Below are 143,851 nucleotides of genomic sequence, written 5' to 3' on the forward strand. Positions count from 1 at the left end.
GCCTTCTGTATGTAAATATTAACTCGTCCTTCAGCTGGATTTCCACTCTGAACACAGCCCTAATTGTAGGCAAGAACTGTAGCATCACCTGGTATTAAAGTCAGTTCAGTTTTTATTAATAGATTTTCATTTCAAATGTCAGGGGGCTTTTCTTTGTTGTCTTTTCTTTGCCTATTTTAAAATTTGGGGTTGAAATTTCCTAAATTGCATTCTTTTAGGGAATATAGCTATGGAAAATATGCTATTCTGCTGGTGTTATTATCCTCATAACCTTTTTCTTTTCTACTACTTTTGGCCTTTGAACAGGAATTTGAAATTTGATAAGGTAGTGAGTAGCATTTAAGCTACGGATGTGTCTTCTGCTACTGTGAAAATCAGCTCAAATTTGGCCAAGTCACAGACATTTGATAAATCTGTTTGCAAGTGCATAATAGAGAACCCAGAGTTTACCAACTAAAATGCACAAATCCTGTTCTCACTGAAGAGGCTGTATAGATGCTGTCCTTTCTGAGAGACAGCATGCTTTGTCCGGTTCGGGCTGTCCAAGGACCAGCTGGAGGGAGGCAACAGGCTGTGCCATGGTACCTTATTTCTGCCATTCTCAGTGCTCTCCCTGCCTGCACCCAAGTGCCACAGACGAAGAGTCCACCCAAGTTACATGCAAAGGGAACGAGAGCTTCACCAAAGGAGGGGAAAAAGGCAAAGCTAGAACTGCTGGTCGAGGGTGAAGCTGTGGCTGAGAATTGTTGAGGAAAGACTGGACTGCGACCAAGTAGGCAGGAAGTAAAAATTAGAATCGCTCGAGCAAGGAGACTTTGACATACAGAGGAGTGGATAACAGGATTAGGAGCTCTCGAGGGAAATTAAGAGCAAACTAGGATTCACTAGGAAAAAGATATTGACATTGTGTGAGAAATGTGAATGGGACGCACAGGAGTCATGGGAGTAGAATTAGCTAGGTTTGCCTGGGAAGGAGATTGGGAAAAAAACTATAGAGACAAAGCAGAGCTGAGAACAAAGGATGCATTTTGGAAGGGAGACTGAGAGTTTGATGGGTGAAGGCTGGAAACAGGGTGAAGACTCTAACAAGAGAAAGGAGAAAACTTGGAGGCAGATGAAAGGTGATAGGGATCTAGCTTGATGCAAAAGAGTCTGTGTTGATTAAAACACTTTCCTCCACAATCTGTAAAGTCTTGAGAATCACCATTTCTGTAGGGTCATCAAATATGTTTTAGAACCATTGGCAAAGTGTGTTTCTCCTCCTTTACTAGTTTGGTTTATTAAATGGTGACATTTTATACTAGACCTGTAGCAGAGAATCTGAAAGTTATTTTTATGGATAAATCCTATAAGAGTGAACATAACGTCTCACATGAAATTTCAGGATTTATTTTTGGTAAAAGAAGAATCACTTGCAAAGTGAAACCTTAAAAGTTAGCAAATGCCATAGAATATGCTGGCTATGCTTGCAACATAGAAGTTATAGAACAACTTTCATATGGGGCACAACTGAGTAAAAGTCAGTCTGGAAAACAGACAGCCTAGAGGGGATATTATAGAGATCTGTAAAAATCATAAGTGGCACAAATAGGAGAGTGTAAAGGGATTTTCCCTCTCTTTCAATACAAGCTCCAAGCTATATAAAATGAAATTACAATAAGGAAGGTTCAAAACAAAAGGAGATGACTCTACTGCTTGCCAAAGGTTGTTGTGGAGGCTAAAAGCCAATGCAGGTAAAGGGAAGAATGGGTAGGTACATGTAGGATAAATCTGTTGGTGATTACTGCCGTATATGTAGCAGTCATATCTGTCTCTAGACCTTGAACCACAAATGGGAGGCTTGGAGAAGGCTCGGAGAGCATGGGAGATGTTTGCCCCATCCTTACTTCTTCTGTATCTGCCATTCTTACTGACTTACAGAGGAGAAAAGTATAGCCAGATCCTCAAGAAGAGATTTCATATGAGGCAGAGAAGGACTGAAACCTGCCTCAATTAATGTACAGCTGAACCTGAGTTTCCCTTTCACTGCAAGGGCATGATGCAGAAGACTGTATAAATCACACCATGAACACAACCATGCCCACTGCCACCCAGGGACATATGATGGAAAATCCTCTTGTGATCCATGGAATTATCTCAGAAAACAAGCTGGCCCACTGGGCTTCCTCACCATTTTCTGGTGATAAAAGACATAGTCTCCGAGTAGGACATGAGGGTGAGGAATGGAACGAGTAGAGCACAGGCATGTAGACATGTTTCTGAGGTGGACCAGCTAGATGTTGTACAGCCTTATCATGCTCTGTGTGAGAGGTAGCCAAGGAGTCCCCTGGGACAGAGGCACAAGAAGGAGCCCTGCAAGGCCAGAGTCAGGGATGGACACGAACTACTACAAGTCTCACCCGAGATTGGAGACGACTGCAGGATTCAAGGAAGCCTTCATCTAGAGCAAACACAGAGAGATGCAGGAGGTTATGGTCACTGTTAGAGAAAAGGCACACATCTAGAAGACCTGTAATCTAAACTAGTATACTTGTCTAAACTAGTCTAACTGTAATCTAAACTAGTCTACCAGTAATCTAATCTAATTATTTTTATATGTTACATTAAACAATTGCTAAGTAAATGCATCTTCAACATAAGAGATGCTCATTATTCTTACCCTGCAGGTCACCCTCCTTGGTGATGCGAGGTACGAGTTTGATACCCTCAACAAACTGAATCCATGTCTAATCCAGTTCTCTATCCATGTGGGTGGAAATAGGAGGTGATGTTGGCATCTTCTCTGGCACATTTTAAAAAGTGTGTTACCAAACTCTGAGAGAGAGATCTGTGGGTTATGCATCTCAAGTTGACAGAGGTGTTTCTGAAATCCAGAATGAGGTCCTGCGAGGCTGTACTTAGGCCACAACGCTGTCCTTGGCATGTCCTTTTACCTGACTTTACACAAATACACATTGAGCCTACTACTTTTAATCAACTTCCTGCTTGGACTGATGATTGCTGTGGATCCTATTCTATGCTGCTTAGCTCTCTGCGTGACATGTACTGCATAGAAAGCCTAGATACCCACTCAGAGTCCTGGACTCCAGGAATTCAGGTGCTTAAATCCTTATTTGGATCTAGTCCTTTGGCCTTAACATCTGTGCCTTTTTTCTCAATACATATAAAGAGAGGTAATACCAATAAATCATCTCCCAGGATATTGTTGAAGATAAGACCATCTGTAAAGGTTAAAATTCTAAACCTTGAGGCAGTGTGATTTGTATCTAATGTTATCTGGCTTTGCTTAGTCTAACTGATGATTACAGTGAGTGGGTGACAGAATTGTGAAACACCATCGTGTGACTAGCACTATGAGAAAATCCCTTAACGTTCAGAGTTGGAGCTTAGCGACACAGTTTATGGTTCCTTCTAGAGGAACAGTCACTGGTATTTTTCACCATAAGATGAAAGTCTGGTATTTTTCCAGAGTTTGGTGGGTTTGGCCACTTTCGAGGTGACAACCACTGGCAGAAGAACCTAACACTAGAATCATCAGGTTCACACCAAATAATTATGCTCACACCAAACAGACTGGGCTCCTTAGGCATGGCAGACTGATGTTTTGTTCCAAAATTGCAGGCTTGTTTAGTCTTTTACAATTTCAAGGTTGTTCTATGGAAGAAAATAATACCTTAACAGGTTTGAAGTCCTAAATGGAGTCCTAATCACCCTAAATGGGGTGATTTTGCTTCTTCCAGCTGAAAGTAAAATTACTAGGAATTAATTCTGCTGATAGACTGGCATTTTGGTTAAAGGAGGTGTAATTAGGGCCTATGCTTTCATAGGATTAGAAATTACAAATTGCAGCAAGGATCAGAACATTTTTCTTATTTTGCCTCTGTAGTCTGGAATGTGAAAGACCAATATTCAAATTCCTGCGGCACAATTCAGAATGATCCAGGATAAAAAGCGCCTATGAATCAAGTGAAGCAAGGACTTGGTGGCAGTGTCCCAGGTCTAATCATTGTGGCATACTCATTCCTTGAATTGGAAAGTTTGGGTTTCATTCAGTTGCAGACATTTCAACACCATATTACCACATCATACTGATATAATTATACTAGGAAATTAAACAAGCCCTAAGCCTTAGTACAAGAGACTCTGTACTTTTTGTGTGACTAAAAACTAAGACAGTATCTATACATTTGATAACATATACTTGATAAAGAGAGGAAACTGTATTAAAAGGGTCTGTTGAAAATATCAAACGATCAAAAGCAGAAACGAAGTGTGTGAACGTGTGTGTGTGTGTGTGTGGTGTGGGATGGTGACAGATTAAGAATGTGAAAAAGCATCAAATGGAAGAAAAAAATAAAATTCAAATATTAGTGTAACAAAAAAGGAAAAAGAGGGGGCATGTTAAAAACATGCAAAATATAAAATACAGCAAAGACAGGTAGTCTTATTTACTCATTGGTACTATAGGAGGAAAAAAAGCATTCAAAGGAATTGAGGGGCAACTGTTTTAAAAATGGTAAAGACGTCTTTTTATATATAAACCTAATGAATTGAAGGATCTCAGTGCTCATTTTTATCACTGGGGCAAAGGACTGAGTCAGATTCAAGAGAGGAATAGACATCTATGTAGAATAGCTATGTACATAAACACGTATACAAAAGGGCCCCACAAATCCTAAACTGAAAGAGTATTATTAAGGTTGCGAAGTCAACCACTTAAATATATCAAGAAGTGCCAGATTAAGACTGCTTGTCTGAGCTCAACTATGAGATTAGGTACTACTTTTCCACGAGACTTCTGTTGCATTCGATGCATAGAATGTGCATTATTTCTTGATGAGCTTGATATTTTATTTTCCTTTTCATTCAAGGTGTCTTCAGTTCTTATTTATCACGATAGCCAAACCATCCTCCAGAGGCAGAATTGTTCATTTCTCCAGATTTTGTAATCATAATATCCAAGTTCTTCAAAACTGTGAGTGAATTTATAGTCCTGTAAGTAAAGATACAGTTTTACATATATGGAGTCAGAGGCCCCAAGTTCATTCCTTTATATGAAGATTATTTATTCCTTTCACATTCTCACTGCAACTCATCTCTTCAGGCTGTTCACTGAGTCTTTAACCCCATCTCACAAGCTCATACTCTGCCTTAAGCCCAGCCAGCTGAATTTCCCTGTATTTTCCCAGTCCTCCACCATTTCCCAGTCCCAGTTCACTGTTTATTCTACAGACTGCTAATCTACATTTTCCACTCCTGACTGCAGTCTCATTAGCCAAACACACCTAGTTGCTCTGAATCCTAGCCGCTCTCTGCAGTCACCTTTTGTGAAGCAGCAGGTCTGGATCGACTCTCCAACCTGTCCCACCGTTCCAGCCACACCAGAGCGCTTGTTCCTGCATACCTGGCTCTGCTCTGCTGGCATCAGCTTTACCTTCTCTGTGTTGTGCTGGATTACTTTCTCTTCCCTGTATCATGGTGAATTATTCTCTTCCATGTGGCCTTGTCACAGGCATCACAAAACAGAAGCTTCCTCCTCAATTTTCTGTCCAATCTAGGTTTGCTTGGTTTAGAGCAGAAAAATTCCCTGCCAAAAGAGGCCATGATGGGGAAAGTGCCTCTATTCTGGTAGTCCTGAGCTGAGGGTAGCGTATGCAGTTACTCAGTGATGACAGAAACGTACACACCGATCAGGATGGAGGGCCCTGACAGAAAAGCTGCCATGACCCTCCAGCCCCACCTTTCTGGAGGGGGGAAGGAAATAAAAGACTGTTTGGTCTCATTAGGGACACAGAAGCTATGATGCATGTCAAATATGTCTCACTGCAGAGCTCAGGACCCCTGAGGCAGTTAGAAGAGAACATTGCCACAGTACTTCAACCTAGTATCGCTCCCCCAGTCTTATTTTACTGAACTATTCAGGATACAATTTTTAACACACATTAAAAACCAGCTAGCATGAGGTAAACAGCAAAGGACAAAGCTTGTCCCAGTTAAAGCCTGGCAAAGGAAACAGAATCTTAGCAGAAGGTATTGAGCATCCACTTCTTTTGAAACAACGAGATCTTCACAAGCTTCAGGATAAAATGCACTTTTTCAAAACCAAGGAATAAATACTTCACTACGTGCTACGGCTTATTAAGAAACTCCCTCTCCGGGAAGGTTATTACACCGTTGTTTTCTACAAGACTTACTGCATTTTCTTCAAAAGCAGCTGGTGCATCTGGCTGCTGCTGTCACCAGGTTATTGGGGGCCAGAGAGGAGAGGATGCGAGGCGGGCAGCGCCTGCTTTTGTGAGAACCTGGGGGAGTCAGGATGCGAACTGGTAAGCACAAAATGCAGACAAACCCCTGACCATCACTGTGGTTGTAGCTGGCAACAGTAGTAAGCACCACTTTCTTAGTGCTCCACTTTAGACTCACGGCAGAAAGCGTGTGTGTGTAGGGGGGAAGTAAATTTTCTTCCAAGTTACGCTATGCTAGCTTAAAATTAATGCTAATTACAGCTAATCAATTATAAGCGCGGGTGCTTATTTCACGTGGTGCCAAGTAGCTCTCCACCACACCATGAGGGAGCAGCCCGGCAACGCCCCGCGCCCGCAGGGCTGCTGTAGCCACTTCAGCGTGCCGCGGCCCGAGTAGGGAGGGACGGGGACGCAGCCCCGGGCCTGCCCGTGCGGAGCCACCGCGGGCGGCTGGGCCTGCCGGGGCAGCAGCTTGCGGCGGGGCCCGTCCCCTCAGGTCGCGGCCGAGGCGGAGCCACGGCACCGCCCGCCCATCCCGGAAGTCCCCCCGCAAGCCGCCGAGGGGCCGCCTTCCTGCCGGCGCCGCTCCTCCTCCGGCCGGGCAATATGGTGGCGGAGGCGGCGCGGGGAGAGCCGTGAGCCGGAGCCGGTGCCCGCTCCCGCGCCTCCCTTCCCTCCCTGCTTCCCTGCCGGCGGCCGCCGCTGCTGCTTCCCCGCCCACCTGGCGGGTCTGCCCGGCGCGGCGGGCGATGCGGTCGGCGGGGCTGCCGGGCTGTGTGTGAGCGCGCTGCCCATGTGGGTGTCCCGGTGAGGCCCGGGGGGCAGCGGGAAGATGCTGCTGTCGCTGGTGCTGCACACCTACTCCATGCGCTACGTCCTGCCCGCCGCCGTCATGATGGGCACGGCGCCCACCTACGTGCTGGCCTGGAGCGCCTGGCGCCTGCTTTCCGCCGTGCTGCCCGCCCGCTTCTACCGCGAGGTGGACGACCGCCTCTACACCATCTACCAGAGCATGGTGCTCTTCTTCTTCGAGAACTACACGGGCGTGCAGGTGAGCCGGGCGGGGAGGGCAGGGCAGGGCAGGGGATGGAGCCTCTGGCCTGGCGGCCCCCCGGGAGCCGGCAGACGTTGGGGAGCGGCCGTCGGTGATGTCGGCCACGGGCCCGCGGCTCTCGGCTCGCCTCCCGGCCGGCGCCTGCCCCCCTTTGCCTCTCCTCAGGCCGCTCCGGCAGGCGGGACGCAGCTCGCCTCGCAGGGCCCGCCCGCCGCCATGTGAGGTCCGCGGGGAGGAAGTGGCCGCCGCCAGCAGGTGCGGGCTGTGGCCTTTCCCCGGTACCGGCGGGGGCTCCGGATCCTCAGAGGACAGCCTTGTTCCGCAGCCGCTGTTGCTCCTCTGGTGATGCTTTTCACGGAGTACTGGTGTTGTGTTCGTTTTGCAGGTCGGGAAAACGGAAGGGATGCGACACCGGTCGTGCTCTGTCAGCGCTCGAATGGCAGCCTCCTTTGCACACTTGAACCCTGTGGCCTGTGTTGCACATCTGTAGTATTAAATTGGTAGTAGATAAGAAAACTATAATCAACTATAATTGTACTTAATACGCCTACAAGTTTTTAATAAATAGATTGCTTAATCTCTAAATTATTGCAGCATCTCAGTTCTCATGCAGTCTACCCATTGTTACTCTTGGGCCCTTAAATTTTGGATCAGCCATGGCTTGTGATTATTCAGTATCTCAGAAACTGAAGTCCAAGGTTTCAGGTTAATAAGTTGGAGTTGGAGGCCTCTCTTGCGTGACCAGAGGGGTATTTGCCTTCAAATAATAATACTTATCTCACAGAGCGTTAAATGTTGGAAAGGTTACATATTTGTCTGCAACTTGAAAAGTACATAAGGAGACTTTTAATTCTACATGTAAAAAATAATTACGTAAATGACAGGTGCTTACTGTGCCTAAACCTGACTTTCAAAGTTGTCTGAATATACAGAAGTGTATTTGAAGTTCATGTCAGCTGCAGGTGCTTGAGAGTAAAGAATAACAAGTGCTTACATGTTGATTGACAAGTGACAGAGTTGGTACAAATAGGGTCTTCTTCACACTTACAGCTAAAGCATTCGTCCATTCTCTTATGAAGCATTTGTTTCAAAATCCAGCTAGGTCTTCCCTAATTTCCACTCTTGAGCTGCAGTTGTAGGCCTCGCTTTGTACCAACTGTCGTGGAAACCCCTAAGGCCAGCTAAAGATGGAAGAATTGCACAGTTTGACATCAGGGTGAATAGAATGGATACAAAACAGAAGTGAGATCTTTTAGTGGTAATTAGTTTTTGATTCAGCTTGTAATTCATGTAACTTCACCCTTGCATCTTGTCCAAGTTAGTTAACTTGTGTTGTGATTTACATGTCTGGGTTTTTTTAATTAAAAAGGTAAAAAAGGGAAGAGGGAGCAGTAGTTCACACATTAAGTACTTAACTGTTTTATCTGCCTTCCTTTTTATGTAGCATCTTTAATGCAGGTATGGTGATGTGTAGTAACACACCTTGGTCATTAGTTGCTGAAAGTAGCAGTATAGTAGTTTAATTCAACCCATTCTAAGAACGAGAGCCAAAAATCAAGATATAAATTGTAACAGAAAAATTACTCAAATTTCCTAAAAATAATGTGCACAGAGTAGCAACCACTTTGAGCTTTTGATAAGAACTTGTATCAAAAAAATGCCTGTGACATAAAGGTACAGAAAGGAAAGTGCTAATCAAAAGAAACAAAAAGGCAGCCATTGTCTGTTGACCTCTTTTTTCTTTTATTGCACTGATAAAACTTCATCTACACACAAAAAAATTGGTGGGAGACAGTACAGGTGATCACTTAAGAAAATACTACAATAGAGATGCTTTGTCACAGTGAGCAACAGATGATATTAAGAGAAGAAGAGATGCTATATGCAAAGCTGAAATAAAGGATAACAGAAACAAAGAAGAGAGCCCACAAAACCAACATGGCATATGTCATAGGATAAGTAAAATAGTAACTGAGACTGAAAGTTAAAATAAAAACTTGGAAAATATGATACATATGTAGAGAGGTAAGAGGTAGAATCCTAAAATTCATGTATTTTTTAACTGGAAGATATCCCCCATTTGTTTAAGGAGGAGAAACAGGGTGTCCTTTCAGACCTACTCTTGTGAACACTGAACACGTTTTAAGTTGAAACTCACAGTGGAAGGTTAAGCACGTGCCTGAGTGTTTGAGATTGGGATGGAAACCTGAGAGCTACTGTGAATTGGCTGGTTTTAAGGCGTGTAATTAGATGCAGAAGTGTAGCATCATTAAACTTAATCCCAAAAAACAATGCAAGAATAGTAACTTACATGGCTTCATAAGGGCAGCTGTAGGGCTTTACCAGCATTAAGGCATTGTAATAGCCTTGGGAGGGAGGAATTCAGCATCTCTTTCAGGTCTATTAATTTATTCAATCGATTGAAGTGTGCTGGGATATTTTTTTGTAACTGGAGAAATGGGAGGCCAACAACGTCATCCATCAGAATACTAGAACTTGTTGTGTAGTCTCACTGAAGTCATTAGGATTATACAGGTGCTTAAGTGACTTTTTCTTAGCACTGCCGCCGCCTTACCCTGTATAAAAAGTCTTTAACATTATGTACTGTTTAGCATTCTTTGGTTTATTACGCTTGGAGTATTTGTGGTTTTTCAATACAATAACTCTCCAAGGCAGTTGTGAATATTTGAGATGTCTGATCTTAAAATAATTTTGCTGAAATTGCCAGTAATGTGAGTGGGGCCTTAATAGAATAAAGTTGGTTTGGATCATAAACTTAGATTATTTTTTGACTGAATGAAATACTAGTGTATCTTGATATTTATTTTTTACTTATTCATTTGTCAGGAAGTGATGTATCTGTGTGTCATCTGCTGCTAGTCCATCAGGTATCTAAATCAGTCTCCCCCTCAGGACCATATGCACAAATGTATTTTTCTTCTTTTTTATTCTCCTTGACTTGGATGTTTATTAAAACAAAAACTCTAGTTCATGGTAGGAAGGCATTTCATCTTTGTAGCAAATGCTTTTTAGTTGTGCAGTGTAACTAAATAAGGTGATAATCTGAACTGCGTGACAGAAAATCTTGAAAGACTAATAATTCCCTTTCTCTTAAGTATTTGACTTGAGATCTAAAATAATTACAGAGCTATAATTGCTGTGAACCCTTACTAAGTATTTATGTTCTAGAGAGTGGCTCATGAAGTGACTGTAAAAGTTTCTTACCTTCTTATACTGTAAATACTTTCCCTTTTTAAATTTTGGGTCAGACCTATTTTTTTTCCACCAAAACGATTTGTTTTACAAAGTCTAAGAGAACTTGAGCTAAGATGGAATCAGTTTAGATTTTCCAATAATATTAGAATTCTGTTAATGAATTGCCAAAAATAGCCCTTTTGCTGACTATCATGCAAGAGTTGGCTATAGAAAATTGAAGAATCAGTATTTAGAGTACAAAAAGCAACCCAGAACGTACCAGTCCTGTAAATGAGGTAAACTGGACAAAACCAGTATGACTATAAAGTGAAATCCTATAATGCTGTGTAAATTTGTCAGTGCAATTGCAGTTTAGCAGATATCCAGGAAGTTTATTAAGGAGCTATAAATATATAAAATGAATCTAAACGTGGCATCATGACAGCGCTCTTCAACAATCTCCAGGATTATAAACTCACAGTAATGAAAATCTGTAAATGCGGTCTGTTGGAAAGTGGCATAGAGAGAATGGCCCTGTTTTGGCCCTGTGTTGCTTTAGATGCAAATGCAGTTGTCTTGGTTCCCACCTGTCCTGCTGTAAACTGCAGAAGTGCTACAGTACTCTTCTAGGAAGAATATATACAAGATGCTTGAACTCTATGTAAAGTGAGTAGTAAGTCTTAAGAGAGCAAAGGATGTTAATTTTATCAGCAACGAGCCAAAGCAGCCACTGACACAAACAGGTGCAATTCATGTGCTTTGGAGGACTTGCATTTGCTTGTGCTAATAGTAGATTTGGCCCCAAGTTTCTAAATCATCAAGTAGCCTGTGAACTGTGGTTGTGTTACTGCTTTTGTCTTTACTCTGTTAGGGAAGTCTGGTCTCTTACATTTCATACAGACAATAAACAGTTGCATCTGACCATAGAATATGAAAACCAAAATGACTGTAAATATGCCTGTGATTAGGACGTTTGAAGGGCTGAAAGGACTAGTAATTCAATATGATGAATGCTGTCATCTCTCTGTGACCCTTAGCATCTTATCCCAGTTGCTGTCAGAGTGATGAAATTAATGCCTATTGTGTTTGTGCACGTTTCAGATCAGATGAGGACTAGATGTTCTTCAACTTTCTTCTGTTGTAATTGTGTTTGTTATTTTGTATTGAGTGGCGGTGAAGAAATAATAAAGAAATCATCACTCGGACTGCTTCCTAAAGGATCGTTTTCCATCTGAAAGGTTTTGACAATTGAATAAAACCCATGACTGAATTAATGTGCATGGATTTTGTTCAGTGCTTGTGTCAGCTCTCTTCCCTACCTCCACTTCCTGCTGAATAGGAGTTTTTGGAAGTGGTGCTTTCATTAAAGGCATTATGAAATTCTGGTTTTCATTGTCGTTATGGGACTCTGGAAGGGCTGTGAGAATCAGATGCTACCTCAGCGTTGTTTAGCAGAGCTGTAGTATTTCTAACAGCTATTTTAGAAAACACAGAAGATCTCTGTTAAACAGTGCAATGTGCTTTCTGGATTGGTATTGAAGCTTGGACTTGCTATGTCTCAACAAGGTTGAAAACTACTTGGGATTAGAGCAAATTAAAACTTTGTGGAAACACTGTGCTTCTGAACTCTTGACAATGCTTTCCAGCGGAGTAGAGCCCAGGCGGTGTTTCATGTCTTGGGTTCCTAGGAAATCTGTGAGGAGAGCTCGGTGTCTGAGCTTGGGGTGGATGCTTAGTCTTCTAGCTATTGGCCAATTTGCATTGGAAGTGAGGGTTATGAGGTCTGTGCCCATCTCTATTCCCAGGACAGCAGCCTTCTTAGATGTGGTTATCTTTACTTACTCTCTGCTTTCCCTTTTGAAGTTGTTCGGCCATCCAACAGGTAATTTGGGAGCGCCCAAGGTGGAGGTGGGAAGCAAAAGAGGCAGCGCAAGTCTAATGGCCAAGTTGCAGCGTAGTCACGTCAGGGAGGTGCTTCTGGTTGCTGTTGGTGAGGTGGGTTGTCATCTCTTGGGCACCTGGTTCTTCCCTCTCCACAGTGGGGGAGGCATCATAACCAGGCTTCATCAAGGCAGGGTGAAGGTTCGCCTTCTAACTGCTTTCTGTCGGTGGATGTGAGTGACAGGGTCTGACTCCCCTCAAGATGAGGACCTATTTCCTGGGCAAATGCCATAACCGTAAGGTCAAAAGGAGACGTCACTTTTCACCTTTCTCCAGTTGTGTTTGGAAAGAAAGTGCTGGCAATTGCATTTTGGCATGAGCCTGGTTTTATGAACCTGCACTTGAGTTCCCTGAGCTCTCCTCCCAGGCTGGCAGCTCAGGAGTGGGGAAAATACTGGGATGGTATGGGAGCTGAGTGGGAAGGCACGGAGCTGCAGGCAGGGCAAACCTCTGAGCTCAGGTGGTAGCTGAGCAGCCTCCGAGGGCTTGTGCTTTCCTAGTTCATTCCATGTAGCTTGCAGCAGCAACTCTTGTTAGCACGCGCTCATGCTGCTGCTTTGCGAAACTATGTTAGCTGTTGTGAGGCATGTTGAGAGGTTAAGATAATCGTAACTTGTCATTTCTTTCCAATGATAGAAATAATGAAATAAAGGTCTTGGGGGAGTGATAGAAATTTGGGGATTGGTGCTGTGCAAAGATTGAAAAGAAACCAGAGAACGTAGTGAATTGAATCACTTTTGTGTGGTAAACTTTTGAAGGAAGCCCAGTGAAATTTTTCTGCTGTGATAATAGCTCCATGAAGACAGTTTACCCTGGCTCATCTTATTAGAGACTTCAGGGCACAGCTGTCTCCAGGCATATATATCTTTTATAGTATACAACAAAATCCTGTATGTTATTGTCACAGAAATTAAGTGATACCTGCTAAGCCTGAGGGATGCAGCTTTCAAATTGAGGTGGATGCCTAATTTTAGACTCTTACGTTCAACTGTGGTGTGAGGCAGCAAAAATAGATATATTAGGTATGTAAGCTTTGTGCTCTTTCTTTTTTAGATATTGCAAAAGATATATTTGCATATATCCTAATTTTTGTTCTGTTTTCCTTTGGCTATCGTTCTGAAGGTGAAAATGAAGTCCTTCGTGACTCCAGTTCGTCGGGATATCAGAGTTCTGGAGTGCTGCAGATTTGGCTCTGGGGCAATCTGGAAAGAATTTAGTATATGGAGATTCTGCATTCAGTGCTGGTCCTGATCATCCCCCACCTCCTGCCAGATATATGAAAAATAAAATAAATAAAAACTGATGTCTGTTAGCATTTTTAGAAATCAAGTATCAGCTACCTGAACCAAAACTGCTATTTGGGTTCATAAATTAAAAGCTTTGTGTGGAGATTTACCTAGCATATGTTTTCTAATTGGCAAGTCACAACTGAATCTGAATTTTATATCAGCCTTATCTAATACAGTCTGCAATTTAAAACTAATATGTATGTTTACATTTTAAAGTTAGCTACATAATTTATGAAAATCCTAAAAAGTCATGTATTTGTCAGGTAGGAAAAGCTAAGGAGTCAAAGGGCAGGTTTGAATGCACTTATAAATTCTGATTCCAAGTATTTGGCCAGTAAGTTTTACAATCTCATGGTTGGATCTTAAAATTTTCTGTTTAAATATATTTCAATTTGAATATCTTAAGATTTTTTGTATATTCATTTCTTTAAGTTGTCCTGATTTTGCGTAATTTGTTACATTTGAAAATACAAATGGTATTTATCACATTTTTTTAAATTCCACTTTTTTTTTTTAAACCTGCATGAGTTTTATACACTTTCCTTTTTTTGCATTTAACTGTGTTTTGGTAGATACTGGGCCATGGAGTTTTACAGTGCTCTTTCATGCCCTTTCCTTCTGCTTACATAATATGTCCAGATACTTTATGTAAGGATGATTGTTAATTGAGAAGTTTTTTCTCCTGGTACTCTACCATCAGATACTCTTCTTGCTAAGAGAAGATTCTATTCATAGTTAAACATTTGACTCTAGTTATTTCAAACTATTTACCTCAGGCTTACAGGGTATACTTTTTTTGTCAGTTTTAGCTGTGTTAGATAAAGTAGGCTCAGATGTCAGGGATTTTGACATTACAATTATGAGGAAGCGTATCTTCTCAGGGGAAAAATATTCTTTAATCTTTGTTCTGTCAATTTGAATTTATGCTATGAAGAGATTTGGGATAAAAAAACAGGGAAATTATTTTCTTCTTTTGTTCATTTCATTTCTGTCACATATTACTTGTCATCTTCCCTGTTATAACTAGCTCCTCAGTGTGGGACTAGGAAATCACACAGTTTATACTAGTTTGATTTTTAAATGTAAAATTAGCTACCCATGATTTGGGCGAACCTGTATTTGAGCACATAACTAGACGTGAAGAAGAATAATTATTTTGGATTACTTTGAACTGTATTGTGGTAGTTGCAATAATTTTTCCTCTGGAATTTATGGATTGACTTGAAGAGTTATCCTGTCCCATTTTCAAATGCTACTTGGGAATCTGAGGGCATGCATGTTTTGTTTTGCGTAAGCAAACATAGTGCACGGTGCCAGGCAAGCTGCAGGTGAACCGATTCATTCACACGCTGTGGTGGTGTGCAGATATTAGAGTGATTTTAACAGTGGCTATTTTTTGGGGCTGATTCAAGTTTACTGTGTTCAGGTCTGGAGCCAGATTAGTTGCAGCTAGCTCAGATACCTCCCTGCATGTTCTCTTTTGCTGTGTAATGATTCCTTTGCCTCACCTTGAAAGTCCATAGTGCTTAAATTCTAAATACTTACTGAAAATTATGTGTGGAGGAGCTTTCAAAAATCTTATTCCACAATCACAAGCAGAGGACGTAGAGGTTTCTTAATCATCCTCTTTCCCATGTGTGTCGACTCATTGATAAGTTCACACCAGTTCTGTCTGTACTTGATACAAACACTTGTACAAGTATTACAAATAAAAATACAATCAACTAGTCTTTGGAGTCCTTGGCATTTAGAAGCAAAATTCCTATTATAAAGAGCGTTAGCTAGAGGAACGCTGCAAACTGCCACGAAGTTTCCTGCTTCTGGCTGGTGTGAGGTGCACAAAGGGTAACATTTCTACAATGTGCTTAATGTACCAAGGCACCATAGCTGCTATTTTGGGGGTGGGGTGGGGTGGTGTATGGTCAGGATGGGACATGGACATTATGTATTTTCCACTACAGAAGGGTAATAAAGTAAACAATAGCTACATTAAATGTGGGTCACTTTCTCCTCTTTTTTTAAGGAAATTACAAAAATCTGCAGGAAGAAATCTTCAGAGGTGCCAAAGGCTTATAAGGGAGACTATTTCTCTCCTAATGAAACAGGTGGAATACTTTCTTCCATTCTTGTGCTGGAAGGCATGTTCAGGTTTTGCGTAAAACCAAGATGCCAGATATTCAGAAAAACCCTGCTGTTGAAATCTCAGCTTATAAATAATCTCCTTTCACATGTGGTATATATATTTGAAATATGTGCAGTACTTTTTAAAAAAACCTGTCATTACTGGTGATTTATGATAAAAGTTATTTAGATGCTCTAACTTTGACTTTCCCAAGTGGTCACTGATTGCAATTGTGGGCCACTCCATGGTCCATGCCATAGAACTGCACTGTAATCAAAAGCAAGTCATTTGCAGAAAGATCCAGTAAATTATTTAGGCACTCAAAATAGGAATTTTTCAGAATTTAGATGCCAAAGTCTTAAAATTATGTTCATGGTAAGTCCTGCTTTTTTCTGTCACCAAGACTGAAACAGTTAAGTTATACAGATGCTTTTTTTTTTTTAAGGTTCCTCAGATAGCTAAGGAATCCAGGCAGGAATGAAGTAATTGTGTGTGCTTAAAGCAAAGTTCCCAACCTATGTATAGCCCTGATCAGAATCCAGAAGCAAAGCTCCTGAATCTACAAAGTCCTGTCAGATGATATTTAACATATGCTGGCAGGACTGGGGACCTCAAAAAAAGTTTTAGCTCTTTTTTTTTTCCCCCCCTCTCAAACAAACAAACAAAAATGGGAATAAATTATGGTACTCTCTCTAACTTAATGAGTTAGAGCACAAACTTAACTTGCAGGATGCATCAGTTTGGTTCTCTCTACATACACATATCACCACCACTTCTTTGAAAAAGATGATTTAGCAGTTTGTTTTCAGAAGAGAATCCCCGCTCCATAGATGTACCTTCTAACAGCAGTGAGCAGCGTGTTAGGGCAGGATAGGATTTAAGATGTGCATCTGCTTTCAGTGGGCTAGATTCTGGCAATTCAAAGCTGGCAGGCTCAGTATGACAGATTTTGTGAGTCCCCTTCTGCAGCACTGAGCTCCCCCAGAAGCCAAGAGCTCCTGCTTCTGGTTAATGTGCCATGGGTAACCAATCTAGTCTGGGAGGATTGTTTAAATAAGCGTAAACTAAGTGAAATTGCCCCGACATACTTGGTATTGTGTTAACTTATTTTCTCTGAAATTAGCCTTTTGCTCAGATTGGATATTCCAGTAGTTATGGATGTTTCCCAGAACTTCTTTGCTCTACCACATGCCCCTTCTCTAAATAATCGCCACCTGATTCACCCTCTGAATGAGAAGTTGCAAAACTGTACACATCACTGTCTGATGATGTTAGACTGGTGTGAATAAAGTGGTTTGTAATGTTCTGCTCTAAATCACCATCTGAGGCTTTGGGGAGGGCTGTAAGGAAAGGTGCATAATGCTGTAGGATTAAGCCCTTCACATCTCAGTCTTCTCTGCAGCATCTGTGAAAGTTGCAGGCAGGTGGGCATTGAAAACAAAACTAGTCTGGTTAAACACATGATATTGCTCATCTGTTGACAAATGTCTCATTCCTTTTACAGGATTGTGGGAGTTTTGTGGGGTTTTTTAGAATTACAGTTACTCTGTTAAGAGTATTCAGAATAACAGGGAATGTTGGCATCATTTAGCCTGCTGCTGTAACTAGATGTTCTGAGTATATACTTTTTAGTTAACTTTTCTCTGTATGAAACTCTTTGAGCTTTTGCTCTAAAATAAGTGTGGTAGTTATTATTGCTGTTTATTTGATTTCCTTCAGTAAGCTGATGGCAGTGAAACTAGTAAGATTTTTCTTCAGACTGCCTGCCTGCAGTGGAAATTATTTAATTTGTTATAAAACTCTAGAAAATTAGGCAATTAATTCCTCATAGCCTAAATATTTGCAAGTCTTTTTTATGCTCAAATACAAGACATAGTCACAGAATAAGACTCTAAAGCTGTAATTTTACTGATGTAGATATTATAAATTTTATTATTAATAAATTTTCATTAGCTCACAAGGTAACTGTGTTTCCTTTAAGATTTTATTGATTCTGATTCTTTCAGAAGGAGCTTTCCCTTAATTCAGGGGTCAATTATCTTTAATTCAGTTGAGATAACTGTAAAGCCTTTACGTTTAGCATCAGAACTAGACTTCTTCTATACATGTAGCTAGTGCCATTGAATGAAGCATAATCACTCGTGTTTATAACAGTTTGTCAATTTAGACCATAAGGCTAAAAGCTAGTATGAAAGCAAAAATGTACAGACTTCATACTTAACATCAGATGGTATGATTCAGTCCTGCATAATCCATATATGTTGCTAATATAGTCTTCTTACAAAAAGGAAATGAAATGGCAGTAACTGTATCTTTTTTTAAGTCGTCTGCTTTCTGGTTCAATAAAATGAATGATTTAAAAAAAAATTACATATAGGACTCTTCTCAATATTCCCCAAAGCTCAGTCTCTTGGCAATGGTTTTCTTCACTGAACCCCAGTAAAATACGTAGCTGCAGAATATTTGAATGAACTCTCTGCTTCCATAAAATGGATTGCATTGTGATTTTATGGTTTGATGCTGAGCCTGAACAGCAGACTTCAGACTTGTGCAATTATGTACTGAGCAGATAGTCTCTTTAACTAAAGAGGTTATGAGGTTATGAGGTGTAGCAGTAATATGACCATTACCTAAAAATGGTATGTGACCTAAAGGTATTTTTAGAAAAATGATAATTAAAGGTGAACTTTTTTAGTTGCTTTTTCTCTAGATCTGAAAAAAAACCCTAAAACATGAAAGTCCTTTCTCCTTCTGTACTATTCATATTCCTTATGCTGTAGGCAAGTGGAACGTGTATCTGTTAAATGCGAATAAAAGTGCTTCTCTGTCTTCTGTGAAGAAAAATAAACATGTGAAATTCTTACAGTAGGACATCTGAAAACCTGAGAAATTTGTCAGCACCAAGTACAAGTTCCCTATTTGTATCCTGTCTTGAGCCTGCTTCTTGTCAAACAGGGTAAATAGATTCTGTGATCTGAGGTACTTTCTGTAGAAGTTCAAAAGAGTGGTTGTGTCATCAGGCAGATTTTTAGACTGAGAGAATTTAGAAAGAGAGAATTTAAACATTTTCCCATAAGATGCCTGCAGCAATGCTGCAGAAGTCAGCTTGCACAGAGTTACACATTGACTTCAGAAGCCGTATCTGGTAGTTGCTTTTGGTGGTTTGTTGATGCAAGTTCCACCCTTTCACCACAAAATTATATCCAGACTTTTTAACAAACAGATAAGAAATGCATCCTAGGATACTATTATTTTAATAAGCACTCATGTTGTAGTAGTGCCCAGCTAACAAAGACGCTCTTGTCCCAAAGAGCATGCAATCCCAGTTACAAAAGTAGTTGGGAAGAAATAGTGAAATGGGGAGAAGTGCATGTTGTGAGGGTAGCACAGCTGAGTCTATGAAGTTTGTATGGTTGTTTTTAAGTGAAGTGTTGATGTCTTGAATGTTCTGTTTCTCCTCTCTGCCTCCAGGAGAGGGAAGGAATGTTCTTCTGCTATTATCCTACTGCTTTTATCCTTCTTTCCAGTTGCTATTGCCTGTGCTTGAAGCTGGCATTTTTCCTGATGAGAATGCTCCACCTTCTCTGCAAAGTGCCCCAGTGCACATCAGTTTTGTTGAAGTAACAGCAAAGAAGGGAGCATCGTTCTGCAATTCACACCTGGTTTCTTTGAATAGGGAAGGGAAGAGGGTTAAGAAGTCTGAGGAACCAAGAATGAGTGTGCTGGTAGACATGTGATAGCACATCAGATGAGAGAGACCGAGTTTTTACCACCAATAACCAGCTGTGTTGTCTTACTGCCACTGAAGTAGAAGTGCCAGGTCAGCTCCTGAACTGCTCCCATTATCAGCCACATCCAATTATCATATTAACGTAATCTGTTTGCTAGGAGTTTGATGTGGTCACCAGTTGACCTGCAAGCAGGTCTTCTGATAGTGTGATTACTTTTACCTCTTGAGTTATTTTTGTCACGGCCCTGTTTACTGAGCTAATGTAGCTGGGATGTGATTAAATGATCTATTTAATTTTCTTTGCTATGTGCAGATTTCATAAGCAAGAAATAAAACTCTATGTCTAAATTGGGACCGTCCACCTTGTTGCAGTGAAACCTTATGCACATCATGAGTTATTCAGGTGTGGCTGTTGTGCAGGACTGTTTCACGTAGCTACATGACCTACCACATTAGCGCAGCCATAGTTGAGTATGTTGCACTGGAAGAAGCAGAGGCTGCTAGGGAAGCTGAAACTGGTGTCATCAGGTCACCCAGGAGCTCCCATTTGCACACCTAGATCAGCCTATCACTGAATTAGTAAATTCTTCCATCATGACAACTTGTTGTAACCTCCTGCCCATCAATCAGAGCTTCCTCTGGCCATGACACTCTGAGGTTTGTCTTGTGCCTGCTGACATTTGAACAGCTTGGTGTATGGCATCCAGGGAAACTGGGTACCAGCCTTCCCACAGAAGGGGATCTGTTAGTGTTCAGTTTCCTTTATTTGAGACCTCACTGAATTGAGTTTGACAGCACTGCTATGTAAACAGATGTGAAAGACCCATATTAACAGTAACCATATTACCCGTTATTGTGAACTGGGCTGTGAAACAACCAAAACATGGCTAAAAGCACACATTTTAATGTTCTGTACCCAAGTAATGTTTGCAATGTTAGACTGTAAATCTGCGTTTTCAGTATTTTCCCTCAAATCTCTGCTTACTTTGGCTTGCTGTGTTGCTCTTCATTTTAACTTGTTTTCTTTGCTTGACTTCATTGTGCTTTTTTTTTTTTTTTTTTTTAAACAAAGCAGCACCTATACAAAGGAATAGGTCCCTCACTTGCTTCATTGTGGCAGACAGGACATTTATCTTCTCAGCCTTTCAAGCTGATGCATAGGTAGAATGTACGTATACTGTGGCATTTGGAGAGCTGCGCATAACGTATCTGAAACACCAGGTCCATTAGCTTCTGAAACTGAAAATTGCCTCCCAAGTATGTCCTGCACCACTTCCCTGGTGCTGGCTAGTGAGTGCCCTGCAGAGGGGAAGACCACCTCCTCTGGTGCTCTGCAGACCCTGGGAAAGGCACTGTTCTTTTGAGGAAGACTAGGAGTCTCTTAGCTACTCTGGTATCTTCAGGTTGCTTCAAAAGGGGCATGCACGCAACCTGGCACTGCGGACACTTGTTTCTGCATTGCTGTCCCTGGTAAATCACTCAAGTGCCTGCCTTCACTGTGGTCCCCACGTGTCTTCTGCACCAGCAGACTGAGAAGGAGCCAGAGACTGCATGGTCTCTGCAGCAGGGAATTCTGCAAAGTTTGCTACAAAAAACAGCAGGGAGTCAGAGGTTTTCTGGAGACCGTGAAGAAGAGTACTGTATTATTTCCTTCGGCAGCTATAATATACATTAGGTGCTCTGGTTCACCTAAAAGCATCAGATTGCCAGAAATTGAAGGCTTGCCCCGAGGGCACTCTTCCCCTGCTTATCCGCAAGCAGGTGAATTCTTCAGACATAATCTCAAAGGGAAAAGGGCAATGTTTCTACAGGATTGAAAGCTCTTAACTGCTAGCCCTCTGTTGTGTAAGGTCTATGCAAATTTCCAGAAACACAACAATAAAGCAAAAATGCTTCGTTCTCGGAGAGCTGTGTGGCTGCCCACAGAGTAGGTGTCTCCTGTGAAATCTGAAGAAGTCTCTAGACAATGCAGGTTGGAAGTTGCCATTCTTACCTCGTTGTAATAACAGCTGTATCGTAAGTTTGTAGCTCTCAGTTCCTAGCTGTAAATGTCTAATACGTGAATAGCTGTTTGCTGGTCTTTTATGAACTGTATAAGCCTTTTCTCAAGGTTACTGAAATGGGCAGTGCTGAAGTGAATGATGCTGCAGTTAAAGCTGTTGCATCCTCTTAGGCTGAGCCATCTGAGCAAACAAAGTAGAGTTTCCAGATTTTCTCACTCCTTCCTTTGCTTTGAAATAAAATCCCCATTTTTTTGTGTTTAATGAGAACTAATTATAAATAGGAAAAGATGGATTCTTTTAATTTGTTTGTTTTGTACAACAGTATGGCTATGTGTTTTATCGTGAGTAAAAAATTCTGGTCTATTACATGTAAACACATGTAACTTACGGTAAGACATAATGTTGTACATAGAAATTGCTTACAGTAACAATGAGCGGGTGTTCCTCTGGGATTAAAAAGTGAACTAGATCCAATCTTACTGAAATAAAAAATAATACAGATTATCTGTTATATTTGGCAGACACAATCATACATGTTTTTTTAAGGGAACGATCCTTTATATTTGTTTTTACTCATGCAATAGTCGCAAGTGAATGCTTTGAATTGTGGGTCTGATTACACTGAGATTTTGACTTTGTACATTAAAGTGGAAATTTTTACAAGTTGAAGTTACAAATTGTATATTTCAAACCCTGTTTCTTGTGTGGGGCAGCTCTTACAGTGTCAAGGGCAGATTTTGTTTTCCTCTTGTTCTTATTTTCTTACATTTTATAAGAGCAGAGAGAGCATTCAGGACTTTCTGGTTTAGTGATTTGTTGTATTAGGCCTTTTCGTTCCTCTAAAATAGTCTTTGCCAGAAACTGCATAGTGGAGTCTTAGCTTGAAATTAAAGAAAACAGAATTTATGGACCTAGTGCGTAACACTGCTGGAAAAGTGTACGCTTGAAAAATGAAGCTTTAACTCCACAAGTGAGAGTAGGAAGGTAATTTTTTATTTCAGTGGAATATTTGCACCTGAACTGTAAGATCAGACCCTCTGACTGCTACCTTGCACTAGATAGTGTGTGGTACCTAGAGTGTCAGCAGTGTATGATATGATAACTTCCTTCTCCAAGTGATAGAGGAGCCAACAAGGAGAGGTGCTATGCTGGACCTTGTTCTCACCAACAAGGAGGGGCTGGTGGGGAATGTGAAGCTCAAGGGCAGCCTGGGCTGCAGTGACCATGAAACAGTGGAGTTCAAGATCCTGAGGGCACCGAGGAGGGTGCACAGCAAGCTCACTACCCTGGCCTTCAGGAGAGCAGACTTTGGCCTCTTCAGGGATCTGCTTGGTAGAGTACCATGTGACAAAGCCCTGGAGGGAAGAGGGGCCCAAGAAAGCTGGGTAATATTCAAGGATCACCTCCTTCAAGCTCAGGAGCGATGCATCCCAACAAAGAGGAAGTCCAGCAAAAACGCCAGGAGGCCTGCAGGGACGAACAAGGAGCTCCTGGACAAACTCAAACACAAAAAGGAAGCCTACAGAGGGTGGAAGCAAGGACAGGTAGCCTGGGAGGAATACAGAGAAATTATCCGAGCAGCCAGGGATCAGGTTAGGAAAGCTAAAGCCCTGATAGAATTAAATCTGGCCAGGGACATCAAGGGCAACAAGAAAAGCTTCTGTAGGTATGCTGGGGATAAAAGGAAGCCTAGGGAAAATGTGGGCCCTCTCCAGCACAAAACAGGAGACCTGGTTACCCGGGACATGGAGGAGGTGGAGGTACTCAATGACTTTTTGCCTCAGTCTTCACTGGCAAGTGCTTGAGCCTCACCGCCCAAGCTGCAGAAGGCAAAGGTGGGGACTGGGAGAATGAAGAGCCGCCCACTGTGGGAGAAGATCAGGTTCGAGACCATCTAAGGCACCTGAAGGTGCACAAGTCCATGGGACCTGATAAGATCCATCCGCGGGTCCTGAGGGAGCTGGCGGATGAAGTTGCTAAGCCAATATCCATCATATGTGAGGAGTTGTGGCAGTCTGGCACTTTGACACGGTCCCCCACAACATCCTTCTCTCTAAACTGGAGAGATATGGATTTGATGGGTGGACTGTCCGGTGAGGAATTGGTTAGATGGTTGCATCCAGAGGGTAGTGATCAATGGCTCAATGTCCGGATGGAGATCGGTGACAAGTGGTGTCCTGCAGGGGTCTGTACTGGGACCAGTACCGTTTAATGTCTTTGTCAATGCCATAGACAATGGGATCGAGTGCACCCTCAGCAAGTTTGCAGATGACACCAAGCTGAGTGGTGCAGTCGACACGCCAGAGGGACGGGATGCCATGCAGAGGGACCTGGACAAGCTCGAGAAGTGGGCCTGTGAGAACCTCGTGAGGTTCAACAAGGCCAAGTGCAAGGTCCTGCACCTGGGTCGGGGCAACCCCCGGTATCAATACAGGCTGGGGGATGAAGGGATTGAGAGCAGCCCTGCCGAGAAGGACTTGGGGGTACTGGTGGATGAAAAGCTGGACATGAGCCAGCAATGTGCGCTCGCAGCCCAGAAGGCCAACTGTATCCTGGGCTGCATCCAAAGAAGCGTGGCCAGCAGGTCAAGGGAGGTGATTCTGCCCCTCTGCTCTGCTCTGGTGAGACCCCACCTGGAGTACTGCGTCCAGCTCTGGAGCCCTCAGCACAAGAAAGACTTGGAGCGGGTCCAGAAGAGGGTCACAAAAATGATCAGGGGGATGGAACACCTCTCCTCTGAAGAAAGGCTGAGAGAGTTGGGGCTGTTCAGCATGGAGAGGAGAAGGCTTCGGAGAGACCTTCTTCTTGTGGCCTTTCAATACTTAAAGGGGGCTTATAAGAAAGATGGGGACAAACTTTTTAGCAGGGCCTGTTGCGACAGGACAAGGGGGAATGGCTTTAAATGAAAAGAGGGTAGATTTAGGCTAGACCTAAGGAAGAAATTGCTTACGCTGAGGGTGGTGAAGCACTGGAAGAGGTTGCCCAGAGAGGTGGTGGATGCCCCATCCCTGGAAACATTCAAGGTCAGGTTGGACAGGGCTCTGAGCAACCTGATCCAGTTGAAGATGTCCCTGCCCATGGCAGGGGGGTTGGACTAGATGACCTTTAGAGGTCCCTACCAACCCAAACTCTTCTATGATTCTTAATTCTCCTGGAACTTTAATGAGAAAATTACTGCTACAGCAAAATCTTGTTTGAATTTCTTGGATACTGTTCAGAATATACTCGTCAACTGACTTGTTACAAGTAATGTTCAGTTAAAATTTATTGTGCATGCCTTTTTTTGGAAAAAAATTAATTCAAATAAGTAATGCTCATTTTACTGCATGCTGGTTGATCTCTTGTTCACATATTTACTGTATATCTCAGTTTGCCAATATTAGGTTTCTTGCCTTGAAAACAAAATTTGATCAACAGTGCGGTTGCATTTTCAAAGAAGAAGGAACAGCATGAATGTAAAACATACAGCTTTATGTGGGGTTTTTGCCTAGCGTTAGAATACAAGGCGTTATCCATCCAGTATCACAGGTTAACTGAGAGGTGGGCAGATTTTCCAGAGATGCTCGTAGAGACCTTCTGTAAGGATCAATACGAGACTCAGCATACTAAATGATATTAATCAAGATCTGAATATTAGTTATATCTTCCTGATAAAATTCCCAGATGGTCCAGACTAGGGAAGTGGTGATAATAAGTGGGTAAACCTTCCAAATCGCGCTTTGGTTTTTGGTGAATGGAGTCACTTTGAAGAAGAGTGTATGTTTAATACAGCTAACTACTACAAACAAGGAGTACAGCCATTGGTATTGGCAGAGCAAGGGGGGAATGCTACCTAGAATGTACTGGTTGGAAAAACTAAACTTCATTAGATAATGAAAATATTAAAGCTAATTAAACGGCTGCATGGATTCTTCAATTTGGAATTGAAGTGGTTTAATTGATTTCTCATCTTTGAAATAAAAGTAATTGAATTATTCCCTTTTAAAAGGTGACTTGGATTACTGCTTCAGCATCTTGCTTTGTAGTCATGCTCTCAGAAGGGTATTTCACTAGTACGCAATTACCTTTCAGGGGTGGGAAACTACAAGGTTAAAGGGTGTCTTTAATGTAACAGAGAAAAAAACATTACAAAACCTGCTGGTTGGAAGCTGAAGACCAATTTAAAGACACCCCTCAACCTCATGCTTTTTTGTTCGTTCTTGATGGTTAAAATCATGGCAGATGGTTGAGATTTTGTTCTTGATCTAATCCAGGAAAACTGGCTGAAGCATGTAATTCATTAGATGTATAAAGTTAAATGGTGGTTTTGTACATGTCTATGATTCCTCTATACCTTTAATTATATTAATGTAGGGTTCTTGTGGATGTAGGTCAGCTTCCATGGATCCAGTTCTAGGGCTGAGGCACAAGAACGGAATAGCTTTCTTAAGCCCTCATTAATTAATATTCACTGCTTTGTTGATAAGTCAGTTGTACGCATAACGGGTACTGATGCAGTGATGGGTTGTTTTTCTGTTAATGGTGCTAACTTGCTGGCAGTTTTCCTAGTAAATAGCTAATTACTGCATTGGATCTCATCACTGCCTAATGCAATGAAAATAAATAATAAAGTAATGCTACATTTCTTTCTTTTTAGGTAATAATCTATGGGGATTTGCCAAAAAATAAAGAAAATGTAATATATTTATCAAATCATCAGTGTACAGGTTTGTATTTTTTTGTTTGTCTTAGCACTTCTATAGATTTAAAAAATCTGCTTGTCTGTTTACCGTGTCTCTTTCCAGCTTTGCCGTAACGAGCAAGAACTTGTAGTTCAGAAACCTTTAATGATATTTATATGTACAACATGCGCTTTTTGTTCCATCAGTGGCAATTAAAAACTAATTTAACTAAACATTTTGGGCTTTTGTCTTTGCAGTTGATTGGATTATTGCAGACATGCTGGCAATTAGGCAGAATGCTCTCGGGCATGTCCGGTATGTCTTGAAAGATGGGTTAAAATGGCTTCCACTGTACGGGTGGTATTTTTCACAGGTAAGCCTATTCACTTTTTCATTGATGTTTGTGGGTCAAATATGTAAGATGTACTTTTCTTCTGTTTATTATACGTGCTGGGAAAATGTAGTTCTAAGCTGGCACTTGTTTATTTGAACATGAAAATAGCTGGTTTCACTCAGTGTACTTAGATGTGCATCTTAGTTGAAAGACAGTTATTAAAGAATGTTTACTTTTCTAAATGAATACTTCTTATGGATGGTGTTTATTACTAGAATTAAAACTGTAGAGTCTGCTAGAAGCATTTCAGAATATTCTAGAACTTTGTTCTTTTTACAATCCAAAAAACCACTTAGCAGTAGGTGTAAACAGACTTTTTTTTCTATGTATGTTTTTTTTTTATCATGCTACAAATTGGGAGTAAATTGACATTGCTGTGGTGTACTTACTTATTTTTCAATTGTTTGGTTTTAGCACAATATAAAAGAGGAAAATTGGACCTTAGTATAGTGTGGAGGAAAAGCAGATCCCAGCCTCCATGAAAGTGTTGATGGGCTTGCTTTGGACTTCAGTTAAGCAAAAACATGAGTCTTAACAGTATTCCTATTACTATCTTTTACTTTCTCCTCTTCCTGCATAATGCTCCCCTTGTTCCTTTTAGTTTGAGAGCTCAACCTGATGTGACTCAAAATTATACACTTACTGAAGAAACAGGGGGCCATGGTCACTGTACAGGCAACATGCTGAGTGGATGTGATCTTTAATCTAAAATGGTGGAGAACAGTGTAGATGGTTTTACCTCCCTAAAACCCTCTCTGAATTTGTCATGTCTGTTCCTTGCATTTTCTGAAAGCAGGACTGTTTCTATATATAAATGAAATAAAATGTAGAGGGGGATGTTTTTGGAAGTATTGGTATGTTTTGGTAGGTGATCAGAAATGGCTTCATAGTATTTATCTCAGGATTTAGATGGGTGCTTAGTTGTTAGAATAGAAATGGATTACGTTTTGGGTAACTGTTTCAAAGTGCCTGCTCAATAAGATTTTTCTCCTTTGGCTTCTGTCTTTGATCTTTACCTATACCCTGAACATTAATCTGCTTTCTGCCCCTCACCCCCACCCCGCTGCCCAGGCAAAGAAAAGCAAAAAAAGCTTTGAAAAATACTTCTAATAGAATTACACAGTTTGATTGAATTGATTGTCAGCCCTGTTCAAGAGGATGGGGGATACTGAGAGAAATACTACGCTGGGTATGATTTGAACTATATATTAGTTTGTAAAGGAATATATGAAGAGCAGGCAACTACAGACGTATGTCCAAATAGGAGGCTTTACTCTCTCCGTCATCCTTTGCTGCACATTCCTCCCTCTCTCACTGTTTGCACTCTTGCACTCTTGACTCCCTAAGTCAAGTCAGATCAGTTGAGTGCTTGAACCAGCAAAAGGGGAGAAGTTTTGAGTATATGGCCACAGGTGGGAAGAGGGGAGGAGGCAGGATAGCCCTTGTGTAGCCGTTGATGCTGAAACTTTGCCTCCAAGAAGCTAATGTAAGTTGGATTGCGTTTAGAAGCGTTGGGCAAGGGGAGGTACAGATCCATGAACTGCCCAATTAATATGCTGAAGAGTAGGAAGTGCCTTAAACAGTGGCCTTACCCAGCAATCAGATGTTGCCTTCTAGCTTGGGAGTAGGTACTTAATTTGAACAGAGGTTCAGAGTCTTGGATCATGTCACATAAGATGCTTATTGCTAGGATGTGAACTGTCTCACCATTTTATCTTAAAGCACAGGTAGTGGTTGAGGTTCCTACTGTCTGTTCAGTGTTTAAGAGGCTAGAGTGTCCCCTGAGATACTGGGAGATCCAGATTCAATGTTTTCAGCTTGATGGTTGAAAACGTTTGTTGTGTTCTGGATGAGTGCCTTAGACAGCGAGTAGGCTGTAAATCTAGGCTGGAGCATGGGTGGTTGCCATCCTTTCTTCTAAAATCGCTATGTTTAGAAAAGAATATGCTGTAGAGAAAATAAGAAAACTGTTCACAATTACTTTTTATTGGTGGGTTTGCTGTCCCAGTCCCCTAAGTAAGTAGGGACTGTCACACCCTGTCATACCTCACTGAGGGTATCCATTGGGAGAAAATGGACTTGTCTGTTGTCTAATGCTTGTCCCCACTAATGGCTCTGGTTCTCTACATTTTTTTCTTCCACTACAGTGACCAGTCTGCTGCATGGAAATATTTTGCTCTTTGTCCTTGCCTGTAGTCATTACATTGGTGGTGATTTAAGTCTGCTTTAATTAAAATACAGACAGGATAGATATTCCATCCACTATCACTAGGTGTCCAGAAATGATTTTTTTCAAGATTCTGGAAAATTACTATTGCTATATGGAATATCCGGCACTCAGTTTCCTGACTGCTATATTGACTGTTAAAAGAAGGTTCCTGTGGAAATTAATCTGAATGTAGCCTACATTTTTAATCAAAACATATATTAAATAAAATCTGTTCAGCTTTGGATTCCTCAAAACATAAAACTTCTACAAGATTTAGTGAGGGATGATTATATATATATATTTTTAATATATATATTTAATTCAGTGACACAAATGAAAGGCAGCTTACTAACAGTGGTGGTGCGTGTGTGTTTAAACGACTGAGACGGGATGCAGCAGGACTGCAGTGCAAGCTAATAGGTATTTTTATTGTTTTTATCACACCAAACAGTGCAAAAACATAAAACACTTCCTGCCCTTCCTGTTGATGTTCTGTCAGTGATGTCACTTACACTCCACTAAAAGTTTCCAGAGCCACATAATTACGCCATGCTCACGGAATTCATATTCCCTACCTCAGGTAAACATCCTGTTTGGAAATAAACGTGGTCTGGATGTCCAGGAGAGCAAAATTCAGGCACAAAGGAAGTATATTTGTAAACATAATCCATTGTTGACTGAGAGAGGGGCTTTTAAAGTACAGCGGAAAAAAATTATAACCTTAAAAACAGTACTTCCAGAAATCTGTTTTGAAAAGCATTCGTATATTTGATCTCTTACTGAAAAGGAAATGCAATACAAATTGGGGAATTTGAGCTATATACAATTGCATAACTAGCATTCTTCTTTGGAGGCAGCTATCTAATAGCAAGAAAAGAAGCACTTAAATTAACCTGTTAAGTTCCAGATTTGATTTATTAGGTAGAGTTATTCCTTTTCATAAAACTGGCTTTATTATTTTTGGGTGGATCTGAAATTTTTTTTTGCCCTATCTTTCTCCACCAAAATGCAGCTAACTCCTATTCATTTTATACCACCTGGTGAGGCTGGGATGTAATTTTGATAAATATTTTTGATATCCCAGAGTTTGCTTGACTTTTTAACATCGGAAGTATGTCTTTGTCTTTTCTGTTATTCAGCATCAGCTTGTGCACCCTTTTGGTTGTAACTGAATTTTAGCCAAATATTTAGCTAGTATGGCATCTTGCCTCTCTTTAGCTTTGTAACCCTGCACCATAGGGGAGCTAACATATTTATGTGGTTGGGTTGTATGCAGCGAATGGTAATCTTACAGTATGTAATTTGTCTCTTCTTATGTTACGTGACTGTATACTCGTATTTACTTGAGAAGTGCAAATCTATTTCTGAGCACCTCTGTCTGAGGGGGGGGACACCAAACCTGTGTTTGGTGTTGTGGTGTCCCTAAGCAAAATGTACAATAATAACTTGATTTCTCGAAGTTCACAAATTAAACAAGGAAAAGGTGGTTCAGTATTTTCCCAGTTTACTGCAGCTGGTTAGTAATTTGATAAATAAGGGAAGAGTTTGATTCCGACCTTCCCTCATTTATCAAAGCTTGACCTAGCTGAGCTCACACAGAATGATGACTTACCAATTACATGGAAGTCTTGTACAGTAGATGCATTATTTCTCATACCAAACTGAGTTTGCCCTTCCTGAAAGCGGTTGTTGTGGTGAGTGTCACTGTACAGAATAAGACTTCTACTTCCCTTTAACGGTGTCAGATCTTAAAAACGGTCTTACATGTGGAGTGTGTAGATAACATGCGGCTCTCTGCTGCACAGCTGATGGAACATTTTTCTGTTCATGCCATTATCTATCCAGGACCGGTCAACTGCTTGTGGGATGGTGCTGATATGATGCTCCAGCCTGCTGAAGGCCAAGCTAGGTGGACTGGGGGATTCTGTTCTTGGTTTTGGTCCCCTGCCAGCCACAGCAGCACAGCTGAGTGTTGCAGCTGGCTACTTCACCTTGGAAGGGAACCGCAGACAATAACGTTAAGACAGAATATTTAATATGGAGTTAATGCACCATTGACTTGCTGTTCCTTTTCACTGAAGCTTTTGGAGAACAACTTAAAAGTCACGTCAAATACCACTAGCTAAGCAGCTGCATGGCCATCTTTCCACACCATGAAAAGCAAAGGCTGAAAGCACTTTGCATAACCGCCTCTTCTGCCTGCCTCCTCCTAACCCCTCAAACTTTATTCCTGACCATGCCATGCAAATAAAATAATAGCTCCCCGCACACACACCACCACCCCTGTTTTTACAATGTACTGTATCTTTTCCTGAGATGAGACATTTGATTGAGGTTCAGCTCTTAGTAGTTTTAATCTTACTGTCACCTTTCTGTTAAGAGTGTGTAAAACCGTAAACGGACAGAAATTACCTGACAAATCCTAATGCCAACAGTCAGGGTGGGCAGAAAAGAGTATTACCAAGTTAGGGAATCAGTTAGAAAACCGATTAAAACAATGTACCTTAAAAATGAAATTCTGTTATTTGGAAGCTATGGGGTTTTATTATTTTTTTTCAGAATTCATTGTATCAGTAGTTCATTTTGGAGCATGTTTGTTTCCATCCTCTTGTAGCTATGCTATAGATAAAACAAAGTGATGGAAGAGGGAAATGATGAGGCAAATTTTAGTTCTTTATAATCCTCTTTCTTTGTGTGTACTTTGCCATAGTCCCTTTACTGAAGTTTTTGTGATAAATTGTGTGGAACAAGTTACAAAATTAATCTTTTCCAGGAAATGGTCTAACTTTTTATAATGATTTTCAGTAAAAATACCTTTATAAAATCCTTTGCCTTCTAAAGATTTTGTATTACTTATTCAGTTATTATCTCAGTATATAACGTCTTTATTAAAAGTTTGATTCTCTAATAAAGTGCATAGCAGTTTTCAAGACCCATGCTGGTTAGTTTTGTGCTACTCATAAATTTTTTATGTATCGGTACTGTACTTGTAATTCCAGTTTTTGCATTAGTCACTATTTAAGAGCGGGCACATAAAATTGAAAACATTGACCTATAAGTACTTGTATGTGAGTAACTTCAGTTGTGTGATTTTTTTTTTTTTCCCTTGATATACAACTTAAGCTGCTTGTCAATGTTGTCAGGAATAGATAGATCCCTGGGGTCGGTTCCAATGCCATCTTCCAGTTTAATTATTTAACACCTTTAAACAAGACAACTTCAGGTGTCTTATAATTATTTATTTATTTATTTATAGCTGATTCTTATTTAAACAGATTTTGTGAACTGAAGTACATGCAAATGTAAAATTAGTTTCAGGTGCTTTCATCCTAGGAGAAAATGTCTTGTGGGCAATTTGCAGCGTGAGTCATAAAGGTGACTTATCACTGTCATCTTGTTTGTTCTTCTATCAACTGTTCTACATTAAACTACTTAAATATTTAATACTTTTCACTTTTTTTTTCTCTGTTAGCATGGAGGAGTATATGTAAAAAGAAGTGCCAAATTCAATGAAAAAGAAATGAGAGAGAAGTTGCAGGCCCAGATGAAAGCTGAGACTCCGGTAAGATTATACCTTCCTTCCCCTGCTTCTCATTTCTTTGACTTTTTTAATGGCAAAGGCTTATTGGAGAAATGAGCCACGCCTGATACCTACAAACTACGATCATGGATTCGTTTTCTTTCTGTATTTTTACAGTTCCTTTCTGTGTTTAGAGTGATACCTCTAATTAAACTTAGGAAAATTTGACTAGTCCTTTATGAACGATATGAACTTCATGATTCTGTCTATAGAGCGCAGGGGGGACCTGGACTAAATCTTAGAATATAAGCTGTAGCACCTTCCTTGAGAAACTACTGTCAGTCTTCCCCGTGTTTCAAAAGACAACATTTTGACTACTGTATGCTTGTCAGAGACTTTTTTTTGTAGAATACCAGTTGTTTGATCTTCTGAAAGTCAAGAACCATTTTTACCAAATCTTAATTAGTCATCCCAATGATCAATCATTTTTAATGGCAGTGACATCTTAGAACTGAGTAACTTTGTCTGCTACGCCTGGAGGAGAAAAAAAAAAAAAAAACAAAACAAAAACCCGAACCCTTGATAATTTTCTATTTGAAGAATGATTGTTAGTGCCAAGTGACTTTTCTCATGACTCCCTGTATGGTTTGTGGCTCAGTGGTTAGAATCACTGTGCTTCGCTTCCATTACTTGCTGTGCATTAAAATGTTTTCTGCTTTTTTGGCTGGACTTAAAAAAACCAACTCAGCAAGCCTTGATATAGAACAGTTACGCTTTCATTTTATTTAAAATTCTGTGATTGGGACTTGCCACTCCAAATACTAAGTGGCAAACCTTTTATAAACTGAGGCCTGGGTAAAAGGAATACATAGGTTGCTTTGACCTTCATAACAGCCGTCTTTTTTTTTCTTTATGTTTTTATTTTTTGGAGATAGTGTGTTTATGTTTGTGCGTGTGTCTGTGTTGAAAAAGTAAACTGGCCTTACGCTTACTGAGAGGCTTAAATGAGTAAAGCATCCCTGTTTAAGACAATGCTCAAACCCATTTTGTCTCGAACTAAGATTTAGCATGAACAGGGCTTTTTTTTTGTTTTTAATTAAGATAAGAAAGTGGACCTATTTCCAGTTTTTAGCATATAAGTTACAAAGGCCAGAAATACATTACAACAACTAAACTTTTCCTATCCAATGTCTAATCTAATGATATCCACATGGAGAAGATGGCCATATTCAATAGTGGTAACTTCTGCCCGCATTACCAGGGAGGGTCTTGGAATGTGAAAAGGCGTCAAGTTATTTTCATCAAGTTACTTTCTGTATGTCAGTGGCAAAGATTCTACTTTCTGTAAAACTTGCGGTGTAACGGAATAAGCAAAAACAATTTGCAGGATGTATGAAACATATTTGTAGTCATCCCCCTAAACAATTGCTCTTCCTGCAGAGTGCTGGTTAACTTTGCTTTAGTTTGGACGAAATACCCTAGCAGGGTGTTTTCCTGCATAGACCCATGGATTTCTTGCTAGCCAAAGAGGCAGCTTCTGGTTGATTCTGGCTTTCTGGCTTCCCTCTGCACCCCCTAAAATGCAGGGGTTTGTTGTAACAATAAGGTTTTGATTGTGATAAGAGTCTTGATTTGAAGTCTGCATTAAATTAGACTGCTTTATAAAAACGTGGATTTTTTTTTTTTTTAATACAATCTTAGGAAGATGCACCTAGAAACTCATCTAATTCTGCATCTCTTTGGAAACCTGCAAATGATGTTCAGTGTTGCTCCAGTGCTATAAATTGACTGGACAGGCTAGTGTGTGATTTCAGCCCAATTGGAATGTAAGGAGAGGTTTGAGCATAAAGCTTTTCTTTAAAGTTACATCCGCTGTGGGTGCTGCTTTCCATGGTGGATGTCTACATGTAATTAATAAATGAAATAAATCCAGAAGCCTTTTTTTCTGGAATCATCTTTCTTCTCCTTCCTCAGTTGCATGTGGATTGAAAACCTATACCTAACCTATCTAAGCTAATGCCAAATGAATTTGGGACCACTTGGGTATGTTTGGTTTTTGGTGTAATTTGGCTATCTGGAAGTTCAGTGGTGTTGGAAATGGGCACGGAACCTGGATGTGCTTACCAGGCAGTTGTTGCCATTTTTGTCGTATTATCTAGGGTAGCAGTATAGGAGAGAAGTAAGTGTAACTGCTGCAGAAATGCATTCTGTTTTAAATCTCTTTCAGTCAAACCATATAGGGAGTGACACTTAAGTTTTACAAAACCAAAGCTGTCAAAAGCCTATTTACTGAGACAAATGTTTGCATCTGCTGGGGTAAAAGACACAGATCACTGAGTTGTCATTTGAGGGAAGACTTAAATTTTCTATAATCCACTTTATCTGAGAATTTAAATGTAGATGCTGTAAATGCCCTTTAACCTACAATTACTGCTGGGAGAAGAACGTGATAACCTGTGTCCTTACTGCATTATTCATGAAGAAACTTCGCAGTTCTGCAACTTAGCATGACATTCACAAGCAACCATATTGCTTTTAAAATGAAGACATTTTAATCAGTAAAGCAAGTACGCCCTGAACTCATCAGCTTCATGTGAAAATAATGAATGTACTACTCTGGAATTTTTATTAAAATTTATGCACTGAATGCTACAGCTCAGGGTGGGCTTTTCCTCAGTTTAGTGAGCAGCTGTTGTGCTTGCTCATTCTGCACAAACGTGGTGGAGTTCTTTCTTTAAGGTAGTGTTAGAGAAAAGCTTGCCTTTCAGCCACTAAGGAAAGAATTATATGCCAATAGAGAGGAGATGGACGGGAATCTGTGTTAAGGGTCACTTTCTTATTTACAGTTTCTCTCCACATACAGTTTAAACAAAAGAATCCAAATGATTAATGTTCACTGTCTGGAGCCATCCCTGTTCCCATTAAGAAACTGAAGACGCGTAGGAAGGCAGAACCAGTCTTCTGTTCTCATTAGCGTAGCAAGGCCTTTAGTTGTTTTACTGCCTCATGTCATGTGGGGGTTTTTTGTTTGTTTAATGAAAAGTAAATTGGAGGTGGAACGCTGACAGGAAAAATAAGTCTGCCTCTTGGCCTCTACATTCACAGTAGAACTGGATTAGTGATCTGGTATGCTTGATTTTATGTAGAGACAGTGGACTGCATGATGCTCCTTGCTTGCCTTGTCTTAGGACTTCTAGCCACCTGCCTGCTTTAAACAGCCCCTTTTTTTGTCTTGATGTTTGCAGTTGGCCCACCCTCCTTCCCAGATGCAGCGCAGCAATATTAGACAAGCACAAAACTCTGATGCTTAGACTGAATTGCTGTTGCACCTGTGTTTTCTTAATGGAGATCTTGAACTAATAGACTTTCTTATTTCTCTCTGGAAATTATTTTGCTTCTCATACTGTCTTTGAACTATACAGTCAAATAGTTCATTATTGGGCCTTTTGTTGACAAAACTCAGTTGAAAAGATGTGGTTTTGTTTAAAATTACATAAAATCTGGCTGATTGTTAGCAAATTGCAATCTTATGTCTTGTTGTGAGAGCAGAGACTGTCACACAGTTTGAAGGACACTTTTGTGTGAATGTTGTTTTAATGTAAGCCATAACAAGATAAACACATTTCTCAATGTAACAACATATCCAGCTGACACTTGATATACTCAATCTGCGTGTTTTATAAAGAAAGTTAAGTCTTCTGAAGAGCAAACTATTCAGTTTGATAAGTTAAAATGTAACTTATATTTCTTTTTATCATGCATTGAGAGTAGGAAATCTGCATCCTGAGATGTGGGATTTAACCCAGTACAGCCAATATTTAGCTGGTTACTATGTGTTTTGTTTTTGTCATTCATTCAGTCACAGAATAAATCTTTGTCATGTGAAGCAGTGCCAATCGAACAGTAAAAACCTGGAGTGGACAGATACATTAATACAACTGCTGTAAGGCTTAATGTAATTATTTTGTCATGTAGTTACTAATTTGCAAATCCCTAACAACTTCTTTGTAAATCCTGGATGTCCTTACCTGCTTTCCTCACATCACCTTTTGTATTTTGTTCCAGTTATACCCGATATGCTTTCTCATACCATATCTTTTTTAGTTATTGATCTGAGTGTTAATGTTTCTCATCCAGTTCACCAGAAGCATGTCTTCTAGGCAGTGGTCTAAATGGATTCAGGTATGAATCTGTCTAGTTGACAGGATGCAATAATAATAATAAAACTAAGCAAATGCATTGTTTTATATAATTTTGAACTTTGTAAATAAAAATATTTCATTGTTTTCCCCTTGTTCACCCACCCGGGAACAGCACAGTAAATGCAAGATATCTATAGTCAGTAGTTACCACTTCTTCACGCCCTGTCTTCTTTTACAGTGGCAGGTACGCTGTCCAGGACACCGTCCAAAGGCCTGGCCTCAGCCAGGTTTTCTCTTTATCGCCTCTTCTTGCTGTATGTTCGTGGTATCTGTGCTGACTTTGTTCTGTACCCCAGGGACTCGTGTGTTACTTCGTGCCCCTTTCCCCTGCTCTACCCGTACCAGCTCCTTTTGTGGCACTCTGATCTATCTCAAGGACTTCCTCGGCTGCCCTACTCCCCCCCTCTGGAAGCACGGCGCCGCTCGGTGCAGTTGCTGTTTCTGTTTGCCTGGGAGACCTTGGCAACACCGGGGAAATGAATAGAGTTGCTATTCGGGTGGAAGCAGTTACCATCATCCATTCGTTTCATTTGTGGATTGTGGCAAGTTCACTGACATTACGCTGGGGACTCTGCAGGTAACCCCTGCCTCTTTTCTGGTTTTCTGGCTCCACCGAGAATCAGTAGGGTTCTACTAAATGAATCTTCATCCCCTCTCTGAAGCTTTCAAATTGATGAGAGATAGCGAGTGTATTGACACCTACCCATTACACAGAAACAGGCATGAAAGTACCATGTAACTGAACATAGGGACCTACTCTGCTTGGGTTAAAATTGGTATATCAATGAATCGGGGACTATGGTAGTACAAAATTTTCTATGCCATTTTGAACATGAGCATTGTATTTTGCAGTCACTGCGATAAAGTGCGTAACTTTTATGTAGCTAATTGCCCTAAATGAAAAATTCTGTATAAAAAATTGCCTTAGCTGCAGCTAGTGTTTCTAGGCAATTAAAATGCTCCTACAACTCAACAGTTCTTAATCCAAGTTCAAGGGAGCTTATTTAGTTATTAAAATCTTGAGATTTGTAGTTCTTATAATCTTAGGAAATAGTGCTTAAGGATTTAGCTTCTGCTGCCCATGGTGGGAGAAGAGAAAAGACAGTTGTACAAGTATATTTGGTAGGCTGAATTGCACTGGCAGAATATCTTTGTCTTGTGCAGGACTGTATGTGAGTATAAGTAGGACTTCTATTTACATTAATGAATTTTACTCAGGTAAAGTAGTCCTAATGAGCTACATATTAGGTCTATATATGCTGAATTTAAAGCAAAGGCCACTTCTCTGTCTTGTTGGTATGCTTTCAATTCAGAGATACTCAGATTCTGGTCAACAAACCTGTTCGCCTGCTTGTGTGTTAGAGGTTTACAAGAATAATTAAAATATAATTTCAACCCCTGCTTGTATTACACACTGTAGGACTGGAGAAAGTAGATACTATTCTCTGTTGTGTAATCAGCTTTCGGTGGCTGATTATCTGCTTTGAAGACTGGTAATGTTGCATGCTTTTAAGTGCTGACCTCTGTACCAAGAATGGTGTTCCTATCCTGTGTGCTTCACTTTCTTTGCTCTGTCAGTTATTACCTGTTACAGCCACTGTATTACCCTTTGGAGCTGAGCATTCAGTCTTTAATGGGGAGGGAGTAACCTCATCTTGAAGTACCATTTTAAGGATCCAAATTATGTGATTTGAATATAAGCACATTTATGGGGAAAAAAAATGCATCTGGATTTGAATATTATGCCCTTTCCAGCTAACTCTGAAAAGTTTTACTTAGTCGCTTAAATATCTCAACAGTGTACTTCATAGATGAAATGTATACATGACTGGGGGAAGTGTGGACTGCAGCTGGGTCTAAGGATTCCTGTACTCGTCCCTGTGCTTATGCTACTGTCATGTTATAAAAAAGTAAGCACCTTGCCTCTTAAACCCATTTTCTTTTGTTCTTTCCCCACCAAATCTGTATACATCTCGGGTTTCTGCTGGTCCTTGAACGTTCTTGGACTTCACCTGCCTCTGCAATCTGCCGGTTCTCCCTCTCCCCAAACACGCCATGACGAGTACAGCCTTTCCTCTAGCTCTCTTCATTCCACTCTACTGACACTGGTTTTGCCATTCTTAATTTTTTTTTTCTTTTTCCCCTGCCAGATTCTAGGCTATGTACTCAGTTCTCCTCTTTCTTGATCTCCTGCTGGCTTCACTGGTTGGCACAGTTCCTAGATTTCTTCCCTCCTCTGCATTTTAGCGCATCTTTCAACCTTCCTTACTGTGGGGTGATTCTGGAGAGTTCGCTTGCTGGGTCCTGTCTTTCTGCATTTGGCCTTTTCTCTAGCTGTTCTGCAATCATTAAGTGCAAATACCAGCACGCTCTGATGTTTTGTGTGCCAGAAGCACAAAGTTATATTCCTGTGTGTCTCTTTCTGAATTTTTATTTAACTTTGCATCTTTTCATGATGTGTACTCCCACCTGTCAGTGTCTTCCTGTACTCACTGATAATCCTCCTTGGACTGTTTTGTAAACCCACTATCTCTTTTTCTTTCAAATATTTCTTGAGACTCATTTCTGCAAAGATAACAAATTAAGTATTTAGTCTAGGCACAGTAGGCATGATTTTACTGTGAATGTGTCATGTTCAAGTCCATGCTAGTTACCATTTGTGGCTGTAGCCTTTTCTTCTGCAGATGAGCCCCCAATACGAAATTTTCACTGCTTAAGTGATGTCTTGCATCAACTTTGTAGGTAGGAGATTATGCAAGACACACAAAAAGAAAGAGAGATGGAAACCTCTGTTCTGTTTCAAAAGCAAATGGAAAATTCATCAAATTTGACTGCTTCTATTCGGGTACATAATTTTACACTCAGATATGCAGATACTTAGGCAACCTTTACCTGTGTAATGATTTGAGAACCCATAGACAGTTGTTGCTGAAGAGGCAAGCAAACTAATTTGCTTGGGAAATCTAACCTTGCAGACATGCATGCTTAAAGGAATGTGACTTTAACGTTCAAATTATGCTAAACTATGAGTTTAAGTTCATAATGTATTTAATATCTAATACAGTGAGATGCATAAAGGCACATAAGGTAGCTGATCTATCATAATTTCAATTAATAGTATTTCTGATTATGAATGGAATTAAATGTATATTTCAGTATAAGGAAAGACTAGATGCAAGATCAGCATCGGAGAAAAAAATATAGTTTAGGTCATCTGTGACATACTTGACTGTCTTTTCAAAATCTCCTCTTATCCCACTTAACAAAACCAATACTCTTGTTGATATCAGCTGCTCCTGACTTGCTCGCTTTTGTTGACACGTGCTATCTCCCTTCCAAAATCACCTGGGCAACTTTCTATGGTGCACATTCAAAGAAAATTATTTTGAACCTCGAACAGTAAGTTTCTTAGAGCTAAGAAATTTTAGCTCAAGTATTCTGATTTTCTTTGGATCCTTACAGTAATCGATGGTGTGAACTAAATACAATATGGAACTATCAAGTGATGATAATCTCTGTAAAAGGAATTGGCTTACATTCATTATAAGAACTTGTCTGTTTTGTTTCTTTTTAATCCCACAGATGTATTTAGTGATTTTTCCAGAGGGGACTCGTTACAATCCAGAAATACCAAAAGTCATTGCAGATAGCCAATCATTTGCTGAAAAGGAAGGTAAGCAAAAAAAGTTTTGAAATAATTCTTTTGTTAAGGTGTTAATATATGTTATATAAAATTGTTATATAATATGATGATGATCTCACCTTAACTGGACTGTTAAGGCTGCCTGATTTATACTTAAGGGTTAGAATAGCATAAGCCAGTGTTTCTCTTACCACAGAGTAAGATGAGAGTAGCTTATATACAGACATTTCATGCATTTCACATTGTACACGAGTATTAATTCTCAAGAAAACTCTCTTTAGTTTCTGTCTGTATCTGTGTATTTATGGACACTTCTTTTCTTGCTCCTTCAGGGACATAAGAATTGCCGACACTGAATCAGGGCAGTGTTCTAAGTTGACATTATAGCTCCAATTACAGTTGTTACTCAATATAAAGAGTGTTTTGCATAGAGGTTGTTGTGCCTTAGAAGAAAAAGTCTTCCATCACTTAATTTTTAATTACTGTTAGTACTACCATAGCTTTTTGGTTTTGTTCCTCTCTCACCTTCCCGTCTCACCCTTCCGTGGTTGAACTTCATTCTGTAGTCGCTTTGATTGTTGGCGTCGTCTCTATAACCACAGATGGAATTACTTCATCTTTGGAAAGGCTTGCAAAAAAGGGTCCCAAGCTTTTTCATTTTTTCTCACATCATATGCACAATACACGTAAACTTTTAAGTCCAACAGTTCAGTGAACATGTTTCCTGGTTTTGTTTTTTCCTGTTGACCAAAAGTGAAATAATTCACTCTGAAGGTAAACAAAGAATAACAAATAGGTCTGGTAAATTCATTCTGTGACACACTGAAATGAATTCACAAGTCTGTGAATCAGCCTGTTGATATCATCAAGCTATTAAGTATTGTTAGCTCTTGTCCAAAAGGATATATGCTTTTCTTCTTCTCCTTGGGAAGAATGGAATTTGTTTGCGTGTATGAGGAGGAGAACTTAAGTCATAATGTATTTATTCATTGCTTCAGTTTCCTGTCGGAAATGAAAGTCAAATGTTTCATTTAGGTTGGCGATTCTTTGAGAGCTCAGAGGGGGTGTTTGATAGGGGTTTTTTTTCCTCTCTCCTCCTTTTTCAGGGAAAAGAAAGGGCTCTCGTCATTATTGTTATTTTAATAAACCTCTTAATTGTATCTCTACAGTCTGCAAAACAGTAAAACACTGCTTTTGTGCTTTCCAAGCACCTGTTCGTTTCTTCTAGTGCTTTTCTCTCCGGTATTAGTCTGCTTTTATTTTGTAAGGGTTACTCCTTTTAAAAACTCTCAAGACAAATATTTATTAAATAAGAAGCATCTCCAATTCTAGTGCAGAATCCTCTTGATCTGCTTTACCCCACTGCTAAATTCTTTTGTTGTTGGTCTCTCCTCAACTTTTTAAACGGAGAGAATGGGAAGCAGTCTGCATGGGACCCTGCTCCCCTGCATGTTCATGCAAAGATTGATAGACACTTGACTTAGAGCATCCCTCGTACAAGCACGCTGAGAAGCAGGGATGGCTGACACTGAAAGCTGCGTACCAAACTATTTTGACAGCTAAGAGCCACAAGGCACATACTAGTACATCGGGGAGCTGTGAGGATGGGGAACTCCGCATGGCCGCTGGCAGGAGATGACGACGACTCCCCGGGGTCCCTCCATGGCGCTGTGCAGTGGTGCTGGCCCCGGCTTGCGGCTTCCATCCAGCAAGCCCCAGTGCCACCATGATCCTGGCTGCTGGCCATGTGCTGGGGCTGCAGGACAGGAGCCATGACCAAACGCCTCGCCAGTCAGTCACGTGTAGATTGAGCGGTGGCCACGCTCCTTGTCGGCATGCGAGGGCTGTTATGTGACACTGCTGAGCTGAACTAAAAACGCACAATTGCATGCTTGTCTAAAAGATCCCAGAGGCTTCTTATTTCCTACAGTTTTAGGAAAGGTAGTAATGCCCAGTAGTTCTGCCAGTCAGAGGAATGAGGATGTACTGCAACTTACAGTTTAAAATTTGCATTTCATTCCTCGTGGGGATATAAAGAAGTCTGATAATTTAGTCTTGTCGTCTTAGTATAGTTGTTACAGAGCACAGTGCTTCAGTGTTGGCTTTACAGACATGTAGGGGAATTTTTTTTTTGTTTTATACCTTGAAATGCAAGCTTTATAATGATTTTTTGCTACATTTTTGCACAATTGTATGTTGAGAAAATAGTGCAAGTGTAATATTGGAAAAAGTGGTTTAATTAAGAAGAATTAAACTTCAAATTGATGTTAGGACCAGAGATATTGTACCCAAAGGTAACAAAGCTATTCCTAGAGCACAAGCATAACTCATGTTTATCATGCTGTCTGAAATATTTTTGACATAAGTGTGTATATATGTTTTAGTAGTTTTGCAGAGTATGAAAAGGTTTTGTGGGATTTGTGCTTACTTTTACTCTCCATGGGCTGGATTCTGTTCTAGAGAAGGTTCATTGGTTTAGGCAGAATTAGTGGGCTGAACTTAATTACCTGGTCTTCATGTGACCAGCTGATGATCTGCATCTCATATCTTGATGTTCTTTTTAAGTAAACACCAGTTTTGGACACAGTTACTGCCTCTTTACAATTGGTCCTAGGACCAGTTACCAAAAAAGGATTTAAAAAAAAAAAAAAAGGCTTAGGTTGACATCCAAAGGAGTATTTTGATATTGCTGGTTTCAACTATTATGTCTTTCCTCATTGATATGAATATATAAATAAATCTTATCTGTCTATGAATAGGATGGAAGGATATCAAATAGCAAAAGAATTTAAAGGTGATTGAGGTTGCCCTTGAAAGACAGGCAACTTTTCAAAATACTGATAATACATCATGTTACAGTTTGTTCTGCCATAGGACTTGGGTTCTACACAAAATCTTGACTCCTAGCAAGAGCAGATGGTTTTCTTCTTTCTGAAACACAGGCAAATCAAACACACAGCGTAGATCCAATAGATCTGGCTCTATCTGGGTATGAGTGTTGAGACTGAAGGCTATAAAGCACAGAGAAACTTCTAGGGAAGGAGTAGGACCGTGTACTTTCGTACTATTTTTAGAAATAAATAAAGGATATTATACAGTAAAAAATCAAATCCATGGACTCATCTTTCAAATTTGTCATTAACTACCTTGCCAAGTTCAAGTTGAATGTACTGCCAGGTTTTTGTTTATTAAAACCAAAGAATGCCAAAAACTTCTAGAGGTAAAATTGATAAAATCAGGGCATTAATATTCATAGTTTTCATGTTGGAGACTGACACATGCATATCAGCCTTCAGCACTGATAGATTTGACACAGCAAAACTCTGTTCTAATTAATTTGAACTCTATCTTAAGTTCTGTCCACAATTGTATTCAATGAGGTACAGAAAGTTGCTTACTTCCAGGAATACTGGTTTTATGGTGATGAACTGAGAATGTTGTCATCTAAGGGTAATGCTAGTACCCTCAGAAACTGAAGATTACTCATTCTGTGCATTTTACAAGTAGCAGAAAATTCCAGTCAGATCAGATTCTTACCCAGGATAGAACAGGAAGCATTTTAAACTCAAAATACATTTGTTTAAATGCATTGGAGAAGGAAAAATGTGCTTCCCGAAGTTTAAAAACAAAAGCAAAAATTACCTCTCTAAAACGAAACTGTTTGGTTATTTGTGGTAGGATTAATGCAGGAGTTATTCATAGAACAAGTTAAATTCTGTGGAGTTGAGAAAATTAATCCAGTATTTATCTTTGTTGGCCAAAATAGCAATATTTGCTGGGGTTTCACAGCCACAGCAAACCACTTAAGCAATGTTGCCAGAATATTAGATGAAGACGTGTCAGGTTTTCTTGTTTCTGCTGGAGGCAAATGAAACTCACCACTTCCAAGCCGATGGGGATATGTGCCATGTAGCTGGATTTGAACCTGATACACCTAGTTGTCCTCTCCTGATGGAAAGGGAGTGGCTGTGTGAGATGATTCCAGCAATTGCTAACAGGACGGCGCTCTCTTTCTCTGTGTTTCAGTACAGTTGGTGACTCATGTTTCTCATGGGACATCTTGTAAGATGTCTCATAATCAAATTAAATATTTCTTCCTCTGCTCTCCTGAAGATCTAAGAATGTGACAGCATGTGCTTTGCTGCCCTTGACTCCTGAGCTTTTGCCTTCCAACTTCCAATATTTAAGTATATAGTCAGTAGTCTTAGCTTAGAGTTCGTTTCAGTTTTCCATTGTACGGGAGTAGTCAGCTAACATGATTCCCATCTTCAAAATCTGATGCATTCATTCAGTTGACTTACACATTGGTGACCCCGTTTAGGCTCCGATCTATTAGTTTAGGCATCTTAAAAGTGCAGCGATTCTTCCACACTAGTCAGTGGGCTTGAGTTGCTGAATCCAGGAAATTATAATATGTAGGTGGCACTCATATTTTCATAGGGATTTAACTCTAATCTTGTCATAATGTTAGAAGTGGTAATTTTTATTTTATGTATTTATTTCAAACTGTAAACTTTTTAAGGTTGGGTCTTTTTAATGGTACTGGACTATAGAACAAAATTTCTATAAAACCCACAAAAGACATGATGATTTTTTTGTACCAGCTTCTGATATAAAATTTGTTCCGTTTTTATATATTCCCAAAATACAAATGTATAGATTTCTGATCATTTTCTAGTAGGTAGACCTCTATAATGTTCCAAACAACCACAAATTTCTCAGGTTTAGTAGAATATGAATGTTATCTAAATGTTAAGAAATGGCATTTTAAAAATTTGAAAATAAATAGGAATAATCCAAGGCCCTCCTACTCCTAATGTTACTAACTCTGAAAAGTCAAAGAGAAGGGGGTAAGAAGCTTGTTAAATTTAACTTGGCTTGCTTTTGCTGAATGAAGACAAAACAATCTTCCCTGGTGAAAGGCATTTATGGAATTTTGTATTAATGTTTGACTTCTAACAAAGGTCATTTAATCAAGCAAACATTTCAGGTATTCATTTGTTATCTCCCTTGTTGTTATGCAGAAAGGTTGCAAATGTAAATGTTTTTTAATGCTAAGTTTATCTTGACTAGTATCATGCTTTCTGCTAAGATGTTTGTACGTGCAGGATATGCTTATCTCAAAATTGCTTTTACAGGTCATGTAAAAAAGAGGTATTTCAACTGAGCTAATCGAAAATGTTTCCCTTCTAGATCTTGGCATTGGTTTTAGATTGTATTTTAAAGCAATCTGAAGTATTTAATATCCATAACTGTTACTTGGAACTGTCTCTAAAGAAAATCGCTTTTGGTGATATTTTTTCCACACACTTTCATGTAAGCAAGCTTGATGTAAAAGTGCACAGTGATATGTGGAAAGGAGAATATAATTTTAAAAAAAGAAGGAGGGGGTACCTTGAGTAGCATTTGAGAGATGTACCGTTAGGATGAAGAAAGGATTTCTGTTATTAAAAGTCATCCTTAGGAAATGAAGTTTAGGAAAGCAAGAAGCTACTACATACTCTTCTTGAGGGGATTACTTGCATTTCTTGTACTTTAGTTCATGGTAACAGAAAACACTTTTTACAAGAGCATGCAATTTTTTAATACTGTCGTCAGCTGAGTCCTATTTATGTAAGCCAATGGAATACAAGCATACAAATGGATGAGCTCTGCCACCATATGTCATTTTGTAAGTCTTACACTGGACTCTGGTTTCAATAAGTAAGGCTTCAAGCACTGGGGGCATTCCAGAAGGCTGGTGGGAACTCAGTGTTGGGTGAGCACATGGGACAGTAACTGCAAAGCTTTCAGTCTAATATCACTCCTGCACACACATACACACAAAAAAGGAAAAAAAAGGAGAGAAAGATCTAATTGGTATTGAAATCAATTAATTGTTTTTCACCCTGCTTTCAGTTTTTGTATTACTGTCAAGTAACATGGTTTTATAGGGGGGAAAAAACCCTCAAACTAATTCTGACATCTACTTTCAGTGAGCACATAACTTTTGTTGATGAAATGTGGTAATGCAAGTGTAATACATATAGGGTATTCTTAATTTAGAGCTGGTTTTTTAATTGTTTTCATTTAAAAATGTGGTGCATGCACATGTCAGGGATACAAATATGACTAATGGAGTCCAAGTCTGAAAGTGTAGATGGCCTGCCTGCACTGAACAGCTCTGTGAGTTTTTGGCCTGGATGAAGGGAAGAGGAAGAGAGATCTTCTCCACTGAGTTGTACTCAGCTATTATATATGTAACTTCACCCTGAGAGGTTAGATAAATGGTGTTTTGTTTGGTGTTTTTTGTTCTTTCATGATTAGATGAAAAATTCAGTTCTGTAGACATTAATGATTTGGGCCTTTGTACTTCCCAAACTAAAACCTTACTTTATTTCGTTCAGTTTTCTTGCAGACTTTCTGAAGTAATTCTGCATCTTACTATAGTCTAGTAAATGGATGATATTTGAAGTACCATTGCTTACCATATTTCTTCAGATTTTCACATTATTTTCATAATTTTTCTTTATCATTTAAAAATTAGCTAACATGGAAGAGCAAAGCTATAGCATTTTAAGATAGAGTATTACGTATTAGACATCTAGTTCATTTTCTTTGGCATTTAAAATAAAATCTCATGACCTCAAATACTTTGACAGAGAGTCCTAACTTAGTATTGCACAACATTAAAAACAGTTTAAGCACAGTGTGTTTTGTGAATTAGGTGCAGGCAGCTTGCCAAGGTAACTATACTGTAACTACTTGGGTTTAAATTCTGTTATGTTGATTTTAGCAAAGATCATCAAGTAATTGCAAGAATGTGTGGTTAATGTTTTTTATAAAAAGGATTCTTTAAAAGGATGTGCTGAACTTGTGTTGTTGCTGCATGTTTGTCATGCACTGGAGTGTTTCTGAATAATGGATTATGGACTTTCTTTACTGATTTTAATTAGATGCATACTCATACTTAAACCTTCAAGAGTTCACTCATAGAACATGGAGTAAGAGGGGCTTATTCTACAGTTGCACTTCACAGATTGTCACTAACCATCTTCATCACCAAAACTGGCCATGGATTCAAAAAACTCATCAATTAATAGTTCTAGATACCTAAATTAATTTGTCTAGAGGATTCAGTTCTCACTGAAGCCTGTTTTCCCTTTTTCTTCCCCACAGTAACAGTTTGGTTATGGGGAAGACGAGATGGGCAGGAAAGGAATGACAGTGTTTTTAGGATATGTTGGGAATTTGGATCGACAAGAGTTGTGATGAGTGGAATGTCCACACTAATATTGTTGCTGACACAACACTGGAATATGCAGTGCTTCATTTACAGAGTAAACATTTGGAAACATAACATAATTAGCTGTTTGATGTAACAGTTCACAAGCTAAGAAAACACTGCCACCATGTTATGCTTCAAAATATTTACATGATCCATATAACATTTTGCATAGACAGTTATCGCTATTGCCGGTAAAGCTTAGAACAATGACTTCAGAAGGAGCGCTAGTAAATAACCTTTTATCTCTGTGTTCAGACAAGGAGATTCTTAGCAAATATTAAGAAATCAAGGTAATTATTTATACTGAAATTTTCAACTATAAGAATGTTAGAGCAGTTTAGAAACTAGCATTATCTTACAGCGTTCAATAGATATTTTCATAATTTTAGATCAAAGTATGCTTTGCCCAACAAGGGAGAGAAGTTCAGTACAAAATCAGGATGTAATATAATATCTTTTGAATTGATTTTGCAAGCAGAGAGATACCAAAAGCAACACCACAATACTTTGGTTTAGAAAAATTTCTGCTTCATCTATCAGGAACCAATAGCACCAATGGACGGTTCTTTAAAAATGGACTGAAGAGTAAGCCAATGAAAAATAAGGCTAGAAAGGAATAATTGCGATTTTATTCTGATACTTCTCTTTGAGAAAGATACATACCTTATAGCAAAATAGTGAAAATTTTTGCATAATATACTTTTTTTTCCTAGAAGCACTTTCAAGTAAGTGTGGAAGAGCTGTGTTTAGATCATGAAGAGGTTTTGGGGGTTTTTTTGTTTGTTTGTTCTCATTTTGAAAGTCATTGTATATAAAAATTCTGGAAATAGAATAAAGTTTATACTTTCAAGCCCAGTGTATTTGTATGTTCTTAAGTATGCTCTAGGTGGAAGTGGTCAGCTGAAGCAAACATGGATATGAAATACTGTTGTTAAGATTTGCAGAGTGCTCTTAAACCTGACGTTCTTGTGTCCTTGACATACACATCTCTGTGTCTTGGCCTGGATGGTTAAGGACAACAGTTGATTTCTGTGACTATGGTTTTGTTAGTAGCCAAGTCAACTGTAATATGTTGTTCGCTGGGAAACAGAGAAGGTTTCCTCCTTGCTGTCTGTTCTCGGTGCTATATTTTCCCCCTCCCTGCTTAGATTTCTGCTGGGATGGTGAGTTAAATCGGCCGCTGGGAGGTGGGTGCCAGAGCAATACAAGGTTAGCAGCAGGAACAAGTACGCAGAAGAGAGTGGTAAAGGAAACAACTGCAAGGATAAAGTGGAATGTCCCATTTTCTGTAGCAGCAAGTCAGTGGGCTGAAGCTGTCTTGAGTCTAACTGCTTTCCCCTGTTCTTCCCCGAAGTGAACGCCCTCAGAGTAACCATATCTAACATGCCAGAATGTGCCATTAGGAGAAGGAAACAAAAGCAGGGAAAGCTAGAATCTATAGTACAAAATAACAAAACATATTGAAATTTCTGATAGCATGGTAGCTTTGGAGAAATGTAGCATCCTGTTTAAGCATGTGTAGTTTAAGACAACCACTTTTTTGTTACCATCCATGGGGCAGTATTAGGATTCAGGATGTTGACAAAATTGGTTTGTCCTTCGGAAGTAAAATGCCAGATGAGCATTAGATGTGGTTAAAATTATCTGTGCTTATGCCTCACCTACCAAATCTGTTTCTGATACAGAATTTCAGGAGGCGATGTCCTGTGCGTTTAGTATTTCTCAGTTAATTTGCTCTTTTTTTACCTCAGTGGGACAAACAAACAGTAAAGAGAAGTGCTGTTTCATCGCTTATGAGCCACATTAAAACCATCACTGCTTCTAGAGCAGGAGCTGTAAAAAGGACTCTTTTGTTGAGCAGCCTTTTTGTCATTAATATCCTTTAGGATTTCTGTTTCATCTTCTACATGTGCTCAGTAGAGCATATGCAGTGTGCACACGCTCTCTCTCTCAACTGAGAATTGAGATTAAAAATAGACCCTTTGTGATTTTGAGTGGGGGTTCTGGAGTTCCTGGGCATGATGTTTCTTTTGTGAATGTAGTCCAGTTTACTTTCAAACACTGTAATTATTTTTTCCCCCCCCTTAGGACTTGCTATATTAAAGCATGTGCTAACACCACGCGTGAAGGCAACTCATGTAGCCATTGACACAATGAAAGACTATCTGGATGCAGTGTATGATGTGACTGTAGCTTATGAAGGTACTGTGGACCACAAAGGGCAAAGAAAACTGGCACCATCTATGACAGGTGAGTTGATGTATATTAGACATGCTACAGCCATATGCTTGTTAATATATAGAACCAACTTCAGGTGCTTCGTAACGCTCTGACGATAATCTCCACAGTGCTTCAGCCATCTTAGCATACCTTGGTAGGGCATTGTTCATCAGTGACTAGGCTTTACAATAGTTACCTGTGACATTGCTGCCCTCCCCTGCCCTATTCCACGCAGAGAATATTTCTGTAGTCAAATTCTGCACACGAGTGCTCTTTGGAGTTAAAATGAACTTGGGGCCGTAGGCAGCAGGTGCCATTTACCTTCATGTTTCTTCTAGCACTGGGATTTGGCGTCATCGTAAATTCTCTCTCTCTCTTTCACTCTGCTGTGCTACATATGTGTACATGTGATCTAAGTGCTGAAATGCATGTATTTTTAAAGGGAAAATGTGTAGTAATAGCATTTTACTAGCAATTTTTCAAATTGCTACACATACCCAGTAACCTTACAAACACTTAACAGCATTTTATGCAAGTGGGCTTCACTTGCTGTAGTATTTTAAACCACCTACAGCACCTTAAGAGAATGCTGTAAATTAGTTGTATGCTCCTTGAGTAATCTAACCAGAAAATAAGTTCTGGGGTTTCTGTTGGGGAAAACTCTGGGACAGAGAGCTTCAGAGTTTGCTGGTTTTTGATTGTGCTTGGTGATGGATTGATTTTTTTTTTTTTTTTTTTAAAAAGTAATTCATTTACCTGCACTGTCACTGGACGGCCAGAAGTCATCTTTCTTTCCAATTGTAGTTGACGTGTTACTCAGCCATATCTGCGCCCGACTGTCTGTTGCTAGCTGGCTCAAAGCGGTACTTTTGAGTCTTTCGCACTATTGATACCAAGTGGGGAAAAAAGCCACAGTAGTTCTACAGAGCTGTTCAAACTTTTGGGCAAGGGATCAGTGTTGGCTGAGGGACCTGCAGGGAACATCTTAGCTAACTCCCTGCTCGTCAGCTGGCCCGGCGTCACTGGCACGTGTTCCTTCTGCTGCTAAAAATAATTTGTAGTGTGGCTGTTTCCATGTCACTTCATTAGCAGGTGTAACTCCTTGAGGTAGTGTAAAGTTCACATGAACTTCTTCCAGGTGCTAGTTGCTTAGAAGTTCTGGGATTGTCTATTTTCACGTTTTCACCCTGTTAAAAAATTCTTCTGGATAGGTGAGCAACAAAACTGTTAACACTGTGTATTAACTCAACACTTGTGTTGTACTGTAAGGTCTTAGGATGGTTTTATTTTATGTACGTTTTGTTCCCAACAGGCATTTCTTATGGCTAAATATCAAAAGTGCTTTTTATGATTTAATGTTTTTTATTTATAATTTTCTTTTGAACTTGATTTTACAGATTTTATTATTTAAAGCTTTTAAATTTTTTTTATTTTATTTTTTAAATACCTTATGACCCTCTTACAGACTCCTTTGAAGACTGGGCAGCCTCCCTCTTGTCCTGTCACCCAAGCCGTTTCAAGACCCCCTTCAAAACAAATAGGATTGTTTCCCCTTCCCTGCAGCATATTTTGTTTCATGACTTAATTATTAGGCAGTTTCAACCATTCTCATGCTGGACTTCTCACTGCCTGATGGTTAATTAAACTATTAAAATGTCATTACCTAATGATAAGATGGCAAATGTTCAAATTCCTTATAAGACCTCTTCACCTATTGAACCTTCCAGTTTGCATGAAGCATGATATAATTATGGAAAGGGAACCAACAAACTGAATTTCCCTGTTGGCTGTTTCTTGTGTCCGGTGTCAAGTGGTAATCAGATGGTTTGGGGTGGCTACTCCACATCCAGCCTTTTGGAGGCTCCACAGCAGGCAGTCCAGGCATATCTTTCAGCCACCCTTAGTGTTAGGGCTGGGGTAATTACTGTCTCAGCCTTGGGTAAAAATAAAAGCAGTAACACAGAATGAAGTGCAGCCAACCAGTTGTTACCCATTACAGAGTAGATAAATGAAATATCCATCCAGGGCATTCCACGCTATTGTGGCAGTCACATGTATTCCATATAATATAAATTATGTAGATCAAGGACACTTTATAAATTACAGTGTGGAACGTAGCTGTCGTTCTTTTAGGCCCTCCAGACACAAAGTGGAAGAAAAACAATTTCTGTTCTAAGAGGTCAAGATCATTTCGCCATTTGTTATGCAGAAGTCCAACAATTGGTCTGTTCAGGAATATGATATAACAAGAATTGAATTGCACGTTGTTATGCATTTGAGATTTTTTAGCATTATTGCTCTTTTACAGTACTAAAATGAGTTATAAAGTGTCATTTTCATGTGTGCATTTCATATGAACATTTCATATTTTTGTCAGTGCTGAATGAGAATTTTGTTTTTCATTCTCATCGGAATAAAATGACAGTACAATCCTGGTAATTTTTAAAAGATAAGGTTGACGTGTCTTTTTCAATCTAGCAACTCTGATTGAAATTTATTGCATGGAAAACAAACTTCTGATAAACAGAACTTTACTCGAGGACTGTATTTCCCATAGTATGACATTTCCCATGTGAATGAAATCTGAATTCCACACAGACATAATGTGTTTCTTGAAATGCATTTTACTTTCAGTTCTATAAATCTCAATTCCTCAGAAGAGCCTGTGCCGCTTCTGGAAAAACCCATACTTACCCAGGGATATGGTCAGCTCTTGGCTGCTGTCTTCAGTAGTAAACAGAGCAGGTTAAAAGCAACATTTTAATGACTGTGAGTAGTACTACCATGCTTTATCTGAGAAACTGTGTTAGTAAACTGTAAATGGGAAAAAAATTCTGAAGAAAAAATTAATTGCATTTTAAATTTTGTAATATAGTGTAAATAGTCTTTCTTAGCAAAGTAATAGTAATCAGTGTAAATAGTCTTTCTTAGCAAAATTGGATTTTTTTTTTTTCTTCAGTCCAGCAAGCTTAAATATCATAATGTTGACTTGCTCAACAGGATTAAAACAAAACATAGTATACTAGCAACTGGAAAATAGACATTCACCATCCTTTCTGCATTAGTGCTTTGAGAAGAGCAGTGAATGCCAGGCACACCTGATAGCATGGTACCTTTTTAGAGCAGGCAAATTATTATAGTATATCCTTTCAAATGTGTTGAATTTTTTGTCACTATTTATGCATTTTAATGTTTTGTTGGCACTTTCCAGCTGCAAGTTGTTTGTTTTAGAAGACATCAAATTTGATTAGTCTTAGACAGGGATTAAGATTAGATTAGCTTTAGACAGGGATGTTGCTTTCCGCTGTTGCTTCACATCCAGTTGTGACCAATGGATGCAGTTTTTTCCCTACCATTTATTCATTATTCATTCCTTTTCATTCCAACAAGTTTGGATCTCGGTACGTTTCCAGTGGAAGCTTGTCTTGCACATGGCAGCCTTTCCAAAGAACAGCGATTTCCCACAGATTTCTCCCCTCTCACTGCTAAAGATGGTTTGTCCAGATCATTAATGACAGAACGTGATGGTCCTGCTTAGGGAGGACCATGCTGCTAGACAGTGTTTATTTGTGGTCAGTGGAATAAGATGCAAATAATCATATGGGCACTGCCGCACAGCTGAAGTGTACCTCGGGTACTGAATTCTAGAAGAACTGTTTAGAAGAGAAACTTGTGCTGGATTTGTTGATATTGTTTTACTACACTGTCATTAAGTAAAAGGTAGAAATAAGCTTGGGAAGAAAGAATGAGTACCTAGTTTTCCCCCTTCTGAATGAATGTCCTCAGTGTTCACATCCAGCTTTGCCTGGTGTTAAGGGGCAGGTCTCGTGGGACGTGGGAACTGTTGTCATTCTGGCACCTGAAGGACCATTATGTACACATCTACATCTTTATTATTCTGCCTGAAGGCTTTAACATAACCAGATGGTATTTATCTGGCCATTGTAGATGAAAGAGTGTGTGAAATAGCAACATGTGACAATGATAAACACGGAATAAAAATAGCAAGTACATGTAGACTCTGTCTTAAAGAAGTCAGAGGAATTCCTGAGAATTATTGACTCTGCTGTATATCAATTCCAGAACAGACACTTTGAAAGCATATGTATGTGTGCATTTCTGAAAATCCGTACATCACTTTGATCGGTATAATTTGAGGAGGTCAGACTGGCCTAACTTCCCTAGGGGAAATTACACTTTTCCAAATGCTTGCACTTTTGTTAGGACCCAGTTAGACAGTGAAGTACAGGACAATAGAAAAGAAACTGGAGCAATAGAAACCAGTCTTTGTCTGGTCTGTTGCCCAAATTTGATCACATCCATTGTCTTTCAAGGTCCAAAGAATGATAACAAGCACGTGGTTATTGATATGTTGAAAGAATTAAAAAACTAAATTAACAAACTGATAAATCCTAACAGGAATGTAAAACAATCCAAAGTAAGATTTATAGTGATCAAATGACTAATAATCTGTTCAGATCTCTAGCTGTCATGTTCTTATTGCATGAAAGAATATTGAAAAGTAAATGGCAATTATTTTAGAGCAACCGAAGAAAGGATGCAGATTAGAACTGAGGCTGGACATCAGCATTGGTGAAATTTGCATCAAGTGTGGGATGGCTTTTTGACATGTATAGTAAATCTCACATCAAGAACTTGTCATTCTGCATCTGTTCAAACAAAATTTAACTACCTTTCATATTTCAAAATGTCAATTTTCCATTGAAATATTTGGAGGAATTTTGATAACAACACTAGTTGGCAAGGTAGTTCTGTGATATTCTATCATACATTTTTCCTTTAAAGGAAAACCCTGATTTTATTTTGTGTAAAATACTAAAATACAACTTTTTTAATAACATGATTTCAGCAGGTACCACAAAGTAAGTAAACTATCATTCAGTTTTGAACTGAATGCATTTTCACTTGTCCTCCATAGGGCTAGATCTCGCATTTTAGAACCCCTGTAATTTCCTATTAAAAGTAGTTTGAGTAACACAAAGGCCTATCTGTTAATTTGTGGATGACTTATTTGAAATGGCACTTTGAACACAGATGTGGACATATGCATCAATATTCGGCAGATAAGGACGGTCTGGTTAAAGGCAAAGTATTTTCATACTGTAACAATTAAACATTGTACTTCTGCTCGAAAATAATGACATTTCACTGAAGAGCAGCATCAGTTTATGGGCATGTATGCAGGCCTTGCTGTGGTTCTTCATAGGACTCCAAAAATTGGAGAACGTGAAGGTCAGTCTGAGCATGAGTAGCACCTTTGTTTCTTCACCTATCTCAAAACAAGGAGGCAAAGATGACTATTTGGAGTCCCCGTAGCCCAGTTTCTTGTCTCCACCAACAACCAAATTTGGATGCCTAAGGAGGAGTGTAAGAATAATGCAAGTGTAAATGATTCTTCCTTTTCCCAAATCAAAAACACCTGTGGGCGCTGCATCTGTATGTTAATAACACCCCCTCAATGGGGGTAATAACCCCCTTCAGCATCCCTGCGAGCCAAGAGTGTGTGTTCCTCTGATTGTAAACTAGGACCTTGTCTATCTCGGTTATTCTCAAGCAGCTCCTACTGAAGGTAGGTATCTGTAGCTTCCCTTTGGGAATTTGTGGTGAGAAAGCAGTCATCAGAAAACCTCTGCTACACAAAGAGGATTTTGAAAGTATTTGCACTGGAGATTCATAAAATTACCCTGCGCCCTGGGCCTCATACACATGTGAGAGGAAGCATTCAGCTCCCCAGGCAGCGTTTATGTACAACAGCTCGAGGAACTCCTGATCTTTATGCAAAAGTGTATCTAAACCCTGAGGATAACAAAAACAACTTTAATTCCTTCACACTGTCAGGTTTGGCCAGAAATATGTTGCTGCTTTTGAGAGCCTGTGTTTATTTCTGCTTTTTTTGTGCATCAGAGTCCTTTTCTTCTACTCCGTTTGTGGTACTGTTCTCTGTTTATCAAAACAGACTGTCTGAAGCAAAGGCAAAAAGATCAATACTAGCAGTACTGGCACAGTTCCTAACAGATCCTGTTTATTTGCTGGAGAGAGCATTGTTTTGAACTGGTCCAATCCTTGTATCTTTTCTTGCCTTTTTTTTAATTGCATATTTCAACTTTTTTTTCTACTTCTGAAACTTTAAAAATGTTCCAAGGAAGACACAGATACCTCCTAAATTCGCTCCTTTTCAGTTACCAGCAGTGGGAGACCCTTCAGATGTAATCCACACACCTAACCTGATCCAGGTTTTGTTGCTGGCCCCCTGTTGATCAAAACTGTTATGCTTTTGTAGGAAACCTCCTGCTAACTTGGGCAACAGACAATATTCACAAATTGTTATAGAGCAGTACAAAGGCTAGAATGCATCTGTTAGAATAACAGATTAAAGCCACTTGAAGATTGTTTCAGTGAACTACAATGCGCAAGTACTATGGGTCTTCATCAAATACCATCTTGTTTCAGCAAGACAGCTTACAATAACAGTCTGCTGCTCTCCAGTGCTAATACCAGCATAGAAAACTATATGTACCATTTTCTAATAATAATTTTAAAAGATTCTTTAGATCTGGGCATCTTTAGGAAGGTACAGATATGTGATTATTTAGCCTTGAATTTGCAGGATTTGTTGAGTTATAGTTCTTATCTGCCATCTTTAGGATTTTTTTTTTTTTTGGTAAGCAGTCATACCCTTCCCTCTGCTTCCCTTCTCCAAACTGAAAATTCGGCCTTTTTAATCTCTCCTTGTTTGTAATGCAGGTGCTTTTTCTCCTTAAATGTTTTAGTTGGCCTTTTCTGTGGCCTTCTCTGAGTTCACTACATCCTCCTTGAGATACAGAGTCCAGACCTGCACACGGTATTTAAAATGTGGATTCACGATCTTTTTATATATCTGCAAAGTGACTCACTTTGCCCTGTTCTCAATGTGCTTGTTGATGCTGCCCGGTATTTGGGGGGATTTGGGGCTGCTGCTGCACAATGAGAGGATGGTTTCAGAGAAGAGTCAGTGACTCCCAGATTATAACCACCAATTCCAAGTTAAGCATCATGTACTCAGGGTTTCCATTATTTTTCCCCGTGTTTGTTTACACTGAAGCTCAGCTGCCACATTTTCACCCTGTTTGCTCAGCTTTGAGGTCCTTTTGGAGTTCAGCCAGCATTTGACTACCCAAAAGAGCTTAGGATCTTCTGAAAAAGATGTGAAAAACTGGAGGGTTCGCTGTTTGCTCCCTTCTTCAGCTCATCAGTCATGACACAGAATAAAATCAGTCCTAGCGTCAATCCCTGGAGGACCCCAATTGCTGTGTCTCTTCCATCCTGAAAAGTGACCATTAAGTCCTTCCATTTGCTTCTTCTGCTTTGAGCAGCTTTTGGTCTATAAAACATCCATTTCCTCTAATCCCATGGCAGCTTAATTTCTTTAATAGCCTTCAGTGTGGAACCCTGTCGGAGGCTTTATGAAAATTCAAATATATCATGTCCAGTGAATCCCCTTTATCTGCCTGCTCCTTGACACTGTTGTAGAAATCCAGCAAATTGGTGAGACAGGATTTCCCTTCACAGAATCCACGCCAACTTTTTTCCAACAGACTGTGATTATCTCTGTGCTTAGTGATCTTATTATAGACCCTGCTATCGGGGATGTAAGACTCTTTGGTTTGTATTTCCCAGCATCATCTCTAAAGCCCTTGTATGTAGAAGGGAAGCTCTCCATTTTTCTGGCACAATGGCTGCTTGTGATGATAGGTTACACATCTTTGTTTTTAAATTCCACATTTGAGAGCTTTTGGATGAATGCTGTCTGGTTTTGGTGACTTCCTGACATCTAACTTGTTTATTTAGTCTAATACTTTCTGTCTGTTTACTTATTGATCTAGTTCCTTTGAGTGATCTGGTACAAAGAGTGCAATGGGTGTAGGAATCAAACATTTTCAGCAAGAAAGAATAACGCAAACAAATATTTGAGCTTCTCTTGCATGGGCTTATACTTTACCATGAGTGCTGCTCTTCACACCTTTGTCATCCAGCAGTCCCACCAGTGCCTTAGCTGGTTTACTGCTTTTGACAAATTCAAAAAAGTTAAAATTGTTAGAGCGTCCTTTGCATTTTTCAAGTTCCTTTTTAGTCCTCTTAATTTTATGTTTACATTTGGCATGAGCGGTTTTGTGGCTTTTCCTTATTTGGACAAGCTTTCCATTCCTCAAAGAGGAGAAGGTAGGAATATAGTGGTAGCCTCCTTAATTTTCCCGTTAAGCCACACAGGTGGGTTTCAGACCCACCCAGACTTTTTCTTTTGTAGTGTTACACATCTTTTACCTGGGTTTCTAATGCAAGGTTTTCTGGGGTTTGGTATTTAGGGGGTTTTTTTAACAGCCTCTAGGCTGCCTCCTTTTCGACTCTTTCTTTTAGGGTGTTTTGACGCTTTGCCTTCCCTCCCCCCCATTACATGGTTCCTCTAATTGTGCGTTTGTGTGCTGTAGACTCTTTCCCTACAACACTGAAATTAATTGTATTGTGGTTGCAGAGCACTTCTCACTAGCACTGTGCACCACTCAAGACCACATCAGGAATGGCATCTTTTCTTGTGGGTTTTGCAACTAGTTGTTCCAGGAAACAATCTTTATTTTTCCTCTCTTCTCCCCCCCCCCCCCATCCTGATGGATGTATTGATGCAGTTCGATAAAGGTAGCTGGAATCTCACACTCCTGCTACCAGTCCTGAACTTGCAGCGCTCAGTCTGGCTTCAGTTTCTGATCATTATTATCAAACTTACCAGGAAGTCATTTAATATATCTATCTAAAATATATTTTATTAGAGTCTGGGATTTCCATCCACAAGGATTTCATTGTGCTTCTGTCTCATTATATAAAGCTATTACACTTTATATAATCCATCACGCACACTACCATTCCCTCACCTGCACATCCGATTCTGCCATTCCTATAAATCTGGTAGCCTGGTAACGTTGCACGCTCCTTCACGGTCACTGGGATACCTGCCTTACAGGGGTAGTCTCTTGGTGCCAATAATTCTTGTTATCCTGTCTTCATGTTTAGGCTTCTCATGTTGGTGCAGAGGCACTTCTGAATTTTGCCCTCACATTGAATTTTAGTCACATCCACCTCATATGTTACATCAGTCCAAACAGGTTGCTTTTCCTGACCTTTCACTTTCCCCAACTGCTAGTTGAAATGCTGTCTAAGAACTTTTCGGTTTTCACTGCCAGCACCTTAATAATGATTCAGGTGCGTCCCATTTCTCTTCTCTCAGAAGGTCCCCCAGCTCCTAAGGTGCTTACTCCCCATGCTGTGTCCCTTGTGGTTGGATGGAGGCTCTGATCTCTGCATCCATCTCGGGCGTTGCACAGGGGATTGGCAGTATTTCTGAGAGTGCTATTCCTCACGTCCCAGGCTTGTCTCTGGGCTGCAAGCTTGAATTTAGCCTGCAGAACATCCCCTCCGTGCTTCCCTACATCAGCAGTACCAGCAGGTACTGGTGCTGCCCGCTCCTCCACTGCTCCTCAGGTTAACCTGTCTAAACAACCTTCGCCGTACCCTGGATGTTTGCCTTCCCGTCTAGTGCCGCTTTGCTGTACCACTGCTTTATTTTGTTGGAGCAAGCTGTGAAATAGTTTCCTGTCAGCTCAACTTGAGGTGATGGAAAGCGTGAAGCTGAGAAACAACGCAGCACTTAAATTTATGTTTGTTTTGCCAATTGATTGTTAATTTGGTGTACGAAGTAAATGAAAGTGGAGAGATGGGATTTACTTCTTTGAGGAGGAGATAGTTTACGAACTGCTTTGGTACCTGAACACTTAAGTCCAGACTAATGAAAATTTTAAAAGTGGAGAAAGCATCTACAGTTCAGAGAGGAATATCTTTGCTATCATGGTTTTTGCCTGTGTATGCACCACAACTTGCAATGTTCTGTTACTGAAGAGGCGTATTCTTACAAGTTTGAAATACTAGTTACTTAGAATAAATATGTTATTCAGATTTCAGTTTCCTGTGATATCACTTTCAGTTTATCACAAACATTACTGAAATCTGTTAAAACAGGAGAGAATTGGAGGCTCTTTAAGTGGTCATGACTATGTCAGGCTTCAGTTTGTCCTTTCTTAATTTTGAAGGTCTTTGGCAATAATTACGTTGCAATAAAAGAGCCAATGTAGGAGGTTGAAATCTGAGCTACTTTATTGCTATCATATTTAAAGTGCATCTAAAAATAGACTTCATTAGTAATTGAAAACTGGAATATCTGTTTGAGTGTAATGCCACTGTCACAACTTTCTTAAGGGGCAAGGCAAATAATTTGGAGTGGTGGAATGAACTTCTGTGGTAGCATTAAGGGGAAGGTGGTCTGAGGCTATTTGTATGTCCCTTCTCAGTTACAGGTACATCTATGCTTTGGACCCTCTCTCCTTCCCTCACTTTCTCTGGTAATGCTGGTAATTTAAAACAGAATTAATTGGCTTTTGAAGGTGAGGAGTTGAATACTGGTAGAATTTTGTGGAAGACCCAGTGAACAAGACACCCTCCCAGAATGTTCGTTTGCAATTAAAAACTCTGTGGATCCGATTCTTTTCCTGGAGACTGTTGCACCCTGTTCATTAATCCTAATTCTGCACTGAACCCATCAGTCCTGTGTTAGTGTGAACCCTGTCCTGCAGGAGGGCCACAACGTCACAGTTTAAGAACAAAAAATGCTTGATCCACGTTATTATTTTCAATTCCTTCCTTCTGCTGTGGTTGGTCACTAGAGGCATTATAAACATTCTGCACTTGTATCTGCTATTTAGCCAGATAGAAAGTTTTATTAGGAAATTATCTCCCACACAACAGTCAGTCCACTTGGCTCCCACAGAAGTTGTTAGTGTTCATTTAACCCAAATCATACTCCGTTCTTGATTGACTAATGCTGTCCCCAATATAATGTTTGATTATCATGCATGATTTGCACTTAGGTTTTGTCTTTTGAAAGAAAGTTCAGGCTTGCTTGTTCCTGCTGTTAATTACAACAAATTCTGGCAAGTTTAGGGATCTGAAAAGCCTGTCAGATTTTGGCCTTAAGGGCTAGTGTCCCTGAAGTTGGATGTAATTTGCACATAATAAATTGCTTCAATAAGATTTTGTTTCTTAGCTTAATTACGTAAGTCTTTGGGGAGTTAAGCTAATGTGAAATTAAGGGTCATGGGACCACCACAAACCTTTAGAGTTTGTGGTGATAAAATCCAGCTGTTTCTTCTCAAAACCAACCTCTCAATATATTGTTCTTATCCACTGGTGTTCTTACGTGATTGCAGTGACATTGTGCCTCTAAAAAAAAAAAAAAAAAAAAGAAAAGGATTAGTTGCATTAAACCCTGACATGAATTGGATAATTAAAGACTAGTCAGATTCCCTGACTAGCTTGATTGTATGCATTACAATGTCATCTACAGATGTCGTGGATGCCCAGGCTTTGGATAAAATGGCCTTGAATCGATGGGTGGGAGTCATGATCCTCTCTAGGGGAGCACCTGCAGTTACAGATCCCACAGCCTTCAGCGAGACTGTACTAAGTCTCAAACTGCAAGGGAGGGTGAGGCTGTGGAGAAAGGCACTGGGATTTACAAAGGTGGGAAATTAAGATGAAGTTTTAGGATCTTCACATATGGGGACTCAATTTAGACTGGTTGAAGACGACCAGTGTGGGATGTTGTAAGAATCAACTTGCATTGGAACTTGGGCATAAGGTAGAAAACCAGCAGCAACGCTTAGATATTTGTGGAGGGTTTTTTGCTTTCTAAGCAGATTTGTAGAGGTGGGGGAAGGTCTTTCTTTTGAAATACTTATGTCTTATTCCTGTTTTGTTAATGAGAGCTTATTATTGATAATGTACTCTGTTGCTGTCTTTAAATGACCAAATATCAATATTTTTATAAGCAGCATAACATTAGTTTTAAAAATACCATATAGCTATTAATAATGCTATCTCATCTAACTTAGAATTTTGCTTGGTTTATAATTTTCCTTAATAATTTATAACTGAGATTATAAATGACATCACGAAAGAGTTGTTTGTTCCTATACAGAAGCATATGTGCTACGAAGTAAAAGAAACATACACTATACAATGCACAGAATGTTTCAAATATCTTTTAAAGCTAGATCTTCAGCCCTAGCTGAATATGCATAGCATAGATGCTTTTTATAGGAGTCTAGTACAAAAAAGACCGTATCATCTGGCTTCCAGGCATTTGTTTTCTAGATACAGTTTTGCATATTTTAGAATGCAAAATAGGTAATAGGTAATGCCACTCAAAAAGAGGATTTGTACATCAGTGAACTTTATAAGCATTTAAGACATGGATAATACGTCCGTCATTTTAAAATATTAATAGCATGTTTTTAAGTGCTCATATAGTGAATGACCTTCATATAGTGGCCTGGATAGTACCCTCAGAGAAACAGATCTGGAAAATCCTTATCATTAAAAGCAAGAGGAAAAACCTGCTTTCAGATACATGAGCACTGATTTCTTCGTGGTTAGTAAAAATGTTGCACATAAACTTGAAGACAGTCTCTATACCTACCGTCATTCTAGACCTCTAAATACTTAACTTGCCTGCCATCTAATAGCTGTAGCTAGGAGGCGGTTTTACCAGAAACTTTAGTGACAGTTGTGTTTGCTTCTCCATGGCTAAGAGGTGGACTTGTTTCTGGTTGGAGCCCTCAGCCATTTCTTGAGTTGATGGTGCATGGGCCACGTTGCTGCCGTTACGCTACGGTGCGGTTCAGCGAAGGGCGCTCTCTGCCTGAGATCTAAACAAAATTGCACGCAGCACCTTACAAATTCCTGAATCAAAATGCCATAAGACTTTACTGATCTCTTCATCTCTTCTCCTTCCCTCCCCCTCTACAAGCACGCAAACACATTTGCATGAACAGGCTTTTAAATTTCTTTAAGGCAATCTCTAGTATATGATAAGGATTGCTTTTACAGCAAAGCCCTTAAAAACAAATAATCCTGTAAAGAAGAAAAACAAGTAGGGGGATATCTGCTTGGCAGACAACAATAAAGATGTAAATGCAGTGACCATTATTTTGCACAGTCATTCCTCAAGATATCCCTAACAGTTATGGGTCAAAGTCTTCTGTACATCTGCAGTGCTGTCCAAAAAACGTCAACAACCTAGAAGGACCACCCAGTCTGTGTTACATTTGTTGCCTGTCGGTATTGTAGGAAGGCACTTCTGGTCCCTTTTCAAAATACGAAGATTGTCCAAATTTCTAAGGACTTCCATCCTCACACCATGCATCTCTTTGTACAGGGGTGCTGATTACTACAATACCCCTTGCTACTGATAAATGCAAATTATTATTAATACACAAATACTGGTGGGTTTTTCATCCCACGTGCAGTATTTTTACCACTTGTTAGTTGTAAGAAATCCCACAAGGCTATTTGAGTAATGGAGTTTTGTTTGTAATTGGCTTAATGCTTGCTTGCTAAATTTTTCTAGGGACGAATTGAGGAAATGGGGGAGAGGCGTTGCAATAGGGCTGTCTCGAGATCTGTAAGACAGAAGAAAAATGAAGGGATGCAAAATGGAAAGCAGCATTTTGTTCTGAGTCTTTGCCCTGTTGTACTTTTTAATTATAGGTTATTACTTAAACTGAAGCCCACTTCCTCCTGGAGATGCTTTGGGAAATCACTGTAATTCTGATTTTGTCATCCAGAAGCAAACAAAATTCAGATTTCAAAAAGGACAAGCAAAGAGGATTGCTAACTTTAATCAAAATTGCAGGCTGGATAACATTACGACATCAAAGTTATTGCATCCCACACTACAGAATGAGTAGATTGCTGCTGAGGTAGAAGTGTAACATTTTCAAGCACAGCATTTTACAGTTAGCAGGGTGCATTTTAGGACAATTTTTCCATGCTGCACGTGATAATGGGCCACCATTTCCAAAGTGTGTAGGCCAGATGGTTTCTAAGTTCAGTGAAGTACTCAGGATCTAAACATAAAGAGGGGAGGCTTTGAAAACTGAAGTTAGGCTTCCAAGGCACTTAGAGCTACGAGGTCAAATTTTCGGTGTATTTTAGACAAATAAATGCCCTACAGTGTTTTTGTAACTCAGCCCTGTTGGTTTGCTCTCTTTTTAGAGTTTCTTTGCAAGGAATGCCCAAGAGTTCATGTCTTCATTGATCGAATTGAACTGAAGGACATTCCAGAAGAGCAGATGTATATGAGAAGGTGGCTTCATGAACGTTTTGAAATAAAGGATAAGTGAGTAACAATGTGCAGAACTTTCTGTTTAAAGTAGCTGTCTTCTTTTATATTAACAGATATACCCATGATTTCTGTGTTACCAGCAGTGCAAGCTGTAGGGTTCTCTGAAGAGAGGTGGTGTTGGTACTCCTGTGCATATTTTGTAAAATACCCTTGTGGTTAAAGCTTTTGCTCAGGAGGTTGGGATTCCTGGGTTTTAGACCTTCCTTAGGCTGAAGAGCTGTGAATCCATGTTCCAGGTGAGACTTAAATTCATCTGAATACTCTCCATTTATCTTTCTGAAGCTGAGTCATGCACAGCCAGTAATGTAAGATGCCCGTGGTAGGCAAGCAAGCAAAAAGCAGTTTGATTCTAGCCTCGTAATCAGTGTTAGGTTAGAGTTAGAAAGGGGCAGGTCTTGATCTAATCTATTCTGCCAAAATGAACAATTTTATACATCTTCCGTCAGACAGCAATTGGATAAAAACACAAGTAACCCCGAGGTACCTACCTTCACTGGGGAAATGAGGTGAAGTAGAAGTTTCATCTGTGCATCTCTGGATCGTGGCAGACCTAAAGTGCCTGGCTCCCTCCAGCATCTCCAGATAAGGTCGCCAGTGAGCATATGCAACAGATCCTGGGGGACCTTGTGCCTAAATGTGGGATTTCAGTTGTTTGAGAGATGATGGTTTAATTTGCCACGTCTGAAGTCCAGCTTAAGGGAGCTGAATCTGTTTACTTTCTAAATCTTTGAATACATTGTGTGAGGTAGAAATTTCCCTGGTTCGTCAGGTATGTTCTGCTTTAAAATTGTTCTGCCAGTCTCACACTCCACAGAAGTGAAAAACAGATTCATTTGTCCGGTGATCTTTGAATCCATGTAAAAGTTAACATGACTATCTGTAAACGTGGCACTATTACTAAAGTGTTTTAGAAGTTCGGGATCGCTAAGTAATTTTTTTCTTCACTTTTGAGAGGCAAGAAAGTTTGAATTTCATTTTATAGACAAATAACAGATAGATAAAATAAAAGGGTGCCCAGTGGCCCACAAGTAGTCTTCTGGTGAAGACCAGCAAAATTGAACCCTGATCACCTGTGTCTCATTGTAGACTCCAGTTGACTGGAACATCTTTCCTGGGACCAAAGCAGTCTGTCAGGCGAATTTAGAAATAGTTAAAACCCCAGAATTTTCAAATTCATTTATTAGTGGTTTTCAAAAATAGGAGAAAAAAAATTACTACTAAACTGTGTGGCATTTTACTCTTGCACGTTTGTTATTAGTTTATTTCATGAAGATAATTCCCTCCCTGCCTTCTTTGTTCAGTGATTAACTGTTGCTATTTTGTCCTGCGATATTGCCCAGTAGTCTGGGCTTATTTGCTAAATGCTGAATGAAAAGGATTCTTTTCAACTTTTATATTCAGTGTTAAAATCGGTCCCTCCGGAAAATCTGCTTTTATTGCTCACAAGGGTTCAGGTTGAGTACTCTGATGTGCAATGTTACTTTGAATGCATCGTATTCTTAAGGCATACTGATTGCTTAAACTTGTTACGGACGAGCTGCTACGTATTGTTAAATCATTTGTTAAATAATGTGTGATTAGAAGCAGTTATTGGGTGAAAGTAAGTTGCTTAAAACTTCTTACGCTAATGCATAACTTTGACCATCTCCTTTTGTCTGCTTGTAGGTTACTAATAGAGTTTTATGATGCGAAGGATTCTAAAAGAAGAAATAAGTTCCCTGGAAAAAGTGTTCATTCCAAACTAAGCCTCAAGAAAACTTTGCCATCTTTGCTGTTTTTAGGTGGCCTGACTGCTAGTATGCTTCTGACAGAATCTGGAAGGAAACTTTATGTAAAAACATGGATATATGGGACTTTAATTGGTTGCCTGTGGGTTAGCATTAAACCATAAGCAGATGTTAGTCTCCAGTCAGTGAAATGTGCAGTCTTTTCTTGCACATTGCACGAAACTTTTTCCTGACTTTATAGTAAAAAAGTGTAAATAAAGCCTTATTGATCGAACATTGGAAATAATAGAATTTGTGACTTAAGCCTCTGTGTGGTTGGTCTGGGGAAAATAAATGTAGATTTTCAAATTTGCTACTGATTTTTGCTGGAATAATGACAGATAAACCGAGTCGTGATAAATTGCTTTCCCCATGAACTAACATCCACCTCTATCTGCAGATTTGATGAAGTATGAGTTACGCATAAGGGTGTCTTAAGTGGACCTGTGAATGTATTTACAGAGATTAATTTAGGGTATATATTTATTCTTCTGATATTCATGTTGAATTTTCGTTACTCTTTGGTGCATTGCAGCAGCTCAGTTGCATCTATCCCAGCTGTATCGCAACTAATTCAAAACTTTTTTTTCTTTTTGAATTTTGCTTTTCAGTTTTAGCTAAATACTGTGTTCTTTAAAAGGGACCGTGTAAGCTGGCAACTCATGAGATGTTACCTGAAGCAGAATAAAATGTTCCTGAGAACTACTGTTCATGGGGAAGAAGCTCTGTTTATCTAGTGCATGATTTTTGATTATATTGCAGTATTAGCTGATTATTTTACATATGCAAGACATTAAATTTTACTGAGCAAACAGCTTATTTTGCGCACCCTGTATTTGTGCATAAAAGGACTGTATGCAGTGTAATGAAGTGTTAAGTTTTTGTTTCTGGCCTAACCAGACTGTAGCCTACCTTGTGTCTGTGTTATCCCTAGCGCCTCGAGAGTTTCAGCTGAGCTCACAGACCTTTCGTGTGTACGTGCCATAAGCAGAAGTTTCCTGTTACCTCACGATTTTCTGGAAGCAAACTCTGTCGTTTGGGTAATGCACAGAATTACTCTAACTTCAGGAGCGTAAGGGTATGGTAACGAGGAACCTTCAGGTGTTCCTGCTAAATCCGAAGCATGTGCCTTTTCCTACTAATCTGATTTAGCCTGATGTTTCATAATCCGGCAGTCATCTCCATGCTGTAATATCACACTAGATTCTCAAATCATTCTAGGTGATGCAGACTGCAGTTGGATTGAAGTTACAGGGTTGATGTATACGATTTGCACAATAGACTAGTAGTGAAAGAAATGCATATCCTATCAGTATTTCACCTGCTTGAAAATATACTTTAAAAAGCAAAATCAACAAACCCTTACTACCAGAAAGTCTGCGATTCCCATGGCTGGTATTTTTGTTGGGGAAGCGCCATTTCCTGATATCAAGGGAATTGTCTATATGTACAGCGATGGGGTAGGAAAGAGGATGTACTTTATCTTCTTCCATTAGGGAATTGGACTCCCTGAATCAAAATGAAAGAACTAGAAAATATTTTTATATCACACTTGCAAGCTTTAAACGTGCATCTCTTTTTAGCTTCAGTGCGATTTGTCTTGCATTAGAGTCCACTGTGAGTTAAATGTCTTTTAAAATTATAACTCAGTTTTTCAGATTCCACCATTGCCAGTTAATTAAAGAGACTGCTTTTACTGTGTGGGGTTGGTTTTGGGTTTTTTTTTTTACAGAATTTTGTAGAGTAATTACAGTTCCACCTTAAAATCATTTGGTACAACTTTGAGTTTGCAGTTCTGTGTCCTTCCATAATGGATTTTGTCACTGGAGTTATTTATATCGGTGATTGATTCAGGATATGTTGATGAACCATTTTAAAAACAATGACTGGGAACAACGGTGAAAAACAGTATTGTTATGAGGCTGTGAAACCAGAGGGGGAAAAAAAAAGCCATTTTATGTAACAGCCAAATGTGCTCACATGTAGTTCTTCCTATTCTCAGCTGACTGTTTCCAGTGGGTATAACCAGAAAGCAGTGTTCCTATGTTAGTGTGATTTTCAATCATGGAATGAAATTTTACTCTGACATGACTAAATTTCTTTGTAACAGCTAAGAATAACATTTAATTATACATCAAAAATAAATGCAAACTGCTTAATTCATTTGTAGAAAAATAACCGCTATGTTGGAGAGCCTGATTACCACGAAGTATTGGATCTTTCTTGCTGTTTAAGTACCAGGAATATAATTGACGCAGTGCAACAAACAAACAGGATGTTTATTTTGAACCTCATTCTCTATGTTAATCTTAATTTTTTTTTTCTTGCCATTAATTTATGAAGTTTTGAAACCGCAATTTGCTGATGTATTTGGCATTGGGAGTATCACATGCTATTTCTAAATATGCACTGATATTAACTTGAAATATTTCTTCATTAAAATAAGAAGAGCCAATGCTCATTCAACTTTTCTGTCCTGTCTACTTGTTCAATTTTTTCTGCCCTTTTATGTTTGTAACTTGGTTAACAGGGACTGCTTACAAAAAGGCTACGAGTGTGGTTTTAAGTCCTTGACAGAAGGTTTTGTGTGAGAAACAGCCAATGAAAAGAAAACAACTTGTCTTTTTTTCCTGTGCAGCTAAAATGCGTTCGAATCAATTTGTGCTTGTTCCAACGCAGCATACCACCAGGTCGGCTGGATTGCAGTAGCTTTTCACCCTGCGCCACTTGTTGCTTGTTAATAATGTTCGTTGACGTGCAGTACCACAGCTCTGGCCAGGGATCGGGCTCAGCCGCACGATAGGTCTTGCACAGACAACACCGGCAGACAGGCTGGGCAGACCCAGGGGGTGGGAAGAGGTATTGCAAACAAATACATGAAGTATATCTCGATATATGTATCGAGACCTGTATGGTCAAAAACTTATTTTTCCAGCCGTATCTGATAAAAGCGATTTCCCTCCACACAAGTACTGCTCTCTTCGTATGCATAAACTGTATGTAAACCTTTTATAGTCGGCAACACCACCACTACGTGCTAGTTCCACAATGTTGTTGCTGTGTTTACTTCTGTGGAAGGAATTGGGCTAGTAAGGAAGCATTAACTTAAATAACGGAGAACACAAAAAGGGAAGTGAGACAGAAAACTAAAGCACTGAGTGATGCTACAGTGAAGAAATGACTGGGGAGGACACGTGAGGGGCTCCAGCCTACTGCAGTCTTTTGCTAACTCCTCTGAAGCATTTTCTTAGTGTAATACTTTTGTTTTTCTCTCCTCAGTAGAACATAGCATACCTGTAAAACTGGTTTTTTAGTACTTAAAAATTGGGCCCTGATTATTTTGGCATTTTGGCATGCATAGACTATGTATACTCACTTTGGGGGAGAGGTAACTATTTTAGGATTGGATAACGAAGGGGACCAGGAGCAGGTTTGGGATTTTTGGCTTAGTGTTAAAAATGAAGAAAGAGACTTCTCCCCCTACCACCTCCAAATAAAAATCACTTTTAATGGCAGAAATTTCAACCCAGCCCAGAAAGGCAATGGAAAAAGAGTTAATAGGTTCAAGATCTTGGCACCTGCTTTATAAAGCCTTTTCCTTTATAAATACGGAAACCACAGTTTGGTCTTAACCTGCAGTTCTAGGTCACTTTTTAGCAGAGTGGCTCTGATGACAGGGCTTGAAGTGAACACGATGGGGTTTCTCTTGTCCTCATTTTCATGTTCTTGCCTGTCTCATCAGTTTGGAGCTCGGTGGTCCCAGTGAAGCATGTTGCACAATTTGCGAAGCATAAGACAAAAAAAAATTATTTTAAGTTTGTATAATGGCAAAAGTCACGCAACTAAAACAAAACACAGAGCAAGTCCAGAGGAAGAAAAGCAGCAATAATCTAATACAAAAAAAAGATTAGAAACGTCAGCTCCAGTCAGGCATGACCACAGCTGATTGACTCCAGGGAAGATTTGTTTTCCGTGTGGGGACCAATTTCCCTGTCAGCGTGGTGAATATTTCTCCTACCTGTCCTCTTTCAGTCCCAGATCTGCATCCCTACCCTGGACTGACGGGTCTGTTATTTTCCTAACGAGGTGTCCCTCGTTAGTTTTCAGACACTGATGTGAATCTCGGGTTTCCTCCATTCTCCTCCTGGGCCCAAATTATTTCCCTATTTGTATTCAGCCAGATAAACCGCTGACAGACAGACCACTGATGCCCAGCTCCTACGTTTGAGGACTGGCGTTTGGTGGGCAGATGCCAGTGGAGAGGCTGGGGTCTGTTGCTGGTGGGCTGGACGGAGACGCTGTTCAGAGAGGGGTTACTGGTAAGTCTGTATTGGACATGCGAGGTGGATCTCCCTCCCACCTCTGCTGGAGCATGCTCTTCCACTGACAGACAGTTTGTATGGCCGTAAGTAAATGCGAAGACTAGACGCTACCCTGAAAAACAATAACTTGTTCCTGGGTTATATTTGTAATGTGAAAACTTCATTAGTTAGGCTTGTACAAACTACTTCACAGCCATTCTGTCTCCCTTTCATCTTGTGTGGGAACTCAGTTTTCGAAGGACATTTTGATGCCTCTGTTTGTGTTCCCTGCATGACTAATTCGAACCAGAGCCATTTCAACCTGTTTGCCCGACTGGCCCGAAGATGTTACAGAGGATGCAGATGTTTAAGGGCAGAAGTTGCTGTCGGTCATCTGGCCGTGCAGTGGCAGCCGGAGCTGCTTGTCTGAGCCATCAGGCTCCCCACAGAGCCTCTGCAGTAAACGTGCCCTTTAAATCCCAGTCCCACCACCGTACAAAGAGTTCTGGAGAGAGGTAGGTCCTAAAACCCACTTGGCTTGTTTGTAAAGTATCCAGGACCCGGTGTTCTCTCCAGAGGGTCCCTCCAAAAGGTGGTCTGGGACTCATTCGTGCTTCGAAGCACAGCCGGGCAAGGAGTTGGAGGGTGATGCCTACTTGAGGGTATCAAAGCCCAGTCACTGGAACGGGAAGTAGGAGATATGGTCTCAACATCTCCCGGCCTGAGGAAGATCAGAACTATGGTACTTCCCCAACAACCCCATCTCCTCAGGGAGGCCTGCCAGTGCCACTTTTCACCTCTTTCAGGTGTTCTGGCAAGGATCAGAAAAGATTCCAAGATTTGTAGGGCCAGCATGACTGTAACTGGTGACGAAGGCGTTGGCTGGGTACATGGACTTCTGCATTCAGCCCTGAGGCATTTCTGCACCCAAAATTGAACCACCCTAGGGACAAGGTGGAACCAGAGGTCACCCTGCATGCCCATACCAGCATGCCTGCGGTTGTAGCCTCCAGGCTGTGGTTACAGTATGAGGAAAAGGGGAAGGGTTCTGCTCTAGAAGTGCTGTGGTTTTGAGTGTCTGTCTTTGTTAGGAGTGAGCCTGGAGCGTCATGGGCACTAGCAGACTTTGTTGCTGCTACGCCTGTTTCGGTCCCACACTCTCCGCACCAAGACCCTCCTTCCCCGTCTTCTTCAGAGATGCCGACGAAGGCTGAAACTGCCAAAGCAATTTTGGATTTCTGGATGCAGCCAGCCCCTGGCCTTACTCAGCTGTGCAACTATTTAATCCAGTTGGGACCAGAGGGGAAACTGAGCTAGAGAGAATTTAATTTGCAGTTGGCCAAGACGGGAGGGTTAACACTGTAATGATCCCAGAAAGTATCAAATGCTGTACATCGTTAGGCATAAATAAAAGAATATGCAGGGTTCTCAAGGCTGAAACCTGAACTGGAGGTATTAAGTTAAATTACTTTTCATGCTGTATGCATAACAGTCCCTGGTTAATGTTTTCACTTATGATTTAGCAGGCATTTACATCTCCTACAGTCTAACGTTGCACTTTTAGCAGAAACATTATAGGTCCAGAAAATGGCATTACCTTTATGTTAGTTTGCACCCGAGACTTTTTTAAGTCTTCTGTGATAAGGAAACTATAAAAATTTGCCTCTGATCTATATAATCTATGAGCATTTTTTGGCTTGTATAAACTAAGAAGTCTTCACTTCTTGTCGCATGAGGTATAAAAAAGGTTGGTTTGACATCAAGGTGCTTTAATAAATTCCAGTTGACCACAAAGGATTACATTAGTACAGTCATGTAGTGATGAATATTGAAAATATTTTTAAAAGCACACACAGTTTTTTATAGCCAGGGAGGATAAATTAAAATGCAGAATTACTTCTTCCTGGAACCACACACTTGTAGATAGGACTCGATTGCAGTCAAAGGCCCACCTGCTTTTCTAATGAGAGAAATAAATATAGGTGAATAACGTAATCCACACTGCTGTTTAAAAAGACAGAGAAGTAGAAGTTGCTGAAGAAATGGTGTTTTTATTGTCCAGAAAAGGAAAGGTATTCCAAAGAGCTGACAAATAATTTTGCATAGCTAATAGTACTCCTGCCAGTACAGGATATGGTATTGTTTTCTATCTTTAAACAGTAATAAGAGATGGTGTATACGTATCCTGATACTGTCAATTGTATTCCTGTTCTGTGACAAGATAACGAGAGATTCAAGAAGTCGCAGTACTTAAAACACATCCCCTTTTGCACCGCAGGGTTGGAAATGCCAAGTGGCTGCTGTCGCTAGCTTGTCCTCCGCGTCCCTTTGGAAAGGAGCCTGTTTAAAACTAACAATTATTCTTGGCAGCGCAACATGTAGAAAAGCAAAGGTGAGAGCAGGGACACGTCCCGTCACCAAGAATGCTGGTCACAGTGATAAAAACCAAGCGACCCATCAACAAGCCCTGCAGAAGGTGGGAATGGGAACTCAAGCCGAACGGTGGAACTGCAGTCACGGTGAGATGACAAAGTGCCCATCTGACCAGGGAACCTCAGAGCAAGCGGTGGACACTGGCAGCACTGCTGGGTTTACGCAGCGTGCATGGCAGAGGCAGCGTCTCCGGAGGCCAGATCAGGCTCAGCTGAAGTAAATAGGAACTTTGCATTCCTTGGTTGGTTTTTTTTATTAGAACAATTTTAAGCTTTAGAAGAAAAACCCTCTCCAAATTTTATGACATCCTGGAAAGGAAGGAGTGCTCCCGAACCATCAAAGTTTGGAGCAACTTTGATATCAAATGATACTGTAGAGTAATTGGATAAGGGTCTGCCAGGCTGCAGGTTCTCACCTCTCCCTTCCTTCTTCGTCAGCTCAGGCCAAGTTCTTTTCATACGCAGCGATGACTTTTGGGTCCCTTATTCCTTAGATGCCTGACTTAAGTTAAGCCTACTTTGCAGAAGAACTTAGGACTTGCATCTGCTGTAGAGGGCAACAGGAACATATAAAGTACATCCACACACCACTATACAGCAGCGTCCTGGTAGAGCAAATGTACTTCTTGGATCGAATAATCAGGAAATACTTCTGGGCTCTGGTTTTCTGTTTGTAATATGATGGTAATGCCCTTCCTTGCATTTCAGGGGTGCTCAACACGCATTTTGTTTCGTTTTGTGAAGTTTTGGACCCTTTTTTATAACATTCACCATAATGGTATCAGGAGAAAAAGTGTGATTCTGTCTTCATAACCAGGTTTATTTAACACACAGTCAGTAAGGTATGGGAAGGCCGGCTGAGTGAGTTCAAGTGTTCCTAAGTGAGCTCAGAATAATGTGCAAAGAGAGGCTGAAATGAGATCCCTCACATCCTTCCCCTGCACGCCATTTCCCGGTTGCCTTGCCAGACTCCGTGCTTTGCCGTGCCTCAGTCTCCTCTCCGTCCTCTGATTTCCCTGCAGCGCACTTCGGGTCCCCCCAGCTCTCTGCCAGGGTTCATTTTTTCTGCTCCAAATCTACTTTTCCAAACTATCTATCTCCTCCTCTTGCACATCTTGCCTCCTCTGAATCCAGTTCAGCTGACGTCCTTCATGTAGCCTGGAAACAAACAGGTGGGGAAAAAAAAATCCATGCTTTCCACTCCGAGTATCTGGATTTAGAGCTGCTCTGGCCTGAAGCAGTTAGGAACTGTAATTGCTAGGGAAGTCCTGCTCCAGGCCCTGGAGCATGTCCCATGCTCATGAACTCACCAGAGAACGAAGCCTGCAAGCTCTAGCTGGCCTCTGGCGAGCATGTGTGAACTACAGCTGGCTTGGTTTCTTTCCAAAGCCTTATGAATTGGCCAAATTGAGACAGACTTTTCACTGAGATTAGAAAAAGTCCATCTCAGCAGTAAGGTTACTTTTTTGTCCAGTTCCAAGTCCCTCTTCCAATAAAAAGAGCGCCGCAGCTTTTCGAAGAAGATTGCCAGAGTATTGGGAGGGGGATGTGGGCTTTTGTTTGTCTTAAATCTGGCCATGCTTAAGTTAAGGAAGAAGGATGCTCTCAGAAATGTGGAACTGTTTTGGCTGAAAACTTTGAAGAAAACCCAGCATTCAATGCACACCTGGCAAAGAAAGCTTTGGCATAAATGTTTGCTGGTTGGGCAAAGGTATACGCAAATAAACCCAGGATCGAGAAGGCAAGATGCATTGGGCAGTCCTAACCATAGGTTGCACTACCAGCCATGTATGTAACTTGCATCTTTCCCTCCCTCAACCTTGAACTCTGAGAAAATTTGGACTCAAGGATCGATGTGGGATTGGTTGTGGTTTGGACCAGATTTGGCTCAGTCTTCGTTTTTAACTGGGTGTCTTCAGTGAATCCATTTTATGACTGCACATATCTCAGATTTTGCTTTCTGTGTAATTAAGTTTGGCTATTTGAGCCAAACCCCGTAACATGCCAAGACAGCTTGGCTATACAAATGAGGTTACAAAGGTTTAACTAAGCCAAAGGGCTGAAGCAGAGAGTAGCCGTCACGTACAGAATGTTTAAGTGTTTTGCTTCCTCGTCTAAGTAAATACTGTATTTTGTTCACCGAGTATTAATTTCTAACAGCTGTTCCTGAGTACCTTCATCGTCCAGCACCGATATGTCTCTAAGTGCTCAGAATCAGTCCCGCCACCCAGGTGAGGTCAGTGTTGCTATGACCAAGCTGGCTGGCTGACATGACTAACTTCTGCCTGGAAGAAGTTTGATAGTTTGATTATAAAATGCATTAGAAACATGAGACTTAAGGCTGGGGGAGGAATGCAGCCCTTAATCAAAACGAAAAAAGATTTCTGTCATTAAGCAGACCCTGCAGCACACAGTTCCTCAGTCATACAGTATGCCAGTACTATGTGTTCAGCAACAGCCACGTAGCTCATATGTTCAGGCTCATGGGGCTCCTTTTTGGGGTTTCAGCACCCTCCGTAGCCCCTAAGACAAGCGGCTGGCCTGCCAGGGCAGCTGGACTTTGCATCTTTATGCTGTGCGAGTCAGTTGTGAGAGGCAGGGCTGTAAGACCCCAGTGCTCTGCCAAGTCTCATGTCCTTCTCTTTTCTGGATCAAAGAGGTCCTCTTATACCACCTGCCATCCAAGTGACTCTGGTGCATTTGCACAGGAGCAGAGCCAAGGAGCAGCTTCACACAAACAGCAGAGGTCTCGGTCAGGAGGCAGCAAGTATGAGCTGAGAGGCTTGTCCAGTGTTTGCTAGGACCTAATTTGTTCACCACAGCAGCGGCTCAGCCAGTGTCTTGGATTAAACCCCGGAATTTGGGCCCAGCTGACACATGCAGTGTGGATGCTGTCTTACAGGTTGCCTGACATGAGCCTTCCCTTGCTCATATCCACTCCTGAGGTGCTCGGCTAGCGCAGTCCTGTGGGGCTCCCTCCCTCCTTTCCTCCGACGTGGGAAACTTGCCTCTGAAGTCATCACTGACCAGGCTGCAGCGATGAGCACTGGGGTACCAGCTGCTTTTCCCTGCGCAAATGAACTCAAACTCGCCTGTCCTCTCAGCAAGCCACCCACAGTCACTAGTGGGTGACACCCTGTCCCTGCAAGCTCAGCCTCCTCTGGAGGCAGGAACCTGGGGCTGGACGCCCTGTCTGATCCTACTCTCTGTCCCCTGGGCCCCTGCAGTGATCTGAGCTACCTGGGGTTTTTGAAACATTTCACACCAAATTGTTACATGGCTGAAGCTCCTACATCAAGCTATGCAGAAGGACTGGAAGAGATAGTACAGTTTATAAGCCAAGGGGTTAGAGTTGTAAGGGGGTATTTATTATTCGGCAGCAAGCACATGCCGATGCCGAGCACGCTCCGGGACGGCAGCAGTGCACCTCGTGGTGTCTGCCTGTGGGATTCCAGCCAGCGTGCACCTCGCATGCCCGCAGCAGGGCACACCGACATATGGGGACTGCACGTGTGTTTCGGCATAAGGACTGGGTTTTTTTTCTTTCCACTCATCCATGTTAAACTGCAAATGCAGAAGGGACATACTGGTTTTCACAGCAGTGAAAAAGTCAACCCTGGATCTTTCTGTGCGGCTTACAATTAAGCTTCAAACCGGAGTTGTCTTGCCTGCACAGCTTTTGTAACATGGTGGCTACTCTAAGGTAGTCAATGCATATTAAGAAGGCACTTTCTGCAAGACAGAAATTCCCTTAGTCCTGTGCCAGAGCCCCGGGAAGCCCGGACTGTGAGATGGACTCCCTTTGCCTGCCCTTTGCAGACAATCCTGCTTTGCCCCCAACAAACCCCAGGTGTAGCCACTGGTGAGAGCTGCCATCTTTTCTTCCCTGCGTGGTGTGAGACAGTGTGTGTGCAAAACAAGGCTGGAAGGGACTTCTGCAGCAAACCCCTAACTCCAGTAGCAGGGAGAATGGCAGTACTGGTGACAAGGGGGAAATAGGGAGGATAAGCCTGAAGGGTAGGGACTAAAACATAAAAAAGTAAAGGCGTCAGGAGGAGAGAAAATTAGGCAATAATGAAAACAGAGTGCGTTGCCAGCGTTTGCGGATGCCCAGCATAAATCTGTCACTCCGGTATGGTTTTGCTAAGGGAGGGAAAGGGAAGCCGGTGCTCGCGAGGCGACGGTCCGGCACCGGCCCAGTGCTAGCATTTACCACCATCTCGTGGTGAACCAGAAGATACCAGCTCTGTGCCGTTTCCACTTATTAATAGCAAGGGGAAGAGGCAGTGAGTTGATCCTCGCGTTTTACAGTCAGTGCCGTCCCTGGTCACCCCCGGCACAGAGGCGATGCTGGGAACTCACGGAACGGGATTGATCAGGGGTGAGGGAAGCGTCACCAGGTTCATTCCCTGGAGATCATGGGCAATGTGCAATATGTGCCTAGCCCAGGACGGGCCCGAGAAAGTCTATCCGACAGACCTGCACTCGTCTACGCTCACCAGGCTCACAAAACTTTAGTAAGAGACCTGCCTTCCAAGGAGCCCTCAGTCCTGAGGGGGTGGTGCAAGAGGACAGGATGCTTCTCCTCCAACACTGGCATAAATCCTCTACGTTTGGAGGGAGGAAAAAACCAACCTCCCTGCTGCTTTTCCTGTGGGATGGTGAAATACATGAAACCAGCAACGGTAGCAAGTCAGGTTCACAGTGAAAGAAATTATGGAAATCAGTTTAGAAAACAGAATTTCATGGGAGGGTAGAGAAGGAAGAGGGCTGCCAAAACGACAGGGAAGATTTATGATTTCCTACTGAAAATACGTGAAGCAGTTTTGAGCTTCGTTTTAGCTGCTTTCAGAAACCAGTGACATAGTAACAAGCCTTAATGCACCATGCTTTATGTAGGAAACTCGCTTAATGCACAGTGGACTCATTTCTACGTTTGAGATTCTCCCCAGCCTGATAATAAATCTGAAAAGGTCTCAGGTGTGTGTGGTGTGGGGGTTAGCGAGCTGCAATCTGAACCAGCCGGAAGGGAGCTGAGGATTAAGGCAACGCAAACCCAGTGATGCTTACTGAGCGCCCTCAGAAAACAAAAGTAAGTAAACAAATGGTCATCTCATGGGTGTTTTACATCTGGTTTACCCATACAGAGCCTAGTCAGCTGGACCTCGGGTTCAATGTATTGACTAACCTGTGGCCTACAGGAATAAACTACTTTTTTTTTCCCCCTCCATCTCCTACTTTGCAGCAAAACCAGGGAGAAGAGGAGAGATCCCTGTGTTCTGACTTTCGTCTCCTCCAGAAAAAACCAAAACTTTCTCCTCCCATTTTTGAGGGATCCCTAGGGTGGACTGTTTTGCCTGTGGATCCTGTGCCAAACTCCCTGCATTCCTTCGCTCACTTCTTGGCTATCCCAGCTAGAATTTAGATTTGAGGGTGGTGATCAGCAGGCCTGTGAGCTATAGCTGAGCAGACAAAGCATTTGGCATCGCACTCATCTCAGATAACTTGAGACATCCACAATATACACAGCTACAGCTGACCTGGACTCCCTTATAGGAGACAGAGGAGCCCAGACCCTTCTCTATACTGTCACTTGGGAGATAAATGCACGTCCAGTCTTTCCTTCATCTGAACAATTCTAGACATTGATTCCAGGACAAGATGAAAGGGAGCCTAGCCTGATTCATTACATTGACTATGTCTGCTGGCTATAAGGAGAGCACAGCCTGAGCAGCTCAGGTGCAGACGTCCGTGCTGGCGGTTGCCTATGTTGAGCCAGGTGGATGCTGGCCCCTGTCCCTCTGCCTCCACTGGGGCACAGGAGACGTCTCAGCGCCTGCAGTCCAGGGGAAAGGGCAGTAGGCAGTGCAGCCACCCTGAGCAGAGGAGTCACCTCCTGCCGTCCTCTGCTCCTCGCCTGGGGCGCAGAGGCTGACGTGGGGATGCCACCCTCCTGGGGGCTGTTAAAAACGATAGCTGAGCCACCAAAGCACTGCACCTAAGCACCTGTGATGTGTGCATCGTTTGGCTTCTGTGTCTTGACATCCTCACACAGGGTATCCCACCCTCCTTCCTTTTGGGGATGGGCCTGGGGAGAGATCTGCCCTCTCAGAGGGTCTGCTTTCTCTGCCTCTGTTTTCTTGATATCCAGCTGATATGGAGCTACTCATGTCGTACTGTGGAGAACGACAGAAGCTGAGTTATGTTTAGCAATGTTCCCATGCAAAAGAGCAATGTTAGGCAATGTTTGATGTACTGCATCTAGTGAAGTACATGGCTAAATTTCTGTTGCCTAACCAAACAGGAAGCCCAGAAAGTGCAATTATGCGCGTACTTTTAGAAGGAAAAATCTAAACCATGGTTAGATCTATTTCTACCTTACTTTGGAAACTTCTAAAATGCATTTCAGGGCAATCAGTGGTGCACTTACAGGATGACCAAGAAAAACCCCCAAAGCTTACCACCATTACCCAAGCTGAAAGCTCAGCGCAGTGAGACGGCTGGGGCTGCGGACTCTGCACAGTGTTCAGCTGCGGCACGTCATTCCCATTGGGTTCAGAGTAAATTGCTCCTATCCAGTTTTCAACAAACTTGCATTAAACCTTTGAGTCACTGGACTGTTACAAGTTTTATTTCTGCTCTCAGGCAAGATCACTTGCTCTGTGGTGTTAATGATCTCCTAAGCATTCCTGTTGTTTAACTTTCCATGCAGAGTGATGCATGATGAGAGTGGGGCTGTATTATATTACATTATAATAGTGTTTCTCAAACCGATATAATGAAATACCTGCAGTGGAGCCAGAATGTCCGAGGCATCCTGGTGTGTATTCAGCAACATACCATATGCAGCTGTGTGTATTTCTATCTGTGCAGCCCACGGTCAAAGAAGAACATAGACCAGAAAATGGAGGAATTTGTCTAGTCTCGCATTAGAGGACTGGGCGCTATGACAGAGCTGGGTTTATTTGCAGAGCACCTTGGGGCCTGTCTTCTCAAGCGAACTGTGGAAGGACAGACAAACTGGAATTGCCTCTCTAGAAACAGGCAATCATCGTAACTTCTGTCCTCGCTAATACACTTACTGCAACCTACAACCTCCCTCACCTCCACACTGTATCCCTTATCTTCAGGATCTAACACATGCTTTTACTGCTCACAGAGAACATAACTTATATTGCCAACAGCTCGGTTTATATTTAGTCATTATTAAAAGCCGGGGGAAACAAATAAAAGTCACTATTGGCTCTGAGAAGCTCTCTGCTCTGCAGGCAGTCAGATGAGATGACCTTGAGAGCTCCTCCATTGCTGGTTCCTGCGGTCATCACTGCTGCTGAGAAAATGAGCCTGTTCAGGATGAATTCAGTACACGATTTCATTACATTTTTGTGTACTTGTTTTTTTATGGAAAAGCCTCCCACACTCTCAGCTTTCACCTTTGTTTCTCTGTTGTTCAGTTGTCCTAAAGGTTTCTATCCTCCTGACTTCATGCTGTCTTCCCTCTTTTTGTTCCCTTCCCTGTGGTTTCTAGATTACTGCGCTCTTAGCCAGACACACTGTGCATTTCTTTGTGTGCCGTTTTCTTGTATCCTTGCTACTTCTGTTCCTTTATCTCGCCCCTTCCCTCTGCCTTTTACCTCTCTTCACTTTGGGGTACTCTTTTCCCCATCTGTTTTTGCCTTGTGCTTTTTGTATCCTGGCTTCCATACTGCTACTTGGACTGGTTCTTTATTTTTGCATGTACAACCCATTGCATTTCTTTAATCTTCTCTAGTACAGTCTCACCATCACTTACACTACATCGACTTCACTGATTTCAGGGGCACCAGAAAGAATAAGAGGATAATCCAATTTGGAAGAGATCAGGACCCAGATAGCACCAAGTGGCAAAATGAGGAAGAGAAAGCTTACAGTAATCCTTAAGCTCAATGCTCCTGTGTTGCAAAGGGAAAACTCTCCCAGGTGTATGGATTTGCTAGACCCAGGAGCAGCAGGAGACCTGCTGGCATGACTGCAACATGCAGGCTGGGCACGCCGTAAGCTCACTTGAGCTTTCCAGAGCCAAGCAAATACAGAGTCAGGTCACCTGCATGACTTCCCAGTATCCTTACGGAAGAGCAATGTATTCCTCCACTAGCCACAGTCCCACATTAGGTACTAGAAGTGAATTTGGGGCTACAGATGTCTGGGGAAACTTGTGTTACACAACTTGCATTTGTATTGCCTTTTTCCTCTGTGGCCAGTGACAGAGAGCTCTTCTTTTTCCCACGTTGTCTGTCTCTGGGCTATGAAACACAATGAACATCTGTCCCTTTGTTCAAAGAATCTGCTGATGTAATTTATTAAAGACAGACAAGTATTGGGATTAGGGAGACGATTTATTTTTATGAAAACAGCGCTATCAGTCCAGTCCCTAGCGTGAGGCAGCTACACAGCACAGCAGCACCTTACATTGCCTTAGTTTATTCCTTGGCTTGTACTTGGATCAGCAGGAGAGCGGCTTATTTGCCAGACTGTGCGAAAGAAAACATGAGAGCAAAATTGAAGGACCGCACCTAATAAGAATAAGTATCTGAGCCAGGCTGTCAGTTATTTCAGTCACCTTCCTGATGACTGAGCTCGCAGGGCCGGTAATGCTGCTAGCAGCGTGACTGCAAATAGGGTAAGGCTTCCAAACAACAGTTTATTAGTATGCATTCATAAAAAGTTGCGTCTAATCCATCCTTACTTAGTCACAATGATTTAATATCTGAAACATGCTCATCCTATATAACTTCCATTAGATATGTTCAAAACTCCCTATGTCATTTAAAGCCCTTTCAAAGTCCCCAGACCACCAGGATAAACATATCCCCTCACTGCTTCTGCAGTGTACGGCTGTTCTTTTTTGGCTCCAGTTGAAGAACAACTTTCAAGTGTTCAAATGCTCTCTCCAATGTAGTGATTTAAAAAAGAAAACCAAAAGCAAAAGAACAATGTAACTGGTAGGCAGGTCCTGTAAGGCTGACTTTGCAAAGCCAACCTGCTGAACGGCTTTTGGTGCTCCAGCTCAGCCCAATGGATGCTGGCCATGTCATGGATCTCCATCAGCCTCTGAGCGCTGCAAATGCAGAGCACAGCCCTCCCCAGTGGTGGCAGGAACTAGTGGGGATCGCACACTGCACTTCTCATTGCTACTAACACACAACCAGAATTGCTGTCAACGTGGAAACTGCTGTAAAGCTGAAATTGCTCTGTGACTGGCTAAAGAACTTGAGGAAGTGGATACAGTGTAGAAGTATATTAAATCATGTCTTTTTAAATTGCATTGTATTACAAATTCCTCAAAACAGCTGCACTAAAAGTTGTCTTGACAACATTCCCAGTGAAAATGCAGTAATTATTTTATCTATTTTATCTACAGCAGATTATAATGGGGATATCAATATATCATCCCTTAAATAGAATTGCCAGCTCTTTTACTGAAATAAATTGCTCCTTTGCACTTTACAATGGATATATTTTTCATAGCAGGAATGTTTAAGAGTTAATTTTCCTAATGAACGCAGACAGTAGCATGGATTTCCCACACTGCCCTGGAGATGCAGTATTGACTTACTTTTTGCTGTCCAGAGCTGTCAGGACTGTACGTGCTGGCTGAACTGGAATTTTGCTTCCAGCTTTTCACCTGTCTGTGTGCATGTCCTCGCCATTTGCCATCCCTCCGTCAGTTCACGCGACTTCTCATGCCCCAGCCAGCAGTCCCCCTGCATCTCGCTCCTGCTGCCCAGCAGCCTAGGTCGCTGGGGGCTGTCCTTGGCCAAGTGTCTCAGGGAAGGTAATATTTTCTCCTGTCTGCCTTTTCTCAGGAAAAATATACCAAGAAAGAGACTGCACAGAGACTTCGTTTAGGCAGCAAATGTGCTCAAGTGGTTAAACAACAGGCCTGGCACTCGGTGATGTAGTTCAAACTCTACCTTTATGACTCTGAACAGGGTAGGCAGTTAGTTTCATTTCCCTCCTCTTGCCTCCATCATCATGGAGCTCAGTGCTTACATACTCACAGAAAGGTTGAGGTGGGAAGGGACCTCAGGAGATCGTCTAGTCCAAGCCCGGGGTCACCTAGCAGGGTCACCTACAGCAGGTTTCCCAGGACGCTGTCCAGTCAGGTTTTTAATATTTCCAAGTCTGGTTGATAGGGTGCTAGGGTTTAGTGTACCACTTTGGTGGCAGCTCCTGTGTTCAGTTGCTGAGTTGCTTGGTGAGCCCCTGCATGCAGGCCAACAGTTGACAGACCCCTGTTCTCTACCCTGCTCTTGCGGCAGGAGGCCACCAACGTTGCAGCTGCAACCTGGGTCTGGCTGCAGGAGAAGGTATGAGGCAGAAAAAGTAGGAAACATGGACTGATGTGGGAAAAATAAGGGTGGAGAGAGGTGAGATAACGATCCCAGCTACTGAAGCAAGGGAGGGAGGCTGGGGTATGTTAGGGATCCCAGAGTAGCAGGTAGGAGAGTAGGATGCTGGACTGAGAGTGGGTTGTTAATAGGAGAAGGGTACACATGGCAGATGTACTAGTGTAGTGAGATAAGATTATATTAAAGAAAAGGTGGAGTTGGAAGTGTGTCTTCTTTAGTGCTTGTGTACAGCCCATCCAAGGCACATTTGGAGAAAAGCCATTTTCTCTCCTCCCCTTGGTCTTCCTCTGAAGTCTGCGAAGGCCAGAACAACAAGGTCCCAACTTAGGACTCTTTGTGTTGCCTCGCTTTTCCTCCCTGGGATCTGTTTTTTCTAAGCTTGGTGCTCTTAGATGTTTCGGCTGCAACAATTTTTATCACACTCGTATCAGGCAGGAAGCCTGACGGTACATCACCCTTTCAACCGCCAGCTGTTTGATCAGGTGCACAGAGGTAGCAGGGAGAATTCAAATAACTCTCTATCTATACAATAGCTATTGTTTCCTCTATCTCCCAACTCCAGAGCTAGAAAAGAAAGATGTTGTTTCCCATCTTTGCTTCTAAAAGCCAGGGGTTTCAAACAGCCTTTTGATCTGACTTTCACTGACTGTCAAGGCAACCAGTTCCTGGCTTGCATACAAAGGGCGCTCGCTCTCCCTCTCCTACTCAGGCCATTAAACTTCAGGGCCTAATTCACTGCTGTTGTTCGTTTCAAGTTGGGAAACTACTGCTGCCAGGCAGGTTTATAATGCTACTGTGCCATTTTTGTAAAGTTTCATTTCTGCTTTCCAAAGCAATGTGTAAATCCATAGAGAGCTGTGCCTCTAGTATTAATTTCCTAATGAATTGCACCAAGAAAACCATCTCTCAATCATTTCAACGTGACATAAAGTACATCTCAAGAAAACCAGTCATGAGAGCAACAGACAAAGAGAAAGAGTGAACAGATAAACACCGTGGACTTGAGGATTTAAAAGCTGCGTGAATGTGAGAAGTCTGCGTTTGATTACTTTAAAGAAAACCATTCCTCTCATCTTGTCTCTCCTTTGCTCGGCCTATGGCAGGGGAGGAAATTCATCCCTGCTGTAAGCCAACTGAAGTCATTCTGATCTCGCTGTTTTTAATGCTTACTGCTGTGCTTTTTGTATTTATATGAAGAAATAGCATAAAGAAAGAAAAGAGAGAGAAAAATTAGGCAAAGTTACAATAACAAGTGAGATACCAAGCAAAGATTAAAGCAAGAAACAAAACGTTACAGCTCAGCATGGGGTCAAACACACAGAAAAACAGCATTTTATCTTTAACTCTTCTCTTCCCTCTTTGTCTATACATTGTCTTGTCAGACTGTCGTCAGCTTGCCATCTCACATAGGCCTGATATATTTTACATCTTAAAAATTGAAAATGGTGGAAGGATGAAACTTTGCTTTTAAATAAGGTGGATATATTTCACATAGAATACATAAATTCCAATTAACCTTAGTATGTTTGTGTAAAATACAGAAGGAGTTTCTCAAGGACAGAGCAGCTACTTCTCTTTGCTGCAAGAAGCTCACTCCATGCCAGGGAATGCCATGAGCTGATGTGGAAGAGACCCTCGCCTTCCACTCCCACTCTTCATAAGCCGAATGCAAAGCTGCTCAAATCTGTCAAGTCTTAGCATATGTATCTCTTTTTTTATATATATGTATATATATGTATGTGTGTCTGTTTGCAGGTACATACATGTAAATCCACCTGTATATAGGTAATGCTTTGAAATTAATAAAGCTACAATCCTGTTGAATCTTCCAAATTTAGGGGCAGAGAAAGAGTAATTTTCAGAATTGTAGCTTCACATAGACACATCTAAGTCTTGTCTATATCCTCTTTTTGTCTGGACCCGAATCTCTCTGCCCTAGTATCCAAGGTATTTATTTTATATGGTAACACTGCTTTGGGGTAAAGCCTGAGATAAAAGTGATCTTTTTCTCTCATCCTCCTGACTCTTTCTGTTTAGGGAAGAATAAAATTAAAAGGTTACTGGCAATGGAAAATCTTACACAACGGACAATGGAAAATTGCAACGTTTCAGGGACTCATACTGTTAATGAGTAGCAATAAACAGTATCTTTTGTCTTCCTATCTAGTTATTTTGGATAAGCCAGCATTGCCATATACTCTTCCAACTGCAAAGTAGTGTCACTACTGTCGTGTAAAGTCCACCCTGGCCAGCAGTAAGGGCATGCTGTATGTACACCTGTGGATATCTGCTGTATGGATTGCAGTGTAATAGAGGTATCCATGTAAACCTGGGTTTTAGAAGCAATCAGGTGCAATAACTCTGTGTACTGAGGTTGCAAAACTCATGTAATAAGAAAGATCAATTAGCAACACTGTGCTCATGGCATGGATATCATTGCAATTGCTAGTCAAGGTGCTTGCAGTGCAGACCTGCTCTGCGCAAGCACAAAGCAGCAGTCAGGAACAAGTGTAAACCGAGATGTCCACGGCTGGAGACCTGTCACCTACACACCAAACACTTCTGTTTTCTCCCTGGGGTAAAATTCATATGTTGTCTGGTTACAGCTGTGTTTGTGAGCTCAGCCAAGGGCATCTGCCCTGATAAATGCATCAAAGCTGAACAAAGACAAAGCTCCAAATACGGAAGTTGGTGGCAACAGATAGATAGTGAAAGTAGCTGTGTGCCCAGGTTGCTGGCGAGGAAGATACAGTTGTAAAAACATGGCACTTGTCTTTGAACATGAGGTGGCCATCTAATCATCTAATATACTTGCTTAGTATTCCACCCTGCTGAGACATTTTAAAGAAGTCATTGGTGGATGGCGGTTATGATTTCACCCACGTGGACCTCAAGAAGCATCCAAATACAGTGCAAGACAATCCTCATAAAAGAGTAGGTTACACAGACCACTGCAATATTGGTCATGTCAAAAACCACGGCTAAAAACTCCCTTTAAACAGAGAGTGGCTCCCCTTCTTTCTCAGGCACACTGTTGAACCTCCAGGCAGGTTCAATAGTTTAACATGAATAGTCCTAACATTTTAATTATATTTAATATTTACTAATATTGCTATTTCACAGAATCACAGAGTGTTTGAGGTTTGAAGGGACCTCTGGAGGCCATCTGGTCCAACCTGCCTCCTCAAGCAGAGTGACCTAGAACCAGTTGCCCAGGAGCATGTCCAGCTGGCTTTTGAGTATGTCCAAGGATGAAGACTCCCCAGCCTCTCTGGGCAATCTGTGCCAGTGCTCAGTCACCCTCACAGTGAAAAAGTGTTTCCTTATGTTCAGATGGCACCTCTTGTGTTTCATATTTACTAATATTTTAATGCTAATTACCCCCATAGAAGATTCAAAAAGACCAATTTTATAGATGGGGATAATGTGGCAAAAAAGAAAAAAAACAATTGCTAATCTGGAGCTATCCAGCAGCCCCAGGTCAATAACAGGTGTTGTCTCCTAATTCCTGGGCCTTTCTCTCACATGGCTTCCTTTTCCTTCAGAACTTGTGGTGTCTCTTCCTTTAACTGGCCATTTCATCCACCCTCATCAGGGAGCAGGAGCAGACTATGGTCACTACTGGTGAGATAGTAATGAGAAGTGTCAGAATGGCCAATGTCCATCCAGCACAGGACTCTCCTCTGTGGTGGACAGCAGCAGATGCACAGGGGCACAACCAAGGCCATGCATAGGCTGAACTTTCTCCTGACATGTCCTCCTGACCTCCAGCAAACAGCCATTTAGAAACTTCCTGAGGTGACAGTTTCATCCAAATCCCTGTGCACCAATGGATATATTTTCCATGAACTCATCTAATCACTTCTTGAATCTACTTGTACTTTTGGTCTCCGCAAAATCTTTCACAATGTTTACTCATGAACAAGTCTTGTTTGTTTTTGAACTTGCTGCCTGATCATTTTGTTGATTGCTCTCTACTTCTTGTATTCCAAGAAACAGTGACTAATCATTCCCTTTTTAGCCATCACCTCAGTATGCAGCACTTCCTAGGCCCATAGTGCATCCAGACCCAGCACCTCTTGTCAAGTTGCAGAACCTAGCCGATTTCGTCTTTCCTCACAGTACTCTTTTCTGTATCTTTTCTGGTTCTCCTACATCTATTCTGTAGTGTGGTGAGTGGAACTAGGCAGAGCATTCAGTAACCCAGGGACAATGCAGATTAGGAGAGTAATGTAATGCTGTGTTCAGTTTTGTTCTCAGCTCCTCTCCTCATAACATCTGACATTGTTGGCCTTGACAAGAAGAAAGGGAATGAAGGAGAAGTCAGAGTGCATGGTCAGCTGAGAGGCACAGACTTGTTCAGGTTGGAAGGGACCCCAGGAGGCCTCTAGCCCAACCTTGTCCTCAGAGAAGGGTCAGCTATGGGGTCAGACCAGGTTGCTCGGGCAGTTCTTGAAAATCTCCAAGGATGGAGACTGCGCAACCTCTCTGGCCAATCTGTTCCACTGCTGGGCTGTTCTTGTGGGGAAAAGGTTTCTCCTCATACTCAGTGTGAACCTCTCTTGTTTCAGCTTGCGACATTGTCCTTCATCCTCCCACCATGCACCACTGTGAAAAACCTAGCTCCACCTCCTTGACACCCTCCCTCTAGGCACTGGGGGCTGCTGTTAGGTTCCTCTGAAGCCATCTCTTCTGCAGACTGAACAAGCCCAGCTCCCGCAGCCTCTCCTCACAGAGCATGTGCTCCAGCCCTGACCATCTTGGCAGCCTCCACTGAAGTTGCTCTGGTTTATCTATGTGTTGCAAGGGGAGGACTGGGAGCAAAACTGGACATCCTAATCTAGATGAGGTCTAATGAGTGCGAAGTAAAGAGGAATAAGCATCACCCCAAATCAACTGACCACACTCCTATTATTACAAGCCCAGATGCTATTGGCCATCTCTGCTGCTAGGGCTCACTGCTGGCTCAGGCTCAGCTCACTGCCCACCAGGACGCCCAGGGCCTCTTCAGCAGAGCTGTCCCCCCAGGCATTCAGTCCCTGGTCTGAATCGCTGACAGGGTTTTTTCACAGAATCACAAAATGCTTGAGGTTCAAAGGGACCTCTGGAGGTCATCTGGTCCAATCCCTCTGCTCAAGCAGGATCACCTAAAGCAGGTTGCCCAGGACCATGTCCAGATTGCTTCTGAGTATCTCCAAAGATGGAGACTCCACAACTTCTCTGGGCAACCTGTGCCAGTGATCAGTCACCTTCCTGTGTTTCAGTTTGTGCCCACTGCCTCTTGTCCTGTCACTGGGCACCACTGAAAAGAGCCTGGCTCCATCTTCTTTACACCCTCTCTTCAAGTATTTGTACACATTGATGAGATCCCCCTGAGCCTTCTCCAGGCTGAACAGTCCCAGCTCTCTCAGCTTTTCCTCATAGGAGAGATGCTCCAGTCCCTTAATCATCTCTGTGGCCCTTCATTAGATTTGCTCCAGTATGTCCATGTCTCTCTTGTACAGGGGAGCCCAGAACTGGACACAGCACTCCAGTGTGGCCTTGCCAGTGCTGAGTAGAGAGGAAGGATCCCCTCCCTCGACCTGCTGGCAACACTCCTCCGAACGCAGCCCAGGATAACATTAGCGTTCTTTGCTTCAAGAGCACATTGCTGGCTCATGTTTGCCATCCCAGGTGTACAACTTTGCATCTGTTCTTGTTGAATCTCATATTGTCCCTGTTGGCCCATTTCTCCAGCCTGTCTAAGTCCTTCTGAACAGCAGTCCTGCCCTCAAGTGTACCAGCTGGTCACCCCCCCTACCCCACTTCAGTGTTGTCTGTAAACCTGATGAGAATGCCCACCCTCGCCTCCTCCAGTTCATTGACGAAGATGTTAAACAGGACAGGTCCCAGGACAGACCCCTGTGGTACCTCACTTGTTACTGACCTCCAGGTACAGTACAAACCATAAGCCACTACCTGCTGAGCCCAACCATCCAACCAGTTTCTTTCTGGACTAAAGAATGCTTAAAAATTTGCATCTGAAGGTTTAGAAAACCTTATAAGCAGAGGTTGGCCAGTCTAAGACTGATCAAGACTGGTTCATGAAGATCTAGGGTTTCAGTTATACCAGTTTTGGTCATTACCACCAGTGGAGGAATTGGTTGGAGGAATTTTCACCTTTGGCTCCCCTTATAGTCAGTGGAGAGATAGAAAGAGCAAAAGCCTTATGCAAAGGATAACCCATTCGATCCACTCTAATATAGATTTTTAAGACAGATGGGATAAATCACTGTGGGCTATATGCCTCCACTAAAGAAGGAGCTTAAGCAACTAGTTCAGTGTTAAACATCTAACTTGCATGCAGCTCAAGTCAGTGAGATGAGCCATACACTTGCCATCTTTGTATTCTAATTCCCTGTCTGTAAAATGAGGATGCTAATGCTTCCTTGTTCCTCACATCTATTTGAACTGTATGTAACTACTAACTTAGGCTGAAAGGTGTTTTGCCTGGTGACTAGAATAATGACAACTGACATTTTTTTGAGCCTCTCATCGGCTTCATGCTACCACTGTTAATGATGAGGGGATGGAAGATGGAGCTTCTAGAGCAATTAAATTTTGAGCATCTACACACAACCAAAAAAACTCACATAGAAGAGGCATGAAGGGAAAAATAAGGCAGTGAATTTCCACAATTTCTCACTCTCTCAACCTTTTGAACTGCTGCCAACTTCAAATCTAAACTGGCATATTTCTTATTTTGCTGTTTTTAACAGGAGATAATTATAGCTCATTGTTCCACAGCTTACTGTGTAAAATGCTGAGCAGTACTTCTGTCTATTCTTCTTAGCTCTGAGGAACTTTAACTACTTTTGATTCTTGTGTCCCAGATAACCACTATTTAGCAGTTAAACATTCATTAAAAATGAGGCCAAACATAGATGAAAATGCCAACAAAAACATGTCTGAAAAGATAGATGAATAACATGGCAGTGCCAATAGAAACAGGTTTTCTCACACTATATTTTTAAACATATTTAATGAACATTTTATAAACTTTAAGTATATTTGATGAAACAGACTTTCTACAAAGTAATTGTCCTAAGGATGGGAAATTTAAAAATGTGAATGATACTCTGAAGCAGCACTGAATGAGGACAATTTCTGCAAATATCCACGTGTATTTCTTTCATGACCTAGAGTTCAAATTTCTCTACTGTTTTGCACACTATGGAAATACGTTTAAACTATAATGCACAATTAAAATGAAGATGGAAAAAGCATGTTTGAGTTGCACTCCTGCACTTTTCCACAATTAGGAAGGCAGCAGTTCCCTTGGGTTTTCCTTCTTTGGCTGTGAAGGAAAATGGCTGGTTAGTATTTCCAAAACATTTCTGTGCTATTCCACGACATCAATTAGCTCAGCAAAAGGAGGTTCTTTCTCCCATTCTTTTAATCCAAACTCCGTTGAAAAACACATCATTAGAAAACATTCTTTTAGAGGTTCCTCAATTTCTCTTTTTTCATTTGAAGTTTTCTACATTGAAAGGATGCTCAGATCATCCCTTCTCTCAGCTTGAACTTTGCTAATGAGAAGGTCCTCAGCTTTTTTCTTCTTTGTGGATGGGTAGGGAAAAACCAGTGCTTTTCTTGCTAGCAGAAAAACAGGGTGGATGAACAGGGCACCAGAATCTTAGATTAGGCCAGAGACTCATCACTGACAGATAGGACAAAGGTCAAATAATTTCTTACTAGAGAAGATCTAAAACAGTGAAGCACACTTGGAAGCACAAGTTGCAACCAGAATTCCTGGTCAGGTCACAGCAATAAAATCTATTTTCCTACATTTATAATTAACTGTAAAATACTAAACAATTATTAGTAAGCTTTGTGTTTTGTAGCACTGGTTGAAGAAGCCTAAGCAGCTGGCAGAGCCAGGGCTGGCAAACAGGCAGCAAGGCAGGATGATAACCTGAACAGGGTAATAAAAGCGTGCCTCTGTGTCAGCAGGTACGCTTCACAGGCCAGGTGTTTGTGGAAACACACATTCACTAGAGCCTGAAATAATTGTTTAGAGCACAAAGTAGGGCACTTCCAGTAGAGATACAGGCTCCATAGCCACCACCTCTGCTAGGGCACTGGCTGGCAGGAAGGGGATACAGATAACCAGTGATATGACTATCTGTTATGAGGGGAACAACTTTTTATTTGCCAGAGGCAGCAAATATCCCCATGAAAACTGTTGTTCACCCATTCCTAACAGTTTACGGCATTGTTTGCAATGTATTCCAATGAGAACGTGATGGTCATTCAGAGATACAAAATGAGCCTCTTTGTTTGTTCATGTTATGCTATGGGCTGATAAAAAGAGACAAACATAAAGTTCTTGTTACAGAATAAAAGGAAACCAGAATGTTTTCATTAACCCATCAGAGGCCTGACATTGTACCAAGGACCACTGACTAAATTCATATTTGTTTTATAGGAACATGTTTTGGTGAGAAAAATATCTGGACTTACATCGATTGGTCCTTGTTTACGTTAAGAAAATTTTACGTAATAGGAATAGCTAGGCACTGCACGGAGAACCAAGCAGGGTATGATGCAAATCTTTAAGGAGATGGAAAATCACCCATATGGTAATTATTTATTATGGAGATGTTCAAAAGCATGCAACTTGCACTAAAAGTGCCAGGAGTTGAGTTCGTAAGTTCCCTGTACCTTCAAAGCTTTTTCCCTTCTAGTGTCATGGAAGCTGAAATTGTTTCTACATTTTCTTCTTAACTGCTGCAGAACTTGAGGAATAATGATCCAACTCCAAACTGCTGTGCTCACATGAACCAAAACAGAAAAAATCCAGTGAATGTGAAATGGCAAACAGAAGAGAAACAAATTCATACAAGTACATAAGATATAAAAAATTAGCCTAGAAATTATATCTAGCTACGTGGTCACCTTGATAACTTCAACAAAGAGCCTTTCCAGATTGGTTTTGAGCCAACCTAGTGCTTTGCTCTTATTAAATAACTTCAATGATTTGTAGTCCTGTTTGTATGCTATTTCCTCCTATTTTAATCTTCACAGGGTCAGTGAAATGTTAGCTCAGGGATACTTTCTCTCTGAAGCACAAGAGGCTTAGTCAACCTGTTCTGCATAAACATCTGAAAATACATAGATCAATTGATTTACCAACGGCAGTACAGTATCTAACTTGCCCATTCCTTCCTGTCCTGAGATAGTAAAGATTAGAGACATGAGACGCATTTGTTATGTTTTCCCTATGCTTGAACAATCGTCATAAAAATGCAGTTCTGCTAAGTCCGTAGACTGAGAACCAAGGATACTTTGACTCCCTGTGCTTTGCCATCACAATAGGGCTTTAAGGTATGAAAGCTGATCAGGTAAGCAGTCAAATCCCACCGGCTTTTCTTCCTCCCATTTCTGAAGGACAGTCGGGTAGATGTGTAATGTGGGACTGAATAAAAGGGATGGCTCCAAATTTGGTAAAGTAAGCCAGTCCTGTTCCTTCTATAGGGCCTGAAATATACAGAAATAGGATAGGTAGCTCTTCTTGATACTTCTGTATGGCACCTTCCATCCAAAAGAATTCTGGGGACAGATGAATGCTTTCACACACTGCTGAGAGCCCAAAGCTCCCCAGGTGGAGTTCTGGGGCCATGATCTGAGACAGCTGTAAGGACTAACACACGTAGCTGCAGGAAGAGGCAGCAGAAGCAGGCTGCTCTTAACTAGATCGGAGCTAGCTAAGTACCAAAGATCTACCCTCAATTTAAAACAAGGCCTGTGACATCTTAAACAACCACAGTTTGTCGGGACGATGGCCAAGCCAATGTTTCCAGTGCCACTTGGAAATCTGATGCGCTTCACGTACCAATTAAAGAACATTCTTTGGGCTCCAGTGTCCCAAACTGTGCAGCCTTGATAGTCTCCTAGCTCTATCTGGTTGGGCAAACTGCACCAGGAGCGCATCTGTTTTGAACCCACCATTCAAAATGTGTGTCTTCACCCTCCTTGTGCCTGGTCTCTCTGACACCTGATCACCACCATGACCAACAAATTTGATCACTCACAGGTGAATCAGACTGAGCAAAGGACTGACCTCCATCTGACAGTTTTAAAAGCTCTTGTTCAAGGAAGAATACATGTCAACATCGATTTGAGCTTCTCTGGAGTAGCTGAAGGGAGATCTTCTGTCTTCCCATGGCATCTATTTCAAAGCTGAGGAAAAAAAACTGCAGACCATGAATGCAGCTGAAACCGGCACATCTGTATCTCTGCCTGAACACTACACTGAGCCCCTATTTTTACCCACTGTTTTAGGCTGAATTACAAGGTCACGTATTTTGCTGAAGGCCATATTATGAGTCATTTGATTAAAACCCTGCCCTTCCTGGCTCTCAGTCCTTTGCTCTACTCATTAGTACACACAATGTAATGAAATGTTGGAATATCCCCAGAAGGGAGTCTTGCTTAGACCACTTCCTCTGTAGTTCACTACCACAGACCTCAATTCTTGGGCTTGGGCAGCTTTCCAGCTGAACTACATGATGCAAAATAACATTTTAAGTTAAATTTCAAGTGGGATAATGAGCAGCTACAGAACTTCAACACTGTTCTAAATTTAAACAAAACAGCAAGAGGAATTTTAGAGAGTATTCAAGAGAGTAAACAGAATAGAGGCTAAGCAAATACATAGCGACACTATTCGCCCTTCCTATTATCCATCTTGACAAGCGTTCTTTGATGCATTTAGTAACTTATGACCTCTCCTCCCTTGCCCTTTTTTCAATTTTTAGCAAAAACCCTTTACCCAACTCTCTAACCCAGGATAATTGAAAACTGAAAAGCTGGTAAAATTAATCAGCTGCTCTGACTGATGAGAAATCATTGATAACATTAGATACTTTATTAAAGTTGCATTAAAACTCTTCTATTTAATGACACAGTTTAAGGAAGGGTTCATTTTATAAACTCATAGGGTGTTGGAATGAAAGATGTGATAGTTCCCATGTAACCTCATAAATTCTCTTGCTAGTCAGTCTCGAGTCTATGAGCTCTAATAAAATTCTCATGAGAACACAGTATCCGTCCATAAAAACTCCTGAACCCCCCATGGGAATCGGCTGGTTTAGAAGGGTTCAGAGGTTCAAGCCTGTGGTTTATTTATTAAAATTTTCTCAGTAAATATATCATGGTATAACAGATAACAACCACACTGTTCTGTGCTAGTAACATCCGTCTTCCATAAAATACATGAACAGTAAGCATCAAAAATAGGAAGGAAGAAGAACCTTAAGTTACATTTAAATGTGGGTGCACTGAACCTTTTCTCAAAAAGTGGCTGAAATCATAAACAAGAGTGAGAATTTGCTTCCTTTTTTTTCCCCTCACAAAACCACTGTCATCAGAAGCAGCTAAAATGTTGCTCTATGCAAAGCTATAAAAAGGGAATTCAGATCACCTGAGCTTTTAACAGACTGGGCTGAGGTTAGACACTTATAGTCCCAAAAGATGATGGTGACTTAGAGATAACATAGCTGTAGTATTAGAAGTGTCAATCTGATCAGGAACACCACGTCCATGCTGGAAATACAAGCATTTTGTATAGTCTGTGGTTGAAGGCTCTGAACCAATTTTACCTCCTCCCTCTATAAAGCCTCTGAACCAACCCTAAAAAAGTAAAGTGCAAACTCCTTCCCTTGGAGCCAGTGAGCAGCAGTAGGACTGTGACAGACAGTGGTAGCTTCTGTGAGGCAATATTGTACCCAAGAATTGCTCAGATACTCTAGTGATGAGTTTGATAGCTATTTGGTGTCGGACTAATTATTCTAACACAAGATCCACACAGTCATTTCCACCATAAAAGGCTCCTTAGGGAGGAAAAGTATCACTAAAATCCAGATAGAACTTTTTTTTTTTTTCTGTTGGAAAGCAAACGCAGTTGGTCTATATCCTGGGCCTCTGGTGGTGGTGTCTTGAAGAACACTTCCACCCTAAGAAAGAGTAAGTCTTTCATAGATGTTTTATGGCAGGTCATTTCAGGCATTTAGAGGCAGGCTCTTAGGGTGGCAGGAACGGGGAGGTGACAAAGTCACCTTCCTCCCAGCACTACAACCAGCTGCCAGCTTCCAGCTCTGAAAACAAACAGGCAGACGGTCACAGCTCTCCTGGTCCAAAAGACACTGCTTCATGCAGGTGTGCAGAGCATCGCAGCCCCAGCACGCCGTGGGACCCAGGACTGCCAAAACCACCGTTACTCTAAGGTGCCAGGGCTGAGCATGCCATAGGCAGTCTCCACTTTCTCTACTCAGCAATTCCCATATCCTCCACCCTTCTCCTGGTACTTCTGTATTAAGAGAAAATGGGAGAGGAGGATGCTATGTGGAAAGGGTGGAATACCCTTGCATATTCCCCACCTTGCCTCCTTGGGACACAAATGCATAGCTTTCATATTCAGCTGCTCTGCACTCCATATTGCATCCCATACTCATCTCCCCATTCCCTAACGCTGATGTGTTTGCCTGTAAAGAGCACAAGGCTGCGCAGCAAATGAGCCATTAGTCTCATCTCTCTGTAGTCTGTGTGCATGCAGATCCTGCTCGGAAAAATGGACTCTGTTCTGATTTCTGCCAACCATCTGCTGAAATGTAAATGTGTTTTACTTTTTATTCTCAGTTTCAAACAACTCCAAGCAACTTCACAGGCTTCCTTCACTTACCATAACAACACCTTGAATATGTTCAGAAAATTTGCTTAACTTGGATAATAAAGTTCTGGCTTTGTATTTCAAAGCAGTGTACTTCAAATCCTGCTGGGACTGCATTTTTATTAAAAATTCTCTGTATCTTTCCTTTCTCTCCATGTGAGCTCAGCACATGTACAGTATTTGAATGCCTGGATTAAAAAGATAATTAACAAAAATATTCAAACAACTTATTTTTTTTCTGGAAGAAGCCAAACTTACTCTGTGTGTGTGTGCATGCTCATGCATGTGACAGAGCTGGTTTCCTTCACACTGACACACCCAATAAATGTCCAAGTAGAAATGCGTATGCAAAATTCAACTGTTCAACATGTAAAGTGACCATTAAAAAACTTTCTTAATTTCTTAATGGAATCAAGAGTTTGATCCTACAAATAGTGTACACTATTATTTACTGTTAACCAGCTATAGCTGTGCACATACAGGAAGTCTGCAGGCACAGTACCTTTACACATCTATACATCTTTTCTCTGGAACAGAGCTGGCATTTGCATTTGCCAAAAGATTTACACCATACGGATAAGAGAAAGCAAGGGAATATAGCATTCATTGACTTTTGCATGTAGAAACTAGTAACTAGAAACTACTTTGCAAGTAGAAACTAGATCTGAATTCCATTTTAGCCCACTCAAAATCCTAAGGCTTTAGGGAAAGCTTCTGCTTGCATTTTAGCTCCAGCAATAACAGTGACCTGTAATTTACGTTGCACACCTTTTGAAAAAATCTCAAACTTACAAAGATTTACAGGGGTCATTTCAGCCAACAGTGAGCTGCAGAGAACGGGGAAACAAGTTTGTGACATAAAGAGATAGGCCACAGAAGTGAAAGAAAAAGACCAAGAATACTGTATTCCCTTGAAAAATGTAGAGGATAATAGGTAGACACACTATAAATTATAACACTGGATTATCCTTCAGCTTGTAAAAAATGTCAGGAGACCTTAAATACCTACAGATGGTCAGTGCCTCCATTTTCAATTACCTCTGACAGATGGCCCTTCCCTATGGCCCAGCACTGATATGCCAAGTACAGCGATCAGAGATTGACTCAGAGGCAAGAGCGGTGCCATACTTTGCAGCTGTATTTATAGTCAGACCCAGTTTTCCTTGCATGTCTATCTGCAATTCGAAAATGCCACCTGAAGACATACCGAAACAATAGCAGTCACATAGCTCTATCCCCCTGCCCGGATTTACCACTGTAAATCATCCTGTATTGAGAGAAAAGGCTATTCATCAGTTACATTAAGACCCCAGAACCTATCTGTATCCCTTCTAGAAGCTAACAGCTCTGCATACACTTAATGCATTAAATTATCAATGCAACTCTCTTCCATTCCCAAAAGTTGAGGATACTGTTTGTCGTGGTTTAATCTCAGTCAGCAACTAAGCACCACGCAGCCGCTCGCTCACTCCCCCCCACCCGGTGGGATGGGGGAGAGAATTGGAAGAGCACAAGTGAGAAAAAACTCGTGGGTTGAGATAAAAAACAGTTTAATAATTGAAATAAAATGATAATAATAATAATGATAATAATAATAATACACAAAGCAAGTGATGCACAGTACAATTGCTCACCACCCGCCGACCGATGCCCAGCCAGTCCCCGAGCAGCGGCCCCCCCGGCCAGCTTTCCCCAGTTTATGTACTGAGCATGACGTCACATGGTATGGAATGTCCCTTTGGCCAGTTTGGCTGTGCCCCCTCCCAGCTTCTTGTGCACCTCCAGCCTTCTCAGTCAGTAGAGCATGGAAAACTAAAAATTCCTTGGCTAGTGTAAGCATTACCTAGCAACAACTAAAACATGGGTGCATTATCAACTTTGTTCTCATCCTAAATCCAAAACACTGTACCAGCTACTAGAAAGGAAATTAACTCTATCCCTGCCGAAACCAGGACACTGTTATAGATCAAATCATCAATTAAACTATTGGCCAGTAATCACAAAACCCGAGCCAACCACTGACAAACCAAATCCATAACTGGCATTTATACTAAATTAATCATGTAACACGTGGCATTTGTTAGCGCTTTACCACATTGTACGTAGTCTGGTTATTTCCTGACTCCAGTTCCAGTTTCAATCATGGCTCTTCATTTTATGTAAAACATCCAAAAAATAAAATTATCCAAATGTCTTTATCACCTCGGAAAATGTAAACTGTGGGAGTGTGAAATGTAAATTTTTCACCATCCAGTAAAGCACCAGGCCCAGGTGGCCTTTCTGCAGAGTTTTTCCAATGATCCAATTTGCTGCTTCCGTCCCGTTTATGATCGCTTCAGTGAGAATCATAATAGGTGTTCAAAAGACATTTGGTAAAGCAACCGTTAATTTTATTTTTGGATTTTGGAGCCTGAAGAGAGTCTGGAAATAGGTTTGCTCGCCCACTTATCATTACCTTCAACCGTGTGGGATGCATCCAGAACATCACAACTCTTCTGGTTTGAGCAGTGTCAGCCACAGGGCTGCAGGGCAGCCGCTCGGCTGTGCCCCTTGCTCTCCCTGCTCCTGTGGCCCATGTGCCTCCCAAGGATGGCTCTCCCTCACTATGGACCTGGCGGGGATGCACAGCCCCCCTTCCCCCTTGACAAATGGCATAGATAATGTCACCTGTGAAGATAAAGATGTGCCCAAAGTGTGTATGTGTGTCTGTCTGTGGATCAAATATACCAAACTGCCCGGTCAGCATCTGCCCAAACTGATCACGTTACAGAAGATGACCATCAGCCAGATTAAACAGTTAATGGGGAATTACAAAGAGACTTGACACAAAGCAGGAGTCGGACTGAAAAGAAGTATAAAAAAATGCATGAAAACTCTTAACAGGAGGGAGAGACCTTGGAGGGGAAACGGCTTTCTCAAGGGCGTGTGGTTCAGCCAACGACTTGTAGGGAGCTGCAGAGGTCTGCATAAAGGTAGAGGACCCACATCTCCCACAGGAGATGTGTAAACAGGGAGACCTGCAATCTTTGGGAAGGGGGGGTGTTTTTGTAACCCATACTGCCCAGGAGTGAGGGGGTGCATACAACTCTGTGCGTGTGTGTGTCCGTGTGTTTTTGTGTGTGTCTATGTGTACACTAAGAAGGCTTTGGGATTAGTTACAGGAGACTGTTTAGAAATTTCTAGTATGGTTTGCCTATTGTATTACTGATCTTGTATGCATAGTTCACTGATGCTGGTTAATTACATACCATCAATAAAGCAATAAAATGCTTTGATCCGTATTTATTTTAAACTATGTGAACTCAGCAGTTTTTCCCTGCAACATCTACCAAGTTGCTGAAGCAACCAGAGATCTCTGTAGCAGAAGGATTTTATGTTTTCTTCCAGAGCATTGACACTGAATAAATTCATGTTAGGAATAAATTCATGCTTAGTGGATCACATCTAAATACAGGTGAGATCCCTTAAGTGCATGCAATATTTGTCTCAAAATAATTATTTTGAAGTAAGACATTATGCATATGGTTATTTCAGACCTATTTCCCAGGAGTTTAAACGCAGATGTTACATGGTTAGCATTTGTAATTAAACATGCTGTTATACTTCAGTTTGGGGATCAGCACTCACTGTCTGCACCATATTTTCCCTTTGTCTGTGAAAAGAACAAACTGGGCTGGCTTTGGGTCTCAATTACCACAATCCGACAGAGAAGAGCCTTAGCTAAGCCCCACTAAAGAATCAAAATCGTAACTGTACAAGTGTTTTTTGCATGTTGCAGAATTTCACTAATCCTATAGGTTTTGGGGGGTTTTTTTGTAACATCAACTCAGAATTTCCTTTTTCTGTAAGACATACAAATCTTTTCAATTTTACCCATTTAATTGCCCTGGCCAATTCTCCCTCCTTCCATAGCTGTAATAACATACTCTAGTATTCCCTAAAGCATGTTTTGCTGTGCATGCCTGGATATGCTAGTCAGTGCTAATTTGCTATAACCCTGCTGTCCTGACTTTCCCAGACTGCACTGATACAAATGTAGGCAGTTTGGTCCAAAATGTGGACTTTGCGATAGCCTCACAGCCCTGACTATTGCCCAGCATTGATGCACCACCAGTGACAGCAAACTCCCCACACATCCTCACAGTAGGGATAGGGCATAAGCAGGCAATCAATCAGGAAGGGTCTAACACTTACCAGACAATGAACTTTGAACAACGTGGTAAAGAAAACAAACAAACAAACAAATCTATTTCTGGGCTGAGATTTTAGCTGGATATTGCAGCCAAAGATAATTGTATTTCACAAAATTGGAAACCTCACATGAGGGTTTATAGTGGAAAAACACTGACAGGCCATTGTCTGCGGCATTGTATTCACAATGCTGTAATTATAGCTTTACCATAATGAGTGTAACTCTGTGGTCAGAAATATGGCAAGAATATGATATTTTTCCATAGAATACTTCCTTCATAGATGTTTGGCTTGAAATCTGGAGTTTAAGTTGCAGCGTTGTTGGCATTATTTTTCTCACATTTTCATTTTCTGGGGCTGATCTAGGTAAGTGCTTTAACTTGGCTTCTCCTTTTAGGTGTACAAATAAAAATGACTTCCATTTTTTCCAAGCTTGATTAATTGCACGTAAAAGTAGACATGTAAACATTTTCTATCATTTGATGTTTATAATCCTCCCTTTGCACCCACAGTGGTACTCCTTCGGGTATTATCAGCCACAAAAGATGAAGATAGATAGCTTTTTTCTCTTTTTTCAAATTAGGTCACTGCTGTTATTAGGCAAGATCCCTGAGGTCTCACTGAGTGGTGCTGCTCCAGGCTGGCTTGGCAGGAGACATATCCTAATCCATGCTGCCTGACGACCACCACCATGAGATACCAGTCTTACACCCACCAGGGGCTCCTTTACCACATGGCTGTGGAAGGTTTCTGGCTCATCTGCACCGGAGGAGCCGCAAAAAGCCCTCGGCAGAGACCAAAGATCTGGCTCCATAATGAACCAGCATGAAATATAGTACTGTTTAATATACCCTCGTGTATCTAAGTGTGGGATGAACTTTGGAAGGGGAAGGAAAACAACGTCTGAACTGTTAAAAATGTTACTTCTGATAGGTCTAAAAGATGGATTGGTAATCCATTACTGGAGGCTGCTGAGTAGTGGGTGGTCCTCCTTACTGGATGTCCCAACTCTAATGAGCTCGGAAGAGGAAACAAGGTCAGAATCTCACTGGGAAAGTGCAGGAACAAGAACATTGCTTTGAGGGCCCAAGCCTGTTCACCACTTTTTCTCAGTGGTACTTGTGTAAGCAATACTCCTGATGTTAATGTGATTATCTAAAGGCAGAAGGAATACTCATACAAATAAGGGTTGGGATTCATGCCTAGTAATCTGCTAATCTGGCACTCTCTCTCCTTCAGCTGCACTAGATGTTTTCCAGCAGAAGACTCTCAAATAATATATCCAAAATACACCAATATCCTGGGGGAAAATTCTATCATAGCTTATGAAATCTTTCATGGGACATGAGTATTCATCAAGTTCTGTGCAGACAGAGCAGAAGGATCCCAGGGGAAAAGTGCAACATCAGGAGGGCTATAGTTTAGTCTAACGGTCACTTTCTAAGTGCTAATACTATGTGGATTGTCCTAAAACTGCATGTTTCCTCAGTGTTAGTGATCTAAGCATCAGGTTTCACTGAGGTAAGAGAACCCTGAGGTATCACCTTCAAAAAATAAAATACAAACTCCTACCAACATCACATTTGTCCTCACATACCTATGGACACAAAACCAGGGCCCTGAAAAGAACACGAGGGATGCCCTGGTGGGTCAGATCAACACCCAGCTATCCCCAGTATTCTTTCTCCCATAACAAGAGATGCTATTTAAAGAGAACATACACATTTCCCTTGTTTTCCTCCAGCATCCACAATCATTGTATTAGGGATGTTAGGGAGCACATCCCTACTGATTCCTTTTAATATCTCTTTATGAACCTGTAGTCCATTTAATCATTGAGTCTCCTTTCCAGCCTGCTGACCTATCTGCTTCCAAAACCTCTGCTGGCAGCAAATTCCACAAGTTCACCTTACCTGCTACATAAAAAAAGTACTCCCTTTTATCTTTTCTAAACCAATCTCCTATCGGTTTCAATGGGTGCCCCCTAGTTCTAGTACTGCAGGATTTGGAGAACAACAATCTGCATTCACTCTACCCACTGCCTTGATTTTATAAATCCTGATCATATCCACTCTCTCCAAATTGAAGCTCATGCTGTAGATAGCCTCACTCTCTTCTATTGGCCCCCTGAGAGTATGACATGTGGGTTTGAGCGGGACTGTCCCTCCACCTTTCACTCCCCTCTTTGATACATGAGCAAGGATCAGCTCTCTAAGACTGCAGTTTCAGAACAGAAATGTCAACAGCAAGCTAAATTTTCTGATGATTTATCATCGTGGCTCGGCACAGAGTTCACTGAATGCCAGAGGTGGTTCAAGGAAGGGACTGAGAATGGGGAAGCCAGCAACTGAAATAAGTTATTGCAAAATCACAGCTTGAGCCACTCCCTGTGCACCCCATAAAAGCTAGGATCTCGCAGACCTCTTCCTTCTGGAATCGATGTTGTATTTTACTTTCCTTTCTTTTTGGTGTGAGAAGGATCCGAAGGATGCTTACGATTTGGATACTCTTGCCCATACTGGACCTGAACAAAGGTCCAGCCAGCTCATGCTCCTGTCTCAGTCTAATGGCCACGGGTAGGAGAGAAACGGCAAGAACAGCGGGCATGAACTGACGTCTAGGAAAGAGTAAGGACAGGGCATGCATATATGAACTTTCATCCTAAAACTTTCCTAGCTTCAAACTATTTTTCAGCCCAGGAAGTTGCCTTGAGGCATATACAGATTTTAGGTATGCCTCTGTTTATCTGCTAGAATTTGGAGAGGGCAAGGGATCCTGTGCCTCTGTCCTTCAGTGAGCTGTTGTCTGGAAAACTCTTGTCTCTCAACGTGTGCAGCTGAAAACAGACCCCTCTGTACCAAGCACATAGCGGTGAGAGGTATCAGAGATCTGATGTCTATCATAGGACGACAAATATTAGGGAAAGGGTCTGAAAATATACACACACACACAAATCCCTCCCCCATCCCAAGAAACTTTCATCTTCATGAGTTGTTTTCAATCCGCTGAAAACATCACACAATAACAAACAAGCCACTTCAAATGTCTCTGAAATCCCTCGGGCTTCACTCTCACTTCCTGAACTGCTTTAAAATCCACATACTTATTAAGAAAGATGGGAAATTTGGGATATCTTCGAAGCAGAGCACAGCTAGTGGTCCTAATCTGGATTTATTTAGACCAAGGATTCCTGAGATACTGAAGAGAAAAATCTCCATTTCTTCAGGAGATGGAGTCTATCAGCTTTTGAGAACTCAGCTAGGAAAACCAAATCACTACGCTGATCAGAACCCAAGGCAGTTAAATCACTCACTCTTAACATCCACTACAGCCCTTTCATCATGCCTGGTGGGCAGAAACAGTTTTACATATGCTCTCCCAAATCACTGCACATCACAATCACATTCTTGCATCTTGTTCCCGTTAATCTCTCCAATATTAAATGTAGCTAGAACCTAATTTTGCTGGAGAGCTCACACTAAAATCATGGGTATTGTCAGCTCACAGTAAAATTCGATATTGTCAGCTCCCAGGGCCCACAGGTAGGTTTCTGTGGGCATGTACCTTATTTCAGTGTTTGCTAGCTTCCAGAAATACTAGTTTGTTGGATTCAGCATCTGGGAAGATTCCTGAGATACCACTGACCAACGATAATTCTGAGTTGCATTTCACAGAATTCACCAAGAATTTCAGTTGGTGCCATGCCATAATGCTTTCTCACAGGCAAAGTTCCCTGAAAAGTCAGAGGAAATGCACAGCTTCAGATTATCTCGCTCCTTCTTGCTGACGCCTGCAGAGGCTCTCCCCCAGCCTCCCACCCAGTCATGCAGTCCCAGCTCTTCTTTGTGCCCTGATGCTTGTCAGACCGCCCCGACTTAACTAATTGAAACAAATGACTGACTGAACTGATTCAGCAGAAAGCTATGTATTTTTCTGCCTGGTTATGTTTCTGCTGGGCTACTGAGTTGACTCAGCCATTGAGGATTGGGAGAGAAGGAGCAAAACTCATCAATTACTGCACAAAATAAGGGACTGGAAAGCAGAATTGGAAGAGGCCCTTTTGGCAGCAGTGAGCTGTTAAATTTGAGCACCATCTCCTGTGAAATCACTGTCCAAGAACCCATCACTTTTTCCTTTGCAGGCTTCAGTCCATGTTCATATACGTTTAGTTCATAGAAAAGCCCTTAGTTTGTGTGGCTGTTTATTAACATAGAAGTTCTGCCAGATTATTTCATGGTTATTATAAAGAGCAGTATCTCTGCTTTTTACCATTTGGTTGAATTGCCAGGGACGATTCTGGATCTAAGCTTTCATACTAAATTTTCAATAAAGTGACACCTCAGGACTGAAGGGTAATGACCCATAAAGGCAGCCCAATGAGGCTGTAGATCAGTCTCATCAGCCTTTTAGAACAACATTCTAATACTTTAACACCACTGTCCTTCTCACTACTTATATACATATATGTGTGTATATATGAAAGCTTACAGAATTTATTTCTAACAGTCACCTTTTTGTACTGGAACACGATAACTGACTTCTTCCTTATTTAACTACAGATTATTAAACCTGAAGCCTCTGAATCTGCATTTTAAGAACTGTATTTCACTCCTCTTCCTTTTCCATAGCCCCACCTGATGAAGAGAACAATCTTTTGCACAAAAATCTTGCAGAATTACAGCTGTCTCAGGGTGCTTAGCTGCTCCTTCTTCCCCCACTCAGGACCTTTTCTTCTGTCTCTGGTATTTCAGAAGCACTCTTCCATTCTACAGATCCCTTCTGGTATCACATTATGTTCTGGGATAGCAGTTAGTATTAAATCTTACTTGGAGCTTTCAACTATGAGTAGCCTTTAGTGTTAATACAGGAAGACCAACAAAAACCACAAACAGCTTACAGCAGGAGACGGGTCTTTTATGTGATTCATCCTGCCAACACCCTCTCTAACAACAGGTAGCATGAGCAAAAACATTCAAGGGGAGGGAGATGGGCTGCATTACAAGCCCCTTAGAGGCTTTTTGCTTTATACACATACTAGCAAAGCAAGGCACAAGCTCAGCCTTTCTCTGGAGAGAGTGCATACATTCAGATGGGAATGTAGGTGGGCCTAATAAAAGGTCACACATGATCAACATAGGTGGAACTTTCTGGGGACTGGGAGGTACAATTTTAAGAAGCCTCCACTCAACATTTTTAACCCTTTTTCTCTTTGGGACACATTTTCATGAAGATGGAAAAATATATCCCTGAAACTAAAGCAATTTACTTGCCAAATCTGAAAGCTGTTTTTCCAAACCAGAGAGATGCTAGAGGCTGTTCAGTGAAATGGTTATGTTTATAATGGACAAAACTGTGTATTCTCCCCTAAATTCAGCCTTGTAGTTGGCTCAGTTGTTATAAATGGAACTTTCCAAAAACAAAGCTAAAACAAGCTAAAATAAAACAGCTGGAAGCAGACACCAAACAGGGGAAATTTCAGCTCAGACTGGCAGTTACGAACAACTGAAAACTAGAATAGAAAGCGCTTAGCAACATTAACACTAGCTTTGCTGCTAGCTCTGTTATCATAGAATCATAGAATCATTAAGGTTGGAAAAGACCTCTAAGATCATGAAGTCCAACCGTCAACCCAACACCACCATGCCCACTAAACCATGTCCCTAAGCGCCTCATCTACAGGTCTTTTAAATATTTCCAGGGATGGTGACACAACCACTTCCCTGGGCAGCCTGTTCCAATGTTTCAGTAAAGAAATTTTTCAAATTTTTTGAAATTTTACTCTTTCAGTAAAGAAATTTTTCCTTACATCCAATCTAAACCTCCCCTGGCGCAACTTGAGGCCATTTCCTCTCGTCCTATCGCTAGTTACTTGGGAGAAGGGACCGACACCCACCTCGCTACAGCCTCCTTGCAGGTAGTTGTAGAGAGCGATGAGGTCTCCCCTCAGCCTCCTTTTCTCCAGGCTGAACAACCCCAGTTCCCTCAGCCACTCCTCATAAGACTTGTTCTCCAGACCCCTCACCAGCTTTGTTGCCCTTCTCTGGACACGCTCCAGCACCTCGACGTCCTTCTTGTAGTGAGGGGCCCAAAACTGAACACAGTATTCGAGGTGCGGCCTCACCAGGGCCGAGTACAGGGGCACAATCACTTCCCTACTCCTGCTGGCCACACTCTTTCTGATACAGGCCAGGATGCCATTGGCCTTCTTGGCCGCCTGGGCACACTGCCGGCTCATGTTCAGCCGGCTGTTGACCAAAATCCCAGGTCCTTTTCCACCAGGCAGTTTTCCAGCCACTCTTCCCCAAGCCTGTAGCGCTGCATGGGGTTGTTGTGGCCAAAGTGCAGGACCCGGCACTTGGCCTTGTTGAATCTCATAGTTAAGTTATACTTCACTGTTAGGACCGAGGGGTTTGATTTATCATGCTACCAACAAACTAATTTAATGAATTCTCCTCCCATTAAAAACCTCCCACGGGAGACTACCTGTGCTGTAAAATACAGCAACCATTTTACATCAGACAATAGTTTAAGTAACAGCTTAGGGAAAACAATACCAAAAACTTTTCGTAATTGAAAATGGAAAGGAACATAACAAGCTGCATATAATTACATGAATTCCAATTTAGCCCAGACTTCAGGGTTATCCAAGTCTACTTTAGTGAGGAGTATCATTGAATCAGTAACCACAACTGGTCATTATCCTAGAGGTGCCAAAGGACACTGTATTTGTTCCACTTTGGAGCCCCCTCAAATAGAATTGAATGGTTTTGCTCCGTTTAATCCACTGTTTATTTTACTGTGCTTTTCAAGAGCCGCAATTCTCAGAATACTTCATAAAGAAATCCAAGATTTCTGGATTTCAGCTTATGAATCTGCTTTTGGTTTGCATTTTGGAGCCGTCCTGCCCTCAAGTGTCCTATGTTTGTTTTCCAAAGTTGCTGTACCTTCAGTCTTCCTTCCCACAGACACTGGTGAGATAAGGAGAGCAGTTCTGTTTTCCACTGAGCAGACAGACTTGGACAGCTCACATGGAGTGGGTTTGTGTCACAGCAGTTAAACGCTAACAGAAAAAACAAATGGAACGTTAGGAGTGGAAATAAAATATGTTAACCCTAATGAGAATACCGATTTGCTTTCCAGCAAGCTCTTTGGAGCGGAAAACTCCCACACCTTTAAGCAAAGAAATCTAAAGGAAACACAAGATTTTGGCAGGGATTTTCAAATGACCCCTGAAGAAGGCAGGTATCCAAGTCCCATCACACGGCATTTTAAGTCTCTCCCTATTGTGGCCATGTTTATGCTCAGCCTATTCATGGGAACAAGGGAAGCGTGGGGAATGTCACAGGCAGGCACCCCTGAATTACCGCTGAAGGACACGTCCTGCGTTGGTCAAGAATGGCTCACTTGAGAGAAAGCTAAAGAAATACTGTGGAGGGTGACAAAACATGGACAAAAATAGCTTGTAGTGGAATAGCTCCAGCGAACAGGGCTAGCAGACAAGACATCAAGGTGTTAAAATAACCACATCAAGTAGTTTCATAAATTAGCTACGGGTGTAGTATCCAAGTCTTAGGGTTTGCGCCTGTTGGTTTCCCCCGACAAATAGATAACATCAGCGTTCAGTCTATGTGTCCGTTCACCTGACTTCATGCAGGCAACCATCAAAAGTTTCAAAGAGGCAGGCGAGAAGTAGGAGAGAGGAACCGCCCCGTGTGAGGGGCAGTGGGCAGAGGGGTGTGTCGCACAGCAATGAGCGCCTGTCCCTGGGTTGCAGGGTGCCCTGGGGTGGTGCAGGCAGAAGACTCTCACCCCAGCCCCTGCCCAGGTCTCCATGGGATGCGCACCCTTTGGGGACAAGCGCCTCTGCAGACATGACTCTTTCTCGTTCATGAGTTCTTCCATCCCCAACATGGCAGGGCACGGTTTTTTTAGGCTTAAAAGGCTAAAATAAGCCACGGATCTTTCCGCTGCCCGTGGAGCCCAGGCAGACGAGCCGCCTGAGGGCAGGACGAGGAGTCTCAAGAGGCGGGAGACGCCAACCCCGGAGCTGGGCCCTGCCGCTGAGGGGCCCCGACAAACACCGTGCAAAGTGCCGCTGCCCTGCGCCAGCAGGGGCACGTCTCCCCGCCTCCCCTCTCAGCCAAGTGCCACAAAACGCCGCTCCCCCCACGCAAGAAGCTCCGCAAGCGGCAGTGCGGCTGGGCCCCGGCGCGGCGCCACCATGATGGCAGCAGGCACCCTCCTTCCCCCTCGCCCGGGCACAAGCCCGCCGAGGGGCAGAAGCCGGCGAGGGGGCGGTGAGGCGGCCGCCCGCGGCTCGGCGTGAGCGAGGCGCCGGCCCCGCGACGCCCCACGGTGCCCGCCGGGCGCCGGAGGCGGGGCCGGGAGAGGTCGAAGGGCGGCGAGGCGGGCGCGGCGCGGCGGGACGAGGTACGGCGGGGCGGTGGAGGGGCGCCATGTCGAGCGGGGCTGAGCCGCGGCTGAGGGCGAGCGGGCCGCGGGGATGGTGGTCGGGCTCCTCTCCGCAGCTACCTGCCTTCTGGTGGGGGCTCCGCCGCGGAGGGCGGGGGAAGCGAGCGCGGGGCTGCGCGGAGCGGAGGCGGGGGAAGCGTGGCGAGAGGCGGGCTGCGGGGGGCGCGGGCCCGGCGGGCCCGGGGCAGGAGGTGGAAGTCCCCACCCAAGGGAGAGCCGGCCGGCCGCGCTCGGCCTCGGCCCGCCTGCCTAGGCCGTGAAGGCCGGGTGGGTCAAAGGTTGGGCTTTGAGCCTGGCCCCTACCTCTGCCGACCTCGTTTTCGGGGGTGCCATGGCCCCCTAAAACCACCTGTCTTCTTGAGGGGGGTTAGAGCTTGGGGGGGGGGGGGGCCCTCGCTGTAAGTTGCTCACTTTAATATTAAAGGCTTGACATGAAATGGTGAGTCTGTACTCTTTCCTGCCACCTCTTTAACGTTGTGATCAAGGACACCTGCTCAGGTAAAAAAAGGATACACTTAATTAAGCATACACTTAATTTGGGAGAAGCAGAGGAAAGGTGTATCTCACCGGCTGGTGGGAGAGAGGCTGTAGTGCTGCTGGGGCTGTCGGGCTGCAAACCGCTGCCACTCATGCCTTTACAGAGCACAGCTGGGGAAGTGGGGATCAGTATTATAACAGTAACTTAAATGCTTTTTGGAGGACAGAAGCCTAACTTCGGGCAATGCATCAAAATCTAAAGGTGAAATAAAAGGGTCATAGACAGATAGGATAAAGATTCTGTATATATAGCTTCCTGAAGACAGCCTAGGTTTCTGTCTGGAAAGTTTGGGTAGACTCTGAAAACTCCTATTTTTGCCTGGTGTTGCAGGGCCTGTGACATTCTGCCTGAAGTACACCAAGTACAGCTTGGTTGAAAGGGCACTTAGCTGTGCGATCAGAAGACACGTATGTATCTATAGCATATGCCCAGATCAGCCATATGGCACAAGTGCAATAAAACTGATGCTTTGGCTGGTGTCAAGCTTTTTCCTTGCATATGTGTATTTTTGACTGGGAAACATGCATGCCACACGCATCCCAAAAATACCAGTTTCCCCTAATGGAAATACAGTATACCAAGATACTGAGGTGTAAGGAAGGGCAGCAGTTAGTGAAAGGATGATACAATAGCCAATAGACGCACCTTCACCTTTTGAATGTTTTGACACAGTAGTCAAACATGGCTTAGGAGAGCGTAGTGTTATTTAGAACACTAAGTAATGACTTTTTTTTTTAACCAGGAGGAAGGAACTTGTTTGTCTTCAGTTGCAATGTGTTTTCTTCTCCAGAGTTGGGACCATGGCTATTGACTGGATTGGTTTTGCATATGCTGCATTGTTGGCTGTTGGAGGTGTTGTAGGATACACTCGTAAAGGTAAATACCGGGACAGCAGGATTTGGAAATGAAGCAGTTGAGTTTCCTCTCTGCTACGCATTGTAAAAAAAAAAAAAAAAAAAAAATTTGATGCGAGACATGAAAACTTTGCTATAATGAACACAACTGCATCTTAAATCCATCCTGCGCTGCTATAAATGAGCTGAGTCTCATGAGATTTACTTGGGTCAACTTAAGCATTTAAGTGGTCACTTTTTTCTGTTAATCTAACTGATGAGTTTGTTTTCAGGGTAAAAAGGGGCTGTCGTGTTATTTTTGACCTTCAGTGTATTTTGGGCCTTCTCATTTCCTTTAATCATTCCTGCGTTGAGCGCAGTAGATGATCTTTGATTAAAGTTTATTTTCTGCGGACGCATAGATTTCCAGATGCACACTGGAAAGAAAACCCTTTACTTGCATATTCCGATCTGGTGGTTAATTCTCTCTTAGGTATTAACTCTTAAGATAATCAGGTTTTAGGTTATCCTGTACTACAAAGCGCATTTTTCCATATTTCAGTCATTTTTGCAGTCCTTTCCAGCTAGCAGCGCCCTGCCTGAGCCGAGCACAGCATCCCGGCAGAGGTCGCAGTGGTACCAAGGACCGGCAGGCAGGATCTCCAGGCTGGTCCCGGTTAGCTCTCCCACAAAAGTGCACGTCCCAGCAGCGCATCAGTCTTCTTCGCCATGGCCATTATCCATCCCGATTCTTGTGATTTAGGGTCACTGTTTCCCTGCGTAGCGTGCACGTGCTTTGCTCTTAGAGACATGGCTTTATATCTGACTTTCTGAAAACACCTGGTGTATTTTTTGTTTGCACCCAGCTGCACTCACTGACTTCCCATTCACTTGTTCTCCTCACTCTTTAATAGTTGGTCGGTCCTTGTGGCAAATCTAGATTATTTTTTTAATTGGTAATGATTTCTGTTTTCTTGCAAATTCTTGATTAAAAATATTCGGTATAACAGGACTGGGAGCTAAATGGCATCTGGGGGTCTGGATTCTTTATTTATAAATGTTTTGGGATCAGCTTAATCCAGATAATACCTGCTGTGCTGTTTCTACGCTTTTATCCTATGGTACCGAGTCAAATGCCTATTCAGAAAGCTAAGTATATTACTGAAACTCTGGGCTTTATGAACCAGTTTTGTAATAGCACTGAAAGAAGATGTCGAGTTACTTTTAAAAGCCATGTTTTCATCCTCATTGCCATCTAATTGTTTTTTAATTCTTTATTAATTAAATGTGATGTTGGTGATACCATTTCTTTGTCCAGGACTGATGTCAGACTGAAAGGCTTATGACTACATGTGTTGTCCAATTTATCCTTTATATATCTTGACACATTTCTACCGTTTTTGGAGACTTCCAAGTGCTGTAAGTTATAGTTAAAATCAACAGACAGTCCAGAGAAATTACAAAAATGTTTCTAAAGGTATTTATGGTAGAGAAAATAGCCAAATTCTTCAAAGATTATTTTTCCCAAATTGCAAGTATTACTAGACCTTGATCATCTCCCTCTAATTTAGTCAACTTTGCCCCTAATGCCATGCAAGAGAATGACCCAGTTACAGAAGTATTACCTCTCTATTCACACTAGGTGAGCTAGCTGCGCTGTGGCAAAATTGGTTCTATTTTTAAAATATAAGGATAATACTGTGTAGGGAGACAACTACTGTGTAAAAATTGAGCTTAAAGACATTGTATTGAGAAATAACACTTGAATGGTTTCTTGCAGGTAGTAAAATCTCTTTAGCTGCTGGTCTCGCCCTTGGTTCTGTGGCTGGTTATGGAGCTTACTGCGTAACACGTGATCCAAGAAATGTGAAGATATCATTGTGTGAGTGTTTTACTACAGTAAACAAACAAACAAAAAACCCAAAAAAAGCAGTTTCCTGAACTGCATGTAAAATTCTCTCTTTTATTAAATTTTGAGTATTGCTTTGGTTTAAATGTTAGTTTTTAAATAGAGTTCGACACTTTAACTTAGCTTGCAAAAGTCAAGAGCTTAACTGTGGCACCATTTGCAAGGTAAGGCAGATCATTCACACAAAGTCAGCAGGTGTGTGTTACCACCTGGCAGCGCCTCCTTTTATTAGATGGTTACCTAACATTGCAAATATTGTGAAATCCAACTGAGAGATGTGGGAGAGTACTGGAATAAAATGATTAGCGCTACAGATTAGAATGTAATTTGAGAAGTAAAGTAGGTGTGGGATCCAGTCTTGCATAACATAACATATCCTCAGCTCCCAATGAAACAAATAGTTTGACTCGGTGCCTGCTGAGCAGACTTTGCTGCTAAGAAAGACGGGATACAAACTATGCAATAATTGTCACGTTAGCTAGTTTGCCATGAAACCCTCATGGAGGCAAGGAACTACAGTCTCTAAGGGGGATGTTAACCTCACACAACTGATTTGCAGTAAGAGCTATTGGGAGCTTGTCTCACTCATGGTTTTAGCAAAGGTGGCTTAGGCTGTGGTTTCACATGCAGAAATGCATTTAAAATACATTTAATCCAAATTGTGTGAGTACACAGTCGCTTTTTCTGAACTTAGTTAGAATTTATGGTATACTGTTCATGCTGGCTTTGTGCTTTACACCAGTTGTAAAAATTTTCATTTCAAAAAAATGTTGAATAGCATTGTCAGCAAAGTATGTTCCCACCAACTGAGTTCTTTAGTAAAGGTGGTAATGGCATACCTGATCTGCTCCTAGATGGCCTAAATTGGGTATTCCAGTTTTGCCACCGTGACCTTGCTCAGATTAAGTTATCCCACTGTTAAAAAAAAAAAAAAAAAAAAACCACAACTTTTTTGGAATGAAGATACAGCCTTAAGTATATGTAAATTTGTAATCATTCAGTGTGAGATGCTTTTAAGCAGCATACAGTATTGTACTTTTATGGGTCAATTAAATCACTAATTTGGATACAGAATTTGTGGAAGACCAATTCAAACTTAGTAAATGTTCCCTGCTTCCCAATTCCTTGGTTTTGAAAGGACTAATACAAAACTTCCACTAATCTGCTTGTGAACGTCAGATATACTAAAATACTGTCAGTGTTGTGCATTTCATGTAGCTGTAGGTATACGAGGACTTTCTCTCAGCTGGATAAATACATATTACTAGTTTAATGGAAATTACAGCAATACAGATGACATAGCATTTACTACACCTGCCTTAGAAAGTTCTTATTATGTAGAGTAAAAGGAACAAACACTTTTTAAAGCAGTCCTAGTTTAGAATGTTTACAAAGTAATGTTCTAATTGCTTAAAACCTAAATATATCTTTAACCTCGGCTATGAATGGGTGGCCTCTTCAAGATCCGCCTATGCTGAATGAAACAAAGAAGGTGGTCTGAACTAACTGTGGTGATTTTTGCCTGAACTGAGTTAGGAAGTATTCATACAAAGTACTCTGCCAGGGCCAACCATTCAGGCTGGTTTTAATCTCTTTCAGGCTCATGTATGTCAGTCTGGAAGAGGGTGTTTTCTGGCTTCTATAGACCTAGATACCTCAAATGAATAAAGAACTCAGTAGGAAGACTTCAGAGAAGGGAGAATTAGACACACTTGGAAACATCTACAGGTCCACACCTTAAAAAACTTTGGTGGCTGCTGTATTTGCTACTTTCAGAATAATAAGGGTTTTCTGTAATACGTGTGTATTGCTTTTGTATAAAATCAGAATGTTTTCACTTGTGCCTAACCTCCCAAAGTGCCAAAAGCAACTAGAGAACAAATGAAAGAAGGAAATTAAGTGTATGGAAGAAAGTGACCACTCTGAACTTAGAAACCAGTGGAGTAAATTGCAATGTAAAATGAAGCAAGTACCCAAACCTTTAAAAGGTTAGGAAATTAAAAAAAAAAAAAAATCCCCCTCCAAACCCATAATTATCTATAGTATTTATCACCTACGCAAGAGTCTCCTACAATAATGTAGGTAATGTTTTAGTACAAGACCTTGATAGTAGGGTTCTTGTAACTTGTCCTACGTACAAAGAGTATGTAGCATACAGATACCCCAGGCAAATTTTCTTAGTTGTTTTATAAATTATTCTTTCAGGCATTTTCCTACTCCCCCTGAAATTAACTCTGCGCTTTCTTGAATACTTTAATGCAATTTTATGTGTTTGGAATAGGTGTAGAAATTCAGACTTCAGTATGCAACAGTTACTGCTATTCAGAGTGCAAGCTGGTGCACCTGATTTATTGAATTTCTGATCTGAATCTGATTTACTGAATTGAATTTGGCTTGATTTATTGAATTTCTTTGATTTAAGGTGAAACAGTGAATATCTAGCACTTTTGAAAATCAGGTCTAAAAGTTGAACGTCTTAAAAATTCACTGGCACATGTGAAAAGCCAGATACTAGTAACTGGAAAAAAGAACATTACAGAGTGAACATGCTTTGTAGCTTGTAATTAATTGTAAATATATTCAGGGCTCTGGCAAGACGCATACTGTGGAATAGTCCACTCTTCAGACATTCCTGAGAGGATCAAGGCTATGGGACCAGAAAATAAGAGCAATGGATAATGGAGCATAATAGTTTTTTTGCAGGGTATCTTTAATGAGTGCACATGTATAGCTGGTGGAGTTTTGTAAGATGCTTGTAACTGTCAGAGCTTGTTTTATAATCCTGGAGTGAGTTTAAAATTCTTGACACCTGTGAGCACAGGACTGTCCACAGGAATAGGCAGTGGAGTTTGAAGAAATTAGCCAGATGGTTTAACTGCTCCATAAAAAAAGGGAAGAGATTTGTGTAACTGCCATTACTTCAGCTGCAAGAATGATAAAAGCCCAGCTGCCCATGAGAAGTCCTGCCTCTCTGCCCACTTCTAGGAAGTATTTCAGGTGACAGTTCTTTAACGAAGCTAGCTATCTTTGCAGAGTTTTACGTGTTCTTATCAACCTTCTCATTTATGTAGTGCTCTGCAGCCATAGTTCGATATGAAATCCACATGCCTGATCAGTTCATTGCTACCTCCATTTTTAGGTAAGACTACTCCAGGAAGAAGATGCAGTTCCTTTCATGATGTTTATTCTCTGCTGTTTGTGCTGCATTTGTTGCCGTCTTGGGCTGCCCACTCTTGTCACAGACAAGGGTGGTTCCCTCGTAGCAAAAGGAAACAAGGGAACTTGTGGTCATGATGAAGGAGATGTTGATAGCCATATTCTGTAGCGAAAATCTAGTTTTTAAGGCTCAGCAAATAAAGAGCTAGCATTCTAAAAAGAAAACAGATAAAGCTGGATGCTCTAGCTCCTTGAATAGTCAGACAACAGCTGCACTGGTCTAGGGTGGTGGGATTTATGAGACACTATTCCTGTAATTCAGCATACATGTTACTGTTACGATGAAGAGTCTTCCTACTTTATTTGTATCCCCGTGAAGGTAGATAAGAGGGAGTAGAATTCACTGTCTGACAAACTTACTTAGTATCTGTGGAATTGGATTTAGCATTCTGCTGCACGTGGAAACCTTATTTGTAGCTGAAAGAAATCATAGCAGTGTATTTTGGAAAAGCAAGAATGTTTTTATAGACCCTATCTCTGATCTAATGTTTTATTAAATTACAGTTCATAGCAAAACATAGCAATGACCTTTGATAACTCTCTTATGTTCCTGAATGGTCCACTGGGAGAAGTGAGAACATAAATATATTGAATTGTCTCTTACAGTTTCAGCTTTTCTTTTGACCATTATAATGGGAATGAGGTTCAAGAGGTCCAAGAAATTAATGCCAGCCGGACTAGTAGCGTGCCTGAGGTAAACATATTGAGGATCTTAAAGATTTCGCTGATTTTCAAATAGTTGCCATTTGACATCTGATTCAAGCCAGTATCAGTGGAAGGTACTATCATCCAGCAACTGTATGGTTTAAGTGAAATTAGTTTGGAGGTCATAGTCCTGTTTCCAGTGAACAGCTTTTTCATCTCACTAGGCGGATACATCTGATATGGACTGACTTTCTCAGCACAGAAAGGAGAGATCTGCAATTAAATATTAATGCATATTGATAAGGCTCTTGGAAGAACCTGAGGTAAGCCTCAGTGTTTTCAAACACATATGCATAAAATTAGTCATCTAATTTCATACAACAGGGTCATCTTAAAAAGGACCAACACTTCGGTTTAGAAGTGCTGCATTCAAAACTACTGGAGGCGCAGCACCTTTGAAAACTAGGACATTTTTGACCTTAGAACTTTGGTTAGTATTACTGCAAATTATGATGTTTCTAACCATTCTGACTGCTTTATTGCGGCTGTTTATTTTGGCCTTCTGGAAAACATAATTTTCTGTACCTGTTATTTCAGAACTAAATTATAGAGCAAGTCGAAACTTTTTTTTCCCAGTGAGTCTGTAACTCAAAACATTTTTCAACTGTAAGTCAGAATCTCCATCTTCTGTTGCTTTGTTGCTACCAGATTTAATATGACACCATTAACTGGTTTACTCCAGTTACATACAGGGAGGAAAAAATCAGATGCAAATTGTCAAGATGCAAAATTTAAGAATCAGGACTTAAACTGGAAAATATGATTTTCCATTGTGGATCGCTTTTCAAGCCTAGGTGGACTGTGTGTTTCAACAGACACTGAGGCTGTAGATTTAGACATTTTAAAAGATTGCTTACTGGAGGCTCCTGTGTCAGGTATTTATGAATGCACTGTTATCTAATGATGACTTTCACTGTTTTTGTTCATGCACAACCATATTTATGTTTTTTGTTCTGGGGTTTTTTTGCAGCCTTTTGATGATTTTGAGGCTTGTTTTTATGCTGCTGTAGGAGAATTTAGCAACTTAAGAACCGAAGTATGAGTGCCACGCCCACCGAACAAACAGGCAAGCTCTCCGTACTTGAAAGACAAGTTTGAACACAAGTCTTACATTGCATTTATCTTTTCTGTAAAAGATCTGTACCTGTTATTTGATTATTGACATTTGCTGATATTTTGCAAGCTTTTTTTTTTTTTAAATTAAAACAAATGTTTTGTTGATGATATATTTTGGTCTACTTCCATTTAAGCAGTCTGTTAAGGGATCTTTCTCTCTAAGTTTGATCTCTTTCAGGGGTGCTGAGCGCCCCAAGCAATCGAGTTAGTCTTGCACTATATCTCTGAGAGAAGAATATATATAAATACCTGTTTATGCTAAAAAGGTATATTGTATTGAACCATAATTTTGTAGCTTCTGAGATCAAGTAATCAATTCTAATCGTATTGTCAATTACTAATCAATAAAGGCTGGGGCCTGTATGTGATGCACTAGAAAACCCACCTTCCTTTCAAACACATGTTCTTGTTCCACTGGTTCTAAATGTAAAAACTATTATCAGTGTTCAAATAAAATGTAAAGTGTTCGAAGCTTCTCAGTTTTTCATGCAGACTAGTGAGCCATTTTGTCAATGGAAGAGTCTGGTGATCTGCTTTGTACTCGGTACCGGTTTAAAACATGTACCATGCTGTAAATTCCCACTGACATGAACCACAGCTGAGGAAGGTTCACCATCTTGCACAAATAGGTTCTAAACTCTCAGTCTCAATACTCTTTAACAGGTTTGTCATTCTGGTCTTACACAGATTATCTTGCTGAAGTCCTTCCCCGTAAGCAAAGGAGACTATTCAGACATAAACTATTCAGGGATTGAAGTTGCTTTGGTTTGCATAGAAAATAATTACATATTCCCTGGGTCTGAAAGGTTGGCCAAGACTATCTTCTGGTGTGCAGGAATGCGCAGCCAAATCATTAGGAAACTGAATATGGGCAAGTGCACTATTGAAGACAATGAGAACTTTTGCTTCTTCTCATTTTTTTCATACAGAGCTTGCTTATAAAGGCGATTTGCTCCGCAAATCCATCAGCAGAATACCATGCTTGGTATTCTTGGCAGGGGCTTAGGTGGTGACAAGGTGGTGTGAGCAACTCAGATGTCTAAAGCACAACTGACAAAAAAAAAAAAAGGCAATTCCCCCAAACCACAGCCCCTAGCTCTGGAATCTTTTGCTAGCAAACGTTGGTATCAGTCATTTCCAGGTGTCATCAGGCTTACAGGTGATTGAGCTGATATGTTAGGATTTCAGATTGGGATCTTGGTACCTAAAATGACAGCTGGACTCATAAGATGTGGTTCATTTTATCCTGAAGTAGAACTTCAAGACAGGTTAGAGGAATTGAACTGCCGTGTACCATAATAGGCTTGGGTGGCCAATGCCGATTTGGATATTTGTACTGTAGACAAGGTGAATCCTGTCTTAGATTAAGCTCCGATGAAAAGTTTAGGCAACCTTGTGCTGAAATGCAGAAGCCGTCCTGCAGTTGCTGCTAGCCCAGAGCCTAAATGCAGTTAGCTTTTGTGTTTTTGAGCACGTCCAGAGTTGAGCCTTCTGTGTATTTGCTGAATTAGCCCATGGGGGCAGGGGGCTGGGGCTAGCTTCCAAGCCCAACTGTGATGCAGAAGCTTTTGCTTAAATTCCTGAGCAGCCCAAACAAGTAGCGTTCTCAGCAAGTCCAACATATCCCTGTGGGATTGAGGACTCACAAAATGTAGAGGTGATGTCCTGTGCCAGTCTCTGTGACGATTCAGTGATCATAGCACTTGTTTGGGACAGAGGTGTAGCTCAATGAAACTTGAGTGCTACGGTGGGCATTGCAAATTACTGCTTCCAGCTACCTAGGTAATTTTAATGTAAAACTCTTACAAGCTCATCTGGGCAGTGCTTAGGTGACTGGGACATTTCCGGCTTGTATTCTGAGATACATTACGTGGCTCTTATGTACAAGTTGGAAAAGGGGTTAACTTTGCTGGGCAGCAATTCTGTATATACACTGGTTGACTGTTTTCTCTGCCTAATCAGTTCAAGTCCTACTGAGAAAACTAACTGCAAGGAAGAATAGTTTATGGCACTGTTCTTAAAGGGAACAGTGACGATTCCCATGAAATTAGGGTGAAGAATCTGAAATAGTAGTGAATGCTTTAAGCACTGTTGAGATAAAACTAACTCATAGAATCATGGAATAGTTTGGGTTGGAAGGGACCTTTAAAGGTCATCTAGTCTAATCCCCCTGCAATGAGCAGGAACATCTTCAACTACATCAGGTTGCTCAGAGCCCCCTCCAACCTGACCTTGAATGATTCCAGGGATGGGGCATCCACCACCTCTCTGGGCAACCTGTTCCAGTGCTTCACCACCCTCAGCGTAAAAAATTTCTTCCTTATATCTAGTCTAAATCTACCCCCGTTTAGTTTAAAACCATTCCCCCTTTTCTTGTCACAACAGGCCCTGCTAAAAAGCTTGCCACCATCTTTTTTATAAGCCCCCTTGAAGTACTGATAGGCTGCAAGAAGGTCTCCCCAAAGCCTTCTCTTCTCTAGGCTGAACAGCCCCAACTCTCTCAGCCTTTCTTCAGAGGAGAGGTGCTCCATCCCCCTGATCATTTTTGTGACCCTCTTCTGGACCCGCTCCAACAGGTCCATGTCTTTCCTGTGCTGAGGGCTCGAGAGCTGGACGCAGTACTCCAGGTGGGGTCTCACCAGAGAGGAGTAGAGGGGCAGAATCTCCTCCCTTGACCTGCTGGCCACGCTTCTTTGGATGCAGCCCAGGATACAGTTGGCCTTCTGGGCTGTGAGCGTACATTGCTGGCTCATGTCCAGCTTTTCATCCACCAGGACCCACAAGTCCTTCTCGGCAGGGCTGCTCTCAATCCCTTCATCCCCCAGCCTGGATTGATACCAGGGGTTGCCCCGACCCAGGTGCAGGACCTTGCATTTGGCCTTGTTAAACCTCAGGAGGTTCACACAGGCCCACTTCTCGAGCTTGTCCAGGTCTCTCTGGATGGCATCCCATCCCTCTGACATGTCAACCACACCACTCAGCTTGGTGTCATCTGCAAACTTGCTGAGGGTGCACTCGATCCCACTGTCTATGTCATTGATGAAGATATTGAACAGTACCGGTCCCAATAAGGACCCCTGCGGGACGCCACTCGTCACCAATCTCCATCTGGACATTGAGCCGTTGACCACTACCCTCTGGATGTGACCATCTAACCAATTTCTCACCCACCAGACAGTCCACCCATCAAATCCATACCTCTCCAGTTTAGAGAGAAGGATGTTGTGGGGGACCGTGTCAAAGGCCTTACAGAGGTCCAGATAGACGACATCTGTAGCCCTTCCTGTGTCCACTGATGTAGTCACTCCATCATAGAAGGCCACTAGGTTAGTCAGGCAGGACTTCCCCTTGGTGAAGCCATGCTGGCTGTCTCAAATCACCTCCCTGTCCTCCATGTGCCTTAGCAGAGCTTCCAGGAGGAACTGTTCCATGATCTTCCCAGGCACAGAGGTGAGACTGACTGGCCTGGAGGTCCCCGGGTCTTCCTTTTTCCCTTTTTAAAAATGGGGGTTATGTTTCCCCTTTTCCAGTCAGTGGGAACTTCACCGGACTGCCACGACTTCTCAAATACGATGGATAGTGGCTTAGCAACTTTCATCCGCCAGCTCCCTCAGGACTCGCAGATGGATCTCATTGGGTCCCATGGACTTGTGCACCTTCAGGTGCTTTAGATGGTCTCGAACCTGATCTTCTCCCACAGTGGGCGGCTCTTCATTCTCCCAGTCCCTGCCTTTGCCTTCTGCAGCTTGGGTGGTGAGGCTCGAGCACTTGCCAGTGAAGACCAAGGCAAAAAGTCATTGAGTACCTCCACCTTCTCCATGTCCCGGGTAACCAGGTCTCCCATCTTCTTCTGGAGAGGGCCCACATTTTTCCTCAACTTCCTTTTATCCCCAGCATACCTACAGAAGCTTTTCTTGTTGCCCTTGATGTCCCTGGCCAGATTTAATTCTATCAGGGCTTTAGCTTTCCTAACCTGATCCCTGGCTGCTCGGATAATTTCCCTGTATTCCTCCCAGGCTACCTGTCCTTGCTTCCACCCTCTGTAGGCTTCCTTTTTGTGTTTGAGTTTGTCCAGGAGCTCCTTGTTCATCCCTGCAGGCCTCCTGGCGTTTTTGCCTGACTTCCTCTTTGTTGGGATGCATCGCTCCTGAGCTTGAAGGAGGTGATCCTTGAATATTACCCAGCTTTCTTGGGCCCCTCTTCCCTCCAGGGCTTTGTCCCATGGTACTCTGCCAAGCAGATCCCTGAAGAGGCCAAAGCCTGCTCTCCTGAAGGCCAGGGTAGTGAGCTTGCTGTGCACCCTCCTCGGTGCCCTAAGGATCTTGAACTCCACCGTTTCATGGTCACTGCAGCCCAGGCTGCCCTTGAGCTTCACATTCCCCACCAGCCCCTCCTTGTTGGTGAGAACAAGGTCCAGCGTAGCACCTCTCCTCGTTGGCTCCTCTACCACTTGGAGAAGGAAGTTATCATTGACGCATTCCAGGAACCTCCCAGACTGCTTATGCCCTGCTGTGTTGTCCCTCCAACAGATGTCGGGGTGGTTGAAGTCCCCCATGAGGACCAGGGCTTGTGAGTGTGAGGCTGCTCCTGTCTGTAGAGGGCCTCATCCACTCGGTCTTCCTGGTCAGGTGGCCTGTAGCAGACCCCCACTATAATGTCACCTGTCCCTGCCTTCCCTTTAGTTCTGACCCATAAGCTCTCGGTTGGCCTCTCATCCACCCCCAGGCAGAGCTCCATGCGCTCCAGGTGGTCATTGACATAGAGGGTGACACCCCCTCCTCGTCTCCCCTGCCTGTCCTTCCTAAAGAGCCTGTATCCCTCCATCCCAACACTCCAATCATAGGAGCCATCCCACCACGTCTCTGTGATGCCAACAAGGTCGTAGCCCTGCAGGCGTGCGCACATCTCTAACTCCTCTTGTTAATTCCCCAGGCTACGTGCATTTGCATAGAGGCATTTAAGTTGGGCCCTCGATGAAGCTGTCTTACTGGCTGGAGTTCCTTTGTGCTGCTCTTCAGGCGCTCTCCTGCTGACCTGTGATCCTTCTCCAGGCTCTGGGCATCTATTGCTGGCCCTGGCATCAAACTGGTAGGGGTGGGATGGATTGAGGTTCCCATCCCCCGGCATCTCTAGTTTAAAGGCCTCTTCACCAGCTTGGCAAGCCTATGACTGAAGATGCTGTTCCCCTTCTCTGACAGATGGACCCCATCAGCCCCCAGTAGACCAGGTTTCTCAAAGTGAGTCCCGTGGTCTAAGTAGCCGAACCCCTGGCTGTGGCGCCAGTCCCGTAACCATTTGTTGACTCGCCAGATTCGACTGGCCATTTCAAACCCCTTCCCTTTGACCAGCAGGACTGATGAAAAAACTACCTGTGCTCCTGAGTCCCTTCCCACCCCTCCCAGGGCTCTGTAGTCCTTCTTGATAGTCCTCAGACTGCTCCTGGCTGTGTCACTGGTGCCCAGTCTTTTACTGAAAAGGTAAGCAGCCAGTGCAGTTCTCTTTACAACTACTTGGGAAGTGACTGAAGAAGGTAAAACCGTACAAAAAAACAGTCAAGCGGCATTTTCCTCACTGTGACCATCTAGCCAAGTAGCAAAAAGAAGAGCAAGGGAATAGGTGGTTTCAGTGGATGAAAACCACATCAAGCTAATTAAACACGTACTTTGATCTTTCCGTGAATAAAATCTCTTCTGTGAGATTCATGTGGGGATTAATCAAGTTTCTTACTTTTGCCCATAAACGTATTACAGCAGTGAAATACAGCAGGGGGATAGTGAACTTTGATCTAGGAGACCACCTAGAGAGCACAAACAAAAGATTCTAGGCCTGAATTTAAATGACTGACCCATTTTTATGGAGTGGCTTTTCCTCCTGCAATTTATTAAAATGGGGAGGGGAAGGGGAAAAGGGCTTGCTTTCTACAGTACTCTGGAAGCTACAGCTGAAACCTTTTACCCTACCAGGCATGTACTGTAAGTAAAAAAACCACAAAGTATCAGCGTTATATAGATTTCATATAATTGCTCCATGAAATACAACTTTCTGGACTCAACAGGTCCAAATTAGCCTTTTACTCTAATTTAAAAGTGTATTCTGTTTCAATGATTACATGTGACTGGCTGTATGATGCAAGCTACAGAATACATCTATGCAGTTTACCCTTACAAGGCACAGCTCTGATAATATACTATAGTTGTGTTATCTTCAGTAGCCACATGATTAGATATTGAATAGTTCCTTCACAACGGCAATAAACTTCTCATCTGCTGGTGGCTTCCTCTGGCTGCCAGGCTGCAAGAATTTTTTGATTGTTGGAATGTTGCTTGTTCTTCCTTTAAAAGCCTGTAAAAAGCAGCAGTAAAGCCAATGAGAGTCAGGAAATTATAATTCCATCCTTTATAGCTTAGAAATCAGGTGACTTGGATTTTTACTTCTCAGACATACTTATTAAACCGAGAAAGGCAGCTCCTTATAGTCAGCTCAGCCCTCAGCATTTTCCATTAAAAAAAAAAGGCAAAACCACACCTACAACATATTAGTCAAAAGAAAATCCAGGTGTGAATATTCTGATCCGCAATGCTGGTGCTATAAAGTTTACCTTAGTTTCCCAGATGGGGATGGGAGAAATTACTATTAAAGAGTTAAGAGTCATCTGGTAAAGGTGGAAGAAAAAAGAAAGAAAAAAGAAAAAGTAAAAACCACAGCCTGAATCCAAATCCTGCAGATATATTTGGGCAAAAAAAGAGGCAAGGACACAAATACCTCAGTGCAAAGCACCATGGAAGACAAGATGTAAGAAACTTAACAGCTCTTGTATATGATTTCTTCAAAATATAATTTTGCTAGCAAAAGGAAAAGGACAGGAACTGCAGACACAACAGGCCACAGACTTCCCCTCCTGATGCTCCTTGCTGTATTTGAAGACATGGAAGTAGACATCGACAGGACCAAACTGGTACCGTTAGTAGCGAATTCCTGCCGGCTGAGAACAGCTGGGAAAAGTAGAGCTGGAGAAAGGCGAGCCCCCAGCAGCTCCGGGGGCAAGGCAGTGCACGTGTGTTCAGGTTGTTGTAGTCAACAGAAGTAGACCAGAGAACTGTCAGTAACATAGTACAATGGTTCAAAAGATTTAAACATCAATTAGCTTTTAAAACTGGGCAGTGTTTATTATTTATTATGTTGCATTCCATATTGAGATCAGATGATTACTAACCTGTAGCAGAGGGAATGCAGACAGTATATCAGGCTTACATTCTTCTGCCATTAAAATGGCTTCCAGCAGATGGATGTCTGCCCAGCTTAATTTGTTGCCAACAAGATAATCATGCCCATGGTCTTTTAAGGCCTACAAAATACGAACAAAAAAAAGTCCTATAGGATGTAACAATTTTATCTAGGTATTTCATTACAGACAGATTTCTACAAAAATACACAGCAGAGCAAATCCATGCAAGAATCTGTAAAGTTAGAAAGTGATAGGTATTCTCACAACAAAAAATTAAATCAGAACTCATGTTTCAGTGTGAGCGGACCTATCACTCACTCTAACCTACTGCCAGGTAGCTGTAGCAAGTCCAGTCCCATAAGAAAGACATAGAAAAGAAACAGGACCACAGTAACTGTAAGAGGTAGTCAAGACAGTTCACCTGTAGCTTAAGTCAAGTGAATTCCTAGATGTTTCAGCAAAATTTGAGATTGCTGATGATAGTCTGAAATAGGTCAGGAATGAAGGAACACAGCCTTTCCACCCTTCATCCTGTATGGAAGGATTCTTTCATGGCAAACTGCTGATGCAAGAATCGCAGCCCACCAACGCTACTAATAGCTGTAATAGACAAGTTGTGATCAATGTTGCAGCACAGCTTCAGAGCAGTAACCAGCTCTCCAGCTTACCTTTTTCCTGAAGATTATCACCCTTGTAGCAGAAGCAGAAGGAAACATGTCTGTGCCTAATATATTCTAATGCTACACTTACTTAAACAACTAACAAATGTGCACCAAAACTAGGACATCAGTCTGTGACTTTGGAAGCCAATTCCTTCTCCAGTCCCATCTGCCAACTTCACTATAAAAGAGGCAGTAACCTCTGACAGAGGCAAGGCTGATACCTTCATGTAGTTATTTCCTATACTGCTCTAACAAGGTCCGCCACAGCTTATCTACGAAAGCCATGTGGAAACTCCCAAACAGAGCATCAGAAACAGATTGCCTGCAGTGCTTTAAATTACCTTTTGCCGCTCTATCTGGCTGTTGAGTGTTTAAAGTGCACACTCATAGCTAGGAATATTTTCTATTAGGATTGCATAACACATGGACTGCAAACCCTGCTAAGCTGAATCAATGGACAAATTAAAACAGCTGGTACAGAAGGAAAATTATTAATCATTTTAACAAAATTAACTAGGCTAAAAATCATGGAAAAGTTTAGCTGTCTTTACCGTAAGTGAACAAGGATTATTTTAAAGACCTTCCTCCAGTGAGCGTACATACTAAAACATATCATAACAGTAGTTTATGCCACCTAGGCACAGGTTGGGAGGATGCTGGTGTCTAATTTGCTTCTTTATTTTTTAATAACTTAAATACTGATGTCATCAGACTTCAAATCTTTGAAAGATTAATGTGTGCAATAATTTTTTTTCACAGGGCAGCCTCTGTGGGTTTCGCTTGTGCCATTTCAGGCTCTGATAAAGAGGTACGTGAAATTGCATCAAGTCCTGTATTTTTTGAATGGACTTCAGCTGCCTGTGAACCAAGGATTCAAGCTAGAAACCTGGCTCAGCTCTGAAACAACACAGCTTTGTACCCTTGGCACAGACGTCCGAGGAGACTGTCTCGCTCTGAAAAAGCACTGTGAGAAAGTCTGTATAGTAAAACCACACAAGGTACAAAAGTAAAGTTAAAAACAGAAGTGGGCTAGTTAAGATGAGGATCACAGCTGGCTCAATTCAAACACGAAAATGTTAACACCAAAAAAAAAAAAATATCCTAAAGGGAAAAACAAAACAGAACAAACAACAAGTTGGTAGAAAATGGCAACTCAGTTACATCCAGGCTATGTTCCAGGGAGAAGCAAAGAACAACCCGTCCCCCACTAACCAACTCTTGCCTAGCCAAGAAACACTCTTCATGTGCTCTATGGGGGTGGCAAGCATACCAATGCCTTACCTCGTAGCTCATTAGAGGCTAACTCTTTATTGCATGCTAGCCAGTAAATAATTGCTTTATGCTTTTAAGCCAGATACATCCTGTTTGCAGAGCCTCTGTGCACACCTAAGGATATGCAAATAGCGATTCAGAAAAAGACAGTAATAGTCTGTAAGTATAACATATTTAAGCAATGGGTTTGAGAAAGATCACAGAATTAGGTCCTTAATTATAAAGCACAATTATATTTAACTTTGAACAGCAAGAGTATATTACGCTTTCAGGCACTAAGTTCTGAAGGCTGGCACAAGTATTTAAACGGTGCATTTATGCAAAAAGCTAGGAGCTATCAGCCACCTAGCTAGGTTTAAAAAGTAGGATCTGCTCTATGAGGAGTCATCAAGAAGACAGCAAAGATACTCAGTACTGAAACCAGCCCGGTATTATTTTGTGACCCTCTTTTCACATTGCTGAATACTGGCTCCATCATACGGTTCCAGAGTTGTACTGTCACTTGCCTTCTGGAAAGTAGGTGTGTGGGGACAGGGGAGTGGGGCGGGGGGAACCTGTACCCCACTTTACTGTCTTTGTGGACTACTGGTGATTTATCACTTACCTTTTCATAAACAGGAAAGTACCTGGTTGTACCTCGTTCAATGATTAAGGCAAATTTCTCTTCTTGTGTGTCAGCTGGGTGAAAAGGGAGATACATGATCATTCCCATCAGGTCTCTTGTTCCCTCCACATACATATCAATCCTGAAACAAGTATTTTTATTTCACATTTATCATTTGAACGTTCCATTTTGGTTATTTTCCTAAACTACAATGCTGAAGTGATCACTGACTAAAATGCTTATTAGCGAATGTAACCTAAGACATTAGTTTGTTTTCTTGTTCTTCCACTCGGATTCCTGGTCAGTTTTTTTCAAAGCACAGATCTAAAGATCACAGTGTCACAGTGTCTGCAACAGGCAAGGTATAAGTAAGAATCTGCAACCAATGTATTTAAAGTGGAGTTCACACTGTTTTCCATTGATAATCTATTCAACTATGCTGTGGGAGAAAAGACCACATATGCAAACCATGCTAGAGGAAAAAAAATAGTTTCGAGGTCTAATCATGAAAGGATCCCAGCTACCAGTTGCCAGTTCAGACATGCCAGTCCATAATAATCCCCACAATCTCTGGAGCTTCCCCCCCATTATCACAGAATAAACCCTTTACAGTAAGTGGCAGTCAGTTAGGTTAAGGACTTAATTGAACTTTTGTGTGACTTTTTTTTTCTTTTTAAAGAAAGAGTAAATAAGGATTTTTGCTTTTGCATTAACCCTTTAGTTATGACAATGGAAAGTATCCACAGCTTACATAAAGTAATATTAGGAAAATATTGTTTAATTTTCAGTAGCGTTAAGCCACTGAGCATGTCTTTTTTTAAATCAGCTGTGAAAGATTCTTTACATTTTGAAAAAAAGGAAATTAGAATACTTAAAGACATTTCACTTTTGCAGGCAGCTGTAGTTTTTCCTACTGTTTTCCTGTTTAAAGAGAAAAAAAAAGGCATACTTAGCCTTTATTATTGTATTAAGGTCCTGCAATTGCCCAGGAACTTAATGCACTTCTGGTCTCTGTGAAATCAAATGAGCCTGAAGGTGGCCATAACATTCTCACTATGTTGACAATTAACAATCATTTATCAATCACAAAGTCCATTCACCCAATCCCTGGATCTGAGGAGACAATGCACTGGCAGATGTATATGCACCTTTACATGCAGATATTTCACAGCAATATTCTTCTCATAAATATTAAAAATCATAGAAAAGTATTAGTAAGGATAGTATGCACTGTTACAGTACAGGGCTCTCTCCTTCAGGTCCTTCCCGTAGAGGTTGTACTTTGCTGCTATGTAGCTGAGGATGGCTCTAGACTGCACCATCTTCATCCCATCCATCTCCACCATGGGCAATTGCTGAAATAGCAGGGATCCATCTGGGGAAGAAAAAGCAGCAAACTACTCAGACTGCTCAGTACTACACTGAATCAGAGGAAGAGACCTGGTAATACACCAAGGCATTTTCAATTCTGAGGGATGAAAGCATCCACAGGCAAGCAGGTCTCTCAAATCTTCTCTTTACAGGTCACATCATATTGGAGGTCTTATAAAAATATCACCTGTTGTCCTTTTGCTATATTGGTGTGAATTTATGTTTAGGGTACAGTTTACAGACTCACCATTGCGTAATTTTTCTAGGTGTTCCTTTGTTTCTATGAATTCTTCCTCAAACTGAAAAGCAATGATAGAAAACAACACTCCGTCACTCCAAAGGCAATGGAGAAGTGGAAGAAGTCTGGAAGTTAGACTCCGCCTCTCCACACTATTCCCCATACTTCTCATGCTTGTGTTGACCTCCTACTCCGACTCTTCATCTCTGCTCCAGCAAATAACCCAGGACTACAGTGTCCCCAACACCACAGTAATGGTCAATGCTTTACACTTCAAAAAAAGCTTCCTCATTATAAAGACCAGTCTACTTGCCTGCACGAACAATTAACAGACACCAAATCATTCACTTAAAAGCAGCTGATGCCACGTGAAATATTGAGAAATTTTTAATAAGTTATGCCTCTGTTACGCAGCATTTATCTCCCTCTTTCTGCCTGCTGGCATTTTTTTTTTTTAAATGAGAAGGACATTTGAATAAGGGCAAGATCTTTGTTTCCTCAGTGCTCCTGCTCTGCAGCTTCTCTGTCAGCAACATTCACAAATGAGCACCATTAAGAAAGCCTTTTATTTCCAACGGAGTATAAATAGTTTCTGAGAAAATAGTTTCAAAGCACTGTATTCAAACAAAAAACTGAATGTAGAAATTATGGTTTTCACCTGATGTGAATCTGGATAGCTCCCCTACTGCCTTCAGGGCAACTCTGCTGATTTATCCTACTCAGGTCCTGACCCAAAGAACAAAAAGCACTTTGTTTGGAGATAATGTTCTGTTAAACCATGACATGTTCTAAAGATTTTCATGTGGTACGCATGGTCTTTCAGTGGAGAACAATCATGAGACACAGGGAAGTAATGAGCATTCAGAGAAAGTCAGAGATACACAGTTTTGGTCTGCAGCAAGGATTTAAGATCTCAGCTTAAAGTATGTTTCAAAAAAGACACTTAACAATTCTCTTTGTATGTTAAAATCCTTTTACTGCCAACTGTTGCTCAAGGAATACATTAAATACAATATGAGAGAGTGTATCACTGAATCCAAGCATTCTGCATCACAATATGTGATGTTGTGCCTACCTCTAAGCACAGATGTAATTGGGAAACCTTTCTAAAGAACACCTATTTTAATCACAGATTAATCTGACCACTTTATAAAAAAAGGTACAAACCTCAACCCCAGCTGCTGCTAACAGCCATCGGATTGACTCCATCCTCCCCCTTCCTCTGGTGTAGTACAGCTTGGGTTTCCCCACCATGATTTCAGAGTTCTTGTTTCCTGATAAATTCAAGATGATAATCTTACAGGAAGCATTTTTTAAATTAGCATTTAAAATGTTCCACTCCAAACAACTAAATACAGTTAGATGAATGTGAAAGTAGAAGGGCAATCAAGGCCTAGATACTTGGGCTTGATGCAACCAAGTTTCCTGTGGATTAGTTGGAAAAAAAGAAAAAGTACACACTACCAGAACATGCAGCAATTCAAAAAAGAATCATGACAGAATATAATAAGCATCTACTAAATCATATACCTATCTTTAAAAATATTAACATAGCTTTAAAAGCTCACGAGCATTTTACAACCAAAGCAGAACTGTAGGGTATTCCTGAATAAATACATTTTTAACCTTGTAGTGATGCAATCTCTTCAGTTGGTGTTCTGTGACAGTATCCACGTCATACGAGACTTGAAAATGTACTATGTCAAATGAATTGTTTCACAAGAACGCCAACCCAGAGACACCAGCGTTATTTTCACACCTCTCATTACATTTCAAAGCCCCGTGCTCCTGTGCCTTTACAAATATGAGCTTTTAACAGCAACATATATTCCAACATATATTTCACCAGGCCTGCTGACTTCCATATTTAGCTAGTTCTGTTTTGACCATTAGCCAAATCACAATATATCCATTACAGATAATGTGGACCAATTTAAGACCCATTCCAATTTTACAAACAACAGTTAAACTGTAACAGGGATTTATATCCTATTTCCCCTGAAAACTTAACTTTAAAATCAAAAACAAACAAACAAGACTGTGACATCTGTTGGGCAGATAAGGCCTGGTCAATGCCCACAGCAGCAGGGGGCTGAAGTCAGACCACTGGATGATGACACTGGGATGAAACACTTCATCCTTTCAAATTTCCCTAATAAGTGCAGTCACATGCCATAGTATGAACTCGGCAGCTAATGTGAGCTTGCCTGGTGCTGGAAACAAAGCTAACACTGTATTCTTATCACTAATGGGTCCCAGGAAGAACAAAGCAGATTTAATAAGAAGACAGAGTCACAGACTAACAGAGTGCTTCATTGTTAAGCCAAGGTTTTATCTGTTTACAGGCAGGCTTATTTATTCTTGCATAGACTTCACAGTTGAACCATAAAGTGGAATCTGGCCATAATCCCAAAGGCATCAATGAAGAGGCACAAACAAACAGTCCAACAGCGAGAGGGCAGACCACATCCCTGGCCTGCTCCACTGAAGTCCTTTGTGTTGGGTGGTATCTTCAATAGGCCCTATAGCAAACAGCCATTGCTCTACTAGGGGCTGGACTCACAGGAGAAACATGGTGCCCCAGTCCAAAATACAGGTCTTCAAAACTGCTGCTCAGCTTCCATCTAGCCCTGGCAATGCCTATATTCCCAGACACCTCAGTCTCTTGCAACAAAGTTCTCCTGATACGTAAATATGTGCTTTTTAATAAAGACTTGATTATGTCTTGACGGTTTAGAGTTGCCATCTAGTCTGGAGCTGCTGGATGCCTAGCTAGATTCCTAATACCTGAACACATAAACAAGGCATTTAGAGAAGTGCCTTATCACAGCTACCTTAACCAGGCCCTACACACAGAAGAGCATGACCTACGCTCCATTTCGGATTCCCGTAAGTGTATGAGTTACAGTATAGCAAGAGAAAGAGCTCTCAACCTTCCATACTTCAAAAATACTTCATTCCCTGGTGCTCAGGAAGTAGATGACTATCTCAACTCCACCAGAGAGGAGAACTGCACTTGGGCCCTCACAGACTGGACAAGCATTCTAACCTCCAACACATGGGATCAAGGCAGGGAAACACACTACAAGGACAGGCTAGCGTAAGCAGAAAGAGCAAACTTCCCCGACCTCTCCCCGAAGCAGAGATAGAGTTGATAAAAATCAGCCCAGCCAGAGCCCTGCTTGCCAGTGTCAGCTCAGTGCTCCACTCCAAACAACTGGGAAAGCTGAAGAGCAGAGCAAGTGTCAGTGGAAAGAAGTCCAGGTATCAACATAACCTGTACTTGTTCATCACAGTTCCTTGTGAGGATTGGCCAAGGGTTGAGGCTTTTTGTCCAGGTAAGAAAAAGCTTACATTTTCCTGGAACTGCACTGCTTAAGGACTGACTCTGGGGTTTAGGCTGAACGCTTACTTAGGGTTGCTAAGTACTTTGGTGACTCTGTTACTGCTCTGCAATGAATACCCCTTTGTAAAGCAGTGAGTCACGAAAGAGTAGCAAAGTTGGTGCACTATCTTTCTTGAATAGCAATAATGGACCTGAAAAGAAATCACAAACTTTCCTGATGTTCTAGTGCATCGGACCTTCCTTGGACCTCACCCAGGCAGTTGTCAGAGTGACAGCTACTGCTGTGATCGCTGTATTAAAAAATCACACTATTTTGTCCAAAACAATTCAGGCACTGGCCTTCCAGTGAGAAACAAGTAAGTGAATTTAACAGCAAGCTCATAATCTGCTTCAAGTTCTTAAACTTTCTTCCTAATTGAAAGCGGACCCCAAAGTAGTTCTCGGCAATGCTTTGTTCCTTGAACACAGCTCACACAGAATGACCTTACAGCACAAGCCCTGTACTGCATTGAGCCTTGTTTGGTCTTGAGACCGTCCCAAGACTGTAATTGCTCACCAGCGTGTGGTTTCTACTGGGACTCAGGCCAAGTCTGGATTCAAAAACTGTTCCTTCCACCACCCGAGCTAGGAGAAGAGTTTGAAGGAGATGAAAGGCAAATTACCCCAAGAAATTTTAAAACTTTAACTCCAAACAGCAATTCCTCTTCAGGTTCCCTGCTGATCCTACCCAGAGCCAGACACAAACCCCCTCTACACACACACCCCCCACCCGGCGTGGGTCCCAGCTGCAGGAAAAAGAGTGGGGAGTAACCGCTGGACAAACACCCTCGAGCAGCGCCGCAGGACACTGAAGGCTCACTGAAGGACACTGAAGGACACTGAAGCGCGGCCGGCGGGCCGAAGTTCTGCCCGGGGAGCAGCTGCCAGCCCTCGCACCCCGCCGCCACACGCCGTGCTTCGCAGCAAAATTCACACCCTCCGCCGGGCCGGGACCGGCCGCCCCCACCCCGCACCCCCGCGGGGCCGCCGACTCCCGCAACGGCTCCCCAGCCCGCCGCCGCCGCCAGTACCGTCCGCACGGGCCGCACGTCCGACAGATGCCGTCGCCCAGCCAGCTCCGCGCGGACTGCCCTCACCACCCGGCCCGCCCCCCGGCCCGCCGAGAGGCGGCCGCTCCTCCCCTCAGCGGGGCTGCCGCCCTCAGCGGCCGTACCGGGCCGGCTGCCCACTGCTCGCCCCGCCCTCCCTCAGGCCTGGTGACGGCAGCTTCACCGCGCTCAGTCACCGAGGCCCGGCTTCCCGCAGTGAAACCGCATCCCTAAGCCCTGCAAGCGTAGCTGAGGGAAAAGCCACCTCGGCCTTGTCCCTGGAGTCTTGTGAAGTGACTTTTTCCACTGGGTTGGCTTCGAGGTCAGCGGGGTGCTGCGGCTGCACCTCAGAGGGACATACATGGCCGCCGGGGCACAAGGGGACAGGAGAAAGGCTTTGAGGCCCCCGAGGCAGCAATGGGATCACAGCGATGGCGTGACTGGGGGAGAGGCCTGGGCTGCAGCCCCTGTGCGAGAGGTGCCGAGCTGTCGGTGTGCCAGGGGCTCTGGCTCTGCGTGGCCGAAGGCTGGGGTCTGTGCGCAGGCTCCTAAAACTGCCTGGCTATGCCGGGGAGCTTGCACGGCAGAGAGTTGGCAGCCACATCTGAAGTTTCCAGCTTGAGTTTCTGACAGGGCTCAGCAGCTGCAAGTGCTGCCCGAATGCTTCGGTGAGGCAGGAGGGAAACAGCTCTTGCAACAACTCTAATTAATACATGCTCTGCTGCAGAAAAACATTGGGTTTTTTCCTTTCTTGATGCTAAAAACTGGTTCCAGCTGCCTGGCATTTCTTATAAAGAAACTAATGGTGTTAGCAAGAGTTTTAGTGCCCTGAGTTTGCCCAGCTTAAAACTGCCAGTACTAGAGTATTAGTTGGTTTTAGGGCACCGGCTGTTGCATTTACATACTTGGTTGATTTGGTGTTTAAATAATATACATATTTATGTGTTCAACTGTCTTGCTAGCCTCTCAGTAGTAGAGATTGATTTAAGTGATTATAATGTACAACTTATATTTAACTGAGTTTAATATAAAGTGACATAAGTCAACATGAAGTCCTACATTTCAAGGTCTCGCTAGCACCTGACACCAATCTAACTCCTTCCTCAAATAATGTTTTCAACTTTACAGTTGGTGACAAGCATTCATTTCTCAGCCGAGTCTGCAAAGTGCTTTTAGCTGCTACAACAGACCTTTTGTTAAAGAAAATATTGGTGAAGCTATAGTACAAGCGCTTAAATGTCTAGTGACAAAACAGAGGTGCAGTAGGACCTCTGGCCCCAGCATGCTCCAAGTCAAGTCCAGAGGAAAGCTGAATCCAAACTTGTCATCTCCATCAAACCAGAGCCTGCAGGCTTTTCCTGGCATTTCCCAGAACAGATATGTCACCCACTGTTTGGGCTACACTCCCTTCATTTTCCAGCAACTCTTGGGAATGCCAGAAAGACAGAACCAGAGAGCCCTTAGGTATGTAAGTAGCAGGAAGAAGTCATTGAACAAACTGGTTTTGAGTGTCAATATAAGACTTTATTTCAGGTATTCTCTTTAAGTAATTTAAGACATCCTGTGTTGTCCAGTGTACCCCCTAATTCAGTGAACTATTTCATTTGCTGGTATGCTTATGTAGATTACCTTGGAAGTGTTTGCAGTAGGCTAAAACCAGTCCCATAGCTAAGGAAAGAGAGATCAAAAACCTTTTCACTATTTTCATTAATTTCACTTTGCCACTATCAGCAACCACAAAGACAATGAAATAGAGTTTCTGTGGGTTTAGGTCGCTGCTCAGTGGAAAATTTTCATCAGTTTTGGTACATCTTTTTCTTGTAGTGGTGGTTTCCTCTGGCTGCCAGGCTGCAGGAATTTCTTTATTGTGGGGATATTGCTTATTCTTGCTTTAAAACTCTACAAAACAAAACCAAAACAGCACTGTGCTTAAGAACCATGGTAATTGTCAGATGTTTAGATATTATCCATGCTCTAAAAGTAACATTATGTGTTGATACTGCAGAAGTATCTATATGCTTCATCCTATTATGCTTTTGGGGCTATAGTGACAGAAGGCAGCAATAACCATCAGTATTTGAGGCCGGCTAAAAGTACTTAGGATATTTGATTTTGTCTTTCACTTCTTTCCTCACCCTCCCACTCTCCCGTATTTCTCAGCCAGTTTAAATCAGTGGTCCTGCTTTGATTCATTGTCCATTAAAACTGTCCATTCGATTACCTTCAAGAGAGGAAATTTGGCAAGTATATCAGGCTTGCACTCTTCTGCCATTAAAAGGGTTTCAAGCAATTGCACATCTGCCCTGCTAAACTGGTTGCCAACAAGAAAGTCTTGTCCATGGTCTTTCAAAACCTAGAAACAGAGAACCAGAAGCAGATGTGATTTTTTTTTTCTTTGTGTGACTTAATATGGTATCTTTAAAGCAAGGTCATACACCGCACGGAGTTATCCTTGAAAGCAGGAAATGCAGCAAGAACAGCTGTAGTACAAACGAATGACCTGACCACACTGTCATCCTAGGCGTAATTTATCAGTCCTTTCTTTTCTGCATTTCTTTCTGGCAGCTCAGTTGTACCCCTCTTGCCTTCGCTTCTGTAGGTCATGTTATCAGCACTGCTGTGTTGAAGGCTAAGCTTTATGGGATACAACCATCACTGCAAATGCCTATACAAGATTTACAAGAGGCTTAAGTTCAGCCTAGGGCATAGTAAGAGTATCTTGGACTGTTTCAAATTATGGGCAGCTCCCTTACTCCTCACCTGTTTCCTCTTCGGTTTTGGGAATATTGCATTGGGAGCTCTCCACGTGTAACCTGTGCCTCATGGTCTTGATACCCAGCTAATCCATCCTCCCTTTTGTTACAGAAGGAGCTGTAATGCTTTTACATAGCGTGTATGGTATGTAGTGGTTCTGCACTTCAGAAGGAAACTTTATGTAAAAGCTGATGCTATAGTGTCTTTTGTCTGAAACAACATACAGACTGAAACATAGGCATTTGGGGAGCTCAGTGTGTCCTGGGTTTTTGCAGCTCTGCATCTCTCCCAGATTTGTAGTGCCTTCTGTCCCCTCTGTAGTGTTCTGTCTCCCTCCTTATCCCAGCCCCACCAAAACCATAGCATTTATATTTAAGTGGTAATTTTTCTTCTCTGTTTTCCTCAATAAAAATTGTTTGTGTAGATCCAGGATGGAGTTTCAGGAAAACAATACTAATCAAGCTACTACATCTTTGCCATGTACCTTCTCATAGACTGGGAAGTATCTGTTTGTGGCCTTGTCCACAATAGTAGCAAAATGTTGCTCCTTTTTATCCGCTGGTTGGAAAGGATGGGTCATGAGTAACTCGTTCAGATCTATTACTGCTTCCACATACATATCAATTCTGAAAGGAATAGATCCAGTTGGTCAAGTCAAACACAGTAGGTCTGAATAGCACGATAGCTACTGGCATAACCCCACTGAGATGTTGGGAACTCTCCGCCTCTTCTATCCAGCTTGGAGCAGTTCCCCCCAGAGTGCAGTAGCTTCAGGGAGGGGTGGAGAGCATGGGTGAAAGACAAGTGCAAAGTGCCTGACCAAAAACTAAAAGACTGTACCCCTTCCATTTTTCACTAGGGGTGATACTTCTATTAAGTTTTTTTTGAGCCCAAGTACAAAATTGGCATGTGTGTCATCCAAACTTGTGTTAAAAATCCAATCAGACATGGTAAGTTAAACAGTGGGTCTATACAATTGCTAACAAATTATCTTGACATGTGTTTACCAGTGCTAATTAACTTGAAGCATTTAAAAATACTTCAGGTCAAACCATGTGCCCCTAAGAGCCCTGTCCTTTAATAACCAGTTACTGATTCTACTTCTAATTCCTGGTTATTAGAGAGAGAAGTTTTTTGTTTCCATCAAAGACATTTCCCTGAATTTGATGTGGTGAAAATGCCTGCTGCTGATAACTGCAGGAGAAAATGAAAAGCAGCATCAGTAAGACAGTCTGCCTTCTGCACTCCTGACTGCTTTCTTCTGATAACTGTATTGACCTTTGATCTTCATGAACTCCCTTGCACCATGCTGCTTATCTAATTTAGCTGGTTATTACTGTTGTAGACATCACACGCAGTCACAGTCAACACGTGCTACATGAAAAGCTGCTGTATCACCCTCACTCTAACTGTGAGCTGGGATATTCTTGTGTTACACAGAGAGGTGGTATGAACTGTAGTCTAACAAACAAAGGTGGTACTGTTACAGTACAGGGCTCTCTCCTTCAGGTCCTTCCCGTAGAGGTTGTACTTCATTGCTATGTAGTTTCCAATGGCTCTGCTCTGCACCATCTTCATTCCATCTATCTCCACCATTGGCACTTGCTGAAACAGCAGGGATCCATCTAGGGAAAAGGGGACAAGACAGGAGACATTCAGTCTCTGAATGAGAACCATTAGTGGGTGTTTGGCAAAGTAACCACACATATTATGTTTTTATTTAAAATCATAGAATCATTTAGGTTGGAAAAGACCCTTAAGATCATCAAGTCCAACCGTAAACCTAGCACTGCCAAGTCCACCACTAAGCCATGTCCCTAAGCGCCACATCTACATGTCTTTTAAATACCTCCAGGGATGGGGACTCAACCACTTCCCTGAGCAGCCTGTTCAAGTGCTTGACAACCCTTTCAGTGGCAGTCTTCCTCATTCTCACAACAAGGTACGGAAAATGCTTACCATGAAACCAAGAACCATTTCTTGGGGATATGTTAATAACAATATTATAGCAATCAGCTTCTTGAAGTTTCTTCAAATCTGAGGAAGCACCCAAATGCAGAATTTTTAGCAGTCACACACTGAAAAAGACAAGTCCTGCGCTGCATGGCCCTAACTCAGACGATTTTCATGGAGGTTAATACAGATGAGAAGGACTAAAGGATCTGACCCAGCCAGTTTCTGTCATGCTTTGGTAAGTATTATGGAAATCTGGACTATTTACAGGCTTGTCAACATATAATGTGAATATAAATGTATATAATATCTTTGTGGCTACTATATTGACTTTATACAATGGCATACATCTGTACAGGCATGAAGCACGGAATAATGGGCAAGTTTCATGAGATTCCTGCAAGAGCCAAATATCACTTGATGTGAGACTGCAGCCATGTAAATCCCTTACTAGTCAGCAGAAGCCTTATTCTAGCAAGGAAGAAGTCAAAATACTTCCAGGAACCGATCAGAGAAGTGAATCAGAGTATTTGCTTTATGGAATCCTATTTCTTGACTCAGATAACTAATCAGCTACATCCGTCTTTGTATCCACTGTAAGGCAATCATGCAGAGAAACTGTCTGCTATTAAGGGCACATTTTCATTTATGCTCATGTCTCAAAATACTTTTTGAAAGCTGGCAGGTGGCAGGGGGATCAAGTCATTGTTCCTAAAGAAGAGCAGGACTGCAAATGCCAACCCTAGCTCAGACTTCTTTGAAAAGCCAAGTGAACTGGAAGAGCACAGACATGTAATTTGGTTTGGAGGAAATGTGAATATCATGTTCACAGAGATGGAAGCTAAAGATAGCAAGGTGGGTAGTTGCCTTGGGAAACAGGAACACATCAGAGGTACAAGTTAAACTCAGAAATCTGGAACTCTGGTTTCATACGGATTATAAAACAACAACTTTGTAGGCAACCTAAAATGCTAATGAATTTCAAGATGATCTGGTGACAAAAACCTGCATTGTCATAGGACAGGAGGCAATGGGCACAAACTGAAACAAAAGACAGTCAATCATCTGAACTTAAGGAAAGGCTTTTTTACTGTGAGAGCAACTGAATGCTGGGTTGGCCTGGCTTGCCCAGAGAGGCTGTGGAGTCTCCATCCTTAGAGATACTCAAAACCCAATTGGACACTGTCCTGGACAATTGGCTCTAGGTGGCCTTGCTTGAAGAGGGGAGGTGGAGCAGACGATCTTGAGAGGTCCCTTCTGACCTCAGCCCTTCTGTGATTTGGTGAAGACTGAAACAACTGGGTGGATGATACCATCTAACACACTGCAGTGTGCATCTGTGATACCTCATGTACAATCCAGTCTAGATTTTCTTTTTAAGAGACATAAGACTTCTTAGGTGTTCCAAGACAAACAATTCTAATTATTATTATTACCTAATAATTAAAAAGTGAAGGAAACTTACCCTTCCGTAACTTTGTCAGATCATCCTTTGTTTCCAGAAAACATTCTTCAAACTGCAGGAAATACAGAAGAAAAGTTGTGTTGTCACTGCATGTTTTAGTTTCTGCTTTGCATGAGACAATGAGAGCACAAAGAGCTGTGTTTTGAGGAATTTTATTTTTAAAAAAAGAAATCAGATTTGGAAGTGATATCTTTAAAAATTTATTTTGCCTCTGTTGCATCCTCTCCTCTTCCCTCTCATGTGATTCATATTTTTGTGCAGGTAAGGTTTTGGCTAAAGCTGAGGTGACCGAGGGGCACAAAACCCTGTCTACTGAGCAAACGATGACCACGCCGCTTCTGTTGTCAGTGCTGGCAAGAGATGGTGCAGGGAGAGAGGGGGATAAGTAAATTCACTCTGCAGCAGAACTGTGGTATAGTTCCTTTGCCACAAGCTGGCAAAAGGAGGGATGAAGAGGAGAGATCACATGCCCCATGCAGCGTTCTGGCACTTTGCCCATCACCATGACAAAAACTCACAGTTCTTAAAACACACAGATCCCCACACTCCCTCTCCAGTTTAATATCAGAAACCGTTAGAGGTAAAAACAATTACTCTGTGTTTTATAATATACAGTACCTTCAGGGGTAAGCTACATTGTAGTAGGCATAATAATTTTTTGCTATTTGGACATTGGGATTTAACTGAAGGTCTTCAGAACTGAAAGTGCTCGACCCCTGTGATTGGGCAGATAGGGGGTCTGAAGATAAGAAGATAAGAAGCCAGGTTCTGCTGCTGTGGTTTTAAATTTTTTCTTTCACCAGCTACAGAGGAGAGGCATTTGTGGTGCTACCAGTAGGCTTGGCACATGATGCTTGGAAGTGAAACGGGAACTTGCCCCCCTGCTTAGGGTATGCTAGTGGTCATTGTTGGCTTAGTCAGCAATGCACTAAATGCAGAGCTTGAAACAGCTGGTCAGTCACATTTTTTTATAAGGAACAGTAGAAATACATATTTGTCACATGCTCTTGGTATAAAAAACAGAGGCAAACCTCAACCCCGGCTGCTGCTAGTAGCCACCGTATTGATTCCATTCGGCCTCGTGCATTGAAGTAGTACAGCTTGGGTTTCCCAGACATGTTTCCACGTGCCTGATCTACTGTCTGGAATAAAGAAGTAAGTTTTGCAAAATAAAGATTCAGAATGCTGGTTTTGAGTCTCTAACTGGTTCTCAAGCATTGTTCAAAGTTGTCTTGTTTGAAACCAATGATTTATGGTCCAAGACTCTCATCAAATTATTAGAGGAGGTAAAAGACTATATTGAGAGACTGCATTGTATCATTTTGCCTTAAGATGTCTTTTATATATGCAGGTTAGTTAAGCAGAACTCTGTACTGAGAGCAATTGGCCCATGTCAGAGAACAAGCAAATCAAAACCCATTTGCATCCCAAAGTGTTCTGCTCTGACCAAAAAGCAGGGTGTGCGAGATACACTGCTCTCTTTATTTTAGCATTATCTCAGGATACAGTTTACTGTTTAATCAGATACACAATATAATCTCAGCAATTGTTGTGCTTTCTCCAGCAGCCATTATGCTCCATTGTAGTGACAGGAAGGATTTGTTTTTCCCCACTGTAAGCATTCAATCTCATTTACAACACTCCCCACTCCTCTCATTTCTTTAGGCAAGCACCCGAAGACAGGGGATTTAATTTTGTCTCTGGTAACGTTAGATTTGCCTTTACCACAGACAGAGCCAAAGTGCAATACCTGCTTGGTCCCATTCCAACTCTGCTGGAATTTAAAGCAACAAGTTTCTAGACAGACTGTCATCTACCCCATTCAGAACCAGTGCGTGCACATCAGCAGCAAACATGTAGACAGTGCCTAGTTTAAACTAGCTTCACAGTTATTAACACTGTGTCAACAATAAAGCTGAAGCATTAACAGCAGCAAAAAGAAAATGGCTAAAACCCCCCCATATTCCCCTTGAAAATAACGTCATCTTCTCTACAATAGGAAGAAGGGGGTGAGAGGAAGCACTCCACGCTTCTGAGATCTACGTTTCTTTTTCTTAAATCTGTACACCTAGAAAGCAGTTGATTAATAATCTAACATTTGATGCACATAACCATGTTAGTAAATAAAGTACAGACAAGTATTTAATCCATAAAACCCATTCACTTAGTTTCAGGTACACTAATTCCCTACGCATGTCCAAAATCCAAAAAGCTTACCTTGTACACAGTGTAACTCACTCTAAGCTCTCAGTAGCTTTGCCATGAGATTATATAGGTCTGTAGCCCCTCCTACAAAGAGAACTGCAAACAGTTCTCTGCTGATGGGAAACTCCTATTTCTTAAAACAAATTAAAAAAATTAGGTCTGTTTAGTCACTTCTCACCTACAGAAAATAAATTCCTGACTAATGCTGACTATGTACAAATGTAAGATTCACGAGAGGTCATGATCATTGGGAACATCTGTGCCAGCAGAAAATTCTATGCTTCCTAATTTCATTGTTTGGCAACCTGTTACTTAAAAATAAGCAGAACGGCTGAAAAGCTCCCATGATTTAAAAAAATACTGTGATAGCAATCAAAATTTTATTTTAATATTTTACAGTTTTTTACTTTTAACAGCTTTATGTAAGTCACATCAACTAATTCAGCTTGAATCCTTCATAAGCTTCCTTCCCTTCCTTAGTGATGAGGGATATTCCTTCAGGACATTTTTTCTGCTGAATTTCATTCCTGGACATCGGTGGGTTTTTTCTGTTTCTGACAAAAATGTTTCCCTGAATTTGACCTGGTGAAAATGCACGCCAAAGACAACTGTAGGAGACAGAAGAGTGGCATCAGAAGACAAACTGCCCTCTGCACTCCTGCCCCTTTCTTCTGATAACTCTGTTGACTTCAAAGAGTCAATACAGCATAAACTCCCATGCACCATCCTGCCTGTCTAATCTAGCTGGTTAATACTGTTGTAGACATCACCTGCAGGCAAGGTCAACATGCTATAGAAAAACCTGCTGAATCACCCCGAACGTAACTGTGAGTTGGGATATTCTTCTCATATTACACAGGGAGGTTGTATGAATTGTAGTCTATCAAACAAAACTACGAGTTGTTACAGTACAGGGGGCTCTCTCCTTCAGGTTCTTCCTGTGGACGTACTTTGCTGCTATGTAGCTGAAAATGATCCTCAGCCCATCAGCCTTCACCACTGGTACCTGTGACACCAAGGTGTTCCATGCTTGACAATAACATAAGCTTAATTATTTATTTAGAGCTAGAACCACAGAAGGACAAGGCATCAAAACGGTCACCACTGCAATGTCTTGTCTCTTAGGAGGTGCCGAGTCCTCAAATGTAACACTCTGTACCCTATATGGCACATTAGGAGAGCCAGGCTTCACAGAAGGGGACTCCTCACTGACAGCACATCCTGTAGCCTCCGCCTTCTCGTTCGGACTCTTTTCTTTCTTATTTCCCTCTGTCCCCTTCTTACAATTTAGGAGGTTCTTCTCTCCAGCTTCTGAAAACCTGTAGCGGGGCTCAGTCACCTACACAGAGGTGTCCACACCACTGTGCATGTTTCCAGGGCGCCTGCTAGCCTCCAGCTGCTGCTCCAGAGAGCCCAGCTCTGCAGCATGTGCCATGGCACGATGGCCAGCCCTGCAGAGGCACCACAGAGAGCCCCAGGTGTCTGTGCTAAGTGCAGCAGAAGCCTGCTCTTGGTATTGCTGTAGAAGCACAAGCTGCCCACATTTTGTTTTCTGTTAACATCCGGCCCAAAATAATTTGTTCATATTTTATAATGAAACAGAACTCTACGTAAGAATGGTTTATTTGCTTGCTTGAGAAGTGACTGCTTTCCCCTCCAGGCTTCTGGAAGTGCTGACTTCTGCTGTTAGCACAGGGTTTTTTAAGAGTAAAAGTTCAAACTACACTGCTGGAAACAGCGTTTCTGGCATTGTTGGACAGGCATGACTTACGACCCAGAATCTAGGATAATGGGGGAGACCGAAGCTTTCCATGCCTAGACATGTGCACCGAGGTGCGTCTGGCAGCGTTTCACAAATCCAAACTCACTCTTAGGTAGCTTGGCTGGATTAATCATTTGTAGGCCTGGCCATGATAAACTCTAGGAGATGTGCCAGGCCTAGTGACTAGTCCTACAAGGACTTGACATCCACTGTGTCAGAGGACTGCGAGGTAAGAAAACGTGAGTTCAAGCATTAAAGTTAATCACAGTGTAGACAACTTGGGAAAACTCACCTCACTTTGTAGACACCTACATCTGGTCTAGCTGTCTAGTCTCCTTTAAATAGGTCTAAATTCAGGCAGAATCCCTCACCATGCACTTGAGCTACAGCAAATACCCAAACTACTGGAAAGGATGCTGTCTCAGCTGAGGCAGCTAAGATGAAGCCAGTCCTTTCAACCTTCCCTTAGGGGTAGAGGAGGGTAGTAGAAGTCTTCAGAGGGCGATTTATCCCAACACTGACATTTCTTACCCTATCAGAGGTATCCATCAAGATTTTAGGCACGCCCTCTTCAACATAGTTACTAGCCTAAATAAAAGTGAAAGATACAATGCAGTCCCTCTCCTAACTTAACAGGACTTTTGGAAATGTCACTTCACTGAGCTTGTGAAGTATTTTGGAAAGCACTGTAGAAGCATCATTTGTATCTTGCATGCCCGAAGGCGTCTGATCTCTTAAGAACATCTAGGTTCAGATTGACAATCCAGGCGTTAAAACTAGGGGAAACGTCAAAGATACCCGTTACAACCCAGACTGGGTGACTCAGGGAGTCGTAGCGGTTTCGTGACTCCCTTTGGCTATATTAAGGTGAAACGACACCAGGCGATCAATTAAACGCTTTATTTATGGCACACCCAGCTTAAACTCGGAAAGCGTAATAATAGGGGGGCGGGGAAGGAGAGAGATTTCACCACCCTCGGATGACGCCCGCCGACGGGCCGATCCTCCGGCGGCGGCCGCGCACGTGCCTCCTCGCAGTGGCGCCTTTTATAGTCCAGTCCCCGTCTCTCGGCCGCGCCAGCCCCGCCCCTCGGGGAGTTACGTAACTCCCGATCTCCTGCGCAGGCGCCAGCGTGGGGGCGGTCGCGAGCCCCTTCCTCAAATGAGCTCTGCATGGCCTCGGGCCACGTATGGTGCGTCGTCCTATCAGAACAGGGAGCTGCGCGCCCTGCGGCACGCCCTCCGCGGCCCGCGCCTCTCGCCTGCGGCCCACCGTTGCCACGGAGACGGCAACCTGCTTTGCCGCCATGTCTGAGCGCTACATTAACTCCCTCAGTCCCCCACA

The 143,851-nt window shown here is 41.9% G+C and overlaps 4 protein-coding genes across 9 annotated transcripts; 2 read left to right on the forward strand and 2 right to left on the reverse strand.

Annotated features, from left to right (window-relative positions):
- The first annotated feature begins 6,843 nt into the window (after positions 1–6,843).
- On the forward strand, positions 6,844–68,218 carry AGPAT5 (1-acylglycerol-3-phosphate O-acyltransferase 5). Its single transcript, XM_076332912.1, has 8 exons — positions 6,844–7,296; positions 26,216–26,285; positions 26,498–26,613; positions 32,316–32,405; positions 40,148–40,238; positions 49,564–49,725; positions 63,853–63,976; positions 65,648–68,218. Exons 1-8 carry the CDS (start codon positions 7,078–7,080, stop codon positions 65,871–65,873), a joined length of 1,098 nt encoding a protein of 365 aa, XP_076189027.1. The 5' UTR covers positions 6,844–7,077; the 3' UTR covers positions 65,874–68,218.
- A 39,916-nt stretch (positions 68,219–108,134) lies between these two features.
- TMEM14A (transmembrane protein 14A) lies at positions 108,135–125,630 on the forward strand. 5 transcript variants are annotated; one of them, XM_076332916.1, is made up of 7 exons: positions 108,137–108,202; positions 109,113–109,189; positions 109,573–109,658; positions 111,396–111,497; positions 115,347–115,434; positions 115,610–115,708; positions 116,416–117,028. In XM_076332916.1, exons 3-6 carry the CDS (start codon positions 109,583–109,585, stop codon positions 115,683–115,685), a joined length of 342 nt encoding a protein of 113 aa, XP_076189031.1. In that variant the 5' UTR covers positions 108,137–108,202; positions 109,113–109,189; positions 109,573–109,582; the 3' UTR covers positions 115,686–115,708; positions 116,416–117,028. The 5 variants fall into 5 exon arrangements, with proteins under 5 accessions (XP_076189033.1, XP_076189031.1, XP_076189032.1 ...); XM_076332917.1 differs by lacking the exon at positions 115,610–115,708; XM_076332915.1 differs by lacking the exons at positions 115,347–115,434; positions 115,610–115,708; positions 116,416–117,028 and adding an exon at positions 125,208–125,630.
- On the reverse strand, positions 122,557–132,437 carry LOC143157836 (glutathione S-transferase-like). 2 transcript variants are annotated; one of them, XM_076332914.1, is made up of 8 exons: positions 132,350–132,427; positions 131,836–131,903; positions 129,101–129,207; positions 127,943–127,994; positions 127,567–127,699; positions 126,325–126,466; positions 123,775–123,906; positions 122,557–122,903 (listed from the first exon to the last, which is right to left on the reverse strand). In XM_076332914.1, the coding sequence occupies exons 3-8, from the start codon at positions 129,185–129,187 to the stop codon at positions 122,781–122,783; spliced, it is 669 nt and encodes a 222-aa protein (XP_076189029.1). In that variant the 5' UTR covers positions 129,188–129,207; positions 131,836–131,903; positions 132,350–132,427; the 3' UTR covers positions 122,557–122,780. The 2 variants fall into 2 exon arrangements, with proteins under 2 accessions (XP_076189029.1, XP_076189028.1); XM_076332913.1 differs by lacking the exon at positions 131,836–131,903 and having other exon boundaries at positions 132,350–132,437.
- A 1,619-nt stretch (positions 132,438–134,056) lies between these two features.
- Positions 134,057–140,819, reverse strand: GSTA1 (glutathione S-transferase alpha 1). Its single transcript, XM_076332921.1, has 7 exons — positions 140,757–140,819; positions 139,571–139,681; positions 138,540–138,591; positions 136,614–136,746; positions 135,606–135,747; positions 134,589–134,720; positions 134,057–134,266 (listed from the first exon to the last, which is right to left on the reverse strand). Exons 2-7 carry the CDS (start codon positions 139,655–139,657, stop codon positions 134,147–134,149), a joined length of 666 nt encoding a protein of 221 aa, XP_076189036.1. The 5' UTR covers positions 139,658–139,681; positions 140,757–140,819; the 3' UTR covers positions 134,057–134,146.
- Positions 140,820–143,851: the final 3,032 nt, after the last annotated feature.

The sequence above is a fragment of the Aptenodytes patagonicus genome, chromosome 3 (genome assembly GCF_965638725.1).
Source record: "Aptenodytes patagonicus chromosome 3, bAptPat1.pri.cur, whole genome shotgun sequence".
Taxonomy (NCBI): domain Eukaryota; kingdom Metazoa; phylum Chordata; class Aves; order Sphenisciformes; family Spheniscidae; genus Aptenodytes; species Aptenodytes patagonicus.

Coding starts and splice junctions, on each gene's coding strand:
- AGPAT5 (XM_076332912.1), top strand. CDS start 7,078: ATGCTGCTGTCGCTGGTGCTGCACACCTACTCCATGCGCTACGTCCTG. Junction 26,286..26,497: donor ATCAAATCATCAGTGTACAG/GTTTGTATTTTT, acceptor TTGTCTTTGCAG/TTGATTGGATTATTGCAGAC. Junction 40,239..49,563: donor ATCATTTGCTGAAAAGGAAG/GTAAGCAAAAAA, acceptor CCCCCCCCTTAG/GACTTGCTATATTAAAGCAT.
- TMEM14A (XM_076332918.1), top strand. CDS start 109,583: ATGGCTATTGACTGGATTGGTTTTGCATATGCTGCATTGTTGGCTGTT. Junction 109,659..111,395: donor TGTAGGATACACTCGTAAAG/GTAAATACCGGG, acceptor GGTTTCTTGCAG/GTAGTAAAATCTCTTTAGCT. Junction 111,498..125,207: donor AAATGTGAAGATATCATTGT/GTGAGTGTTTTA, acceptor TTTTTTTCACAG/GGCAGCCTCTGTGGGTTTCG.
- LOC143157836 (XM_076332913.1), bottom strand. CDS start 129,187: ATGGTGGGGAAACCCAAGCTGTACTACACCAGAGGAAGGGGGAGGATG. Junction 127,995..129,100: donor TAGCAGCAGCTGGGGTTGAG/GTTTGTACCTTT, acceptor ATTGCTTTTCAG/TTTGAGGAAGAATTCATAGA. Junction 126,467..127,566: donor GACCTGAAGGAGAGAGCCCT/GTACTGTAACAG, acceptor TACTTGTTTCAG/GATTGATATGTATGTGGAGG.
- GSTA1 (XM_076332921.1), bottom strand. CDS start 139,657: ATGTCTGGGAAACCCAAGCTGTACTACTTCAATGCACGAGGCCGAATG. Junction 138,592..139,570: donor TAGCAGCAGCCGGGGTTGAG/GTTTGCCTCTGT, acceptor TATTTCCTGCAG/TTTGAAGAATGTTTTCTGGA. Junction 135,748..136,613: donor GACCTGAAGGAGAGAGCCCT/GTACTGTAACAG, acceptor TATTCCTTTCAG/AATTGATATGTATGTGGAAG.